The sequence below is a fragment of the Condylostylus longicornis genome, unplaced genomic scaffold (genome assembly GCF_029603195.1).
Source record: "Condylostylus longicornis isolate FDR11 unplaced genomic scaffold, ASM2960319v2 ptg000010l, whole genome shotgun sequence".
Classification (NCBI taxonomy): Eukaryota; Metazoa; Arthropoda; class Insecta; order Diptera; family Dolichopodidae; genus Condylostylus; species Condylostylus longicornis.
In genome coordinates this window covers 5,218,863-5,363,041 of record NW_026577979.1, presented here as the reverse complement: position 1 = coordinate 5,363,041, position 144,179 = coordinate 5,218,863, and the positions used below count along the sequence as shown (strand labels likewise).

At 24.2% G+C, this 144,179-nt stretch overlaps 17 protein-coding genes across 19 annotated transcripts; 10 read left to right on the top strand and 7 right to left on the bottom strand.

The window, feature by feature from the left end:
• Positions 1–54,777: 54,777 nt before the first annotated feature.
• Positions 54,778–58,413, bottom strand: LOC129618947 (kinesin-like protein Klp61F). Its single transcript, XM_055533982.1, has 6 exons — positions 58,244–58,413; positions 57,979–58,178; positions 57,566–57,922; positions 57,336–57,512; positions 55,942–57,246; positions 54,778–55,877 (listed from the first exon to the last, which is right to left on the bottom strand). Exons 1-6 carry the CDS (start codon positions 58,324–58,326, stop codon positions 54,904–54,906), a joined length of 3,096 nt encoding a protein of 1,031 aa, XP_055389957.1. The 5' UTR covers positions 58,327–58,413; the 3' UTR covers positions 54,778–54,903.
• Positions 58,414–59,640: 1,227 nt separating this feature from the next.
• LOC129618682 (armadillo segment polarity protein) lies at positions 59,641–81,045 on the top strand. 3 transcript variants are annotated; one of them, XR_008697821.1, is made up of 8 exons: positions 59,641–59,768; positions 60,465–60,514; positions 66,463–68,096; positions 68,231–68,431; positions 68,546–68,818; positions 70,581–70,674; positions 73,592–73,987; positions 79,069–79,206. XR_008697821.1 is itself a non-coding variant. In XM_055533581.1 (7 exons), the coding sequence occupies exons 2-7, from the start codon at positions 60,481–60,483 to the stop codon at positions 79,317–79,319; spliced, it is 2,487 nt and encodes an 828-aa protein (XP_055389556.1). In that variant the 5' UTR covers positions 59,641–59,768; positions 60,465–60,480; the 3' UTR covers positions 79,320–81,045. The 3 variants fall into 3 exon arrangements, 1 of the variants encoding a protein (XP_055389556.1); XR_008697822.1 differs by lacking the exon at positions 70,581–70,674; XM_055533581.1 differs by lacking the exon at positions 73,592–73,987 and having other exon boundaries at positions 79,069–81,045.
• A 2,334-nt stretch (positions 81,046–83,379) lies between these two features.
• Positions 83,380–84,587, bottom strand: LOC129619110 (uncharacterized). Its single transcript, XM_055534195.1, has 3 exons — positions 84,345–84,587; positions 83,823–84,035; positions 83,380–83,756 (listed from the first exon to the last, which is right to left on the bottom strand). Exons 1-3 carry the CDS (start codon positions 84,433–84,435, stop codon positions 83,569–83,571), a joined length of 492 nt encoding a protein of 163 aa, XP_055390170.1. The 5' UTR covers positions 84,436–84,587; the 3' UTR covers positions 83,380–83,568.
• A 976-nt stretch (positions 84,588–85,563) lies between these two features.
• LOC129618752 (acyl-CoA-binding protein) lies at positions 85,564–86,432 on the top strand. The gene is made up of 3 exons (XM_055533714.1): positions 85,564–85,710; positions 85,829–85,943; positions 86,043–86,432. Exons 1-3 carry the CDS (start codon positions 85,696–85,698, stop codon positions 86,180–86,182), a joined length of 270 nt encoding a protein of 89 aa, XP_055389689.1. The 5' UTR covers positions 85,564–85,695; the 3' UTR covers positions 86,183–86,432.
• LOC129618751 (rabenosyn-5) lies at positions 86,363–88,512 on the bottom strand. Its single transcript, XM_055533713.1, has 5 exons — positions 88,051–88,512; positions 87,866–87,980; positions 87,663–87,810; positions 86,988–87,604; positions 86,363–86,929 (listed from the first exon to the last, which is right to left on the bottom strand). The coding sequence occupies exons 1-5, from the start codon at positions 88,371–88,373 to the stop codon at positions 86,720–86,722; spliced, it is 1,413 nt and encodes a 470-aa protein (XP_055389688.1). The 5' UTR covers positions 88,374–88,512; the 3' UTR covers positions 86,363–86,719.
• An 874-nt stretch (positions 88,513–89,386) lies between these two features.
• LOC129619007 (complex I assembly factor ACAD9, mitochondrial) lies at positions 89,387–91,783 on the top strand. The gene is made up of 6 exons (XM_055534053.1): positions 89,387–90,011; positions 90,076–90,390; positions 90,448–90,610; positions 90,698–90,836; positions 90,890–91,075; positions 91,141–91,783. Exons 1-6 carry the CDS (start codon positions 89,447–89,449, stop codon positions 91,663–91,665), a joined length of 1,893 nt encoding a protein of 630 aa, XP_055390028.1. The 5' UTR covers positions 89,387–89,446; the 3' UTR covers positions 91,666–91,783.
• A 1,533-nt stretch (positions 91,784–93,316) lies between these two features.
• Positions 93,317–95,349, top strand: LOC129618707 (protein-L-isoaspartate(D-aspartate) O-methyltransferase). The gene is made up of 5 exons (XM_055533642.1): positions 93,317–93,539; positions 93,606–93,666; positions 94,303–94,436; positions 94,504–94,725; positions 94,962–95,349. The coding sequence occupies exons 1-5, from the start codon at positions 93,485–93,487 to the stop codon at positions 95,168–95,170; spliced, it is 681 nt and encodes a 226-aa protein (XP_055389617.1). The 5' UTR covers positions 93,317–93,484; the 3' UTR covers positions 95,171–95,349.
• A 1,349-nt stretch (positions 95,350–96,698) lies between these two features.
• On the bottom strand, positions 96,699–101,956 carry LOC129618705 (vesicle-fusing ATPase 1). The gene is made up of 12 exons (XM_055533641.1): positions 101,690–101,956; positions 101,543–101,631; positions 101,262–101,480; positions 100,758–100,903; positions 100,557–100,695; positions 100,156–100,498; positions 99,718–100,056; positions 99,472–99,660; positions 99,107–99,397; positions 98,866–99,050; positions 98,636–98,794; positions 96,699–98,576 (listed from the first exon to the last, which is right to left on the bottom strand). Exons 1-12 carry the CDS (start codon positions 101,702–101,704, stop codon positions 98,447–98,449), a joined length of 2,244 nt encoding a protein of 747 aa, XP_055389616.1. The 5' UTR covers positions 101,705–101,956; the 3' UTR covers positions 96,699–98,446.
• Positions 101,957–103,083: 1,127 nt separating this feature from the next.
• Positions 103,084–104,655, top strand: LOC129619086 (BTB/POZ domain-containing protein KCTD5). The gene is made up of 5 exons (XM_055534171.1): positions 103,084–103,182; positions 103,332–103,559; positions 103,622–103,807; positions 103,872–103,937; positions 104,017–104,655. Exons 2-5 carry the CDS (start codon positions 103,347–103,349, stop codon positions 104,203–104,205), a joined length of 654 nt encoding a protein of 217 aa, XP_055390146.1. The 5' UTR covers positions 103,084–103,182; positions 103,332–103,346; the 3' UTR covers positions 104,206–104,655.
• An 805-nt stretch (positions 104,656–105,460) lies between these two features.
• Positions 105,461–108,423, bottom strand: LOC129618983 (tether containing UBX domain for GLUT4). The gene is made up of 7 exons (XM_055534027.1): positions 108,198–108,423; positions 108,058–108,126; positions 107,635–107,984; positions 107,218–107,578; positions 106,775–107,129; positions 106,512–106,695; positions 105,461–106,451 (listed from the first exon to the last, which is right to left on the bottom strand). The coding sequence occupies exons 1-7, from the start codon at positions 108,276–108,278 to the stop codon at positions 106,259–106,261; spliced, it is 1,593 nt and encodes a 530-aa protein (XP_055390002.1). The 5' UTR covers positions 108,279–108,423; the 3' UTR covers positions 105,461–106,258.
• A 772-nt stretch (positions 108,424–109,195) lies between these two features.
• On the top strand, positions 109,196–110,688 carry LOC129619063 (GDP-fucose transporter 1). Its single transcript, XM_055534141.1, has 5 exons — positions 109,196–109,396; positions 109,449–109,653; positions 109,714–109,939; positions 110,004–110,296; positions 110,344–110,688. Exons 1-5 carry the CDS (start codon positions 109,323–109,325, stop codon positions 110,551–110,553), a joined length of 1,008 nt encoding a protein of 335 aa, XP_055390116.1. The 5' UTR covers positions 109,196–109,322; the 3' UTR covers positions 110,554–110,688.
• Positions 110,689–111,311: 623 nt separating this feature from the next.
• On the bottom strand, positions 111,312–111,882 carry LOC129619105 (ATP synthase subunit e, mitochondrial). The gene is made up of 3 exons (XM_055534191.1): positions 111,721–111,882; positions 111,486–111,642; positions 111,312–111,422 (listed from the first exon to the last, which is right to left on the bottom strand). The coding sequence occupies exons 1-3, from the start codon at positions 111,760–111,762 to the stop codon at positions 111,376–111,378; spliced, it is 246 nt and encodes an 81-aa protein (XP_055390166.1). The 5' UTR covers positions 111,763–111,882; the 3' UTR covers positions 111,312–111,375.
• A 4,682-nt stretch (positions 111,883–116,564) lies between these two features.
• LOC129618866 (extracellular signal-regulated kinase 2) lies at positions 116,565–134,237 on the top strand (the record flags this gene model as incomplete). Its single annotated transcript, XM_055533890.1, has 14 exons — positions 116,565–116,633; positions 117,911–118,101; positions 120,190–120,396; positions 120,504–120,656; positions 124,238–124,334; positions 124,390–124,496; positions 124,918–125,049; positions 125,522–125,719; positions 131,461–131,660; positions 131,790–131,897; positions 132,108–132,199; positions 132,497–132,807; positions 132,928–133,076; positions 134,152–134,237. Coding segments are annotated over 14 exons (2,100 nt in total), but the record flags the coding sequence as incomplete, so codon positions are not given.
• A 121-nt stretch (positions 134,238–134,358) lies between these two features.
• Positions 134,359–135,303, top strand: LOC129618661 (RNA-binding protein pno1). Its single transcript, XM_055533551.1, has 2 exons — positions 134,359–134,609; positions 134,679–135,303. Exons 1-2 carry the CDS (start codon positions 134,407–134,409, stop codon positions 135,184–135,186), a joined length of 711 nt encoding a protein of 236 aa, XP_055389526.1. The 5' UTR covers positions 134,359–134,406; the 3' UTR covers positions 135,187–135,303.
• On the bottom strand, positions 135,249–136,684 carry LOC129618659 (syntaxin-16). Its single transcript, XM_055533548.1, has 3 exons — positions 136,471–136,684; positions 136,282–136,415; positions 135,249–136,189 (listed from the first exon to the last, which is right to left on the bottom strand). Exons 1-3 carry the CDS (start codon positions 136,552–136,554, stop codon positions 135,379–135,381), a joined length of 1,029 nt encoding a protein of 342 aa, XP_055389523.1. The 5' UTR covers positions 136,555–136,684; the 3' UTR covers positions 135,249–135,378.
• A 641-nt stretch (positions 136,685–137,325) lies between these two features.
• LOC129618660 (cathepsin B) lies at positions 137,326–139,780 on the top strand. The gene is made up of 4 exons (XM_055533549.1): positions 137,326–137,485; positions 137,594–137,958; positions 138,918–139,350; positions 139,410–139,780. Exons 2-4 carry the CDS (start codon positions 137,596–137,598, stop codon positions 139,616–139,618), a joined length of 1,005 nt encoding a protein of 334 aa, XP_055389524.1. The 5' UTR covers positions 137,326–137,485; positions 137,594–137,595; the 3' UTR covers positions 139,619–139,780.
• A 1,904-nt stretch (positions 139,781–141,684) lies between these two features.
• LOC129618764 (peptidoglycan-recognition protein SA-like) lies at positions 141,685–143,161 on the top strand. The gene is made up of 4 exons (XM_055533735.1): positions 141,685–141,828; positions 142,003–142,207; positions 142,716–142,834; positions 142,932–143,161. The coding sequence occupies exons 1-4, from the start codon at positions 141,768–141,770 to the stop codon at positions 143,120–143,122; spliced, it is 576 nt and encodes a 191-aa protein (XP_055389710.1). The 5' UTR covers positions 141,685–141,767; the 3' UTR covers positions 143,123–143,161.
• The last annotated feature ends 1,018 nt before the right edge of the window (positions 143,162–144,179 follow it).

Here is a 144,179-nt window from a genome sequence, read left to right as displayed (position 1 = left end):
ATTTTATTAAAAAAACAAGTAAAAACGTTTCAATCGGTATAAACCGATTGAATTATACCCTGCACCTTTCGTTATTGTATAGCAATTACTCGAACCTGTGAAATCATTCTATAGAAAGTTCACGGACATGTCTGACCTATAATTGGACATCCGACTGCCAAGTTTCATGAATCTGACTTTATTATTTTTCCAAATATTTAAAGTAAGCTTTTAGACTTGTATGGGGGCTACTCGAACCTGTCAAGCAGTTCCATAAAAACTTCACAAATATATCTGATTTATAATCGGACACACAACTGCCAAGTTTCATGAATCTGACTTTATTATTTTTCCAAATATTAAGAATAAGCTTTTAGACTTGTATGGGAGCTACTCGAACCTGTCAAGCAATCCCACCAAAACTTTAGAAATATGTTTGACCTATAATTGGACACACGACTGCCAAGTCTCATGAATTTGACTTTATTATTTTTCCAAATATTTAAAATAAGCTTTTAGACTTGTATGGGAGCTACTCGAACCTGTCAAGCAATTCCACCAAAACTTCAGAAATATATTTGACCCGTAATTGGACACATGACTGCCAAGTTTCATGAATCTGACTTTATTATTTTTCCAAATATTTAAAATTAGCTTCTGGAGTTGTATGGCAGATACCCGAACCTGTCAAGCAATTCCTCTAAAATTTCAGAAATATATTTGACCTATAATTGGACACATGACTGCCAAGTTTCATGAATCTGACTTTATTATTTTGCCGAATATAAAAAATTTGCCGTTGGAGTTGTATGGTAGCCACCCGAACCGGTGCAGCTATCCCATTATAATTTTTAAAGCATGTGTAGAATATAATTGGACACACGTATACAAAATTTTATATTTATAGCTTTATTAGTTTTTGAAATATTTAAAATAAACTCTTGGAGTTGTATGGCAGCTACCCGAACCCGTTGTCCGACTTAGTCCAATAACAATAGGGTTCGTCCTTGGCACAAAAGAAAAAACTTGTGAAAGTTTGGTGTCGATTGCATTATTCGTTTTTGAGTTATCGTGCGATCGGACGGACGGACGGACGGACGGACGGACGGACGGACGGACGGACGGACGGACGGACGGACGGACGGACGGACATGTCTAAATCGACGCAGAATTTTACGCTGAGCAAGAATATATATATATGTCCATACCACAGATGACTCCTTCAAGTAGTTACAAACTCCATACCAAAGTTAATATACCCTTCACGAAGTGCAGGGTATAAAAAAATATTGAAGAAACTGTCAAAAGCTCAAAGTTTTTGACAGAATTTTATAAAAATTATTTTTTTTGTTTTTTTCTATATTTGTATAAATGCCAATTAAAGTATCCTTTGTAATATTCAAATAATGTGTATAAGTAACAAGAAAAAATATTTGCTTTTTTTTGGTTTATTTTAATAGTCAGTGCTCCTTCATATAGCAGAAATGATAGATTGTGGAATAAAAAAGTTCAAGGACCTTCCAATTCTTCTCTCTCATATTGAATTTATAAACAAAAAAAAAGAAAAAAAGCATGAATAACAAATGAAATTTATTGGAAACTTTTTTTTTCTCTCATCATTTAATTCTATTTTTAGAAATATAAAAATATAGGACCTTATTTTCGAAATTGGTCAATTGAATTTAATTTTAACAATTGAAGTATTAATATCTTTCAAGTTCATGGGTATTATTGTTCACATCTCTGGTGTGTTTTTAATACTCTCAATGAGATATAAATGCTCTTCATAGTAATATACAAGACATCTTTAAGGTAAAAATTCATTTTAACTTGAAGATGATTATTTTACCCCAAAATCTGAAATTTACAAGTAAAATTTAGCATATTTTTCTAAAATGTCCAGCATAACATCCTTATTATGCTTCAACACTATTAATAATTGTTACGGAATTATAGACATATACGACTGTATAAAATAAAATCTTCATCTCTAATAAAATACTTTATGTATAGAACAGAATATTGGGAACACGGGAAATCAAGTAAAAATAGCCTCCCTTATTGTAAGTAGTACGGTCACTTATTATGAAATATTAAAGTTCTAATTCAAAGCATATAGAATTTTAAGAATTTGAAAAGCATTTTCAGAAAATTTCTTAATAATTTCCTTAGAAAATGTCCAACATTTCATTAAATTTAAGTGTATGACAATAAAATTTCAAAATTCAATTAAATAATCATTTACATATTCTATTAAATTTTAGCAATATCTTTTATGTAATAAAGTCAAAAACCTCTTAAAGATATTCTTAACAATTCAAATATATGTATATAGATAAAAAAAATAAATATATGTGATCATATTATGTACTTAATAAAAATTATTTCAAATATTTTATTTATGGTGCCGTCAATAACTTTTCTCAATTTAATATATTATATGTACAAATACTTGAGTAAGCAAATGTCCGAAAAATAAATTTCCTATTAAAAAAGGACAATATAAAAATATTTTAATGATCTTGTCATCCTTTTCATTTTTGACACCACACATACTTTGCATACATACATATGTACATATATATAAATTTTCAAGTACACTTAAATATTTACAAAATACTTACGTAAATAAAATCAAAATCATTTAAAATATATTTTTATTATTATATGGTTGAATAATTTCTTGACCTATTTCAAGGCTATTATTTCATCACACATAATCTAAGTACAATATAAAAAAATAAATATATATATACATGTATTATAATACACTATACTAAAATTATATAAAATTATTGTTTGTAGATATAAAATAAAATAGAAAAACCAAGTATGTATATGAGTAATTGAAACAAGAAATCACATAACATGTAAATAAGATGGAGTATACAATTATATTTTGACATAATAAATATATACACATTATATCATATTCAGTCAGCAACATGTCCATATAAGAATAAGTGAATGAATGAATATTGTGATTCCATTTCAAATTATCATTGAATAGAATAAACCTGAGAATAATATGTTATAATATACTTTTAGTACGTTATTTAATATCTAAATTTGAATATAACTACACAGAGTGTCTATGACTTGAATTCCTACTTTCACTATTCCACCCTAATCGCATATCGCTTTTTCATGTCACTTTAAATTCACTTTCAAATCAGAATACTTAATTTTTCTAATGGATATTTAATAATTTCCAATAGAATTTTTTGTCAAATTTGACGAGTAAAACACTAGAATTCACGATAACGTCCTTCTTCTAAAAATTTTTAGCCTCAAATTAAATCATTTTGGAAAGCATTCAATTTTTAGTTTTCTACTTTTTGCGAAAAATTACATGTATAAAATTATAAATAAATAATTTTATGCAGGTTCTCAAAATTAAATATCGGAATATAAGCTTCGACTTCCTGTACAAAGACTAGCGTACCGCCTTGTTATGGATAAATAAACTTCAAATTAAAGTATGTTTCATACCAATGATACATTCCTAGTAATTTAAATTCATTTGCTTTAGAATGAGTATACATCAAATTTAATGTTCCAACCATATTTTCTAAGCAGTAAGACAAGTAAAAATGCTAATAATCAAGAGAAAAAAATAAAATGCTTCCCAACATTTCTTGCACACCTGAACCCATTCTACCATCATGTCTTGAAATGATTACTAGCAAATCTCGCACACCTTGTATATTTGTACAGCTTTTATTAATAAAACAATAAAATGTAAAATATTTTAAATTTAAGTACACAAAAACAAACCAAATTTATTCATGGTTCTTTCACCATAAAAGAAAAAATTAAAACAATAAAATTTTTATAATATAAAAATTCATTTTTAAGTAAAAAAGAATATGTTTTTTATTTCATTTATAAAAAGACAAACAATGGTTTATTAGGAAAAAATACATGTACTATTCAAGTTATAAAATATTAAAATTTTGTATACTCTACTTGTTATCATATAATAACAATAAAACTTACATTATTATAAAATTCCTTTCAAATACATTAAATTTCTAGATTATTATTATAGATAACACGGGCATAAATTTTACCCACTAAACAAATTATTTACCACAAAATTCTTAAAGAAATTTTCAAAAAAAAATAAAATGGCAGAACACTCTTGACAAAATATTTGTTATGAAAATTGTATAAATAAATCCGGTTAACCAAAGATCGAAATTATGGTTTCCAATCTAAATTTAAATTGAAAAAATTTAGTTAAAATTTATTTTAAATTTCAAATTGCTTTTGTTATGTTTAATATTAAAATTTAAAGATATTAGTGGTATAAGCAATAAGGATATTTTTGGGTCGGAAATTTCTTTTCCAGAGAAAATTTACAATGTATAAGACAAATATAATATGTATTAACAACATTTCCCATAAATTAATATTTAAATTAAGTATTTCGATTAAATTTTGATTAAAAAAAAGAATAAATGGGTTCATTTAATTTGACAAAAATCTTACCAAAGTAGACCATATTGGTTTAAATAGAAATCTTATTTCAATAATTCAAAATATTGTAAAAAAAATTTTAAAATTTTGGATACAAAATTTATTCAACTTTATACTCAAATGAAAATTAAAAATTCTAGTTTTAATTAAAATTTTGTTTGTAAATCTTCAAAGACTTTTAAATATTAAGCATTTGCTAAATATCGATTAAGTTTTAATGCTAGTATTTAGTTCACTAAAAGAAATAACTAATTTTAAAGAAACCAAAATATGTATATAAAATAATTGCATACATTTAGGATGACCAAAGAAAAAAATTAAAAGAATAGTTAAATTTGTAATTGAATTGGAGGGTGAGTAATAAAGAAAGTAATGCGTATTTACCTTTAACTTTTTGGTTTTAGAGAAATTTGGAGAAAACCTTACAGTTTCGGAAATATAAAAGAATCTGAAAATTCAAATTAAACAAATTTTGAGAAGCAATAACTTCGAAAAGAGTGAAGGTGGAAAAAACTTTTTCTTCTAACAAAATAGTGTATGTATAAAAGTTGCTATAGTTTCATAGTGTTTTATTAATGCAGGTAAAATTTGTTAAAATTTCCAATTTAACGTCTAAAAGAACAAAGATTTCATAAATTTAGAAAAAACGATTTTAGATAACATTTAATTTCGGTGTCGTTTTGTCATTATGATTTTTGTTTAAAATGCTTAAAGGCAGATATCGCTACTTTTCTATGCTTAATAAATTTTAAAAAATATTTGTGTTTTCGTTACTTTAAATATTCAAAATAACGGGATAGATAAAAATTTTCTTCTAGAAATAAATATGTACCAAATGTGTATTTGTGTAATTTAAAATTGCAACTAACTATTTTAAAAATTGTAGAAATTTTCACGTGCGAAAGAACGGACAAAGTGAAATTAATAACGGCCGAAGTTAAATAATAATTTAAATTTAGACAAATCCAAATAATTTCAATAAAACAAAATTTAAATTGAAAAATAACCTGTAGGCCGACATAATATGTTTATGTATGTATATTATATACTGAATGTAGAGATAAAGTTGAATGCAATTTAAGCGTCTACTTTATAAAATTAAAATTAAAAATTTTGAACAAAACCACAAATTACATATTAATTACTATTCGTTAACTTTGTATTCTATTGTCCTTTCTTTTAAATGCGTAAAGTGAAAATTTGTTAGCAGACGCACTAAAATTAATTGCTGCAACATTTCTCCCTTATTCAAAAAAAAAAAATGACTCCGAATCTCTTATAATAAATTTTTTGTTCTTCTTTTTAATGTCAGATTTATATTTTGTTTTAATTAATCAACCCTGCCTATTTATTAAAATAAGCACACACAAATGTTCACTGAATATAACAATAATAAAATACATGTGTATCATAAATATTTTAATATACATATGTAACTGTGTAACGTTAAAAAATTTCGTTAATGCATAATCAATCAACATTTGAAGAAAAAAAATATTAACAAAGCCTTTTATTCTTTATTAAATATCAAGTAAGCATATACGCATAATGTAGGGATACACAATAATTGAATTCTTTTTTATAATTCCAAAAATAAAGAAAATTAAGAAAAGTATAAGTACACCTACAAACATACATATGCCTAAATATACACATTTATAATATATTGTAAAAAAAAATTACGCATTCCATATTATTAAATTTAAAAAGGATATCAGAATTACAACAAACATAACACAGAGAAAATTAAATGTTAAAATATACACATTTTATATTGTTTTTGAAAAAGTTCAATGCTTTAAAATTGTAACCACTTGAAAATCTAAAAGTAATATTTTACTTATTTATATATATGTACTCGTACATTATACTTATGTATATATGTTTATTAAAAATTTCAATGATCCTTCAAAAAAAGAAAATCTACTACAAAATTTTATTTAACAAATTTTGAATGTACTTTATGCCTACAAGCACAATATTTTAAATTGCATTAAGGAAAACAAAGAACAAAATTATAAGAAAAATTTTATATTGAACAAATAAGAAAAAAACTCTCACGCTACTTATAATTCGGAAAAATTTTTTAATACGTTTAGAGAAAGAAAAAACATTTACACGCATATTGTTGTTATTTTAAAAGGAGGACATGACTTGTCTGGATGAAAATTGTTTTTTTTTTTTTGCGTCCAATAATAATTATAGTTTGAATAACATACGTATAATGCTCTAAATTGATATTGCTTAAATAAAATTTCTCTTACAGACTTGCCATATTTTTACAAAATGAACAGGGGATTTTTACTAATGACCCTTTAATTTCAATACTAATTTTTCATTTCTAATAACTAAAATTCTTAAAGTGTTCAATATTTCCGAACATATCCGGAGTCATAATGTATTGAATATAATGAGTTTCAATAAATATATTATAAATATCAGTTTACCTTCCTTTAAACCTTTATTGCAGTTAATACATTTAAAAACAAAATGAAGATTTGATCTATAGTAGAAGTTCAATTTCTGTTATACTGATTTCATTAAAATGTCTTGCAGTTAATTTCGTTGGCGAACAGAACCTAAGTATTAAATTGCAAAAAAACCTCATTAACAAGATTTACTTAGATAGGTAGACTTAGATACGATTAAAAATATAAAATCAGATCCCTTAGCAAAAATTCGGTTACTAAGCCTTGATAACACAGCAACACGTAATTTGCTGAGAGGAAAAATATTTGAAAAAAACCGACTGAATAAAAGAGAGAAAAATATTTGGAAAAAGCCTAAAGTAGTCAATAAAATCGTTATCAAAATATGTGTGTGAAAATATGTATGGAAAAAAGATTAATATGGGAGTCACCATCGTACTATAAGCAAGAAAAATTTATATACGAGTATAATAAATAGGACAGAAAATTTTAAGTTACATTACTATTTTTATTTATTATGTATCAAATATATGTATGAAGAAAATCCGATGCTGGTGCAAAAATAAAAAGAGTGATCACGTTCATAGAAGAAAACATCGGAATTCCAATAGGATTTCCATTGGAAATCTAGTGAAAAATTTGTTCAAATACGACTAGTGACTTTTGTTATAAAATTTTTCGAAATTCAATAAAAATTTATAAAACAGAAAAGAAGACAATACGTAACGCAATTATTTAATCCATGTAATCCACTAGAATTCCCACATAATAATTTAAGAATCTTATTATTTAAAAAAAAATGTATACCAATAATCTCTTTCTCATTAGTTAAAATATAACAATAATCTACTTGGAAATTAAATCTACAAATTTAAATAATCATATTGTGGTTTAATTTTTTAAGATTTTTCTACCCCAATCTCAATACCATTGGTAACACTTTGCGGTCATTGAATATGCTTTCAATTTAAAATTTTGTTTTAATGACATAAAACGATATCGTCATAACAAAGCGATTTGCTACCATAACATTTAAATTTCTCTGACATAAAAATCTTTTGTACTTTTCAAGGAAGTTTCCAAAACAGAAAGTAAAAAATTTTTTTGGTATCAAAACCAAAAATTACCGCAAAAGCGAAAAAATAACAAAAAAAAAATAATTATGAGAACAAAAAAAAAAAATAAATCTTTAAAACTTTTAGATCCTTTCTATTATGTTTAATGTGAATGGGCCTTCGATAACTGGAAATGGAGGAAGACAAGGAAAAATAGAGATGCAAAGAGAAATATAATTTTGTTTTTTATATTTTTGGTTTTTGTTTTTTTGTAATTCCATTTTGTTTATAACACGTTTTACCATACCATTTTAATATTAATAATTTAAAAAAAAAAAAAAATTTCTACTTGTTTTAAAGTGGCAAAAAATTTTTATAAGAACATCAGGTATAAAAAGGATGGGAGAAAAAAAATCTTTTCTTGAGAGATTATTTTCCTACTTTAAAATTTTATCCTCTTTTAGTATTATTGTCTTATTTCTAAAATATACTTTAAAATTTAAAACAAAATGTTTTTCATTTAACTGCCTTGTTAAGTATGCTATAAACTTTAAAAGAAAAATTTTGTTTAACGAAATATAATGTGCACAATATACAACATAACATTCTCTATATAAAAAACAGGAATTAAAACAACTAAATTCTATTTAAAATTAAAATATATAGCCATATAAAAAATATCTTATTTTTAGAAAGCATCATTAAATCTACCTAGGGTATAATGTGTTAAAAATTTCGTAGCCGACTTAAAAGTTAAAAAGTTGACTAAGTGTGATCACCATTAAAATTATTAAAATATTTAAACAATTAAAGATTATTTGTCATAAAAATTAGTTCAATGTAGTTTCAACTATTATTTCACATAACTTTGTTAACCCTTTACTTTTTTTGCTTATGTACTTAAACAGAAGAATTTTCAAATTTTTCTGTCAATTATTCATTTGTCATTTTTATTTGTTATGCTTCCAATCTGTGATGTGTTGTAATGCTGTGTGAGTGGCTATTTTGGTAGACGTGTTTTTCAACGTGTTGAAGAACCAAGTTGAATACTAGATGCGCACCTTTACGTTTTTTGTTCAAACTGCAAATAGTTCAGATAGCTGTGTAACTTATAATTTTCCATTTAAGATACCTACATATTAACTTATATGCTGCCGTCATTACATTTTATTTCTAACCCTTTTTCCAATAAACCTAATTTTAAAACAAGAAGGAACGTTGCGTTTCAAGGATAAATCGTTAATGGTATAAAAATTTTCTTTTCAAAGGAGGAAAGAAAGAAAAATTTATTTTTTAAAAGAATTTTTTAAGAGAAGAAGGATGCACTTTATATTCATACGTATGTATATTAACTAATACATTATCGTCTTTTCTTGGGAATTTTCGGAACTTCTCTTCGCACAAGATAAATGGAAGAAAATTTAAAAAAAAAAAAAATTTCCTGCCTCCAGTCAATATTAATACAAAAATTAGCGCCAAAAAGCACTGGAATTTTCTTGGAATTTTCGATGGTATGTTTTCACATATTTATTACAACTATAGTAGCTTTTTCAGAATTTCATTTCAAATCAATTAAGAAGCAATTGAAGTTATTCAGCAATAATTTCAAATTTTCGAATTTATTAATTTTTTACTTTATTAAGTACAAATGTTATGTCTCCCGTCTACATAATGTATCTTATCAACCCTCAAAAATATAACAACTTTTTTATTACTCTCAAATTAAACAAAATTACCGAAATTGTAGTACTCGTACATAATTCCAAATATACAAACCTATTAAAAGTATAACTAACGTATAACTAATATTTCACTAAAAAATAACGTGAAACATAATTAACGTTCACAATTTCATGTTGAAACTTGAAATTAATTTTATAAATAAAATTGAACAACTTTATTACAATTCTAAACATTATAAAATAAGCATATGAAATAAAATTTTCCTGTAAGAAGTAAAATGAAAATTAATTAACATAACAACTGTTATCCTACAACACACTGTTGTATTTTATGCTTATAAGTGTTACAAAATTAACATGTAGAAAATTTTAATCCTTTTTTATATTTATAATACTAGATTTTAATTACAATATCCTTTTCTTCTAATTTCAATTTTTTTATGTTAAAATTATTTAAAAAAAATTATAAAATTAAAAAATAGTAAGAAAATTTTTCACTTTCTTTAATTTAATATCTTTTTAACATGAACCGAAACATTTTAAGAAAGATAAGGATAAAAGAAGGATTCATTCAAAAGAATGCCATTTATTCTTTTTAATTATTATGATCATAACATTCACTTTTATGTAGTTGTCATACAGTACACTAACAATTAACAAGAAAAAAGCAGAACAACAACTAGATATACAAAAAATTTTTATAACTAGCAATGAAATTTTCTGAAAAAAAAAAATAAATAAAATAAGTTGACTACTTACACAATATTATAAATTTCAAAAATGTGTAAAACAGTAAATTATTTTATTAAGTAAGTACATGTGATTTACATTAAATATAAATAAAAACTTATTCCATGGTTTCAAAATTTTCTATCTTTATAGAACAGAGTAATTCAAGGTAAATATAAAAAGGATATTTCATTTTTTGGAAATAAAAGTAAGCGCATAATTTAATATAAAAATTTTAAATACGAGTATAGTACAAAAACTTTTTAAATAAATTTAATTTAACATCAAAAATTTTTTATTAATAAAACGAACACTTTTAAGTGCTTGTGTTATACAACAGAGCAATAACCCACCTAGTTAACTCATAACTGAGGAAATTGAAGTAGGACACATACAAAAGCTTCATAATCCATTTGAGATTAAAAAAATAGAAAAAAATTTTAATAATTACCGTAAGTTTAAGTAGTGTCATTAATTATGGTAGGTAGATTTTAGCATTATAGCAGAATTAGGAAGTTTTCCTATGAGTCATGCCAAATATTCAATCGTAATTCCCTCTTTTAAATGTATATAAAGAGAATAATGAACAAAGAGCTAAACTTTTTAATGGGAGCTCCCTCGCTCCCATTTGAAATTTAACTAGCTGATCGGCACTTAAAACTAATGTTACCGTAAATTGATTTGATTGAAATTTTAAAAACGAATCGGTAATTATTAAATTTTATTTATTAACTACCAAATTTCTAAACTTATAAACATTTTTTCGTAATTATTTTATTTTTTTGTACTTTTCAAATTAAAAACAATTACCAAACAATTACACCAAAAAAAAATTTGAATATAATGAACTTTTACTTAATTATTATTATTAAAAATGAAAAATTAAAACACAAATATGGCACAAATCTTTTAATTAAAATTTAATGGTAACCTTGCATACTATGGTTATGGTGTACAACGTATATGTGTTTCTTTTATAATATTTTAAAGAAACATACTTTTGAACTTTTTTTATATTGAAAAATTCCCTTAAAATATCGTACTAACCTTGAAATTTTGAAAACAATTCAATGTTTTTCAAAAAATTATTCTTTAATAAATTTTGTATATTAAAGTACTTTAAAAGTTTTACATATGTTTTAAAAGGAAAGCTAGGGAATATGTGTAATATAAAAATTTTGTTGTGAAAAATACAAACACAGAAGAAAATGGATTTTAATTTTATGTCGTGATTAGAATCACGTTCTTTCGTTATGTTTTGTTGTTGTATTTGACGCGATGTTTTGTTCTTTTCTTAATAAAACCAAAAGTGCACTGAAAACTTAATAAAACCAATAGTGCACTGGTATAAAAACGGAGAGAAATTGTGATATGAAACTGCGATTCGTTTGGAAATTATTCAAAATCTAATGTGAATTATCGTTGAAGATAAGAATTACTTTATTTAATTTTTACATACACAATCTCACTTATGTACAACCATGTATAATTGAATGACAAATCAAAAAAATTCTTATTATTATTATTTTCCAATTAATAAGAGTCTCTTTCTTAACCAAATAAGTACCAAATTGGATAAATTTTGGATACGAGGCTATTATCTGTTCTAAAACTCACTGAATTGATAGAACGACCGTCTAAATCAAATTACTCATTTTCCAACAAGAAGAAGGAATTTTTTTTTTAATTTTCTTGCGTTTAAACTTGTACCTTGAACTCCGTGTTATCTAGTTATTCCTCATTTCTGTGAAGAAAAACCTTTCTTAAATTAATTGGAAAAAAAAATTTTAAATCCATTTTCTAAAATGTAAAACACCATGATATTAATATTACTTTTCATTTAGATTCATAAAAACTCCTTTTAAATTGTGCAACAAGAAATAATTAAACTTTTTAAAAAATTACCACACTTAATACATAATTTAAAACTATAGGAAGTGTAATCAAAAACTTTTTCAAAAGGTATAATTTTCATATTATATACCTTAATATTCCAACATTTCAAAAAGTTCTTCAAAGAACTTATTTAACTTACTTTTACTCAAATATTCACAAATAAAAAAAAATAACCTTATTACAATTTAAATTTGAAAATATTCTAAAATTAGCTTAACAGTAAAATCCTACATAATAGCTCTTATACTGTTTTGTTAGAAAAAAAGTGATCCCTGCATAATACAAAAATTCTTTTTTTTTTTTCATCCTCCCACATTTTATACATTCTTCGCTCTCAAAATCAATATTTAAAGTTATACAATTTTCTTTTGATTTCATACAAGTATACAAAATGTTACGTATGCGGAATGTTGCTCCAGTAACATTCTTATTATACTGCAGGTTTTCTTCTGATATTTTCATTAGTAATTAATTACAATAACTCTTTCTTTATATAAGCACTTCCATAGTATACATTCCTAATAATATTTCAAAGATGTCTTTAATCAAAAAACCTACTATTAATAATATATAATTCCCTTTTTTCTTTAATTATTCTCCTGTTATAATTTATAAGGATAATATGCTATAATATAACAATAGAAACTTCCCAATATTATGTTGAATATTTTATTGTATAAAAATTTTATATATACGTATATCAACTATAAATATATTTCAAAGTGTATACATTCTATATATTCACATACTTATGCAACATGTGAAATATCTAAAGGATTCTTGTATTAAAAAAAAAATTAAAACTTTCTGGAAAATAATGAAAAGATTAATTTTTATAATATAACATTGTTGATTTGACTTTAATGTTATACTGCCAATATATATGTATATAAAGGTATTTAGAGTATTCACATAAAGTAAAAATTTTAAATTTCTTTTTTGTGTAAGATATAAATGTTACACATGGTAGGTTATATTTAGTATTAACAGTATTTTTTATGCTTATAACAGTAAATTTTTATATAGCATATAAGAATTTGAATTTGCTGTCATAATATTTGACATAATTATCATATTAAACTATCGACATAACTATAAGAATTCAAATATTTTAAAAACATTTTGGGAATAAAGGTTGCTTGTTTAACAATATTTTCACAATACTGAATCTGTCGTAGTATGTACAATTCAAAATAATAATTAAAGTCAAATAACCTTGCTAAGACAAATTTTTTGATAAAATTGGTATCTAAAATTTTTGCGTTCATTTCGTTAATGTATAGTGAAGGTCATGAAGCTTTAAAAGTTTTGTGCTTTGCAGTAGTTGTAGTAAGCGCCAAATGACTTACTGAAATTATTTATATAGCAAGTACAATCGGCTATTTTAACAGCTGCGGCTTCACATTAAAATTCACGTACAGTCGGAACTGTATAGCGTGAAAAACAACGAGAATTTTTTTAAAATTAAAAATTTTTTTTTTTTTTAAGAAATATTTATAATTTTTAATTTCTCTATAGTATAGATAACTATATTGTTCTAAATACAATGGAAGACAGAAATGAACTCTTTTAAGAAAAAAATTGATAAAAATAAGTTTGAATACCGAATTTCAAATAAAATTTTTTAATTTTTATTTAGAATTACATTAAAATAAATATTATATATTTTTTTACCTTTTCCATAAAATATTCGAAACAGTCGTACTTTTGGAAAAATTTATTAATTATATATTTAAATGTTCACCTTATTAACTAGAAAAAGGGCAGTTTATAAAAATTTTCCACAATTTTAATTTTTTTTTTATTTCAAATACACTAATTTTTATTTTCAAAACTTTTATCGAATATTTCACTTTACTTATTCAATATAGAAATTATTTCACTAAATATTTTTTAAAATTTTTAAACCAGAACAGAGAGTATAATTAAAATTTTTATCAATTTCTTAATTTATAATTATTTAATTTTTAATTTTAATTAGTTATTCCTTTTACAATAAACTTAATTTATGTACTAGATCTTTTTTTTTTGTTGTTCACTTAAACATTTACAAAAAATTATTGTTATACAATGGTATTATAATTCTAATAAGTACTTAATAATTATTATTTTTTTTTGCTTTAATATTTAAATATCTTATAATGTTACCAATTATAATTTATTAATTTTAATATACAGTAATAATTATAATTATATTAAATTTATAAAAATTATTAAAAATTTTTTATTTCAAAAAAAACTCTTATTTATTTTTAATTAAAAATCGCAAAAATATTATTTTATTCAAAAATTATGAGCACAGCACTTGTAATTTTATTAAATACTTTAATTTTTGAAAATAAAAATTTTTTTCCCTAAAAAATTTTTTTGGTTTTATTTTTTTATTTTGTTGTTAATACAAATACAATAATTTTCAATTCAAAAATAATATTGTTAATTTATATTTTATGAATTATTAAAAGTCTATTACCATAAGCAGATCTTTTTAATAAAAAAAATTTTAAAAATTTAAAATTGTTTGATGCATTTTTTTAAATTTACAAATATAATTAAAAATAATAATAATAAAATTTTAAAGAGAATTCAAAAATCTCTTTATAATAATTTTTAAATTAAAATTTTTATGTTCTCTTTGGTCTGGTTGAATTTTTTCCTTTATCTTCTCTAAAATTTAAAGTAGTACAAAAATAAAAATTAAAAAAAAAATTTTTCTTTTATTTCTTTAATAAAATTTTCAAATTTTTTTTTTCGATATTATAGCGTAAAACACGTCCACTCTCTTAAGAGTCTACAAGAATACTAATTTTATATGGTAGAATCGTGTGCCCTTTTCGTACACAGAAAACAATTTTTTTTTCACAATATTTTCCATATACACATGTATAATTTTATCTTTATGATAAGAAAAATTATTTTCAGCATCAGATGTTCACATACCGATTTCGATTTTCTTTAAGTTTTTACTTTAAAAATTTATTCTACATTATATATAATGTAGTATTTTAATGTATATTTATGTACTTTTTGTGCTACTTGAAATATATATAATTTAAAAACAAAAAAATACAAAAGGACACAACTAAAATTTTAAATTGTAAGAACAAATAAAAAAATTGGGTGAACTTGTAAAAAGTAAATATGTACATACATATGTACATGTATGAGTAAAATACATAATACAAACTGTAATCTATAACAAAAAGAAAAACAAGAGAAAAAAAATAAATAGGGTAATAGTGTGAGAAACGAAAAATAAATAAAAAGTGGTTACAAAAGTCGATATATGCATTCAAAATTCATTAATACTTTTAACATATATAGGTACATATAAACATTACGTCAATCAGCTGTTAATCAACTGTTCTCAAATATTTTTCTCGCACAAAAATAATAAAAAAAAGTGTGAAAATGTGAAAGCAAAATAATGATAACACATAATATTTTCCCCGCTTTTCTCAAATAAAGAAAAAATTTTACTATACAATCATAAATTTGGCATGTTACCATACTATGTAGAAAAGTGAGAATTCTTTTATTTTCAATAAAGAATTCTAAGTAAGTCTTCTTATACAACAAGAATTTTCGATTATTTTAGTAATTAAAAGCCAAAACAAATTTTTTTTACTAAAAAAGAATATTTTCTTTCCGAACTAGCTGTTTGAGGTTTTATATAATTTTTAATTAAATCAACTGACATTTTAATTCATTTAGAGGATATTTGGAAATTGAAATACATTTTCGATTAATTGCAGTTAATTATAGTTAATTTTTTCTTAAATATTAGTTGAATTAAGAATAATAAAGCGAATTTATATGTTAATTATAATTTTAACGCCGTACAGTATGCAAACATTTTTAAATAAAATATTAACAGTAAATAAAATATGTAAAAACCAATTCAATTTAACATTATTTTTATAACAATTTTTAAATAAAATGGTTACTTTTTTACTTCAAATCCTTACTTTTACCTTTACTTTTTTATTTTAATATAAATTCAATTAAATCCTAATATTTAACTAGGACCACTAAAAATTACCCAAATCTTATATTTATCAGTATTTTGATTTTTCTCACAAAGCTCTGGCAATCCTTAGTTTTTAGCGGAGAATTTTTTCAAATACATTGAAATGTAACATTTATATATTAAAAATGAAAACTGTTATACAAATTTATTGAATGAAATTTTATTTAACTTTTACAACTTTTTTTTCCTGATAATAAAGATAAAAATAAGAAAAACAAAAAAAAAAATCAGGAAAATAAAAAGAAAAAAAAATTATTTTTATTTTGGGCAAGCTTTTTACCCATGTTCATTTTAAAGTTAAATTTAAGTATTTAGAAGAAGATAAAAATTTAGAAATATTAATACAATAAAATACGTCATAGGTATAGCAAACTATAAGAATAGACGTAAAACATATATATTCAAACTATAGAGAAAAAATTCATACTGTTACAAATTTGTAGGTGTAAACTGATACTGAACATAGAACTGATCTCAACATGTCTTTTAAAAAATAAATTACAAAGGGCATACACTGGGGCACTTTATGATTATTTTGCGCTATTGAATTTTGGTTTTTTGTTTTTAGACATTTTTACATTTTACATACAATAATAATATTAAATTTCAAAAGCATGGTGTTAATTTGAAAAAATCAATATACTAGCGAATACTTCATACTATGTGTACAATAAATATAATTAAAATTTAACACATTAAGCACATAAAAAATTCGAAAATTTCACTAAAAAAGCATTACATAACGATCTTCTTTAAAAATACAGCAATAAATCCAGAAAGTGACCTTATTTCCATATAAATTTCCATATAAAATATGAGTATATCATCATGGTATTAAAATGGCATTTTACAATAATATCTTTTTTCTTTAAATGCTCATCTTTTCAAATACCCACATTTGACACTCTAACTTTATAAACCCAGTCTTATGCCTATATCTTCTGAAATTAAAATACAAATATAGTATTTATATTATATTTCAATTATACAAATTATTCGATCGTAAATTTTTCATGCTCTATTTTTAAATAAATTTCATTCATTAGGAATTTTTAAAATTATAGTGTAATATATAAGTTTAACTATGAGCATGTTACATTATTTTGTATATTAATTTCCACATAAAAGTATTTTTAACCTATTATGTTACATAAATAGACTTTAAAGAACAATAGAATTTAATCATAGAATATGAATACCAAATATGATGCTATTGTTTTAAATATTTATTATTAAAATTCTTACAATTTAAAAATCAATACTTTTAATTTAACAAAAAAAAAAATAGAAAAGCCTCTTATACTCTGCATGTTTTTGAAATATTTTTGTAATAGATTTTCTATTGGAAATTTACTCACATATTAAAAATTTTCAATAGACTTTTGAATTTCAAAATTTAAATATCGATTATAGCAAGAAACAATAAATAGATTTTAATAAAAATTTTGGTTTAAATGTGGTGAGAATCATTTGGCAATTATCATACGCCAATTTTTTTTAATTCAGAAAATTTCAAATTAATTAAGAACCTGAATTTTCTATAATTATTTAAATATTAATTTTCATCTGAAATTCACAAAGAAGTTACAATAGTTTCCATGTAATAGAATAATTTTTAAAAATTAAAATAATTGATCAGTTCCTGTTTTCTTTCTTACAATTTGTTATAACTTTTATATGAGATTAAATTTGTGAATAAAGTCGAAATTTGACTAACAAAAACATAATAAGTGGTAAGAGTTTTTCCAATCAATCATTAGTTTTAAATGAATTGATTGGCGAAAAAACTTATGCAATGAACAAGCGTATAACATAAAGAGAAAACAAAGCTCAAAATTAGTTTAATAGAGACATTTTTTCTTTAAGATTTTTAAATTGTGCTGAAAGTGATGTTTTGGAATTTGTAAAACGAATTTGCCATAATTTGAATATAAAATCAAATTCAGTAAGGAAATTGATTTTGTGAATCAGTCAAAATAATTTTTCTTTAAATTTTTAATAATTAAATAAATTTTATTTATAAAAAATGTTTCCGAATAATTTCATAATAAATTAAATTATCAAAAGAAAACATTGAGAATTTTGATAAAATTTAAAAACTAATTTTAAAAACTAATGTAAAATGACATTTTTTTGACCCTAGTACATATATAAATTTTATACATGTACGAGTATTCAACAATAATCTTAAGGGTATAGAAAATATATTACTGGATTTTTTATGTAAATGATATTAGAAAGGAAGTTATTATAAAATGAAACGTTTGTATTAATAAATCGATACAATGAATAAAATTATTGCATATGCCATAGGCGTAACTTTATGCAAAAAATTGCTATTTGCATGGTAATTAATAATAGTAGGTATTTTATTACTATGCTATAAGTATTAATAAATTTTTAATTTATTAGCATCGTCTAAATAATTAGAGAACATTAAATAATAATAAAATTAAATAAATATAAAATTATAACATAGAATATAAAAAAAATTGTTTTAAACATCGAGTATTAAAACTCACGTTTATAATTTTTACACAACATGTATGCTTTTACTATAAAAAACTCAAAGATAAAGTATAAGAAACATTTATTTTTCTATAATTTCTCTCAAATTAAAATCAACTTAATGTTGTTTATTCTATATCGCCCTTTATCAACTTCACATCATTACTATTCCATGTATCAACTTTTTATAATTCCTTGTCATCTATACCTATAAACAAAAACTGGACCCTACTTAAAGTACTCATTTCTTAAATATTTATATATATTTATAAGGAAAATTAAATCACATAATTGTTATTAAATTACTTAAGCGAATTATAGCCAATTAAAAATCCCATGGTAGTATGATGCTAAAAGAGAAAATTTTACTAAAACTTTATGTTATTTATACAAAACAAAGCCATATAATAACTCAACCTTTTAAAATGAATTTTTTTTGTACAGTAATTAAAATTTAGAGAAAATTACTTGAGTCCATAAAATGTTTCTTTATTTTTTTTTATTTAACATAAAAGATAAATGTCTTACACAACTTTAAGCCCCAAAAAAAAAAAAATTATTTTGTAACAATTTAGTCTATTAAAAACATTTGATATTTTTTATTTATATATTTAAAAGGTCATAATACTATCTCTAGGGTATAAAATTTTTTCCCTTATTCTTTTTGTTTCTCTCCCCCGATAAACAAGAGAAACAAAGTTTACTTTACAAAAATATAAAAGAAGAGAAAAAAAACAAAACCAAAAAGTGAAAATAAAAATTATCCTTAAAACAAAATCAGCATAACAAAAGGAGATTAAATATTTCAATAAAAAAGGTCAAGGTCATCGAATAAATATCAAAATTAAGGAAACCAACAGTAATAATGAAATAAAATTGAAATATTTTCCTATTGGACCATGTACACATAAAAAATATTTTATTTTTGCAACAATTAACTACCACTTTTATAAATTTTATATATAATGTATATATTTTTAGGGTAAGGAGATTATGTTTATGGTGAAAATTTGTAGCAATATTCAAGAAACTGTTGCTTAAATTATTTGTTAACAATTCAAATGCAGCTATTAAATTTATCGAAAATTATCATAAATATTGCTTTAAAACTATTATTACATAATACAAACAAACTTATTAATGAAAATTTTAATTTAAAAGCTCTAAATTTTAAACACATTAGAAATAATAGTGATAGTCGATAGGAAAGAACGTAATTCTCTTTATGATTTTCCTATTTATTTCAAATATAATACTGTAAAATAGAGTTTTATGTTATATAAATAAATGTTATATAAATAAAATTAGTGAACTTTATCATTTTAAATGAAGAAATTGCCTAAGTTTTTACCTAATTAACATTTCACAGTTAACTCTATAACTGTAGTTAACTGTAGTTAACTCTAAAATATGCAGCTGCCTCTAAGTAGTTTTGTTATAACTCTATACAAAACTCTACTATCCTCTTAACTCTATATTTGTAGCGATTGACTATTACATTTGGTGAAATATTCTCTGTACACTACAAATATGTTGATATATTTTTTAAAATTTCTCAAAAGTACATCTTAGCAGTGTCTCTTTTGTCAAATGGTTTTTTTCCCGCAGTGCTGTTTTCGACGATGTTATATATATAAAAGCCTATATATTGTAAATTACCTTAGTTTCTTGAATTGATATTTGTAAATTTCTTACCCTTAAATAAAAAGTGTTTTGCAATCTTAGATAAAGCGGGGACAGCACATAAAGTAGCTACAAAAATTCTCTAAATTAAGACACGCAACATATTATACCACATATTTGGTTTACAAAAATTTTTGTTGGAAATATTTGTTAAAAGGTATTAACTAATAAAAAAACTCACTTTTTCAAAATATATCGTCATATATATTACAATATAAAGGAAAAAACCAAATTTCTTGAAACTAATTTAAATAAAAAGTAATTGCTTTTCAGCTTTTATCAGTCTTCAATTAACGCATATTTTCTATTTGTTTTTGAATTTGTCTTATACTCAATTCATTTTTTAATAAAAGTGGCAACAATTGAAATGTGCATAGATTAATCCCACGTATACTGGTAAAGAATTTGATTGATAAAATAATTGAAAATTAAATTCTTTAAAAATTCGTTTTTTAATTTAATTTATTAATTTTTAAATTTTTTTTTAAATAAATGCTTTACACCAATAAAATTTTTCTTTGAGAATTCGATTAGGAATTTTTCCTTAGCACCCTTAAACTGTAAAGGTCAAATAATTTGTGTTGAAGAAAATACAATATTGCTGTCAATAAGTTTTCTTTAATTTAAGGCAAAAAATTTGTTTATTTAATCATTTTCAATATCGGAAATTCTTAACGCCTTTAATTGGAAAAAAATTTTATATTTTTCGTTAACAAACCATTTTGAATTAATAGAATTAAATTTCGTACAAATTATTCTCAAAATCATACATAATTTATAAAATACAAAGTCTCTTAAAAATTCAATTTTAATATAAAAATAGAAAACTTAATTTTCAATATTACCTAAAAATATAATTTTCTCGCCCGGGGTAAATTCCATAACATGCAATTTACCAAGAAATTTTATAATTTAAAGTAATATTGCGGTATATTACTTCATAACAACATAAAATATGTGTATTACATGATCTGGCTATATTTTACAAATGTTTGTATTATTGTCATTATTGAATCATAAAATATAACCAAATATAGAAACTATTAATATGAATTTCAAATACGTTCTAATAGAACCTTGAAAATATGAAAATATTATGAACAATCAATTTATATGCTTTTAAATTATTTAGACACCCTAACTTCCTAAAAACATGATTTTTAAATTTAATACATTTTATGTTTTTAATTTTTTATACCAATTTTCATTTTTGTTTTTGCCTTTTTTTTTTATCTTTATTATCGTGTTGATAGAATGACAAAGTTTATTTGAAAACATTAATGTTACGTCCTTTTCAATGTTTAACTAAATTTAGATACCATTTTATTATATTATAAAATGAACCGTTTAACAAACTCTATAAAGTAACATTAACATATACATGCATATGTACATAATAATAATATATACTCATCCTGCCTATACACACTTGTTAACTGAATGTATAACATTTTCTATAATACACATTATACATTTGCATATATAAATGTTATATATTACTTAGAAGCGTTAAAAATTTTGTAATATCATTATAAAAATGGTATCGAAGATTGAATTTAGAATTTTCCAAATTTTAAAGCAAAGAATTATAAAGAATTATTATATGAATTTTAGGACTGTGTTATACATTAGAATTTAAAAAAATGTGGACAACTTTTTTAATTAATTATAATAAAAAAACACATGAGGTAGCTTCTAAGTGTTATCAGTCCTGTTTCTTTTTACTACAATTCAATATAACACAAAAATAAATCTAAATTCATAATTCAAAATAATAGCATAGCAAATATTTTCATAAATAGGTACAAAAAATAACAGAAATTTTTATGAAAGCTTGACAACAAAGTCTTTTTTATGAAAATCTAAGAGATTTCTTCGAAATTTTCAAAATAAAAATCTAAATTAAGATAAAATATGGCATGCAAAAATTTATTCCTATATCTTAAATGTAGAATACCGGAATTTCTTGACAAATTCCTTGACAACTACACCGGATTCAAATTTTTAAAGCCAAGCGTCCGTTTACGGTTTATTCAAACGGCTATCATACGTTTGCAAAAACGTAATATCTGTATAATATTATCTCGGCTTAGATATATGTAGCATATTTTGAAAAATATTGTATTTTATATTGAAATTAAATTTTAACTTGATTCAATAATAAATTATTAAATTTTTATTTTACTCAAAGCCGTTTTAGTCTACATAATTGAACTTAAACGTTTTGTCCTTTTTCCAATGCTTTTAAGCAATTTCGATTGAAAACTTTGGAATATTTGGAACTGAGAGATAATAATTGAGTGGTCTCATTGTGCATATATCATTTCTTAAGAGACATTTTTACCTTTTTAAATTTTTTGCCATAGAATTTTAAATTTTACCTTTTCAGATTATCGGCATTCGGCATTCTATGACAATAAACATTCTTTAGCATCATAAATAATAAAAGATATCCATTTAAATTTTTAAAACTCTTTCAAGGAATTCAACCGCACTACAATTAGAGTAAAATCGATAAGATTATTTTCGTTTTTAACGACCAAATCATTGCAAGTAATTTAGAGTGTTGTCGGTCTGTCTGTCCGTCTAGTCTCAACATCTGCACCCTTACTAAAGGCCGATTATGTGTTTTTTATTTTTTTTTATAAAATAATGAACGGATTGTATTCATATTATTATAATACGGACAACTTCATATTATTATAATACAACGAACTTTCAAATTTTTCGATGAATTGACTCTACCTACGAGCCGAATTTAAATTTTTGCTGCAATTATAATAATAGGAAAAAAACAACGAATTTCAAATTTAATATTTACATTTTGATTATTAAAACAATAAACCAATAAATTTTCCGGGAATATATGGACTATGGGAAATTAAAGTTTCACAAGAGTCCTATTTTACATTTTTGACATATCTAAAAAATTAATTAAGTAACAGAAAGTGATTTTATATTAAAAACCACATTTAAACCATTAGTATTCAAAAAATTTGAACAACACAAGTAAATTGTAATAGTAGGGATTTCTTAACATTGTTCACAAAAAACATACATATTCAGGTCGACAATGTGCTGTGCACATCAGATTTTTTTCTTTTAGATTATTTATAACATATACATAAACATATTTAAAACAAACACAAAGAAGTCTCTATTATCTATGCAAATATTATATGAATGAAGGCGAATATATCAATATCATCTATATATGTATTTTGATTTTCAAATAAAAATATTGGACTGAATAATAATTCTTAACAACTGGAAACGTTTCTGTGACTGGTACAAGAGAAATACAAATATTTATTTTATAATAATATTCACATAAATTTACTTCTAAAAATTTCCCAATTTTTTTTTTCTATGGTCGACATTGTTTATGTTTTGTTTACAGTAAAAAAGTTAAATTTTTATTGATTTAATCTTTAAAAAACAAAGAAATGTGGAGGGTGGGAGGAAGGGAGAAAAAGAAAGGAATGAATTTCTAAAATATGATTTACTTAATATTATTGAAAATTATACTTTATTTCTCTAATAAATTTATTTATTTCTTCGATTTTTATTTTTTAATTTGAACTTGTTTTGTTTCTTTGCCTTTCATACGTCATTAATTTTTTATGTAATTATCAAATTGATTATTAAAGGTGAATTGTTACGTAAATGCATAATATAGTAATAAATAAATAAATAATATATATACATAGATATTCACATTTAAATAATAATAGTTTTTAAATTACTTTAAATGAACGAGTTGATTTGCATAATACAATTTTTTGAGTTTTCTATCTATAATAATTGATAACACTGTTATTAGTGCATTTCATGCTCCACTTTAGCATTATAGCCTGTATAGTAATTTTAAAATGATTTAAATCATTTGAAATTTTAAGATAAATTTATGCCATAAGCATCTATATAAAAGTTCAATGACTTTTATTGAAAATGAGAGCTAAATCGCCGCATTTGTTTGTGATAATTTTAAAAGTAATATGGCAGTTAAAACAAGTGTACCATCACGATGATACTTATAAAAAATAATAGACCAAAATGTCGATAATATGGCTTCATGTGTATAGCAACTACCTGAACCACTGCCTCAATTACATTCAATTTCAATTAGATACTAGTATTATAAACCAAATATGAAAGTTTAATGAACTAAGCTCAATTATCTTTTGAGCAATCACAATGCTAAAAAAATATATACTTATGTCTATATCACACCCAACTATTTCTCAACGTTATAAACGCCACCGGAAATTTATAATATTCTTGGAACATATACGTTCATTTAATTCATTTAATTTTCTAGTCAAAATTTGTTCTGACCATTTATTATATAGTTTTGTTTTTTATGTTCATAATATTAATTTAAATTCATCAATATTAATAATAAATTAATTTGGTTAATTTAATTTGGTTCACAAATTTATTGTTTCATTTGTATATTATCTCTTAGGGAATTTGTAAACTATTAATATATTTGAAAATTCGAAATTACCAATAAATACCATCACTATTCAATATAATTTCAATATAAAAATTTTATTATATTAAGAAAACAGAAAAAATGAGTTCCTGAAAATGATCAGAAAAGAAATTTTTGATTTGAAGACATTAAATTTCGAATACATAATATCTAACACTTAAATTTCTGTTTAATGCTGTGAAAATTAAAAAATAATTCACAATATTTTTCCTTAAATATTATTACTCAAGAATTTTATTTATAATTGCATATAACAAATTTTTTGTACGAATCAAAGTGTTTTCATCTTCTATATAATTACTTTAACTCAATAGGCTCGTATATAATATGAAAAAAGTGTTTTGCATAGCAATTTTAAATACTTAAGATCAAAAGTATGTAAAACATAATATACATATATGTAGGTACATATACAATAAGTTCACAAATTTCATTAAAAATTCTTTTATTAAATTCTATATATACATTTATTTTCCTTTCCAATTTACGCATATTAAAGGCATCTAAAGGAAGCCTAAGTTTGTTTTTAATTTAAAGGGATTATTTTTAATAATTTGAAAGCAAAAAAATATATAAAGAAATTCTATAAGATAATCTTTAAAATTCTCAGAATAAAAAAAACAGGAAGAAAAAATTTTCTTAAGAATAATTCTTTTATAGTATGTTTTAAGGATTTCTCATTTCTTAATTTTGTTTTTTTTTCTCTCTCTTTTTTTTTTTTAAATTTTTAAACCATAAATGACTTTTATAACACAATGAAATTTTAAGCTATCACATCAGTTTTTGAGGAGGGTTTGTTTTTATATGTTTATATATTATTAACATTTGATATTTTAATATCTACAAATAAATATATGAATTAAATTGATACAAATGTAATATATATATATATATATATATATATATATAACATGTGATAACAGATTGCTGTTAATTTATTCAATATGAATTAAAACTATACACTGTTGTAAGATTCAAAATTTTTTAACAAATAAGTGTTTGGAATAAATGCTTTGAACGCGTTCTTCTGATCCGCAGTGTACTAATACTAGAGCTAAAACATATATACGAAGGCAATAAAATTAAAAACTTCTTTCGGAATTAAATATAAATGAATCTTCAATAGAAATTTTTTTTCTCAAAAAGAAAATTTTAATCAACTTCCCTTCCTCTAAAAATTTCAGTCTTACAAAGTCCTAAAAATGGAATTTGTTGAATGTTAATTGTATGGAAACCACAAATAATTTTAAAATTTCTCAAACGCAGTAACAACATGACAGTTTTAAAAAATAGCGCGAAAGTTCATAAAAGTTTTGAGATAACTAATTTTTTTTTTTTTCAAAAATTTTGTTACATCTCTTTGGAAATTATAGCCTCTAGAAATCAGAAATTTTTTCGAAACTTTTCGAAACTTTTGTAGAAGTGAAAAACTAATTGCAAATGTCGTGTGACCAAAAAATATGATTATTTTTCTAAAAATCACCAAAAATTAACAATCGAATTCGACAATTACATTCAAAATTGTTTTGTTAATGTTTGTAATCATCCTGAAAATATACAATTTTTTTATTGCTTTAATATAATAATATGTAATGAAAACACCGTTCCGCAAAATACAATTAAAAAGGCATAAACTACATCAGTTTAAACCTACTACTCGTTTTTGTTTGTAGGTATAACAACGTAAAATTGCATTAGTATAGCAATGTTGTCCCTTATTTGCGCTTTATAAACTATTATTTTGATCCAAATTTATTTAATTAGCCTATTAAAAATATTTCAATTTATTAATTTTAAATTCAAAAATTTTGCAAATAAAATTAATTTTAAATTTTCATCAAATTTCTTATTTGAATATTAGCAAAAGTTACAGGAAATTTTTGCAAATAAACGTTTATTTAAGTTGCTTCTCATTTTATAGATGAAACCCTGTATTTGTTTATGTAGCTATCAACATATTATGTAAACATACGAGTATGTACCCTATTATAAAAGCACGTATCCTGTTTCATCTACACATTTTTTTTCAAAAAATTATTTCTTTATATTTTATTTTTTCTGTTTTTTTTTTTTTTTTTTTGAAAAATAAAATTTTTGTTTTTTACTTCCTTTTATTTATACCTTATACACGTTTTTCTTTTTTCGCATGAATACTTACTTTAATACTTTTCTATAAAGATGAAGATGAAGATGATCGTTTTTATGCTCCATAAAATAAGTGATTACTAAAATTGTTAAATAATATTTTTGTGTGGCAAACTTATATGTGCGTATACAAATTATGTGTTTAATAATGGTATAATATGTATTTGTAAATACATAAAAGAAATTTTTATTGTATTTTATACACATATTAAAAACACACATCTCAATGTGTATACAAAATAATAACTTTATTTTTAGAATCCGACCGGAGCCATTGTTATTGAGGGTTTTAAAAATTGTATTTATTTAACATTAATATTATTAAAAAATATTTTATTTGGCAAAATATACAAATCCTCTAAATCGGTTCATCTATATAGTATTATATTGTTATGACCTATACAAAAATCATTAATTTTTTTACACATAAAAATAAAAGATAAATGGTTTTATAATGTTGTACAGTGTTTTAAATTTCACTTTTATTTAAATAATATTTTCACGTTTACAATATTGGTTAAATTTTATTTTAGAAATTTTGAAGTTAAATAAAATTTTTTTGGATAATATCAAAGTAAATATTTCCGAAGTAGGGAGAAATCTTTTAAACGCCTTTTTAAGCAATATTTTCAAGACATGACATAACAGACAAAAATTTCTGTTTGCCCTTTCCTGAATTATAACAGAAAATATAAAAAAGAGCGCTTTTCAGGAAAACTTCAGGAAGGACGAAAATGTGAAATATTTTTTTGAAAAGTTCCGCCACTCAATACATGATACTTTGAAAATACCATCAACTCTCAAATACTCTGTATATATCACATATAATTTAAAAACGGTAAAAAGGCAAGCAATAACACCTTCGGTCCATATTTGGAGTAGGCCTAACCATATATGAAAATAATCAATGTTTACCAGCAAGCCTCTTACAAGTAAACAACGCGCTTGTGAGCCCCCACACTCATTCCTCTATACTTACAATTCACACTCCACAGCAGCTTACAATCCATTATCATCCTGATGGAACGTGTGCAGTTCGAAAAATATAGTTTCCCCGCCACTGATCTAGATCTAAAGCAAATTCGAGTATTTTTCACCCACTGGTTAACAAAATCAATCTATTACTCAAAGGTACGTCTAAAATGGAACTAAATGTATGAGAGAGCCCATAAAATATAGCTTCTACCTTTATATTGTTGAAACTGCTGCCAATATTAAATATGTACCGTAGATATGTTTCTCAGTTCTACTTCCTCCACAAATATAACCTTGCTAGCATACCTGTATGCCTTAATTAAGTTTGTAAATAATAGAATTCAATATTTATACTATCACAAATTTTTTGAAAAATTTGTTTCTCCAAGATTTCTCCTAAATTTATGCAAAATTCATTATTTAATAATAAGAAAATTTATTTACCATGTTAGCCATCTTTGTAATTAACATGGTAAAAAGATGTTATAAAAAAAATTAAATGTCCTTTTTTAAATTATTGAATATGTCATTTTATAATCAGACTAAAATCAAAATTCTTATTTATAATTTATGATTATTCCAAATTGTTTTTGGGGTCAATAACAAGACTATAGCCTGCATAAAATATAACCTATGAATTCTTAATATGTGCATAATAAAAATAAATTTTACATTATTAAATTGTTAGCAAAAGTGTTATATACATATAGGTAAATATAGTAATTTAAGATCAAAAATGTATAAAATACTTGATGTGGAAAATATATCTACCTACGTTTCACTTTTCATTTTAAATATAAAATGCAGAAGATGTATAAGACATGTCATAGAGATTTTTCTATATGAGTGAATTCTATAAATTCTGATTTGACTACAAAATAAAGAATGTAAATTATTTGTACATATATAACATACTCTTATATCTATCATAGTTATTTGAAAAGTCAAGAAAAAATAAAAAAAAATTACACTTGTGTGTTATGAATTTTTAACTAGATATAAAAAGGAGTAAACTGAACTTTTCCTAATAATATAATTTAACACCGACAACATAGGTGTAGACAAAAAATATTATACTTAGTAAGAATTTAAGACGACACTAAAAATATAAATTATCACAACACAAGTCTAGTCCAATAAAATTTTTCGATTTATTTTTTTTTATTCTATTTGATTGAGTTGTAGATTTAAGTGTCATTTTACTATTTTAAATTATAGGTAGGAGCATGAATATCTTAAATAAGTAAAATATTTTTAAAAGCAATCGAAGATTATATGACTAAATATAAAACTATTGAAATCACAAATTATAGTTAATTTTTAATAATATTGTCTATTTTTTTTCAATAGAATGTGAATAAATTCAAGATCAAATATTAATATATAGTGTTACGTTTATACAACATGTAATAATCACAGTAAGAAAACATTTAAGACTTATAAGACTTTTTAAGGCCTATCCCATGCTCACATGTGGTCCCTCGATAAAACACTTTTTGTTTCTAAACATAATCTCACGGGGAGGATTTTCAAAATCTTTTGGAACAAAAATTATAGAAGTCGCGAAAACCTTTCCAATAATATGCCGTTAGGACCAAATTTTTCGATTTCTAGACTAAATATTTCGACAGAGATCAAAAGTTTCCTATAACTTTTCAACCGATAGATTTTCCAAATTTATTGTGTTTTGTTGTTTTGTTCGAAAAAAAAATTCCCAAAATTTAATGATAATCGAATGAGCGATTTATTAGAGATGAGAGATTTATTAGAGATAAATTATATAAAAACTATCATACTTGAGGAATTGCATACATTATACTTCTATGTTAAAGTTTGAATAAATATCTTTGAGTAAGCTGAATTGTGATTTTCCAAGCTTTCATACCATATTCAATAAAATATTTTTTTTGTATTATGACGCAGTGTTATACATAAGAAATGATTAGGTGTAAATCATATATATGATACATATGTATAAACGTATATGTTATAATATTTTTTCATTTCGACACCTATAACAAGTTACGAGTAAAGTTACGACCCGAATAAGAAAAATAAAAAACAATTTCTGAAAAAAAGAGATGAAGAAAAGAATTCTAAATTAAACCATAAGAATTTCAGATTCTTATATAAATGTATGTGTATTTGCTCTGCTTAAGATCCAAGTAGGAGATACCTAACTTTATTAATTACATATAATTATGACTGTCACTCTAAATATTCTTTAATTTTCTTAAAATTTTTGGTAACTTTTTTCTCAACTCAATATGTTCTTTAATTATTGTCCGATCGCAAATTGCATCCATAGACCGCAATTAAATGAACAACTTTTACGATCAAGGCTGTTCGCAAAATTCGAAATTAATCAATATACTCACTAGTTTTCTAACACCTGCTTTTATGACATTATGAACGGTACTATGTCATAAGCACATAAAATTAATAATTCGTCGTATTATGGTATGTATAAGCATACTAAACAATAAAGTGAGCCTTTATATTTTACGTATTCAACACGTGCATCTATAATCTGTTATATTTATTAAAGTATATTTTTATATATATACAGTTAATCATATGAGAGTTGATTTAATTGCCGGAAATTATATTAATTTTTTTTCACGCATGAAAATTTATTTTTCATTTTTATTATGATGATTTTGTATCCTCATAACACATAATTTGTATTTCCATATTTATGTATTTAACATATATTTACCGAGTACACTGCACACATACATATTTATACAATGTTTATAGGAAAATTATAAAATTTGTATAGACTTAATAATTTTTATGAGATTTTACTCTTTAAAAAGAAAAAAAAAATTAAATCTTAGGGTTGATTTTTGTATCATTACCTACGAAACTACATCATATATTGTATATAGATTAAATTTTTGGCTTTAGATCACGGAAATATTTTTGGAAAATTAAGGAAAATTAAAAATAATATTTATTTATTTTTTTGTTACAAGGTTATTAATAGCCTTTACAGCTCTTTTGAAAGCAAATAATATTTTAAGAAACTAAATCCAAAAAGAATATTATATTTTGAATACACGTTTGCTTGTCTTTAGGTGTCTGTCAAAATTTGTAACACATTTTAAGTAAGGTATATGAATGACAATCCTGATTTAAATTTACTCGATTTTTATTAAAGCAATAGTCTATAAATTCGTAACATTTCCAACCATGTATATCCACTTTTTATTGAGAATTTTGTGCTCAAATTAAATTTTAAACAAAAATAATGTACATAATGAGCTCAAATGATAAATGTATTTCCTATAATTTTAAGTTAATTGACTCAATTGTTAAATTCAACAGTTTTTTGCAACATAACGTGTAAACAAATAACAAATTCAAAAATTATATTATAATTATTTAATCATATAACAAATTCAACTGTAGAAGCATGTTTTATACTCAATATCAAGCGAACTTTATGACTATATGAACTCTGCTTTATGGTAAACGATGTACTTCACTTAGTCTGATATAATCGGGAAAATAAAATGTTGAAATCGGGAAAATTATAAAATATATTCTAAAGACATCTGATATTATAAAAGTATTAAAATTATTATATAATTAAAAATATAATTAAAAATTATTATTTTAAATTTCATATTTAATTTTAATTAATTCAAAAGAGACTAACAAAAATATTATTACCATATGAAATAACAAAACATAATTTCAAAAATTATTCTTTCGTTTTACGTAATACGTAATTTTGTACATACGTAAATTTGTACATGCAAATGTATATATGTATATATATATAACAATATTATTCCTTAAAAGGACACATCATTACAAGTCATTAACTCTTTTTTAATTTTTTCTCTTCATATACATTATTTATTAAAATTATTATGAATTCATTAAATAGCATGCACGTTCATTATAAAAGATTTACGTTTGTGTAGGTAATTGCATGAAGGTTCAACAAAGAGACTATCTGAGGTTGGAATCTGTTGAACACTAAATACAAGAGGATGCCAATAACATAAGATGTTCCTGCGCTTGTGCTTAAAGAAAATTTCTTCTAAATTACTACATACGGCAGACGGGAAGTTTTTTAATAGCGGATTTTTGAGTCAGCATGGTTGAATGAAGAAACAAGGTCACACAATGTGGAGAATTGGGCATCGTTTCTCACTGAGCCATTTGCACTTGTGTTTCCCTGGCTATAGAAAAATACTCATACACCTTACATGCAATTATTCGGACAGTTTTGTATTTAACTCAGGGATAACGCTGAACTTGTATCTATGTAGGTGATAATAAAAATAAACCAAATGGAGGTGGTAATATTAAGACTAAGGGACCAATCCTTTACTAAAAATGTGTAATGAAATTCACAAAGTTATTGCCATTAAAATTGTAATTATTTTAATGTACGAGTATGATAACAATTATTCTTGAGTTATTCCTACAAAAAATAAAAGCTATTTTGATCGTTATTTTGTACTGTTTGAAAGGAAAAATAGTGAATCTTGAATTATATTTCCTCGTATAATTCAAGACTCCAAATACTATTATTGCATTGAATTATGTTCCATTATTGAATTTTTCAAATTTATTGCTCATACTTCATTAATTTGTACAAATAATATTAATTCAATTTTTTTTTAAATTATAAATTTTTCATTATCTTACATAAATATGAGTGTACATAATATGTATAATGTGTATTGCATGTCAAATTATATTGCATAGCAGTAGGAGTAAATACTATACATGTATAGAGATTGATGACACAACAATATAACTAATTAAATTAACTGTACGCGATAATTACTCCTATAACATTTTCATGCTAATTATTTATTAAATGGTACATAAATATGTGTACCTATACGTATTGTCGCAGTTAATTTTCAAATATCCTGCATATAGATATACAAAAATTATTTTTACGTATAAATATTTCATACAGGCTCGTAATAAAATAACGATGTTGTATGCATATTAAAAAAAAAGGCAAAAATGAACATTAAATGCCTTGTAATAAAATAAATTTTATATAGTTAACATTAAATAAAAAATATATACGTGATAAATATAAAAAGAGTATTATTTCACAGCCAATGGCAACTTAAATTATGTTTGATGACACAAGATCGAATTGTCGTACGAGTACAGTTAGAAAATATTTGATATTTCAAAATTATCTTCTTTAAAACGATCAACTAAATTCGCCGGATTTTCAATTGTAAATTTCCTATAATTTAAGGGATTGGTGGGAATAAAAACTCTAATTTTTGTAATTTTTGTGCTGTTTGTCTACTAAAAATAACTTGCATGCCACATTTCAGTTTTCTAAAACTTCAGAAAATACTCTATGATAATCATTAGTGAATCAGTAACAAAATCAAAATTTTTTCTTAGAATATCAACAAAACCTATAATGCTAAACAGCTGTGCAATTAAAACTTTACAGATTTAATGAGTTCACTATTGGCATGGACTCATTAGTGTAACAAATAGAAATTAAAATTTCCTATACATAGCAATAAAATTTTAAATAATGCATACATACATTTATGCAAACATACATAAAAAACTCATTATTATATTTTTATGTTGTCATATTTTTATATCTTATAATATCTTGTGTACTCAGAAATTTCTCAAAAAGTATACATATAGAAATTTAATTCTATAATTTAGTAGAAATTGTATAAAAAATATAGAAATTGAGAAAGATTTGACATTGAACTTAATATTTTATACCGACTGTGCGAGACATAATGTTTATGTTTTCTGAATGTACAATCGTAAAAAGGAAGAAAATTATACATATTTGTATATGTGTATGTAATAAAGAAAACAAAATTATAAAGAAACAAAAATTGATGACCCATAGTGTGTAAACCTCCATTTAATCTAACAAGTAAAAAAAAAAATTTTTAGGCAGTATATAATAATTTCCTATTTCATTTTCATGTTTCAATTTAATTGAATTTTCATTTGAAGTCATTCAAATTTGTATATAATATACATATATATATATGCATATTTTATTTTGCATATAAGTCCAAATTTTACAATAATTTGCCCAAGATAATAAAAATGTAATGAAAATGAAAAAAAAAAAATTCCACAATAAAAAAATGAAAACAAAATTATCATCTCCTTATATACAATATAGTTTCCTCTTTCAATGTCCTTTTTAAAGGTTCATTTAGTAAAAATATATTATATATATATACTATAAATTTTATACTCACATATTATACACAATACACATACATTTACATAAATATTTATTTTATTTTAGCGTATCAAATTTCAGGCAATTTTTCTAATTTATTTTTTCTACGGAAGCTGTTTAATATCCATAAGGTTAACATAAAAATTAAATTAAGGGAGACAATATCTTTTAGAATGATGATTCAATTTATATATATATATATATTTTTTTTTAGGATATGAAAGGTATCCCTTGAAAAATCTACTAGCTATGTAAATAATATTATAGAAGAAAATATAAATTACATATACTTTAAAAGAAAAATTTAATTTTGCAACGATACAATATTGGATGAGTAAATAATACATGGATGGTGAAAATTTGAAAAAATATTAATAACAAAAACAAAAAAAAATTTATTAATTATTCAATTCCATTTTGATGAATATGACAAGATTTAGTGACGAATGATGAATTTGTTATGATTAAATTAAAATATTATAAAATCTTGTATTATATGAGCGTATAATACAAGAACCAAAAGGTTCTTTATAAATATGTATATTAATAATTGTTTTATAAATATTAAATTAATATTAAATTGAATTCAATTTAAGTATAATGAATTATTGATTTAGATTAAAAATAGATTGATTTTAATTTTTAATTTAAGAGAAAAAAATGTTTAATCTTTGAAAAGATATTCCTACTTATTCAAACAATTTTACATAAAATTTTACAGGTTTTCTAAAATTTCAAAAAGAAAACACACAACATGACAAATTTAAATAATTCCTGCAAAAATATTAATACTCTTAATAATTTGAAATTTAATTGGAAGCCCAAAAATTTTAACAATCTCAAAATTTCTACATTTTTTATATAGGAAATTGATAAATTTTCATTTGGAATGAAAAGAAAGGTGGAATTATAATACATTTAATTCCAAATTCAGCCTCTAATATTAAGCTTGGATTTTATACACTTCATTTTTGAAAAGAATTTGAAATTATAACACTTGTATATATTATATGGAGAAATCTAACATAATGTAAAATAAATTTACGATCTAACATATTCGATTTTTAAAAAGTTTTTGTGTAACCACAAAATTATATACTTTACTGTTAAGGTTTAAGACACTATTTCAAAAATTCTCTAATTGTTTTTATCAGATTAAACTGATTTAATAAATACAGCTTTAAATTATTGAAACTATAGAAAATTTTAAAGGGATATAAATCAATCTTAAGTATGTATAAGTAATAATATTAAAATTATGTGTGGTTTGCATTAAATTTTCGGTGTACAATCACTATAATCCAATCACATAATTTTATGCATTATTATCAAAAATGGCAAATGAGTATTGTAAACTTAGATTATAACACTATATTGTGTCATGTAATTTTAAAAATTCTTATGATTTCATAAATGTAATTCATAACTACATAATTGTAATTCTTCCTTAAAATTTATTAAAACCTACTTACTATAATATAATAGTTAAAATTTATGGAATATTATTTTTCTATGTTTATTTTTTTCTGTGGACCTTTATAATTTTATATAAAACTATAAAAATATTCCTGCAATAAAAGTTTTTTAATAAATAACCACATGTGATAATATATTTTTGGTGACAATGGTATTATTCCAGAGTACAACATTTTATCCTTTTTATTTATATATCTATGAAGAGAGTATCCTGGATATATTTTGCATATTTTATTCCTTATATTACTATATGTGTATTTACAATAATAGTAATGATAATGAGGTTTAGTTTTTATTTTATTTTTTTACGTATATAAAAAGGTTTTAATCACATACACTGAACGAAAAGATTAGTTTAAATTAGCTAAAATTCGAGTGTGGCGCAGCTTATTTATTGGGTGTTTTTCAGCCAACTAATATATTAGGTAATATAACTAAGAAAAATTGGGTAAAACTTGGTAAAAAAAAGCAATGAAAAATCAGCCAAGCCTTAGTGAAATTCAGCTTATCGGTTTTGGCTAAAACTTATTGCCTTAGGCAGAGCAGCTTAGCCACTTAGGTGTTTTACCTTATTTTTGACTGTTATATTTGTATAACAGCGTAAATTGTTATACAAGTTTTACCTTATTTTTAAGCTGTATTACCTTAACAGTTAAGGTGTTCTACCTAATTTTTGAGGTACTTAAATAGCTTAACAAATAAGTTGTCATACCTTATTTCTTAGGTGTTCAAATAGCTAAGCAAATAAGGTGTCTTACCTTATTTCTTGGGTGTTCAAATAGCTTAGAAAATAAGGTGTCTTACCTTATTTCTTGGGTGTTCAAATAGCTTAGCAGATATGGTGTTTTACCTTACTTCTTGGCTGTTCAAATAGCTTAGCAAATAAGATATTTTAACTTATTTATAAGCTGTTTAAATAGCTTAATAAATAAGATGTTTTAACTTATTTATAAGCTGCTTTAATAGCTTAATAAATAACGTGACTTACCTTACTTTTAAGCTATTTTATGATAACTAATAATTTAAGATATTAAACTTATTTTCAAGTGAAAATCTAGCAACAATGTACAATAAAAAATTTGTTTTTCAATTAATTCACATATAAAGCGATTTTTATTTAAAAAAAAAATATTGTAAATTATTTCGTGAAATAATATTCTGTTATTGTCATAATTATTGAAATATTCTTTGAAATATTATTTTGTAATAAAAAAATACGTTCCAATTTGGAATTTTGTAACATTAAAAGTAATATAAATGTAAATTGAAAGTAATATTAATTAATCCAAAATGTTATACTTTATAAAAAAACTAAAATACAGAAACAAAAAGAAATTTTCCTTTTCTCTTTTGGCAAAATTATTTTAAAAGTTTCAAATTTGTTTTTCTTGATGTTTGTTACTTATCCATATATAGCAAAAACTTTGATGTTCACAAAAAAGATTTTCAAATTGTATTTCAACTTTCCAAAATGAATTTAATTATTGCTTATATCTATCCTTTAAAAAAAAATTGTTATAAAATTTAAACTTATTTTTAATTCTGTTAATTCTGTATAATTAATGTCTGACTCTAAATGTAAACAATATTGTGTTTTAAATATTTTAGCTTTATGCAAAAAGTATATAAACTAAATAAGCTAATGAGCTAATTCCGTATGTCTAATTTCTTAAATAATTTAAAACGAAAAAAACTTCCTTCCAAAATACGATAGAATAATTTGAAGCAACATTGAATAGTTTCTTAGTAAGTATTAACTTAAAATTTTGCATCTGCCAGAACAATGTAGAATTTTTGGTAGCGAAATTCTTCTCCGGTAATCAAAATGAATGGTTGCAAAGTCGATTTATTTTGATAATGTTGATCAGTTAATCCGTTTAAGGCACTATTCACTTGATTTTCCAAATGTATAGGTAATGTGAATGCTCGATGGGAATCATGAATAGTATATTTTACCCGTTTTCCATTGATTACCTTAATAGACGGTAATAAAACTGCATGTAGAAACTACATATTGCAAACATGTATGTTGTCTAAAAAAAAGTAACTGGATTAATGTTAACAAGAAACTATATAATGTAGCATTAGGACCATAGAAATAAAACCATAATTGTTTATTAAATCGTAATAAAATGTACCAACCTGAATCCATCATCTTCTTTTTTTCTTTAAAGATTTTTAATAAGTTTTTTGTTGCAGCATCTTTAATCTTTGTTGTAAAGGTTTTTTCTGCAACTTTACAAAAGCTGTCCATAAATCAAAATCAAAATTATTATGTGGAAAAAAGTGAGAGTAATCGATCTCAACCTAGAAAAAAATAATTTGTATTAGTTAATTATTTTTGTGATTTTATTAACAAATAATGTGTTTAACTTTTTTTTAAATTTTCTAATTTCTATGACGATTCTTACCAGTTCAGGTGCTTTTGAATATCTAAATAGGGGCCAGTCAACCAAAATTTGTTCCAGATTCTTCTTAGAGTCTAACATATTTTTTCTTCTGAACTCTATAGTTTTTTTCCATTTCGATATAACTTCCTCCCAATCCCGTATGTATTTAAGCTCAGTGAAAATTTTTTCTGCTTCTTGAGATGACAAGTTTTCACATATTTACATAATAAGTATGAAACATATGGGCACTTAAAAGGCTAACAGATTTAAATCGGCGTTTACATAAGTAGCAAATCATTATGATGACTGCCGGTCAGTTGTTAATGTATCTAAATTTAAATATAAAAATTGAAATTAAATAATATTAACATACAATGCTGGTTAATTTAAATTTTTAAATCTGCTATTTTTTTGTTAATTTTGTTCAATTTCTTGTATTGATTCTTGTTATGAGATTCTTAATTCTGCTTTATATAGCGTTATATGCATAAATTATGTATTAATTTTTAGGTTTTCTAATTCTACATTAGAAAAAAATACAAAATATCACAAATTATGTATACATAGATCAAACAATTACAAGAAAAATTATCATTTCTCTCCTTTGTATCACATTGGCATTGACAAAATGTACAATATAATTTGTATTACTATTTGAAATTTAACTTACCAATATTTGAATTACTTCTTTTCCTTTCCTTTTACGTTCCACTATTATGCACATATAAACATAAATGCACATATAAACATATATGTACATGTTTTTCAGAAAATTGACTAAAATTAATAAAGTATGTACATATATATGTATTTCAATTTAAAATAAATTTTAACATTTATTTTAATTCAAAGCACTTAATATTTTATGTAAATAGTTTTCTAATTTTTATATTTTGTTTAATATTATATTTTTAAATACCTAAGCATAATTTTTTTATCTTTATTTTTTTTAAACACATATTTATTTCAAAATTATTGTTCACTGAAAACAGAAACTTTACTGGCAAACACTCTTTATGCGAGACTAGAAACGAATAAAATTAACTCTGTACAAAACATAAAAATCAATGCGGTTTCGATAACTGTTTCTCTCATATACACAAGTAAATTATTTGTTTTTTGTTGTCATGTGATTTTTTTCTCATATTCATAAGAAAAAGCACCTAAGAACTTAGCCGGCTTAACAAAACACTTGGCAAAATTAATATGAACTTAACTTTTTTGCAATTATAACCAGCGTTGTCACTTTGTAATAAGTGGGACAGGCGTGGCCCGTTTTTCTTGCTTAAAATCAATTTGGCTGATTTTTCGTATCATTTAGTCGTATTTGACCCATCTTTGAAATCTTGAAGAAAACCTTAATTCTCCTTTTTTTTAAGTTTTTTATATATATTTTAATTTTGCAAGACCTTAGAATTAAGTTATAAGATTGTGTACAATGCTCTTAGTATTGGTAATTTAACATTACTATAAAACCCATTTCCATATTAGAATGTGTTTTTTTAGTTGTAAAATATCGAATATGCAGCAAAAGGTTTGTTAAGTATTTTATTCCCAATTTTATATAATTATGTACATATAAACAGAAAATTTTTCAGACCTCACAACAAAATAAAAAACGCATCGTAATATAAAATTTGGAATAAAAAGGTAAAATTTGAATCAAATTTGCCATTAGAATAGCAATAAGTTTTTTACTTCGAAAATTAAGCACATTATTAATCTTGGCCCTTTTGTTTTAAAATTTGGCCCATTAATTGTTTCATGAATGGTAACCCTGGTTATAACCTATTCATAGATCATTATATTCAATACTTAAATAAATTAATAACTGTACTTTTCTCTCTTACATATGTATGTAAGTACACATGCATAAAATCATCTAAGAACTTAGGTAACTTAACATAACACTTTGCAAAATTGTTATAAATTTACCAGCTAATTTTTGGGAATTAGGTATGACATATTTACAAGCAGAGGCGATTCTACTATGTGTTCAAGAGTAGCACTTGCACTGATAATTAAAAATTCTGAAATATTTTTTTTCCTCTATTTATATTTACGTTAAGTATACGAAAAGTTGTAACATAAATTTATCTTTCTATATTACAATAAATTCTTTAGTTTTCTATATTACAATAAATATCTATATAAGTCAGACAATTTATATAATAATATAAATTTGAAGTATGAAAATAAAGTTTTTTTTGTTATATGTAATAATTAATATTTTTTCTTTGATTATACTGCCTTAATAGAAAAGTTATAGAATAGATTTGGAATAATTGAAAACCACCTACAAAATGTGCTGTACAGTTTTTAAAACTGAATGAATGAAATTGACGAATTGTATATATACATTTTTTCAAAATTGTAAAATTTTGATTATATTGGAAATTTTAAATGTAATCAAAGTTCGTTAAAAATGAAAAAATGTCTTCCTCAAAATCAAACGAAAATATCAATATTTTAACGGGGAAATATTAGAAAGCAACAAATAATTTAGTTTTTTAATTTACATCGTTCAGAAAGAAATCTATAAGAAAGTTTTGAAAACGACATTGGTTATTTTCTTTTATTTTTTTATTGCAACCTATTTATCAAGTTTATGTCAAAAGAGCGCTTAATTATTATGCCATCCCCTGCAGATTTCAGAAATGACTTAAGCTTGTTGATTCTAAATTATAGGACAACATTTTATTATGATGACACAAGCAAAAACTTTTTATTTGCTTATTTTTTTCCTCTATTCTTAAAATGACAACGTGGTGACTCAGCATTTGCATTCCGAATTAACTGTACTTCTCTTTCTATAAGTAAAATCACCTAAAAACTTGGCTGATTTAACATAAGATTTAGAAATATTGTTATGAATTTATAATTCAGTGATGTTTTCTTATTTAAAAGCAGGGACAGTTCTTGTATATTAAAAAAATGAGCACTTGCATTAAAAATGTACAATTTAGGAAATAATTGTTTTCTCTATTTAAAAGTTCTCCTTTTCTGTCCGGAATAATTATAAAAATTCAGTTTTATTACAAAAAGTTGTTAATCACATGTATAATTATTGATAAACTAAGAGTCGACTCATACTTTTTTTTGATAACTACCTGAGTAGAAAATTTATAAAAAAAATTATTTTCGAAACAACTTACAAAGTTTGCTTAACAAAAAAAAATTAGAAAAAGTTGTTTGAAAAATTTAATTTTTCAATTACAATATGAAATTGTAAAGCTGAATAAATCAAATTGTCAATTATTTACCAGGCGTATTTCGTATGGAAATAGATGATTTTGAACAAAACAACGCATAATTTTGCTTTTTAATTTGGATAATGCATGGTGAACACGCCAACAGATTTAGAAACATAATTTAACTTTTATTTATCAAGTTTATGTAAAAAAAAGAACACTTTAATAATTAAACAGCAGGTGAATTGCCTATTATGGAAATATCTTAAAATATTTGAATCCAAATTATAGGACAAAATTTTCAAAATTAATATACATATGTGCATAAAAAAAGCTAGAATGGGGTTGGTTTTTTAGCAAGAGCATATTTTATAGCATAAGTAAAAAATTTCTATTAGTTTTTTTTTCCTCTTTTTTCAATTTCTTAAAATGACACATGATGATTCAATATTTGCATTTCGAATTAACTGTACTTCTCTTTCTATAAGTAAAACCACCTAACAAATAAGCTGATTTGACATAAAACTTAGCAAAATTATTATCAACTTATAATTCAACTTATATTTTTGGAATTATAGCTTGTTCATAGACAATATTAACTAAGCATTCAGGTGAGGTAATAAGTATACCTTTCTTTTATATAATTTAGTATTTAAGAATTGTAACTTACTATTAAGAAATATTACTTAGGTACTTATGCGGTTTGATAATTATATTTCTCTTTCGTATAAGTAAAATCACCGAAAAACTTAGTTGGTTAAACGTAAAGCTGGCAAAAATTACCTTAGCGCTTAGGCGAATTTCTAACCACATTTTTCTAACTTTAATTTAAGTTAAATTACCTAAGAACTAAGTTGATTTAATATAAGACTTCACAAAATTATTATGAACTTGTATATCAGTTTAGTTTTTAGGAATTATAGCTTAGTACTAAGTAATATTACCCAAGCACTTAGGTGACTTGATAACTTCGTGCTTTTTTTATATAAGTAAAATAACCTAAGAACTTAGCTGGATAAACGTAAAGCTTGCAAAAATTACCTTAGCGCTTAGGCGAATTTCTAACCACATTTTTCTAACTTTAATTTAAGTTAAATTACCTAAGAACTAAGTTGATTTAATATAAGACTTCACAAAATTATTATGAACTTGTATATCAGTTTAGTTTTTAGGAATTATAGCTTAGTACTAAGCAATATTACCCAAGCACTTAGGTGAATTGATATCTGCGTATATAAGTAAAATCACCTAAGAACTAAGCTAATTTAGCATAAGTTTAGGAAATATATTTTGAACTTATAATTCAGCTTAGTTTTTAGGAATAATAACTTATTCCTAGGAAATATTGCCTAAGTAGCAACACCTAAGAATTTTTAGCTTTGGTAAAATTGACTTATAGTCTAAGGTGATTTCATAAATAGATCATTACCTAATCTTATATTATAATACTACGTTAAATTAACTAAGAATAAGTTGAAACAGCTTAGAATATTTAACTTAGTTTCCTAAACATTTTACCCAAGTTTTTTTGTGTAATCTGGCTTATTTTTTTACCTAATTAACACATGTAATATTCCCAATCTCTTGGCTGATATACACTGGTTTCAAAATCTCCATACAAAAAAATTTACCAAAGTCGGTTTAGGTGATTTAACTTACGTTTTTTCGTTGGGTGTAAAACATCATATTTAACCACTGGTTATCTGTGAATGTGTGTACATACATAAGGTATATATACTTTACAAGTTATAGTCTGAATTTTTTTTTAAAAAAGTTTATGTTATTGTTATATGTTCTATATAATATGACTAGGCTAAAATTTAATATTTATGCGGTCGTTGGTGCGAACCAAATATTAATTATATTTTGTTTTGTTTTATTTTGGTTGGGAATATTTTTGTCTAGTCTAAAAATCTATTTTCATTTTGGTTAAAAAGTCAACCAATCCTCTAATGTACATACATATATTACATTCTACTCATATATTATAAGGTTAATGAGATTTTAGCATACTTATAGGAGTTAATATAAAATTTTTACGTCTATGTAAAACGTCATATAGATGAAACCATTTTATATGAAATAATTTAAAAATATTTTTATATTTTGATTTCATATTGTGATTTTCTGTTTTAGTCATAAAAGTAAAATAAATAATATGAGTGACAATAAAAACTAAAATTTTATTTATACATACATATTTGTAAATATGTGGTATATTTTACAATTTAAGTACCTACTATATACTTATGTTTTTTATTATAAAATTTAATATTCATAAGTTATTTTAACTTTTTTATGGTAATATAAATTTCTGACGTAATTTCTATACCAATTTTGAAATTTAAATAATAATAATATTATAGTTTGACTAGCATAACATAAACTTAAACGGATTAAATAATAGGAGAATTTCAACAATTTTTATGCACATAGGGCAATTCAACTTACAATTTTGCGAACACAAAATAAAAGTTATTAATACTTAAATTATATGAAAATTTATGCCACATGTATAATTTATGCCAAAAGAAATTGAAGCAATTTATACCAATATTAATTTTATTTTTGTTTTTCATTATTGGCAAATTAATTCGGCCCGAAATAAAATTCATCGCCAAAGGTAACATTTGAAATATTTTACGTCAGGAAGAAATTAAGTCCAACTTCCTTTCTGGTGGAAAATGTTTCATGTAGTATAAAGTAGTCAAAATAACTTTCACCGGCGATGAATATAGATATTAAACTTCAGTTTTTCATTAAATCTGATGATCACTGCTTAATTTAATTTAATTTTCAATGTTAGCTTACGGCTTCATATCCTGCAGAGTCTTTCGGGTTATCCTACATTGAAACTGGCACAAAAAAACAAAAAGAAAAAATAAAATTTATAATTATTTTATATTTTTTTAATTATCTTCAAATATTTTTGTTCAATCAATCAGATTGTTTCATTTTGAATTCACAACACATTCACACGTCTTTTGTTTAAATTCCAATTCATTGTGAAAATAAATTTCAATCTCAAATTTTTCTAATACTTACAAAAATGTGCATATTTGATATAATTATATATATTGTAGATACTATATAGTATAGTTAATAAATTCCGGAAAATCATGAAATCGAGGAATTCGTAATTTCTTTTTAAAGAAAATTGAATTCATATTAATACTCGTAATACACAACTGCTACCTACAATAAAATTTTCTATTGAAAAATCGTTTATTATATCTACATATAAAAACTTTTCTCTTAAAAAGACTAATAATGATATATGTATGTATAAGCAGATATATAAACATATATATGTATGTACATTAATTTTTGATTTTTACACAAAAAAATCCTTACAATTCCATTAAATAATGAAAAATTAACTACAATATTTAATATAAAAGATGAGGAAGCTATAAATCTTCAAGAACTTTAATATTAAAACGATTGTTGAATCCATTATTTCCGTAGATTTGCACACAAATTATACATAATTCCGCGTGATATTGAAATGCCATGTTTATGCGTATATGTATGTATGTGTATGCTTACACAAATACAAAACAGATTTTTTTTTATTTGAAATGAAGACGTCATCAAGAAAATGTCAAGAAATATTTTGTTTTTTTTTTTTTTTTAATTTTTTCTTCCCAAAAATTATTTTTAATAGAACGTAAGGAAAACAATAGGAAACCAAGTTTTGAATATGTTTGTGTAATGAAAAATGCTTCTTAACAGGGAAAAAAAGAAAAAAAACGAGAAAAAAAATAGAGTTGACCTTGTCAACTCTGTGATACCCGTACGAATTTGTTATCCTATGTGCGAATAACTAATGTGCCATAACTAACTATAGGGCAGACTATGACTTTAAGTTGCCGTATTACCATATTAATTTATGCAAAATTTCAGTACTATGTGTTTTTCAAAATACTGGTTGTGCCAAACTACTATTGAAGTTGTATGGCAGCTACCAGAAAGAGCCAAGGAATTTTAGCGAATTTTATCAAGCACATCGGCCCTACTAATATATTCACTTGTGTGAAATCTCAATATCACAGCTTTTATAGTTTCTAAGATATAGCCAAATAACTTTTGAAGTTGTATGGCAGGTACCAGAAGGAGCCAAGTAATTTCAACGACTTTTATAAGACACATTGGCCCTACTAATATATTCGTTTGTGTGAAATTTCAATACCATAGCTTTAATAGTTTCTGAAATATAGTCAAATAACTTTTGAAGTTATATGGCAGGTACCAGAAGGAGCCAAGTAATTTCAACGACTTTTATGAGACACATTGGCCCTACTGATATATTCGTTTGTGTGAAATTTCAATACCACAACTTTTATAGTTTCTGAGATATAACCAAATAAATTTTGAAGTTGTATGGCAGCTACCCGAACCGGTACCCCGATCATGTCCAATTTAAGTAGGGTTCTGGCACTTACTACAATAAATCATTTGTGAAAATTTGGTGAACTTAGCTCTTTTAGTTTTTGAGTTATCGTTGGGACGGACGGACGGACGGACGGACAGACGGACGGACGGACGGACGGACAGATAAAGCTAAATCAACTCAGAATTTGACGCTGATCAAAAACATACACTTGAGTCTATATCTAACACCGTTATTTCTTAGCGTTACAAACGGTAAGGCAAATTTAGTATACCCTTCGAACATACGTTCGTACGGGTATAATAAAAATTATAAAGAATACTTTATTTCTTTTTCTTTAGGTTTTCCTATTTCCTTTCTATAATATAAAAAATATTTTGTTTATATACACGCAGGCGCGGTTCTGATGTATTCGTCGCCCTAAGCGGTTCCTAAAAAGTGCGCCCCCCCCCCTTCAACCTTTTCACCTATTTTATTACTGTGAACAAAATTTAATAGGCATTGCACATTGTGCATCATAAAGCAGTTTCTTGTAACCTTATTGTGCTGAATTATAGAATTAAAGTCTGGAACTAAACTTTCAATTTTTTGTTTTATAAATTCAAAAACAAGGTAATTTATTTAACTGTACGTTTTTTTATGAAGTTATGATCAGATTTATATCAATCACTTAAACTTGATTTTTTGATTTTAACAACCAAAAAATTTACTTTTTGACGTAAGTGAAACTTATTGTAAAAGGTTCTATGAAAATTATATCAAATGAACTTTTTCAAAGCTTATTTGAATATGAAAAAAAGTAAAAAATTATTATTATTTTTATTCGTAATTTTATTTTTATTTTTATAATTATTTTTATTTTTATTCGTAAAATTTGGCTTTTTATTTCACAAATCGCCTGAGAAATGAAGCAGCGTATAAAAAAAGTTTCGACTTGCATTCAAAAATTTAAGGAAAATCAAAGTTTCGTTCTAAAATTTGTGACTTAAAAACTAAGCTTTTCATGTACATAGCTATAAGCTTTTATACTGTTCATTATATTTTTTAGATTTTATTAAAATAAATGCATTTACTGGTATTTATAGGCTCGTGGTTTTGAAATTTCAGAATGTCGTTTTGCTTAACTGTTTTAATTTTGGAGATAAATGTGTGAAGCAAATTATGCGCCATTTCATTTTACTCTTATTTTTTGGATGACTTACACTACATCAATTCAGCATAAAAATTCTTAACATTCGCTTGATTATTAAACAACATTTTTTCAATTCAATATAAGTAGTAGATTTTATCAAATAAAATTTAATTCTGTGATTGATAACAGTTTTTTCAAAAACGAAAGCAGAACATAGTAGTAGAAATTCATAACGATCATGTAATTTTAAAATTCATTCAAAATTTTTTGTTGTTTAACAAAAACAAAATATTGGTATACACAATCTCAATATCAAGCTATGCTTTCCATCATTTAAGAATATTGCTCTCATTCTCTTTTTCTAATTTCTTTCTATTCTCATTCTTAATTTGTGTTTTTTTTGTTTTGTTCTTGTTGTTTACTAATGCAATAGTATACAGAAAAGTAATACATTATAATAATGTGTTTGTTTGTTTGGTGAGTGGGCGCCAACTAAGCAAAAATAAAATTTTGCATGTATGAAACAATTTAAATATAATGTGTACGAACGAGTGTAGCCACTAAGCATAATAAAAACATTGCTTTGTGATATAATTATATGTGTACGAGCGAGTGTTGATAGGGAGCAATCTCAGCAAAATAAAAATTTTGCTTTATGAGATAATTATATGTGTACGCATGAGTGTTGATCTTATTCATATTAGACAATATAAATTATGTGTACATGTGTATTTTTGAATATTTTTATTTGTTGCGTACATTGCTTCTATATATGTATGTATATTATATGAGACGATTTCACTTATATTATATGAACGATTGAATGTATACAGCTGTGTGAAATAATATTCTGTGTTTATAGGCATATACAGTACATAAAAAATAAGAATGAAAGAGTAGTGTAGAGTAAAGAAATGTATGAGTAATTTTAATTCTATGAACATTTTTTGTTATATGGTGCAAATAGAAAATATGTGTAGGAACAAAATATTATGTTTGCATGTAGGTAGATTTTGTTAAGTTAATTTCGCTATAAATTGATGTATAAAAAAAAACTTGGAATCCTTTTTTTTGGGTGAAAATTTTTTTTTTTTAAATTTAGGGGTTTTTTAAGTTTTCAATGGCGCCCCTATTTTTTATCGCCCATTGCAAATGCATACTTTGCATGTATGATAAATCCGGGGCTGTATACACGCGTAAGTAATACCGATCCCTTAGAGTAGCTTTGAACACTAAACACTATAGAAAAATTGTTGTTGTCAAAAACAAGAAAAAAAAAACAATAATAAATTTATTTCTGTCATCAAAACTTTCTTTTGACTTTGAATTCATTGTGATAAATGAAAGTTTTTAATGGAAAATATATAACAGGTGTTTCTAAATTCAATAGTCTGCGCGTAGAAGAAAGTACCAAAAATAAATTATTAACTTTTAATCATGATATTTAAAATTTATATTAAAAAATATATTCATATACTGATTGATTTCTTTGTGATTTAATATGCTAAAAGTGTATGTAGCTATTGTAGGTAATCATATAGTCAAATTTTAATATATTAAATTTTAAAACACTGAAATTTAAAATTTATTCTCTTGAAATTTATCTGCATTATCAACAATTTAATTTATATATACTAAAAATCCCAGTTTTTCCATGAAATTTAAGAAAAGTCTATGGATACGAGAATTTTCTAGACACTAATGTATAAGAACTACTATGAATAGATATTAAAAATTAAAATTGAATTTTGCTTTCAATATTTCTCAGAAATTCAGTAAAATCACATTATATAACCACATTAAATCCTAAACATATTAAGTAGATACGTAATATATCTACTAAACTCCTATATGAACAAGAGTTTACGTATATTAGTTCATATAACACATATAATATAAACTTTCTATATTGATAAGGTTGTTAAAGAAAATTTCTTGCTTTTAATACCATAAAGAATTCTAGCACAATCAAATAAGTCTAAATGAAGATTAATTGCTCTGTATTTCATTTTGATTCTCTCAAACAATTCAAATTTTAATGAAAATATTCCTTTCTTCATTTTGAAATTTCGTTCCTGATTTCTACAATTATAATTACAGAAACAATCGGCCAAAAATTTTGATTTGAACATGTAAAAATTTTATTTATTAAATTAAGAATAAAAAAATTTCCCGTACAATATTTCTTTCCAAAGAACCTTTTAAATAAATTTACAATATTACAATAAATATTTTGCAAACATTTCGATTTTCTCATAATTAAAATAATAATACCATTGACCAAATGCAAAAAGTACTATTTATTAAACAGGTCATTACTTTTAATACCTCAAGCATATAAAGGTACATATATGTATGTATGTGCATACGGATTTCATAACATAATAAACTTTTTACATGAAAAAACTTTTTATACTAACAAATTCCTTTAAAAATTTTTATACAACAGAATTTAAATTTAAACCTAATTATCCAGCAATTCTTATATATATGTACAATACGTATATAATAGAAAAAATCTGATGTGGTCAGCACATAACCGACCGCAATGTGTATTGCCTAGTTAAGTGAAAGTGTTACAGAATATTATAAAAATGTCTGTAAATACTTCTTTCCAATTTTTAAGACATTAGTAAGCTTATAGTTAACATACCTAGAAAAATGCAAATTTGGCTCTTAGTAAAGTTTCGCTTTGTGCTACCCGAATTCCCTGAAATGCTCGCCAGTTAGTTTCGGTAACAACCAGAACTCAAATATAGAAAAACAAATTTTTCCCTTCTATAAGTTTAGGGAAAAATTTTTCTATTCTATAAATTGCCTTCTACGTCACTCATAAATTCCTCATATATTATAATTTAATCTCAGAAATAAAAATATGGTCGAAACTAAAGTGGCTGATTTTCAATTGATCATCAAATTTCAAATTTAAAATTTTCAATTGCGTGTAATTATCATTTGATTTTCTTATGTTGCGCCCTTCCTTCTTATTGCAATATCATAGAAATGTTAACCAAAGTGTTTCATGTTTTATTTGAGGAGTCAACTTTTGAGACACTATATTATGTCGATCAATTAAAAATTCAATATGCCCAAAAAAATGTAATTTTTAGATAAATTTATTTTTTTAAATAAAATGATTTTTTTTAGAAATAATTTAATAATTTTAAAATGTAATTGCCAATTTAAACCACAGATTTCACGTACTTTTAAAGAAAATATGATATTCATCTGAATCTCTATATTATGAAACTTCAAACCATATTCGATCGATTTGGCATTAACAACAATTGAGGGAAACGTCCAAATCACCCGTTCACCAAAAAAATTATCTCTTATATAAATAAATTGAAAAATAATTTTTATAGCTACGAAAATAATTGAAATGGAAAATTTTTCTCTTGATTATTTTTCATTTTATTTTCTTATTATATAAAAAATTAAAAGTTTTTTATTAACTTACGTTTCTACGGTAAACTTTATCGAATCATTTTTTTTTTGTCTAAATTCATTAAAAATTTTATATTAAATTTTTCTTTGAATGTCATAGGCTATATGATGCATGTGTACATACTCTGTGCTTTCAAATTTTTAGAAAAAGTCCCCAATGTAATTTAGGCAGATATTTTGATTTAAGTATATGAATAAATTCATACATGTGCAGTTCAATTTTGTTTTAAATAAGATATTTATGACTCATTATAGATCATAGCAACTCCCTTAACATTTTATTATTAACATCCCATTTGATATTTAAATTATGTATAGATATTTGACAATTTTATATATTAAAATTATTTGATTATTAAAAATGAAAGGAATGCAACGTTAAATTAAAGTACAAGAATCGAGCCTAACATAGAGGCTATAAAATTCATAATGATTTTTATAAGCCGGTATAAAATATTATATTAGAAAACTCTTTATAATTTTTTTCAAGTCTGATGTGGCCAACACAAATCGACTGCATTTCTAAAGTGTTGCGTAAGATTATAAAAATTTTCTATGAATATTCATTTTAAATTTTGTGAAAGAAAAATAGGAATTGGCTTCCCTGAAAAGTTTTCCGGGTAATTTTATTAACAACTATAACTCAAATATTAAATTTCGAGAAATTTCGTCAATTAATTTCTGAGATATAGTCAAATATGTAAAATCGGTCATTATGCCCTCATTTAAAATTCTGCTTAGGACCAAAAAATTTACTAGTTTAATACCTTGTTAATTGTTTAAACACCTTTAATTCATATATTAAATTTCAAAGAAATTTTTTGATCATTTCTCTTTATAGGAACAAAAATGTAAATTCGGCTCGTATAGTAGAACTGCGCTTACTAACACCTGATTTCCTCAAAAAGTTAAGTGGCTTGTGGTATTGTCAACTGTATATAAAATTTTTAAGCAAATTCACTGATTATTTTCTCAAAAATAGTTAAATAAAACACGATATGCTATATTTGATCCCATTACTTAACATCTCTTATTTTATGCAATGCGGTGTGTAAAAATTGAAGAAAAAATTAAAAAATTTTTTAAGCAAGTTTTATATTTTCACAGCAAATAAATTTCTCCCCACAATTTCTACACATAAAAATAAAAAGAAGGCGACAATCTAATTTATGGTATAATTATCTAATAATTTTAATTACCTGTAAAATACAAGTTAATTATTATGAATAAAAAAAAAGGAAAAATAAAATAAATAAATTTCCTTTAATAAATTTCTTTTGGGAAGAAAATTTAAAATTAAAAACGGTTTTGCTTGTAATTTATTCTTAAAACATTTTTAACGAATATTTTCACCTTAAAAATTTTTTCATTATAGCGATTGTGAAAATTTTAGCTATATTTTTTTTTACTTTTAGAGTCGTATGATAAAGATACAAGGTAGTTAAACACAGTCAAGTCTCCTATAATTCAATGCAATTAATTTGAATTTTAAGTGCTAAGAGAAACTATAAAATAATGTTAATCAAAAAATTCTTAATTATATTAGGATCGTGGTATACACAAAATTCATCTTTGAATACAATGGAATATAGAAGATTGTTTGCAGCCCAAAAATACAATTTTGATATATTATACACCATATACTCTAATAGAATCTTTTTTTCTCAAAAAAGTTTTCCCTGGCAGTTTTAGGTGGGAAATGCGTATAGAACTATTTATAAATACTTCTTTACGAGCAAGAATGTTTCGCTATACATACTCGTTATTTGGTAAATAAATTTAATGCATTGATGTAACAACACTCTAAGAGTCTAGGTTATGTAGCATAACATCATATTATGCGATATTCGACTGTTTAATACATAGGTAAGCTAATTCGTTTTGTATTTATTACAAATATAATATTGTTATATAATACTAATGTAATACTTCATTTACATACATAAGACACCATCTAAAGATTTTACCACCGAAAACATTTCAAATATTATTACTAACTTTTTAAAAAGAAAAAAAATTGTTTTTTTTTATTACTGCATTATAATATGATTATAATAGTCTAGTTTGTAGATTTTAGACCATTTTTTCTGTCTCCCGTAAATTTGTTTAATTATTGTTTTGTATATATGAATGAAGGTAGAATATAGAATTATAAACTGGGACAATTTTTTTATTATTGTTAATTTATTTAGCTATTATAGATGTTCTAGGAAAAAATACAGATAAAAATTAAATTAAAATTATCAAAAAATTTAAATTTTTTACACCAAAAGACTGTGAAGACGGCAGTTGGACATAGGTAAGTTTTTAATATTACAAACATTTTTCTACTTCCTATAAACAAATAAATAAGAGCCCATTCAATTTAATAATTAATAAAATTAATGGCAATAACAGTATTTATGAAAATTTAATTCTAAGTTAATACTACACTAGTAATTTGTTAGAAAAAGAAGAATTTTTCAAGCGAGCGCATGTCGCGGCAATGTTCAGCATATTATGTACTTACATGAAATCAACAATAATTTATTTACAACTTATTTCTTGACAATAATTACTTCTATAATAGCAGGGAGTTAGTATACATATGTACATACATATGTATAATTTTGTAACAATGAATTATTTTACAATGAATTATTTGTTGAATTATTTTAGATTTGATTCAATTTTACATGTTATATTTAATTCATTATGAATTTTTTAGGGTCAAAATCTCAATTAAAAAAGAGTATAAGTGAAATTCGATAAACATTGTGACAAATACATATATATGTATGCACTAATGTGTACTAATGTTTCATAAAAAAAGCTTAAATAATTAATTTTTTCCTGTTTCTTAAACATTTAATTCTATTTTCCTGTATATATGTACATATATAATATGTACTCAGGCATACGAACATTAAAGTACGTAAACTCTTAATTATTTTTTATTTGCTCTTGAATTACATTGATAAACTATTATATTTTATCAATATTAAAATACTCAAACATTTCCGATTACAAAAAAAATATATTATATAGATACAGATATTATATAGATCTAATAATGTATGAAAGTATTTAAACCTGTAGGAATATACATACTTATTTGTGTACATTAATATTGTTTATCTTAAAAATTATATTTTTATGGAAACACTTAATTATATACATATACATATGTATATCAAAAGTATACCAATGCATATATTTATACGAACATCAAGATCGTATATGTTTTAAAAAAATAAAAATACATACGAATGTACCTATATCATGAAAAAAAAGAAAAAGAAAATTTCCACTTGTTGGATTTCTGTACTCAAAACTTATTACCAGTTCCTTTCAAAGTAATTAATTAAGGGGAAACGAAAATAGAAGATAATAATGCGCAATCTCAATAAACCCCCTTTTTATATAATATTACAAAATAAATATATAATAAAAACTGTTATATTAAGGTGTATTTACAGGGTGTTTTAATTTTCATTTATATGTATAAAAAATTGTGTACATACATGCGTACATATATATATAAATTTCAATTATATTTCAAAAGAATATTTATTATTGATGATTTTGTTATAGTTTATAATCAGAAATTATTTTGCTTAAAAAAATAATTTTAAATATTATGGTTTATGTAAAAAAAAGAATTAAAAACCGATTATGTCTTAGATAGCATATTATTCAAAATCTTTATATAACTAGCATAGTAATATTATGCTAGTTTAATTTTGAAGTACATAATTTTATAAAATTAACATCTTCTATAAAAAATATAGAACGAAATTTATTAAATTTTTATCATTTTATTAAATTTTTTGTAAAGGAAATTTCTATTTTTCAATTTTTAAAAAAAAATATTGACTCAACTATCAGTTTATAATTTCGCTATTTGATTTCTGTACCCACTTAAATATTTTTGTTAAAAGCTTATAAACTAGTGAAACACTAAAAATATTGAGAGTGTAAATTTACTAAACTCGAGTTTTGTGAAATCCTAAAGCGAAATTCTAGTTTTGGAGTTTTAAGTAAAATTAGAAAAGAGAATTGACAATGTCAATTTTGTAATATTCTTAGTTTTTCAAATGTTTTATGCCAGTTGACTAAGCTATTTACAATTAAGACTAAAATTTTTTTTTAAAAGTGTTACTGAACTTATTCGTACGAAGTTCAATTATTGTAATTTAAAAGAGTTCTGAGATACGCTATTTTTTTTTAATCGAATGGTAGTAATTTTAAGCACTTATGCAAATACTATCACATTTTATTAGAATATTGGCTATATTATCGCACTTGTTTATTCAAAATTTGAATACTGTTAGCTTAATAGTTTCTAAAATCGGAGTGAAAACTATTAGACTATTTTTATGATTTAATTTATTTTATTTTAAAATATATGTATGTATAAGTTCATGTAATTAGCTTTAAAACTAAATATTCAATTACAAAAATATTAATTAATGATACAATCATACACATTTGAGATATTTGTATGTGTTAATTGTTTCATCCGTTAATTAAAAATTAGTAAATTTGTAACACAAAAATATTTTCAACCTGTTAAAAATTTTATTCTACATTTTCTTTATTTTCTGTCAGAAAGCTGACAGGTGACTTTCTTAGCTCTGTACCATGTTTTTTATCATATATATCTAAGCTGTGTATTAATCTAGGATTATTTTCTGTTAGTGATGATGGTGTGTTTAATTTAAATGACTTCGGAGAATTTTCTAAATATTTTATTGGAGTCGATATTCTAGGCATTTGTTCGTTAATATCCGGTATTACACTCTCGTTGTCCTCCATTATTGTCATATTAGATATATCATGATCTGAGTAACCATTTTCTAAACGAAATCTTTTTATTATATTTGAATGTGGTGATGTTTTTGCTAATACTTTCGGATACGTATATTCTCTTTTGGACGGAGTTTGCCCAGTTGGACTATAAACTTTTAATCCATTTTGATAGAAATTAAATAATTGGAAATTGTTATTCATATTATTCCAATATGCATCAGCATAATCGTTAACAGCTTCAACAAAAGATTTCGTCATTGATGTATTTTCCAATGAAAATTCATTAAAAGCTGACTGATTTTTGAAAATGGTGTTAGAAACTTCTTTAAACTGTGTTTTAACCGTGGAGCAAGAGTTATTTTTGACGTTCGTCAATTCCTTGCTAGTAGTAGTTACCAATTCTTTTTGATTTTTTTTATTTTCCAAAAACAAATTTGTCATGCTAGTTTCATGTTCTAAATTTTGCTTTTGATTTGTTAATATTAAATTTTGAATCCTTTCAACTTGATCATGTATTTGAGAAACATACGAATTGGTCCCTTCTTGAATATTTTCGATTTTACCATTAAGTATTTTAAACGAAGCTTCTCTTTCTTTGTCAAATAATTTAATTCTTTCAATCTTATTATTGATTTTCGAAGAAATTTCATCTTTCACAGAGATCAAATTTTCAGAAATTACTTCAATTTTTTCAATACCTTCTCGATCTTCATTTTCGAGTTCTATTAATTTAGATAAAATTTCTAAAAAACATTAAATATTTTAAATTATTAAATTTTTTACAAACAGTGAAAAATCTTGACGTACCACTTCGTTTTTTATTCAGTTGGTTTCTTCTTTCCGTGTTAGCCTTAACACTCTCCACCTCAGCCTTTATAGTCCTTTGGGCTTCTTCGACTATATTGAAAAGTTGATCATTCAGAACATTACAAAATGCCCGGTCTTTTTCATTTGTTTCTAAAATAAACTTTGAAACTAAAGCTACGTTACTTTCTTGTGCTAATTTCTGTTCATTCAAAATGTGCTTTGTGTCATTTATATAACTATTTATTTCTTTCCTCCATATGCCATCTTTTTGTTCCTGAATTTTCTTTAATTCGCTGAAAGCATTCAAATGTTTTTCATCGCCATCTAAAATTTGTTTTTCAAACTTTTCATATTGAAAAGAAAACTGTTCAAATACTTTTTCGAAATACGAAGCCATTTGATCGACTTTTGACTTTGTCTCATTAATATAAGAATTTATAAGTTTTGTGTTTTCATTAATTTCCAGTTTGATAACCTCTGAAACTGATTTATGCTTTTCATGTAAATTTTCGAAATCTTTATTCATTATTTTAAAGTTGTGCTCCATTTTATTTTTGAACTCTTCAGCAACACTTTTAATCTTTGTGTCAACACTTTTACGACGTTCTAATGTGTCATGCAATAGTTGGTGATCTTCCGTTGCAATTTTTGCTACTTTAATCAATTCATTTGCTTGGTCTGTCAATTTCTCTTCTGTTTTAATGTGATTGTCCAATAAAATTTTTTTTTCTTTGTAGCGTTTTTTTGTTTGAGTTAAATCATGTTTAGTTTCGCTTAAAACTTTTTCTGTTGTATGCAATTTTTCGGTAAATAGTGACTCCATTTTCAACATTTCAGCTTTCAAAGCTTTTAAGTTCAGCATTTTTTCGTTTAATTCTTTATTTTGAACTTCTAATTTATAATTCATCTCATTATACGTTTCTTCATCTAAATATATACCATTTTTTTCTCGCGCAGCATTAAGATCTTTTTTCAATCTATCTATTTCTTCAATATATCCTTTCAAAACAGTTTTCTTGGATAATTTTTGGTTAAGTTCTGGTTTATTTTGAATATTTTTGGCTCGAAATGCATACTCCAACGTACTTAGAGTCTCATCTAAATCTTTATGCCCAGGAGATATTGTAGCAATAATTGAGGTTTTAGTTCGTCCACCAAGCGATTCCTGAAGCAAACGGGTCAATTTAGACTCACGATACGGAATATGTGGGGCACGTTCTACTAGAGCAGTTATTACTCTCCCAAGAGTAAGTAAACTTTGATTGATATTGACAGTTTCTCTGGTTCGAATTCCTTTTTCATTCCCTAAAATAATATAAATTATATTTGTTTTTTCTAGTTGTTTTGCAAAAATATCTACGATCATTTTTGGACAAAAGTACAAAATAGCTCACCTGCTTTAGAAATATTTTCACTACCGGCCAAGTCGACTAGATTCAATTTTCCAATCTTTAACATTTCTTCTCCATCGATACCGTTCTCTTTAATGTGTACTAAGATAGATAGTACAGTATGAGATCGCGAGGACTGAGCATTCATAAGAGTTGTTGCAGTTTTCCGACGTTCTTGCCCTTCAATAAAAAAAATACGTTAACTGAATAAAAATTTTAATTTGACTGTTTACCTCTCTCTAATATTTTATATACGTCATCTTTTCCATGGATTGTGACTTCTTCAAGTCCTTGTATTATTATTGAACCTTTTTTAGTGCTGTCATCAAATATTCTTATCTTCACGGAGTCATCTGTTGAAAGCAAATCACAAAGCTCTTCATTATACAATTCCAAATAAGAAATTCGCATAGCATATTCAACTTTCATTAAACGTAATTCGTCCAACATATGACATAAAGCCCTTGGAATAATTCCAGCTGAAGAGTCATCTTCCCAAGATTCTTTCATTTGTTGGTTTTCGAAGCCAACCATAGTATGGGTTTTTCCAGTTCCAGTTTGACCATAGGCAAACACGGTACAATTATACCCTAAAAGACAATGTTTTTTTCATTCTGATTTATTAATTTTTTTAAAGTATATGTACCTGCTAATACTTCTTCAATTAAAGGAGCCACAACAGTTTGATAAACATCAGATTGTTTTGAATTTGGACCAAATGAGCGATCGAAGTAAAACTTTTTGGTTACTTTTGAATCTAAAGAACTCCGGCATACAACCTCCTTTGTACCAACAACATCAACCACATCCAGTGATCGTATCATTCTGTCACGATTGTTTGCAGGTCTATCATAAAGTTATCAAAATAAATCAACATTGTCAAATAGATTCGCATGTTTTGTTTTTCATACCTGACCCGTACGTATACTTGAATATTTTGATTGGTTTTTTCATTTCGACTTTTGTTTGAATTCGGAGGAGCGGAAGTATCCATTCTTACAAATTATTTCTCTGATTTTTATTTAAATTAAAAACTGTAAAACAAAGTCAGTAATTAACTTTTTATTAAAATCTAGCAACACACAACAATCCCCAAAGAAATTAAGTTTGAAACTACTGAAAACCGTTGCTTTCTTATATTTCAAAATTGGCATATGTCATTTTTAAATTTTAAAGCAGCGACATCTATTTATATATTGATTTCATAAGTTTTTTATTCACAACACATCGTTCAATAATCGAGAACAAATGGATTGGAATGAAAATTATTTGACTGAATGAGTGAAATAATTTTCATTTAAGTTATTATTGCTCTAATTTTAATTTAAATCAATTAAATTTTGTTTTCCATTTGAAAACCAACTTATTAAAATGTAATCCATTATAATATTAACCATTCTATCTCATGAGAAGCCTCGTCTCATTTAAGTTGAAAGCAGAACAAAAGCGATTTTCCACGGGTACTAAGAATTTCATCGCCGGCAGTTAAATAGTCTAAATTCCTATCTTACCAATAATGTTTCTTTTTGACATTATCAGTTTCCATGATCGTGTTACATATGTAAAGTACTGTTCAAATTCTTTTTCCGTTCCGCACTTGTTTTGTGTTCCGCACAGAAAACGTCCGCCGTTGCTGTTCGCCGCTTTGATTCTACAGTCACAGTAAAGTGAAAAATGAAGTAAGGATATTTATTATTCAATATTCATTTGACAATCTCTTTAGAAGTATTATCGATTGAAGTTGGTTTTGTAACGAATTAATTTTATAGGAAAACACCAATTTGATTGATATATGCGCAAAATATTTCACACCACAGAGTAGATTTCATTTTTATTTGAATCCTTTAATTTTATTCGAACCGGACTTTCACAAATTCCACATATATTCCATTAAAATAAAAAAAATAATTACAATAAAATGTCGCTGCCTGTAATCCCAATAAACTTATTGTTTTTTTAATATATTTTTATATTCAGCAAAAGCTGAACATTTCAAAATACGGAAAGTGCTGCCACTTTAGAATATATTAACAAAATTTGGCTTTTTATGACTTAAAAATAATTTTGGCTACATTACTTATTATAAAGTCAGATTTATCATAGAATCTTTTTTACTTAACTCTCTTTACTCATATTCATGTCTTTCTTATGCTTTGTTTAATTTTTTTTTTTTGGCGTAGAACTTTTTTCGAAAATATTAAAAATTTAAAAGTTTAGGCCTGTATTTGAAAATGTTGGCATATAAAATTTTTTTAAAGCGGCAATGCTGAATGCAAAAACAAAACAAATAAATTTTTCTCATAAATTTTTTCAATTTAACAAAAGTGAGTAATAAAGTTGTTGATTGGGTTGCATTAGAAATTAAAAGAAAAATTATAAATTGAGTGTTTAAAAATTGAAAAATAATATATAAATTATTTTTAAAAGGGGACAGAGGTAATTAAACTTATAAAAAACATTAATTTCATAAGATTTATTAATGAAAACAAATTTTTCCCTGAGGGTGTGGTGTTAAACTCAAGTGCCTAATGGCGTTTTCAGGTTTTTTTTTAGTACGTACATACATATCTAACATAAATTATTTAAGTTCTTAAAAAACTTTCTAAAAATTTGTTAAAGCAAATGTTTGATTATATGGAAAATATCAAATCGAGGAAAATAATTCATTTCAGCTCTAATTTTTATTTAATAATGGTTTTTATAATGGCGAGTATACAAATGGGTAGACAAAATATTTAGCCTATTAATATTAATGGGCTAAATATTTTGTCTGCATTTTTTCATATTCCTATAAAATATATGTATGTACACACTGCATAATGTATGGATATATGGTTTGAGTATCTATATTTGTGTACACCATATACATGTGTATATATGTATATATGATGAAAAGTGCATACATACATTTTAATACAAAATGGCATTTGGATGGCTATATGAGCTGGTTGCATTAAATTAATTGTGCAAGTGTATATTATAATTTTGAATGTGTGTATATTTGTATGTACGTACGTACCCACATATTTATATATGTGCAAGATATGCATTACCCTTTATTTTTTTTTTTTTATGTTAAAGAAATGTATACATTTTTACAACCATAATTGTAATTTACTTTTTTATTTTCAGGTGTTAAATATTCACCATGACTTATCAAATGCCTCCTCAAAATCGTACGAGTAAGTTAATTTTATTAAAACAAGTAAACGATTTAACAATGCTTATATAGGAAAAATATATTTAAATTTTTTAAACATTAATATAAGCAGGTTTATATAAATATATATTGTTACTTTATGGGCAGTGAGCATCTACATTTTTGTTTCTTCATAAAATATGTCTATATGTATATATATATTGATATATGTATATGCATAGGTAAATTAAATTTCGACTTTAGGTTATGCCTATTTTGATTAGAAAATATATATGTGCATGAAAATATTTTAATAAATAAATAAATATACATTCCAAGGCATAACTCAAGAAAAAATAAACATAATCCGGTTAGCAAAGTGAATTAAAAAACTGTATATTATTTTTGAAAGACATACTTAAAGCAACATTTTGATACTTAAGCATTTGCATATGGTGTATTAAGTAGATAATAGTTGCGGTTCCAATTCCAAAATTCAAAACTAGAACAATTAGCAGACACTAATAACTAATTATTCCTATTAATAACTAATTGTTTTGTTACAATTTTATTTTACTATTCTATTACTATTTTCCTCTTAGGGTTGAAGTAGTAAAAAAAAAAGAAAATTATTTTTAACATAAAATTCCTAATATTAGTATCTGATACGTGTACATATGAAGATTCACACATGATCCATTATAAATGAGTATTATTTTCCCTTACTTAAAAGAAGCTCTTAATATGTATATAAATGTAAGTTTTAATAATTATTAAAATTTTGTACAACTGCCTATTAGTATTCGTTTTGTACGAGAGTTAGATATGCTATTAAAACGTCACGCAAACTTAGCTTTTAATTGGTATGTTAAAAATTATTTCAGCGCAGAATTAAAGGATTTTTGTAGTTTAATAAAACATGTCGCTGTTCGATAAATTTAAAATATAAATTGGTAGTTGCTGCCTTTAAGATAGTTGCATAGGTAGACAGCTGGAGACACACAGTTTCAATTTGGCACGAAAGCCTGTTAAAGTATACACTTTCTTGTTTTGCATCTAACATGCAGATCGGAATCAAAATTAGCATAAAAGACAGACTAGTACTGGTGTCGCTTGAACGACGCTTAAAAAACTGCACTTTATATTGGTGAATTTCGGCATATATTTCAAAAAGTACAACTTATTTCGAAAATGGATCTTGATTAGAACTTTAAAATCTTTTTATCTCAAAAACCTAGTTCAAAAGGGCAATTCAGCTTATTTTTAGTTCTCTTAAAGGGATACATATACTGGCATCTAATACTGAATCGACCTGTGCATGCAGTTTTAATTTAGTTGTGACGTGAGCTTTTCAAAATTCTTACTAATTTGATGAACCGCTTAATAAAAGATCCCGAATATTCAATTTTGACCGGTATTCAATTTTGATAAAGATCAAAATAGACACTTGCTATTCAGTGATCAAAATAATCACTTGCTACGAGTATTAATAAATATTTGAAATAGTTTACTAGTTTGTAGGCAAAACTTATTAGTTACTCTCTATCTGTCCGTCTGTTCATAAAACGTCTGCAAGCTTTAATATAGAAATTTTCACAATTTTCTGTTAAAAAAAATTCATTATTAAAAATTTATTTTTTGTTTTTTTCTTGCAAAAATGTTGAAATTTAAAAAATAACCTAATTGCGGAGTTTAGTTGCGTTGGAAGTTAATTTACAAGGTAGTTTTGTGTAGGTGCAGTATTAAATCTGTATATTTTAAGAAATATTTCCTATATATCTGATTTTGTAGTTAACGATACATATTTCTTACTTAACATAAGGAAAATATTTTTTTTTTTTTGGCCAAATAAGTATTTTTTCATTTTTTCAACCCCTAGATATATGCAATTTCCTATATTCGTCAGTAAATGGCATTCGGGTAAATATTTCGTTCTATTATCACTACTTTTTATTATTAAGAAATTTTTCTACGCAAATATAAATAAATATATTTTATATTAAAATTTACATGCATACATAACATAAATGTATTATATTTATTTAAATAAAATATCCATAAACAATTTATATGGATATTACTTATATATTGCATAAACAAAACGTCTATGTACAACATACGTACATGTTGAGAAATCCTTATAATTTTCATTAATAAAAACGAATTTGACTTTGACTATATGAAGACTAAGGGTAAAATATGAGACAGTAAGCTAAAAAACAAAAAAGGGATAAAAGAAAAAAATAATCATTATAATGTAACCGTACACTTGCCTGAAGTACTAACAAAAAAAATGTATATGCATATTTATATATTCATGTACACCTAAATATATTTACGTTTATGTACCTACCCTGACTTTCCTTTATAATTTCTGAAAAGCGACATAATAAATTAAAGGAAAAAAAAATGTTGTATAAAGGAAAATATTAAAACATTTTTTCATTTTTTTTTTAATTTATGTTTGCCTGTTTGTTGCTTGTAATATTTAAAGCGTCTATGGTAGTTGCAATGCTAACTCTATTTACAGTATATTAAAGCAGAAAACAATAACAAGAAAATTTTTTTAAAGGTGTAAAAATTTGTTTTCAAATTTCCAGTAAAACGATATTAATTTGTTTAATAATTATATGTGTTTTGTATAACATATAATTTAAATGTTCATACGTCATTAAAACTCCTACATATAGAATCATTTTGGGATTTGCAATCTCATGATTTTCAGAGTAAAACTTTTCACTGCAATAGCTCTTCTGTATAATATTATAATTTTTGATTTTTAGTTAAGTGAACTTCGGAATTTTAGAATAGATAATCGTTGAATTTAGAATAGGTTTATAATCGTTGTAAAACAAAATAAACAGAAATGCCCCTGTAATATACGTAAGCAACAAGTGAGTTATAGTAGTAACATTATTACCTTCAGTAGAATCAGAGAAAATGGACATTTTTTTTTTACTTTCAAGCAAATGTATTTTTTTTGTAATTGTTATATTGCGATTATTACAAAAAAGAAAACCATGAAAATAACGTTAAATTATTTCAATAAACATGTACCTACGAGGGCTAAATATATACTAAGGAAAATTGCTGAATTCATTAATAAAATTTCATAGTCAAGATGGTAATCAAAAAGTAGCATTAACAAAATATTTCCAATAACAATAAAGAGTATGTAGGGTAACAAAGACGATGCTAAGAATTTTGTAATTTACAATTTACTTAAATACGTATTTATTGAATATTTAATGCAAATATTGGCATATGAAAATATATAAGTACAAGCAGTTCTATTATGATTTCCGCTCGTTGAACCCTACGAAGTACGAACTTAGCTACGACGTAAACTTTTGAATAATCACAAATTGTTTGTGATTATTGCAAAAAAGTGTACGTCTTAGACCGTTCTCTTTAAATTGTTACGAACGGAATTCATGGTAGGGCTCGAAATCTTTTTTGATATGAATTTCAGAATTGACTGTAATATTAATGTTCCTTATTATTACTAACATAGGAATGATCGCATAAATGAAGGGGAAATGGGCGAATATAAGAAGACATTATTATAAACATAATATAAATTTTAAATAAAATCTTATTGTTTATGGATATTTTATACAAGCCTCGTACATAATACATATACTTATACTTAGTTGTAATGTTATATGTTTGTGTATAACATTTCTTCTCTACATTTAAATAGAAATGTTAAATTTATAAGAGACATCATAATATTATAGTTAAGACAACCACAGTAATAAATTACTTGGATATTTTTTATTATTTTTATCATTTTTTTTTTTAATTTTCTTTGATTTTCTTTATAATTTCAACTGATTTGATTTGAATTTCATGTGATATGAAAACTAAAAGGAAAGTGTTTGCATAGTAATTTACAATAGTACAACTAAAAGTATGAATTTGACGCTTGTCCACTAAGGATTCTAATTCTTTAGAAAAATTTTAAATAAGAAGAAACAAATTTTTTAAATCTCTTTAAAAATGAGTAAAAAAAATATTAAAGAGGAAGCATATTAAAAAATTTGTTTGGAAAATTTTTGTAATAATAATATTAAGAAAGTTGTTGAAATACGAAAATTTTATTGGACTTTTATATCGGCTATGCAAATTATAGATTTAGAAGTTACAATTTTATATAAAAAGAAATTTAATGTTTCATTGTGAATTTATTCAAGAAAAAAAATTTGGTAGATATTAGACATATATTTATGCTGTTGAGTTCAAAAAAGTTATTCAACAAATTTTTTTTTATTTTTAAAACACAAATGTCACAAAATGGTGCTTTTGTTATTTAAAAATTAAAACAGAAGTCATAAAATGGTACTTTTGTAATTTTTAATTTCATTTATTTGAATTTAGAACTTTTTGAATTATGGCGGCGTTTATTAAAACCGTATTTCTACAATGTATAGTTTTCAGTAACGTACTACAAAAGTAATGCGACAGTAGCTTTTGTATTCAGTAATACTAATGTTAGGTAATATCAAAATTATTTAGTTTAGCCAGCTAAAAATTTTGATATACTTTTGTATTCAAAATTTTTTTTTTATTATTTTGATACAAATATATATTTTTTTTAACTAATTGTTAAAAATAGTGTATTAAACTTTCATCTCCCAGAATTTTCATTGATGTAAAAGAAAATTCAAATTTGTGAATTTAATAGTCTGGAGTTTTAGAATAAAAAGTCATAATCATTTTTGATACAGGGTGTTTTTTCATTTCCTTACAAATAGTTTTCAATAAAATTTTTGAAATACAATCATGTTATTCAAATTTAAATTTTATACTAAAAGATATGGAATTTTTGCAATTATTGTGCTACTACGTGTTACTGTTTAGATTTCGAAATTCAAACAGAAAGCAAATGTTTTAAAAATATTTTTGGAAAAAAATATTTATGTGTTTTCAAAAACTAATTTTTGAACTTTTTTGTAAATTAAAGCTTATCATTCAGCAGGTAAATATTAAATACTTTATTCACTAACACTTTGTAGCGCAAGGTGTTAACAAATTAAGTACATTGTTAGAGAAAGAACCATATTTAACAATATTCGCTCTGAAACTAGAAAACGTGTTGCTTTATTTTTTTACTTGTTTTGTATAAATTTTTATTGTCGAAAAATTTTGGTATATTTGAAAATGTTAATACCATTCGAAATTTGAATAATTTGACTGAAACCACTGTAACAACAGAAATCAGTTAAATTATCTTCTAGCTTATTTTTTTAACTATTTATTTTTTCATAACTTTTGAAGTTTTACAGTGCACATTTCCAAAAAAAAAGAAAAGGCAAAATTCAAAAGCGTAAAATTTAAACTAAAAGAAACTTGTTGTATTTATTTTAATATTATGAAATCACACAGAAATATTTTACTGGTAATTTTAATGGTAGAAATTTGAAAAATTGTTTTTTGATCCTTAAATTAAAAATATATAACGCTTATTTTTATTTACTTTTTACTTTTAATGATTAAAAACCTGTTGAACTGAAATAATGTTAACGGTTTCATTTCGAATTGTACTAACAAGAAGTCATCAAAAATTTTAATTTATGTTAAAATAAAAAAAAAAAAAACAGTCAAAGCAATTTACAGAAAATAAAACTCAACTCATGCGCAAATTCTGCAAATTTACAGTTCCTTTTTTCGTTTATTTTTCTTTTCTTTTTATTCAAAACCAAGTTTTTTAGGGCTATACAAGACTTCGGTTATTACTTTTTCAGTTCACTATTCAAGAAACTGTGAAAGAAATAAGAAGAATCTGATATTTTATAATTATTTTTAAAATAATGTGCATCATTTAAATTATATATAGCATTGAATACTTTTCAAAAAATTAATTATGTTTTATAACATGTAAACTTATAAACATTCGATATAATTGTTTATTACTAAAAATAAATCAACTAAAAAAATAATAATTTAAAACTTTTATAACAATTTTTTTTTTTATTTATTTTATTTAAGTGCCGCACAATCAATACAATCCACCAGATTTACCAATGGTGTCGGCAAAGGAGCAAACTTTAATGTGGCAGCAAAATTCATATATGGGAGATTCAGGAATTCATTCAGGTGCTGTCACTCAAGTGCCATCATTAAGTGGTAAAGAAGATGATGGTATGGATGGTGATCCGTTGATGTTTGATTTGGATCAAGGTTTTCCACAAAATTTTACACAAGATCAAGTTGATGATATGAATCAACAACTAAGTCAAACACGTTCTCAAAGAGTACGAGCTGCTATGTTTCCTGAAACATTAGAAGAAGGAATTGAAATTCCATCAACACAATTTGATCCACAACAACCGACTGCTGTTCAACGTCTGTCTGAACCATCGCAGATGTTAAAACATGCCGTTGTAAATTTAATTAATTATCAAGATGATGCTGAGTTGGCTACACGTGCCATTCCTGAATTAATAAAATTATTGAATGATGAAGATCAAGTTGTTGTATCACAAGCTGCAATGATGGTACATCAATTATCAAAGAAAGAAGCTTCACGTCACGCTATTATGAATAGTCCTCAGATGGTTGCAGCTTTAGTTCGTGCAATATCGAATAGCAATGATTTGGAAACAACTAAAGGGGCTGTCGGAACTTTACATAATTTATCTCATCATCGTCAAGGTTTATTGGCTATATTTAAAAGTGGTGGTATACCAGCACTAGTAAAATTATTATCGTCACCGGTAGAATCTGTATTATTTTATGCTATAACTACCTTACATAATTTACTTTTACATCAAGATGGCTCTAAAATGGCGGTTCGTTTAGCTGGGGGTTTACAAAAAATGGTCACACTCTTACAACGTAATAATGTAAAATTCTTAGCCATTGTTACTGATTGTTTACAAATTTTGGCATACGGAAATCAAGAAAGCAAATTAATTATATTAGCTTCTGGCGGTCCTATCGAATTGGTTCGTATCATGCGCTCATATGATTATGAGAAATTGTTATGGACAACATCTCGTGTATTGAAAGTTTTATCTGTTTGCTCAAGCAATAAACCAGCAATTGTCGATGCTGGTGGAATGCAAGCATTAGCAATGCATTTAGGCAATCAATCTGCGCGTTTGGTGCAGAATTGTTTATGGACTTTACGTAATTTATCTGATGCCGCAACGAAAGTTGATGGGATGGAAGGATTACTCCAAAGTCTTGTTCAAGTATTGGCCTCAACTGATGCAAATGTTGTTACATGTGCTGCTGGAATTTTATCAAATCTTACTTGTAATAATCAACGTAATAAAGCGACAGTTTGCCAAGTTGGAGGAGTTGATGCCTTGGTTCGAACGATTATCAATGCTGGTGATCGCGAGGAAATTACAGAACCAGCAGTATGTGCATTACGTCACTTAACATCCCGTCATGTTGACTCCGAAATGGCTCAAAATGCCGTTCGCTTAAATTATGGTTTATCAGTTATTGTAAAACTTTTGCATCCACCATCCAGATGGCCATTAATCAAAGCTGTTATCGGATTAATTCGTAATTTGGCTCTTTGTCCCGCAAATCATGCACCATTAAGAGAACATGGGGCAATTCATCATTTGGTTAGACTCTTGATGAGAGCTTTTCAGGACACAGAGAGGGTAAGTAAATAAAATTTTAAAATGAAAAACTGGTCTTTTTAAACTTTATTGTTTTAATATTTTCGTTAATAGAAATTTATAAATAACTAATATATAAAAAAAAATGTTATATTTCATTTAATCATTAATTCTAGCAACGATCCTCCGTCGCAAGCACTGGATCGCAACAACCATGTGCTTATGCAGATGGGGTTCGTATGGAAGAAATTGTTGAAGGAACTGTGGGAGCTTTACATATTCTGGCAAGAGAATCACATAATCGTGCTCTAATACGCCAACAAACGGTTATTCCAATATTTGTCCGTTTACTTTTCAATGAAATTGAAAATATACAGGTTAAATTTCATTTTTTTATATTTTAAAAATTTTTGATAAACATTAGAAAAATTTAAATTCTATTTTAATATTTACAAAATTAAAATGATTTTATTTTAAATTTACATTTTTAGCGAGTTGCTGCTGGCGTTTTATGCGAACTGGCAGCTGATAAAGAAGGAGCTGAAATAATAGAACAAGAGGGAGCGACTGGGCCTTTAACAGATCTTTTACATTCACGAAATGAAGGTGTTGCAACATATGCCGCTGCAGTACTATTCCGTATGAGCGAGGATAAACCTCAAGATTATAAAAAACGATTATCGATTGAATTAACAAATTCTTTGTTACGTGAAGAAAGCAATATATGGGATAACACAGATTTAGGCCTGGGGCCTGATTTGCAGGTAAGCTGAATTTAATTTTACAATTTTCTATATAAATGTGTCCAATTTTATGAATAAATTTTGTTTTGTGTATTATTCAAAAATTGAATCAATAACTTTTTTATGTTCCCCCATACATAAAAAAAATAATATGTAAATACTTTACATATATTATCTGTAAAATTATACATTAATGTTATATATTTAAAATATACATTCAAATACGTATAGATATGTATGTATAGTACATAAATATATTAAATTCATGAAATTTCCTGTTTGTTAAAATCTTAATAACCAAAAACAAAAAAGGTATGGTCATCTATATGTGTTTTTCATTTTTCTCAATTATTTCTGTTTTAAAATATTTTTAATTTTCTTAAAAAAGAAACAATTGTAAATAATATTAAGAAATTTACAAGTTTTAAAACTCAAATATTCAAGTATACCAAATCCAATTTGAAAAAAAATACACAACATTTCTAAGGCACTATTTTTTATTTCACTTAATTGCACCATTCGTGTATAAATTAAAAATATTAAAAATGCAATTGGGTGAGAAGTTAATCTATTATACTAACCAGTTAATTTTGTAGTTTTCACTAAATAATATAATTAAAATAATCGAAATAATTCCAAGTCATTCGAATATTTATATTTAATTTCAATGTGTATTCAGAAATATCAATTTCAGTTTGTGATGCAAGGTACATATTTATTTTAAAAATGTATATTCACAGAATTAATTTCACTAGAAATATACTAGGAATTTATAATTTTATCTTTACAATTGAATTATTTATCATTTCATACAAAATTTTTATATCGTAAATAAGTAAATTTATTACATTATAATTAACTGGTTTAAAATAAAATTTAAGGTCTTAGTTAAAGAAACAATTTGAAAGCTATTGAAAGATTTCAACGTTCCAAAAAGCTTTGATTGACATTTCTCTTACTATCTATGTTTATTTGTACTTTTTGTTAATTAGTTTTAAATTCTAAATTTAATTCAATTGATCTTCTAAATATTTTTTAAAAATTAAAGTTTTGAATCTAATTTAAATATCAATTTATATCACATATTTGGTATATTATGCGACATAAAGCTAAAATCGTTTCGAATGTCATGCAAATACTAATTTCTAATAAAACAAATAAATTTTACTAATAAATTTATTTTATAATGTTTAAAAAATTAATGAAAAATATTTTAAAAACATAGAAAAGCTGCATAAATATTTTAAAGTAAAAAGTATACATTTTTTATACAATTCATAATTCCCTATAAATCTAAAATTTATCTAAGAGAAATTTTTTTATAAACGACTTTATGTTTTGAAAAAAAATATAAACTTCTCTTAATCTCATTTTCCAATTAAAATTTTTCTCCATAAATAGATAAAATAAATATAATAATTATTAAATAATTAATTATCACATTTTTTTCTTTTCATTTTCATTTAATTTTTTTATTACTTTCATTATATTCATTATATTTTTCTTTACTTTTTCTTTAAATTTTTTTAATTCTCTTTTTTTTTTTATGTTTCGGTGTTTTTTGATTTAATTTTAACAACTAAAACCAAAAAAAAAAAAACAAAATATCGTAAAACTTGCAAAATGAAAATAAAAAAAAATAAAAAATCCTATAAACGGCACCAAAAATCAAAAACATAACCGAAAAAAAACCCAACTTAATTCAACAAAATAATCGCGGATTATGATTTTCTTTTGCACTGTTTGAAAATATTAAAAAAAAACCTAAAATCACACAAAATAGGATATGCTTGGGCCAGATCAAGCATACGAGGGTTTATATGGACAAGGCCCTCCCAGTGTTCACAGCTCACATGGAGGTCGAGCCTTCCAGCAAGGTATGTATCTATAAACTAAGTTGCATGTTAATATTTATACCAAAAACGAAAAATACTAAAAATAATTATAATAAGTAAAATTTTAAATAAATTATTATAGTGCTGTTTAAGACTCGTATATATATATATATTTAATCATATACGAAATAATATGATTATATTTATGTATATATATATATATATATATATATATATATATATATATATTATATTTATATATATGTGTACTTATATTACAATAGTAGTTCAGTTATGAATATTTAACCTAATTGATAATTGTTGACGAATTGACAATCGACATTTTACTTGATCGATTCCAAAAAAAAAATAAAATTATAGGTAAAATATAGCTATAATACACTTCAATTATTGGCAATTCAAATTTCGTAATTGAACTCTATATTAAATAATTTTTATAATTAAGTTAACACGCAAATAACATTTTTTTTTATTATTAACTTCACATAAAATATATAAAATAACCTAACATTATACTAACAGATTTTTCAACAATATTTACTTAACTAAATAAAAATTTATGGAGATTTTATTTATTTACTTATTTTTTTTTTTTAAATAAAACAATAAGGATTGATTGAAATATTTGAATTTATTGATTGATTACATTTTTTTATATATAAATAATGTCATAATGAATGCACCAAAATGCACCACTTACACAACACACTTAAAAAAATATAAAATATTCAATAAGAAAACAGATTACATAACATACATAAAATGGTTTGTATTACAGAGTGGTTAAGAATTTATAACTTTTGACCACAATTAATCAAAAATTTAAAAAAAATGTCTCAAAAAGGAATTCCTTTTTTTTTTTGTATTATAATTGTTTAGAAAACAAATGTTTTTATATAATATAAATTTATATATTTTATAATTATGTTATTTTTTTGAATGCTATGGTTATACTTTTCTTTATCCCGAAATAAAACGAGGAGTTTTAAAAATCTATTTTTATTTTAAATATTTAAAAGCAAAAAAATATAGAATATAAAATATAAAAGTATGTAATTGCTTTAACTTTATAATTATTATGTAATTAATTTCATTATTATTATAATCGATTTACCGACAATGTTGAAAATTTGAAACATCAACAATATGGTTAATAAAATTTGCGCTGAATCCAACAAACACAATAATAATTGTGAAAAAGGTATAGGTTTCATTTACTTTTTTTTTCATAAAAAAAAAACAATCAGAAACAAAAAAAATGCTAGACTATAAATTTATCCCAGTTTTTTTTTTAAGCTTTTACCGTTTATTAAAAATTTCTATTTTATGTTCTATTATTAAATTGCTACATCATAGTTATTCAAATTATCATTCATGTAACAAAATAAATTAATTTATTGCCTTCCTAATTATATTTTTAGTGATATTTACAGAAGAGATGTAAATTCGTATACTAAATCGAATGAAATATCTAAATTTATTTGTTATAAATAATTGGTAAAATGCGAATATGCCATTTGAGAAAATAAGTCAAATCATAAAATTTATACTCTTATCAATTAATATTCTATTGATATTTAATTTTACGAACAGAAAACTGAAAATTATTCTAATTTTCATTTTTGTTTTTTAACCTTTATTCTTTTAACTATGAGGATTAAGTATTCCCTCCTTCATTTTTTTCTCTTTTTTGGTATAAAATTAAAAGTCAAATAGAAAAAAATAGAAATTTTTAACGTAGCTATTTCAAAATCCAAAATGATGGTAATCTTTGTTAAATTGTACAAAACATAATTAAAATTTAAACATTTTTTGCAAAATAACAAAAAAACGGTAAAATTTTTACTTATTTTTTTTAATTCCCAAGTAGTAAAATCTAATTAATTATAAAATGAATCTGCGAAAATTTAAAATTAAAGTAATTAAATGTAGTTTGTCCAATGCTTTTTTTTAAAGAAAAACAACCATATTTGTGTTTTATATAAGAATTTAAAATTGTAAAAATTTAATTTCTGTTAAAAAATGTTATCTGCATTAGACATTTTCTTTTTTAATTATTAAGTACCGAACCCCTTCCCCCTCAAAAACCAATTTATTATAAGTACAACCCTCTTTGAAAATTGATTATCTCCCTTTTGTAGATTAATCGAATTTCTGTGCACTGTTAAAAAATCATTTTATTTTATCTTGTTTTTCTTTTTATCATAATCGATTTACTGAAAAATAAGTTTTAATATGTTTATTATTTAATTTTTATCGTTATTTTCAATGCTTAATGTAAATTTCAATGCTGATGATGATTTGTATGAAAAAAACAAAAATTTAAGAAAAGTATTAAATTAATACAATAACTTAACATTTCACTTACAACCAACACGAAACCTACCCGCCCCCACCCCCCACTAATTAATTTATCTGCCATTCTTTGCCATATATCATAATTGTTAATAACATAATAATCATTTTTCTTTTTAACATTTTCGTTCTTATTTTAATTGTGTATTTCTTTAATTACTTTTGATTTCTTACAAGTATTCCCACAAAATCCCCCCTTCTTTTATTGTTGACCTGTCGTTATATTGAAAAAAGTTAAAAAAAAAACCTAGAGAAATGTAACTACACACCTTTGAACATTACATGATTATATATTATATCTCTCATTTAAAGCTTAAATTCTTGAATCCAAGTTGATTTAGTTTTCTGAAAACAAAAAAAAATTTTAAAATATAGCATTAATAATTCGGAGTTTTGATGATTCTTTTTAAATACAAACAACAACTTTCTGCCAGACATAGTTCATAAATTCTTTTTTTTTTTTTTTATAGAAAAATGAAAAATACAAAAACAAATAATTTTAAAAGAAATTAAAAAGAAAAATACTTGCAAAATATGTAAAATAAAATTTTCTTTTTATTTGAAATCTTTTTTTCTTTTTTAGCTAAGCCAGCCTAACATATATCATCACTAAATCATAATGCAATGGAAAATTAAAATATGGGATATAAAATATAATATTTAATCTAAAAATTAAAAAAATAATTATTATTTATAATACAAGTAACAATACAAATTCGTTAAAATTAAAATCAAAACAAAAAAAAAGCAAAAAAAAAAAAACCTTTAGTATAGTGAAAGCAAAAAATCCAAAAAAAAACCAATCAACCAAAGAAATCTTTTCTTTTTAATTTAACAATATTTAAAATAAAAATAACAAAAGCAAAAGTTATAAAAAAATTAATTAAAAAAACCAAAAAAAAAATCATTAAACAAAGCACAACCAACTTCGAATTTAATAAAGACGATAATATTAAATAAAAGGCAAACAATTATATAGGTGATTATCTAAAGATTTCAAAAAAAAAACTGATTACATACACATGCATATATAAAATATATTGTACCTTTTAAACTTCAAAATTTTATAATCAATTTCGAAATTCCAAATTTTTAATTTTTTTTTTTTTCAAATTGTAGGCCTTTTTATAAACGTAGTATATCACGATATATAGCGAAAACTACTTTAATTGCCAACCTAATTTGCAGTATACATTGCGTTTATAAAAATCTCTTATATTGATTGTAATCATACAAAACTAATTATTTAAAATTAAATCTTAAAGAGTTTATAATGGACCTGATATTAATTTTGTAATTAATTGCTCTGGAACTTATTCTTGAAATTTTTTTCAATATAACTTAAGTTCGGTTGAAGCTTTTCAAAAATCAATTTTCAACAGTGAATCAAAATCACTAAAATTCAAATTAGTTTGAACTTATACGTTTCGCAAACACTACAACTTTCACAAAATTTAATTATGCCTGAAATATAAAGATTATTCCAAACTCAATCTCATTTGAAAGCAAACTTTATTTACATTAAATTAAGAAAGTCATATTTGATGTTATTATTAAGGTTATCTTTGAAAATGCAGTTTTCTATTGCGTTATTAACTTAGAACTTAATTAATTTTAGCATTAAACATTGAAGTTTTTGTAGTAGTTTTTTTCTCTACTGCTAAAGAAAATTTTTGCAGTTGTTGAAGTCATATGTTTTTATTCAATTAAAAAAATTCAATATTTCATTACCTATAGAATTTAAAATACATATTAACTAAAAACGAAAATACAAAACTTATTCTAATAACTTTTTTTAAACCCTTTGACACTTTGATTTTTTTATTTGGAGTAGTCAATTAAAACTACACTTAATTTTTGAAAACTGATTATAGTTGCAGTTGTTAAAAATTAAGTTCTGAAACAGAACTGAATTATCAAAAATACATTAATTCCAGTATTAACAAATATTGAAAAAATAAATACTATTTATTATTATTGAAATTGATTAAAATACACAATGATTTGAAGTTAAAATGGGTACAATTTATGTGGAAACAAAACAAAGTTATTAAGTTTTAGTTGTTCATTCTTAGTTTGGTATCAAAAAATAATTAAAAAAATAAAAACCCTAAACAAATTATTTTATACAGTCAGAAAAAAAAGAATTTTCCAAAATTATTTTTTTAATTTTTTCTTGGTTTTTTTTTTTTGTTTATAATTTTAATGTTATTGAAATGCAAAATATATTCAAATATCACGTTTAAATCATTTCAAATTTAATTTCTTTTTTTTTTTTTATATAAAAAAAAAACTTCTTTTTTATAATTATTGTACAAATAATTGTGATATAATAAATAATTGGCATATAAAATTTAAAATAATTTTATATATTTTTAATTTCTTTTGATAATTTGCATGAAATTGTGTTCCAAGATTAAATTTTTTTTTCTAATATTTTTTGCAATTATAAAAAATGTTTTTAAGATTTTTGAAATTTTTTCGTTTTTTTTTTTTGCGATTTTTTTTTTATATACAAAACAAGAGACGAATAATTGGGATTTACTATTTTTTTTTTTAATTTATTATGTTAGAATTGAGTTTTTTTTTTTTATGGAATGAAAAATAGATAATGAAAATTTCCATTATTTTTCTAACAATAATAATTGTACTATACATTTTTGTATGTTCGTCACATATCTAAAGGAAATTCAAAAACGTAAAATTTTCCGCATCGATTCAACTATTATAACGGCATCGCTGTAACCCTATGAATCATGACTCTGATATGTGATTGACTTTTTGTACATTCTTTTTTACAATATTGATAAAGATTTGATTTCTTAAATTTCATAAATTTTAAATAAAAATGAACAAAAAATTATTATTAAAAAAGCAAATTTTTGAGTATTTTCGTCAAAATTTTAAAATCTGTAAAACATAAATTATAAATTATACATGTATATACATAAAAGTTACAAATTGACAAATATTTATTTATATTATACGATCACTGCGTTTTTGAATTTTCTTTCTACTTTGAAACCAAATCTTAAGGTTCAAAAAAATTTTTATAGCAATTTGTTTTTTTTTTTTTTACGGATGGTTTTTTGGTGTGATCAACGATATTGGTTTCTCGATATAGTTATAAACATTCGTATTGCAAAATCATTAGAAATTTTACACTTAGATTAATTATAAAATTAGAAATTTTGGTCTTTAAATTTTTAATAGATACTTTTTCATCTCTTTGGCCTATAATACAATGATGAAATTGTATATTAGAAAGAAAATTAGCTTTGTATTGTACGAATAACATGGAAAAATGTTGGGATTTTATATACACGTAGGTTTTATTTGAGTGTAACATTAACATGCTTATGTTACCCGCAAAAAAAATTACAGTTTCCATTTTATAAAATCTTGATTTTAAAAATTTAATTTTATTAATTCCATTGTTCAATCGTTGATTGTTGCAAACGATTACAATAATAAAAAAGGCTTTAAAAGTAAATTTTTTTTGCCTTCTTTTCAATTAAAACTCTGTTGGTTTAAAATAACATTATTAATTAGCTCAACGCTGATTAATTTCTGTTTGAAATTTTCTTTCTGACTTGTTTACAAACACAATGTAAATTTATTTTTTTTTAATTCTGTATCTTATAAATTTAATAATGAAATTTTTGTTACTCATTATAACAACTGACACAAATTTAGCCCTAAAAAAATATTTGCTTTTTAAAATTCTATAAAACTTTTATAATGGATTTGTAACTATTAAAAATAATATTATATTAATATGTTAATAGATACATAATGTTTAGATAATTTTGAATTAAATTTATTTAAAATTCATATCGACTTGAGGATGACGGTAGATATTAGAGATGAAATAATTATATTTATGTAAATATTTTGCAAAGAAAAGAATTATATTACGAAAATATACATTATTGGTATTTATAAAAATGCAATTCTAACATTTCCTTACTTTAGCCAATTAAAAGTACGTATTTCTAAATCTTTTCTCGAAAAATCATAGTTAAAGTGATTAGTTAAGAAACTAAAGCGATTTAAAATTTTTGACAAATCTCTAAAATTAAATGTATAAATTTCAATTCATAAAAAATTTCGAATTAAATCTGAAAAATAAAATGATTGAGATTAGAATTGTGTTTTTATGAAACACACTTTAATCACAATAATAATATAGAAGGTTTTATATTTATTATTTTAAAAATTCTTTTTATGTATATAAAAACGTATAAACTATCTGTTTATTATAAAAAAAAGATTTCAGAAGAAGTTTAAAATGTGTAGTTATTTTCTTTTTAAATATTAAGTACATAATTATAAAAATATTTTTTTTTTTTTTGTGTTTTGTTTGGATTTTATTTATGAAACATACAATACTATTTTTGATATCTAAAGATCGTTTTTAAAAAGGAATCCTTATTATACATACATGCCAACAGCATATTAATTTGAAATATTATTTATTAAAAAATATTGCAGAAACAAGTAGGCCATTTCATAAATGCAGTATGTATATCGCGATATATAGATAAAACTGCATGTTCACAAACAAATGTTGTGGATCTAGTTTGTTCATAAAAATTACTAAATTTTCACAATAAAGCGAAATTAGTATGAATATTGCAATTAAATCTTATGAATTATTTTGATTTTATAGAATAATTAAAAATATGTATATTGTGTATAAGTATTATGTTATGTTTTTTCTGCATTGTGTTTCGCAGTTTTGCAATATTGCGTTTTGAAAATCTCGAATCTCTAGTAATTAAATATAATTAATGATAATTTGTATGTTACTACATACATTTAACGACATACTGTCAAATTGGTTTTTGTTTTCTTTTTAATATTTAAACGACATGAAAAACAAAAGAAATTGTATTTTGCTCAAGTTTGACATAACAATGCTAGTCGTTAATCGATAGATAAATATTATTGCTTAAAACGATTTTAGTTTAAATCCGTAATTTGTTTATTTTTTTTTGTCAATTTAAATTTTTTTATTTCTTTCAGTTTTTTTTTTATATTGATTTTATTTTTAACACACATAAAACTCTAAATTTTGAATCCTGCTAGATGATAATTAAGTATATTTTATAGAATTTGTGTGTCTCTGTGTTTTGAATTTATTATTAAATTTTTTTTATATTTTTGTAATTTTTTACATTTTTAACTACAAATATATGAAATATTTCAAGTTGAAATGTAATTATTTCTTATTATCTCCATATTATTTTTATTGCTTGTTTATTTAATTGATCCTACTACTGAATCAATCAATTTGAAAAATTTGGTTTTCAAAAATTTTTATAATTGTTGTGTAGATAAAAACTCTAATTTAATATAAATTTTACTTTATACAACAAAATAATTTTTGAAGTGGTTAAATTATCTGTAATGAAATGGAACATTGAGTTTTTAAGCTACGCAAATTTTTAATTTTTATTTTTTACGCATTTTTGTTGCATTAAAATTTGAAAAATAAATTTAGTTGTACTTTTATATTATGTTGGTTTTAAAATAATTTCTCTCTAATATAGATTCTATCAATTGCATCATGATTTCTAAAATATTTTACTTGAACTGAAAATAAAATTAAAGAATACAAAGGGAAAGTTTTCAATCATTTGACAGTAGAATTAGTCTCATTTAACTCCATTAAAATATTATAATATTTAATTTAATTGAATTTCTAAAATATTCTGCTATCAATTGAGTTTAAATTTTCAAATTCTTTAATTTTTCAATATTTCTTTTCAAGAAAATATTAAGTCGCTCGTTCCTTACGTCTTGCACGTTCATTTTTCTTTCATTTTTTTTTGTTCTAATTTTAATTTTTCAAATTATCTGATTTTTTTTTTTATATAAAAAAATTAACTTAATTAATATACATAAACTAATTTTAATATACTTAAGCTATTTACTAATATAAATTTTTTTTTTTAATTTTTTTTTTAAATTATTATTTACTTATTTTTGTTTTTCATATTTTTTCTTTTTTTTTTTTTGTTTATTCCTAAAATTACTTTTTGATCATCACAACAGGATACGATACTTTACCGATAGATTCAATGCAAGGCCTTGAAATTGGTAGTAATGCTGGTGGTGGGAATGTTGGTGGTGGTGGTGTTTGTGGCGGTATTGGACCCCCGATGGGAGCCCCAACATCGCCATATGCAATGGATATGGATGTTGGTGAAATTGGAGCAGGTGAATTGAATTTTGATCTGGATGCTATGCCAACACCACCTAATGACAGCAATAATTTGGCAGCTTGGTACGATACTGACTGTTAGATTTATGAAACTAACAAAACAAAAACCACAAAAATAAAAATTTTAACAAAACTTTTTAATTATAAATCATATCATAAAAAGAAAAATATTTTAACTATATTTTTTTTTGTCGTTTATATTATAATTTAAAAAATAATAACACATATTTAAGTGTTCATTTAGATATTAAGAATTAAAAACAAAATCATCTACAACAATTAAAAAATATAATATAATTGAAACCCTATTTTTTAAATTCATTTTGAAAAACAAAAAAAAAAACAAATATCAAAGGTAAAATGATTAAGCAAATAAAATTTCATACTGATTTTTAATCGAAAACAAAAATATTCCAAAATATTTTTATGAAAGTTAAATAAATAATTTCAATGTATGAATTTAAATGTGTAACCGATAATGTGAAATTGCCGATCGACGGTCACTAATTGGCAATCACCAATTTATGCTAAAAAATACTTTTTAATATAACAACTTTCGTATACAAGTTTTGCATGCAACTGCTTGGTTTAACAACATATTATTTTTGATTTGAATATTTCTAGAATTAGATTTCATTCAATAAAATTCACTTATCCACTTCAAAATATTCCATTTTGCACAAAAAACAAAATCTACAGTTGAAATTTTTTTATTATAAAATTTAATTAATATGAAATTTTTTTTAAAAGGATTTTAACAATATGACAGGCAAAATAAATCTTGTTACAATACAAATGTAGACATCAGCTGTTGACAACATTAAAAATTACAATGCTTTTGTTAATTGATTGTAATATCAATTAAGATGCAAAAGAATTCAACGCGCATTTCATATTATCGATTACATTTTCAATAATAGGGTAACGATGATAATCTTTTTTTTCCTTAACATTAAGATTTGCATTTAAATTTTAAGAAACAAAATTACAAAAAAAAAAAAAAATTAAATCAATTTCAAATATACTTAAAATAAGAAATTGAAAAAAAAATATTAAATGTATTAATAAAAAATTTACAAATTTATGATTAAGTTAAAAAAGCGAAAACAATTTTTTCTTTCTTTGATTTTAAGAAAACACAAATCCAATTGTATTGAATCTATTTTTAATATAAAATATAATAACATTGCCTTTTATTTTATAAAATCATCATATCTTCCGTTTGAAACACAATACAAAAAAAAAAGTAATAAGAATTTTAAAATATTTTATATAAAATTAAGGACATTATATTAAAAAAATAATATACAAATTTCAAAAACAAATGTAATCTTTTTCTTTTGTTTTTTTTTTTTATTATTATTATTAATCAAATAAACAAATACATACTTTTATTTTATAGTTTTTTTTTTATTTTACCCATTAGATTTTTGTATTATGTCACAAGAAAATAGCGACAAAAACACGTACAAGAAAAAACAGAAAATAAAGATCATAAGGTTCAAAAATTTCCTTCTATGTAACAATATTCATGTAGGAATTTAATGCTATACGGACACTCTATGAAAAGAATATGATCTCATCAAATTTCATATTTTGCGGTTGTTGTAAAATATTATTCAATTAAATTATTATTCTCTTGTATTTTAATTTCTTTTTGGTCGAACGCTTGAACATTAAAAAGTTCTATAACTTATTAGTCTTTGTGATAATGTTAATAAAAGATTAATTTCGATATTTAAAAATATTTTAATAATTTTTACAATATTATTTTCAAAAATTGTTACTAAATGCAAATTTATTAATATACATTTGTGTTATTTTAATTTTCTCCTATATTAAAATAAATTATGTTACAAATATATGTTCATATAAATTTATACTCAAATTTAATTGTAAATTTATTGTCAGCAGATTTCGATTAAAATAATCAACGAATAATTCCAGTTTCCTTTTTTTTGTTTTTCCAAATCTGGTAATCTTAAAAATAAAGCTTTAATTTTTTTTAAAGATATTTTAACGTCTATTAAATTTATTTACTAATTTTTTATTTATTAGTTTTCAAATTATTGTTGATCAATCAAATTCAAATAATAAAAGCATCGTTCGTGGGTCCCATGTTTTTTATCTTACTTTTTATTCACTTTCAAATCAGAATTCTCGTTTTTTTTCAAAAAAATATTTTATTTTACCAATATTCATTTTATTCATAAGATTTTTTTCAAACTATCGTGACTGAAACCATCATTTTTAAAAACAAAGTGAAGAAATATTGATTAAATTTTTTGCAAATTTTATAAATTTCAGAAAAAACGAGATATGTATGTAGTATACCAGCTAATCAATCCCGGCGAGTAAAATAGAAATCCCTAATCAATTGTTTTTGGACAAAAAGTTTTTTATGTTTGAAAACGTAAAAATAATAATGAAAAAATGTCTAATATTATAACTGTTATTTAAGAATACAATTTAAATATATTATTATTTAAAAATTGAAACAGATTACTTGAGCAAAAATGAACTCAAGAAACTATTCAAATGAATTTTCTCTCGTCTGTGAGAAGCACTGGAATAAACTAATAAATAGATAACTGTAAGGCGTTAATATCGTATACAAATGATTTTTTGATTTACAAAATTTGCTGAAATTACATTTTTGCTTCGTTTCCAATGATAAAATATTCCATTACAATTTTTAATATTACTTACATTTATAAAAAAAAATATTTTCTATGATTTTCCAGAATAATAATATACTTGAAATAATATTTTCTACAACTTTTATTAAATTAAAATTATTGCAAATTTAGATAAACCAAATGTTTTTTTAGTTTTCATCTTTCAGAAAAAAAATCAACTGTAATAAAGTGCGTATGTTGCAGCGCAAAATTTAATATAATTATGTTGTATATTAGGGAAACTTAAGTGTCTTTTTCTCAAATTAAATGAAGTTTTTTTAATTTTAAGATATTCAACAAATTAGAAATTCATTGAAATTCTGTTTTGTTAAACATAAAAAAAATGACCGCGTTTATCATTTTTAAAGTATTTATTGTTTACTTCTGGCGAATTCCTCCTCCTTTTCCAAAAATTTTGTTTTGTGAAACTTTGTTTTTAAATAGTAAAAACTTTTTGCATGGTAAATTTTTTTAGAAATTCTTAATATTACTTTCGAAATGACTATAATTACTTACATACTCACTTATTTTGTTTACCTTGATATTATATAAAACTTATGATAATCGGACCTTGATAATTAATCAAAAACTTTTGACTACAGTTAAAACATACATTCACACATATTTTGTGACAAAATGAAATTGAAAAGTTAGATAATTCAAAATTTAAAATTATTAAATATAAAAATTTTTAAAAATACAAATTCGAATTGGGATGAAGGAAAAAAAAAACAAAATAATTAATTAGTGAAATAGAAAAGTGTTTTTAACTTTACAATTTCATTTGTAATATATAAAAAATAATATTAAGCAGTCATTTTAAATTGTAATATTTCTAATTAAAAAACCAATACAATTTAAGATAGATCGTAAAAAAAATTGAAAAACAAAAAAATTAAAAAAGATTAAAAATAGGTTTAAGTATAATATTTGTGTCAAAAAATATACTTATGCGTTTTTTTAATAGCATTTTTATTATTTTTATTCAAACTCCTGATGCAAAATCTAAAAAATAATTTCTTTTCCATAAAATTTTCGTTTTCTTTTCCATAAAGTTCGCTTGTTTCAAGTTTTTGGGATTGAAATTGCAGAATTTTTTTACTTCACCTTTAAATGTTTAGACCTATGTATGTAGTATAAAAATAACAAAATGTTTAAAATAATAAATCATTTGTGAGTCCATTCAAGCATTGGACTCCCAAAAAATGCGGTCACAAATAGCTTCACATTTTCATAACACGTAATCCACGTAATCAAAATTCTTACTGAATTTTTCAATTAAAATTTTTACATAATAAATAAAAAAATAGTTCCATTTAGTTTTCTTGAATTTTTTTAAATTGATCTTATATATAGTACTACATAAAATTATACATAAAGGCATAATCAGTGCAGAAATTATTTCCTGTTTCATTTTCTGTAATAAAATAAAACTAATCAATATATTATAATGTTTATGATTTATTGATAGACGGCATATTAATACAAGAAATTTATTTTTAATACTATGTTTTGCAACTTTAAGTAAGTTATTTAAATTATCGTTAAATAGATACAAACAAATATTTATAACGAATATAAAGTTATGAGATTCCTTTTTACTTCTTAGTAATTGATGATCTAAATGTAAAAGAATTTTTGGCTAGCAAAATCTTAAGTTCGTGAATTTTCTTTTTTCAAAAAATTTTTAATCGCAGTCTTATTGATTCCATTATAAAGATCAAACACATGCATAAATCCTAAATAACTAGCAAGTGTAAGTCCACCAAAAAATAAAAGGACCAACAATACAGCTGCCAAACAACCAAATAATAAAACTGAGACAATAGTGATTAAAGTACCTTAAATGGAAATTATTAACGATTTTTCAAAAGATTTTTTTGTAAATTATATCAATCACAACTTACCCTCGATTAATATAAATCCTGTAAACGTTAATATCACGACAAGCAAGGCAAACCCAAATATAATTAAAAATGGAAGAACAAATGTAGCAATTAAAACAGAGACTACTAATGCCAAATACGGGTGCTTTGCTGACATTTGGGCAACTGATTCTAATACTTCGTAAGCTCCGATACGCTGCAAAAATATTTCACCATTTGTTTTTATATTTTCCCCTAAAAATATATATACATGTAATATAACAAATATTAAAAGAAAAACTATTTTTTTAAATTTATTTGTCTATCAACAAAAGCAAAGAAAACAGTAGAATTCGTACAACCGTATAAATTTTAAAGTCTACGAATCATGGAACTGGTGTCATGTAATGCATATGCCAACACCAACCTTAGAAGTTGTTTATTATTTAGATTAACTCCTACTTTATAACGGTAATTTAAGCCTGAATTATATGGATCCTTGTTTTTTGTTTTTACAGTATATAGGTACATAATATTTAAAATAAAATTTACATTTTTACTTACATAGAGTTCTTAAGTACAATAAAAATAAGTGCACAAAATGTTCTTTTGATCTATTTTGATTATCAAAATCATCAGGTTCTTTAGTAGTCATTTTTTCTCTCAATTAGTACTAGAAAACTTCTCCTTAAACAAAATAAGAATTAATCGAAAAGTCAAGAATTTATTCTGCCGTTTATTTTTTTCTCAATGATTGACAATCATTGTTATTAAATTTATAAAATGTATTTAATTTGTGTGAGGTACATATATACATACGTTGATTGACATTGAATTTATTTTGCTTTAACTAGTAATAAGTAAAAGTTGCCATATATTTTTATTAAATGTTGAGTATAGTTATATTATGAAAAATACGGAAATTGAGTACACTTTTATTTTTTTATTTTTAATAAGAAGTTTAATGTTGTCTTTCGAGGGACTGCAATTGATAACTATTTTTAAACCAAATTCCTTGAATGAAAATGTTTTATATTTACAGATTTTTTTAAGTATCAGACATGTAAAACTCTAAAAGTCCATTTATAAAAAACAAAAAATTTTTCATCAATTTTATTTGAGTACCTAGAAGAAGCAATACAAAATATTTAAAATTTTCCTTCTATTTTCAAAATATGCATAAATAAATGTTCTCTACTTAGTACTTCATAGTTTTCTATAACTAACAGTGTACATTAAATTAATTTTTTTGAACACTATAAAGTGTACACCTCACTGAAACGCATTTACACAAAATTCGTCAAAAATTAATTTCAGAATGGAATATTGTTCTAGCTTAAAAAGCCTGTCTGTTCAGTCTTTTCATAAACTTGACATTAATAGAAAGTTATTATCAAACCAAAAATTCAAAGACAATTAATTTTTTACTTATCAATTTGCTCTTTTATTTGTTAATTTTATTGCCGAAAATTTTTATAAGTTATAAAAAAAAATTATAATATTTAAAAGATAAGTACTCTTAAAAACTAATTTTATAAAAGCACATTTATCTAATTTTTACTAAAACACAATTTCGTTCTGATAAAAACTATATTAAATTCTAAAATATTTTAGTATTAAAAACGTAAAAAAGATATCAAATTTAAAACTTTTTTCACATTCTGTGCTCAAAACCTTAAAATATTAATATAATGTAATAACACATTTCTGAACAGTGGCAACACTACACAGAAAACAAATGTCACAAATTCAGTATTTGACATTTGCCACTCAAAACACATTGCGTTATTTATTATACACTATTTTCTTATTTACAGGAAATTGTCTATCACAATCGTACAATCAGTTCAATTAGATTCAATTAAAATTAATAATCTTCATAAAAGTTAAGTGACTTGTACAAACGACTGCTAAAATGTCTTTACAGGAGGTACATATGTTAAAAAATTTAAAATTGAAAAAAAAATATTTAAAATTCTATTCAAAGCAACAATACCATGAAGATCGGATTTTAATAAAATACATATACTTATTTTTCTTATCAACAGCAATTCGAAAAGGCAGCTGAAGATGCAAAAAACTTAAAAACCAAACCATCGGATGATCATCTTTTAGAATTGTATAGCTTATATAAACAAAGCATTACCGGAGATTGCAATACAGGTTAGAATACTTATATATATGCATACATATGTCGAAAAAATAGTATACTCTAATATAAATATATATATTGAAAATATGTAAATAAAAGTATTTTCGTAGAAAAGCCGGGCTTTTTTGATTTTGCTGGTAAAGCAAAGTGGGAAGCATGGAATGCACGCAAAGGAATGTCACAGGATGACGCTAAAAAAGCTTACGTAGAAAAAGTGCAGAGTCTGATTGCTGAATATGGCTTAAATTAAATTAAGAATATAACTGATAAAATAACTGATCGCACATGCTCTTATCAAATTTGATATTTTTATTACATACATTTATACTTTCTATTCATAGTCATATTGCATTAGAGATAAGACTACTAAATTGATTTAAAAATTGTAGTAATCCTGATAACCTACAATGTTAAATTTCGAAAGCAAGCGTGTTTATACATTTTCTTATAATTATATAATATTTAAAAACCAAAATTAGAAGAAAAATTTTATATTTAACTATAAATTGAATTGTGGATAACAAATTGATATTGACCAAAGGAATTTTAGATTTTAATACATAATTATATATAAAATTTTTAAATAATATAATGCATTTGTCGATAACAGCCAATTAGGAATATTAATTTTGCTTGGCTTAAGCATATTTACATACTTAAATTTTGAAATAAATATTTGCTGTATATTAAAAAATTAAATAAAGTTGAATACTTATAATTTGCACAAAAACAGTTTTTAGATTCAACTAACAAAACCAGTACCCATACATTTCATTTATAAAAAATGTTATTTATTATTTTGCTGCCTAAAATAAAGTTCATGTTGAAGTTCGCGCAAATTAATCTCTAAGGTTTCCACCTCATTAAATCTCATGGCTGATCTAGCTTGTTTAATGTAACCTTTTATTATATTTATTTGTTCTATTAGAGGGTCTACATTATCACTAAATGAATTTGATTGATGTGTAGTCCAATTATCTAGAGTTGTTACACCGGACTAAAAAATAAGAAGGTTTTATTATATAACAGAAATAAAAATAATTTCTTTTAAATACCGCAGAAGCAAATGATTCTTTGGCCGGACTATTTGTTACAATTGAATTATCTACTAATCCATATCTTTCAAATGCTTCTTGAGCCAATCTTCGTTCTCTTTCTATGTTTTGTTCTGTTTCTCTTCGTCGTTTTTCTTGTAATTTTTTAATTTCTTCTTCAACAGGCAGTTTAGAAATTGACAACATATTTTCTTTTATAAATTGAATACTAGCTATACGAATTGCTTTTTTTAATGCTTCTTCTCGACAACCTTCTTGCGTAGGTATTGCGAGAATTCTTTTGCTTTTAACATCAATTAATTCAGCTAAATGCCCTATTTTTCCTCTTAAAGTACTAACATCATTCACAGTATAAATAGATTCTCCTTCTTGCAAACTACTTATCATTTTTTCATACATTTCAATATCTGGAAAACTTTCCTTTTTAAGATTTTGTATGTCGTCATAAAGACTTGTTATTGGTGGTCTGTACGTTCTGCTATCTTGCATTTCCTTCCTAGCGTCCAATAAATGCAAACAATGGTCACATACTCGTATAGTATTTAAATTTGTATCAGATTTTGAGTCCAATTTTTTTTCTACCTCATTTACAGACATAACACCATTTACTAGTTCAGCTAAAAGTTGTAATTTGTGAAAAACAAAATAAACAATTTTTAAATTTTAAGTACCTACCTGCTTCCCTCAAAGGAAGAAATTGTGAACAATCATTGCACATTATAGATCCGCATAATCGACAATGATGTTGTCTACGTGCAATGTGAAAACTTTTTGCACAACTTGGGCATAACTTAACTGATGCCCCTTCTATCCATGGAACGGTCTGCGATTAAAAAATTTCTTATAAAATATACTAGATGTAAACTTACTTAATTTACTTTTTGGTCGTGAAGTTTTTGCTGTATTGGATCACTTGGTCTGTCTTTTAATAGTTTATTTAATCTTATTATTAATTTATTAGTCTCGTTTGCATATCGATCTAAACGTGGAGTTCTAAAAATTAAAGTCAACATGTTATTTACTAACACTTGTGAGTTATATAGTTATATTAACTGCATTTTACCTTATAGAACTAAAATAAGAAAAATGATTACAATCTGCACCCACGGTTTGAACCATACCATTAAAAACATTTGCCTGTATATTTACATTTACCTTCAAATTATTGTCAATTGATTTTGCAAGATCAAGTGTCTCATCAAAATTTAGGATTTTTCGAGTTTTACTAAAAATGTCTTTTAAAAACTTTAAGGTATCTTGTTCTTCCGCATGATTATTTTCAACATGATCTGTTAGTCTTTCTGGGGTTTTTAAATCTGCTCTACATATTGGACATAAAAAACCTTCGAGAATTTGTCCATCATCAATTTCCCAATTTCGTTCCATGCTTGTGTTACATTTAAAAATTTTCCTTCAAGATCTAAAACTACTAGCCAGAAATCAAGAAAACACCCCTTTTAAATATTTTCAAAGTTACGAATCAATTTAAACTTTCTTTTACCAGAATCAAATACTTGTCAATCATTCTTTTATTATAAATTTTGCATATGTTTAGTTGTATGTATTATTTTTAAATTATTTATATATGTTTATATATATTTCGTAATGCATTTGTTATGTCAAATCAAAGTAAGAGTGTTGTCAGGTTTGTGTCTCAAAAATCTACTAAAAAATGAGTTCCAATTTCCCTTTAATTTTTATTTTTCTTTTTTCTCACAATTTTTTCAAAGTATGATCACAGCGTCGACCAATGGTACAATGGTTATGACACCGGTCCTTTCATATATATTATACATTACACATAAAATCAAAAATCTATATTAATTAATTAGTAATTACCATATTTCCATAATATCCAATGTTAAATACCAACAAAATAAAACAATTAATATCAATAACCTTAAATAATTTACATAATGAAGAAGCTATGGCAGGGTAGTTACCTACCAAGTTAAAATACAATGACGTAGAATTGCTGATATAAACGGAACGAGTAAAGGAAAAATTATCTTACCTTATTTTGTTGAATCGTAACTTTTTCTATGTTGCTAATTGAAATACCTAAAAGTTTTTGGTCATTATTCAGTAAAAGAATACGTAAGGTGAAATATAGTTACCGTTATTAAATAGAATGTTCATTTTTTGGTATGACTACAACTATAAACATGTCATAATAAATCAAAAGAAATAAAAATAACTTTTTGAAGTTGAATGTAGCAAACGATTGTATACTCTTAGCTTTGTACTATTTAATTATGATTAGAAAGTGAGAAGTGCTGCACAACTACCCCACAAATTTAAATTTATATATGCCCAATATGTATGTATATCATGGATGTACGTACATATAATGTATAATTTGATGTCAGAAACATATGATTTCATTTATGAGGATTGGATAACATGTGTCACAACAATTTAAATGCATACCGTAATTTCTGCGAGTAAAATAGCAAAGAATGCTTTCGGGTCGTTTAGGAATCAGTAATTTACAGCGTTTTACTTATAATTTGTGCAAAAATGCCAAATATTCAAGTATTCCAGATGAGCAAAAAACTTCAATTATTAAAGATGAAAATCAATTTAAAGAAAAAATTATACATACAAAAATAAGAGCAAAATTACCAGCTAGACCGCCCTTAGCAAAAAATTTTTTTTTAGGCAATGTTGACAAAGAATTATTAGCATTTCCTGAAGTGATATCAAGAGATGAAATGTCCAAGCTTCAAGAAGAAACTAAAATGATTGAACAATTTTTTGAAAATTTTAACCAAACTGATAGTAACAAATTGAAAAATAACTTGATAGATGAATTAAGAAAAGGTGGTCTCTTCGGACTAAATATTTCTCAAATATATGATGGCAAAGAATATATTTGGTCGGAGGGTTTAATTGCTTCACAGTTTGAAATTAAACAACCAGATACTGCATTATTATTACTAGGTCATAGAATTGTATGTGATGTTATTAATGTGTATGGTACCGAAGAACAAAAACAAAAATATCTACCGAGCTTAGCAAATGGTGAACTTAAGTTATATATTTGTACGTAATATTGTTTATATGTAATATATCTTTTAAAGTATAGGATCATTAGTGGCTGTTGATGCGGTGATAGAACTAAGAAACAATAATAATCCTTATTTTAACACAACAGCTGATTTTGATGCTGAACAGGATGTTTGGGTTTTGAATGGCGAAAAAATTCTGCTACCAGTTCAACCAAAAGTAGATATTTTGCTAGTTCTGGCTGAAACCCCTAAATTACACCATTCAGGAGATTCTTTAAAAGATGTTACTTTATTCGTAGTAGATATAACAAAAAAAGGCGTAAAAATAAACACACCAAAAAATTTTTTGAATTATACAACTGTTGAGTTTGAAAATGTCCATCTTTATAATGGTAAATATTTAAATATATTTTCTATAGTAGATATTTATTTCATATTTCTTATGTAAGATGAAATAATTGGAAAAGTAAATGAAGGCTCCGAAGTGGCTCAATTATTATTACAAAATCATAGAATTAGGTCATCTTATGTAGGCTTTGGTTTAATAAGAAAGGTTATTAATGATGCTACAAAGTACGTTACTGAAAATAAATTATGTGCAATTGAGCTAAGGTATATTTCGTGCAAGAATAAATAACTCTCAAAGATTGTAATTAATGCTCTATTCGTGAATTTCAATTCAGTTAAATATAATTTTAGAAATATGGAATCTATAACAACATGTTTATCTAAAATGGTTTGTAACGCTTATGCTATTGAAAGTATGATATACTTTACCACAGGTTTAATGGATGAATTTGAAAAACCGGACACCGAAATTGAAACTGCCATGGTGAAAGTATGTATATTTAAAATTTTTATTGGTTGTACAAAAATTAATTTTATTTTCAGCTTTTTACACAAAATTCTTTATGGAATGCTTCAGTCGCAGTCATGGATTTTTTAGGGGCAGCATACTTACAGCCTGAACGCGAAGGAGAGAGTATTATTAAGAATATAATGCAAATTTATTTACAAGGTGAATCTGTAGATTCTCTCAAACTTTTTGTAGCTTTATCAGGGTTAAGACATGCAGGGGTAAAATTTTTTATCAGACATATTCGAACTTACAACAAGATTTAAAAATTAAATTAATATTTCAGATGTCTCTTCATGAAAATATTAACAAGCAAAGGAATCCATTATATCATCCAAAACATATGATAAACAAGTTTTTCCAATCGACAAGCATAGATTTCCCAAAAACCAACATATTTCTAAATGAGCATTTGCATCCATCACTTGAACCAGCAGCACAAAATTTAGAACACTCAATTTATAGATTATTTGCTTGTACAGAAATACTTCTTACACGATACGGAAGTGAAGTTGTGCAAAAACATTCTGAAATTAAACGATTGGCTGAAATGGCGACTTTGGTTTATGCAACATTTGCATGTTTAGCCCGTTCGTCCAGATCGTACTGTATTGGCTTAAAGTTATCTGACTTTGAAATATTATTAGCGTCCGCAGTAGCTCAAAATGCCAGAGATCGTATAAAAGAGTTAGCAAAAGAAATAGAGCAAGGACCATATATAACAAATGACGTTAACTATCAAAGACTTTCAAAAAAGTTACTGGAAAGCAAAGGATATTTTTCTGAAAACCCATTGACATACAATTTTTAAATAGTATAGAATATACATTCATATGTATGTATGTATGTATGTAGGTACCAATTAACAAATTAAAAAATGTATTTTGAATTTTTACTTCATACGCTAAAATATTAAATTTTTATTTTAAAAAAAATGATTTTTTTATCCACGATCCCAGATAACACAATTGCTAGAGCTTCAAAGTCTAGTTTAGAAATTGAATTTATGTTACTTTAAAGGAGGATTTTCTGATTTTCCTTTAGGTTTAAGTACCACAGCAAAATTGAGAGCAAAGGAAAATAAATTAAGAATAACTTTATTATTTTGTTTTACGATTAAACAAACTTTAATTGGCCAAAATTAAAACTGTTCTTTTTAAACTTAAAATCCCAATTAAATGCACAAGCATCGAGTAAGACGTGTTACATACGGCATGCAATGCGGTGGTTAAGATGGATTCTGCATGGTATGGTAATCGATTGTAAAAAGAAAATCACGGTAATATCTTGCGCATGGCTTGCCTCCTTTTTCAATCTTACGTCATGCGAATGGTAAGTAATGTAAACAAAAGCAAAATTAGCCGGTGCGTAACTAAATCGGAATTAACAGTTTTAATAATACATATATGTATGTAGTTTGTAAAAGTTACTTAAGTTTTCTTTCCAAATATTTGCATTCATATATTTTTTTTTTTAACAGTATGTACAGTTAAAGATTAGAATTACAGTTAACGATCAAATTTCTTGCGGACTTCATACTTTCCGAATATAAATTGTAATAGTAACATAACGTAAAAAATTACCATTCAGATGACGTATTACAGAAAATAGAAAAATTAAAATGTTGAGTAAACTACTATTGGTTTTTCTTTATAATATCCGCCGAACTTCAAATTCAAAAAGCTTGTGGTATTGGAACAAAAAAAGTATTTTCGCTTTTGACGTTTTATAACATTAAACCATCGTTTACTCATCAAGCAAAGTCTCAGGATTTTGCTTGATTGATGGATGAAAATTTGAAGTGCAAACCTTAAATTAAACCAAGCAAAATCGTATGACAAAAATTGAGTCTTGTCCAATTCTTATCACACTTTTTGACAGGAATAAAAAATTAAATAGCAAAGTTTGTTAATTGTTATTTTTCCTTTGATTTTAAACTATTTATTTTTCACTTATTTTTATTTTTAAATAAATCTCTCTCACATTGGATATAATTTTGAGATTCAGTATATTCCTAGTAGCATCGAAGTATTCTATGGATACTACTAGGGATATACTAGATTAAAAAAAGTTAAATTTGACATCAGATTTGATCTGTAAACAGAATTTTCATAGTTGTAAAATTTTACCATCAAACTTTGCTTGATGTGTGAACGGTATCTAAATTTATTAGGCCACACGTTACAATTTTAATATAACGTAACGGCAATGTAATTATCTGGCATTATAATTGTAGCATACGTTGTGCGGTGTTCATTTGTCCTGCCCTTCAAATGCGAATGGGAATCTGCAAGTCAATCAAATCTGCACATATACCTTTATTCTAAACACTATTCTTCATGCTTTGGGCACAGAATTCAATAGCCTGCCACAATATTGACGCTGTCAGGATGAAGTTTGACAATTTTTTTTTTATATTCTTCATACTACTACTACTACAGATCATATTAAATTTACTAGCTAGATATATATTTCATACATCTAGTACTCTATTCTACAGATATTCTAAATCTAAAAGTCAAAAAAGCCCAACCGAGAGTTTTGATCGCACTGTTTATACTTTATACAAACACAAAGAAGTGCGTATTATAAAAATAAAAATTTTGCCCGAATTGATATATTAAAATAAAATGGCTTGGCGTTCAGTTGGTGTAAATAATGCCGACTTAATTCGTCAATTAAGAGGTACGACATTTATAATGATTATTATATTTGCTAAGCCAATAATATTTTCTATTTAATTTTTCTTAGAATATGGAGTAATCAAAACTGAGGCTGTGGCAAATGCGATGTTAGCAACAGATAGAAAATGGTATACATATTATTGTATCAAAACAATTCCAAAATTAGTTTAATCTTAAAAATGAACGTTACTATTTTAGAGTCAATTGGTATTCTTTCGCAAAAGTGTGAAAAATTAAAAATGAAATTTTACAAATGTTCAATACGAAACAATTATACATACCCACGTACGTTATTTATATCTAGAACTAGAAATAAATCGAATTACTGTTGGGGCTTCTTGTATATTAAATTATGTGTTATTAACAAAGTGCCAGATTAAGTAATTTCTTGCACACATTTTTAACGCAAACAATTATTCTAGAATTTCTAGATATTTTCTTCTTCCAAACAATTTTTGCGTTTATTGGACATCTTTCATTGGTTATGCATTGATGTGTTAAACTAAATCAATAACTCGCAAGTGTCGTTAAATTTTCCTTAGTTAATTAACTTAAAATAATTTTTATTTAGATTTGTTTTTAAAGGTCTATGATTTTGAATATCATATACGTAATTCATATATAAATAGGAAAATAAGTTTTCCCACATCTACTTACCTACATTATTTCATTTTTTGGTTTATATAATATTTATATCATCAAAAAAACTTTACTTTCAAAGTTAATATAAATAGGTACTCAATTTATTTTGTTATTTTTTCAAGGTATTCTCCAAGAAATCCATATGTTGATGCACCACAAGGAATTGGATGTGGCGTTACTATTAGCGCTCCTCATATGCATGCATATGCTTTAGAACTTTTAAAAGACCGTTTGAAACCAGGCTCCCGTGTATTAGGTGAAAAATGATATTAAATGATTTTTAGGAATTGCAAAAAAATAAAAAGCTACAATTTCCTTATTAGATGTTGGTTCGGGATCTGGATATCTAACAGCATGCTTTCTTAGATACTTGAATGCTATTGGAGATACAGAGGGAAAAGTTATAGGCATCGAACATCAACCAAACCTAGTCAATTTAAGCAAAGAAAATATAAATAATGATGATCCAAATCTTTTAGCATCAGGTAGATTAATCATTGTGGAAGGCGATGGTAGAAAAGGTTGTCCAGAATATGCTCCTTATGGTAATTTATATCTATAAGTTATACAGTTACAGTATTAGAATTTAAAAAAAAAGAGTGTACAATTTTAAATAACATAATATAAAAATGCCTATAATAACAAAAAGTATTAAACTGAAATATACCTCTGGTTATGTTGTTTTAAAATTATTTAATCGCATAAAATACAATCAATCCAATAAAAGCAAAATTTTCAATTTTATAAAAACTACATACATATATATTTTTTTTTTTTGTAGACGCAATTCATGTTGGTGCTGCTGCACCATCAACTCCAAATCATTTAATAGATCAGTTGAAAAACGGTGGTCGTTTAATAGTACCTGTAGGTCCAGAAGGTGGATCACAAAATTTAGAACAGTATGATAAAGATAATGCAGGAAATGTGGTTAATACAACATTGATGGGAGTTATGTATGTTCCTTTAACTGATTTACGTAGATCTTGACTTTGGTTAGCAGCGAAAATTATTTTGGTACTGTTTTTATTAACAATAACTGGTTATAAAGTATATAAAAATTTTATGTCTTATTAAATATAATTTTATTTTCATATTTTTAATTTTAGAAATATAAATTATTGCAAATGTATTATTTTAATTATTTATTCAATAAAAATAAAATGCGCAAATAATTTATTGTATTTAATTTTTGAAATAAAAAACAAGAAATTTTGTGTTTTTGTTATGTAAAGTTTACATAAACTTTATTTCTCAAGATTGATAACGACATTAAAGAAATGTTTTTAGTTGTAATATTATTAACAATACCATATTTGTAGTGTTTTTGGTTTAACAATTTTTGATAAGAATAGGAGATAAATGGGTAATAAGAAAAATGTTTTTTTTTTTATATTAATAATTGCTTTTTTGATGCCTTGTTTTTAGTTTTGCCACAATGTCTGAAAATTCATTTACATACATAGTTTATGAAAGCTGAAAATTTTTTTTATTTATAAATTTGGAAGATCAATATATTTGAACTACTGTTTGAATTGATTTTCTTTTTCAATTAATCACTTAATCCATATTGGATATTATACAATTTTGAAACTCTATTGTTAAATGAATTCGTACACAGTTTTATGAAAAAAAAATTCAACAGCTTCTTATCATTTTTAGACATTGTTAAATATATTAAATGCAAAAATAAAATAATTGAAGCTTTATACTTTTCCTTAAAAATACATACAATCATCTTAAATATTTATTTATTTTAGTCTTTTTAAATTAAATCTCAAAGAAAAGAAACTTTTTACATAAATTAACATAGGTATTAAGTTTTTTAGCCGCTCCAATTATATGGGAATAAAATCGAAACATATAGATTTTAATTTAATAGAAAAAAAAAGGATTGGTGCTTATGAAAATATGATAAATATTACATTGTCAATCAAGATTTAATTTCCACTTAATTTTTTTTTATTAGTCAAATTTGATACTTTAAATCTAATAATTGAAATTTTACCAATCTTTATTTTTCATTTTCTATTTTATACTTTACTTTTTCATTATATTTCAATGCAAAGTCTCTCTTCCTTATTTATATTTTTCATTTTTTGAAGAGTACTATATAATTCGTTTCACTTTAAACCTAACTTTAAAAATAGGAATATAATTTAAAGTTAAAATCTTACATAATTTAGGTACGTTATATTTATATTTAATAAAATTTATAAGAATTTTTCATTTACAATCTACAAAATTACAACTCAATTTTAAAAATATAAAATAATAAAATTGAGATTCGATAACATTTGCATCAATTTTGTATAAACAAATTTCAAATTTTTAAAATAATTTTATATATTTTGAAATTAACATTTTATATGAATATTTTTTATATTAAAAACACCTTTATTAAAATATTTTAATAATAATATTTTTTGTTAAAAAGAAATTATATTTCTATTTAATTTAACATAAATATTTTTATACTAAAAAAACAAAACAAAGAATTTATAATTATTTGTAATATAGTCAGTCTTTAAAGTATAATTAATTAATGTTTTTTTTTAAACCAATTAAGTTAATAAAGGTGTAAAATTTATTTATTAAATATATATTATATTTAAAAAAAAAAAAAACAAAAAATTCACAAATTTTCGTTAACTTTCCTTATATCAAATACAGTGCATATGAGATTTTTATGTGCTTTTATGCTTAAAAAAATTTTTTAGTTGAACAAATATTAGAAGGAATAAAGTTTAATCATATGCATATTCAACCATATTCTGTTAGTCATATAATTTGATGTGATGGGATACTATTAAGAAATATTTTCGTTTTCAGTATAGAATTTGATTTTATTTAGAAAATTACAAAATTTGTTCAATAACAGTCCATCATATCAAGTGGTGCGACTAACAAAACTTAGGTAATTATGTAATCATACATATACAAATAGACCTTTATTTTATGAGACTATATCAAATTTTTTTCTAAATATGATTTAAATATTAGGTATTCTCATGTTTATAAAAAATTTTCATAAAAAGTGCTACTATTATTTACATTGCATACAAATCCAATATTCCTTTTTAAAGTTGCAAATATTACATAAAATAAAAATATATTTCTAAGAGTTAATTATGAAATGAATAATATTAACAAATAATAACGTCTGTATCGATATTATTATTTATTACAATGTTTAAATTTAAACATATTATTATCTTAAATATTTTATTACAATTTTTTAAGACTACCATATGCACTGAACATACCAATTTCACTTTCAAACAGGTACGATATACATATTATGTAAAATAATTTAAATTTTTTGAAAAATTATATTCAATTTTTTTGTTCCTTTTATTTTTGATTTAATATATTTTTAAGATAAATATCGAAAATATAATAAAAATTCTAAAATAAAATTATATTATGTTAATTGTATGTTTAATTTGTTTTTTAATCCATGCAATTTAATTGAAGCGATTTCGTATTTAAAAACACAAAATTTAATTTAAACATTTCAACAAAAACTCTTTCACATTTTAAGAAATAATATTTTATTTAATATTGTTTTTTTTTTTAATGGAATGTTTTCTTGAAAATAAATTTTATGTTATCATATCTGATATTCGAATCTTAGAATTGAATTCTTTTTTTTTTTTTTTTGTTTTGGTAAGATAAAAAATGGAATCTCATCATCCAAAAATTGTGCCCGCATTTTTGGGACGGACTCAATATGTACATATATATTTAATCATATGCATATTATTTCATCAAATACATGCTTATGTATTATATATACATGTATAATGCATAATATCAACTAATTTATTCAAGGTATTGATATGTACTTAATAATGTTTTCTTCCTTCTCCAAAAAAGATTCAATTTCCAAAAAAAAAAAAGTTGTAATGTGAAAGACGGGAACAAAACCATTATGTATAATTTATATATAATTATATGTATATATAAATACATAAATATAACAATTTAACTTAAACAAAAAAAAAAAATATACTTTATAACATCATAATTACTATATGTAACATTTTCTACATTCAGAATTTATTGCTTACAATAGAATTAAATATTATTATTTTGAATGTTTTTCTATATATAACATGCGTAATTTCATTTAAAGAATTAATATATTTTTATTAGTTTATGACTTGATTTTTTATTTTGCTTAATATTAATAAATATTTGATGTAATTTTTAAAATACATCGTCGATTTCAACAATCGACATACTGTCTATGTCCTTTATCAGTTAATGTGCTTCCAATGCAATGCATCCTTCTTCTTCCATTTTTGATAAGAATTTTATTGCTCGATGATGTGGCTCAGTTTGCCTTATCATATCAATAAATCCCAATAGTTTTTTAATACCAATGAAAACTCTGAAAAACCCATTCAAAAATTAGTTTCTTTTTTATTTGGAAAATATTGTATTGAATACCTTCTCTTATGCATCTTTTTAGCTATTTTATTCAATTCATCTCTCGAGAATATATCGTGTTGTTCCAAGACCTCAACAACATGATCAGATTCCGACAAATTCGGAACATGAATAATTGACGTGAAAGCCGATAACATTTCCATTTCTTCTAGTACTTGCCTAAAAATACCAGGTCATTCTTTTAGATTCTTAAAATTTTAAAATATCTAAAATAAAAATTTAATAAATACCGACGACTGCTGGTGCATAACACCAACAATTTTCGCCCTTTAGGCGGCTGTTTTTTTAGTAAAACAAGAAGAGCTTGCAATCCCATATTAGAGTATCTTGGTCCGATGGGACCATAATCCAAAAGTCGTTCAATGTTATCGACAACAACACAGCTTAAGGTAGATCTGTAAGCGTCATCAAAAACCTACAAAAAATGTATTTTTTAATTCTGTTTTAATTAATTTTGATAGCAAAATTTACTTTACGTATCTGTAAACACTTTGCGGATTCTGTGAATCCTACCATATCTTCTGGAGTAACAACTTTAACAAACGGGAAATCAGATAGTTTTGCCAATTTAGCAGCTAGTGCTGTCTTTCCCGAATTAGGAGGGCCTTCAAGTAAAATTGAAACTATTCCCGATGATTCTGGAGCTTTGGCTTGATTAATATATAACATTCCATCTTCAAGAATATGCGCTACGGGAACACCCCAATTTATAATTCCTCGAGAGAGCATAGTGTCTAAAACTTCTTGGGCGGTACCGAATGCCTTATTTATAAAATTTATTAATTCAATAATGTGTATCTAAATTAAGTAAGGTAACAACAAAACTTTATTCTTACGGGTTTGATATCATTATCCAATGAGTGTAAGAAATCATTGCGATTCACTTTTAGTTTTTCAATTGCTTGAGGATCAACTTCTACTTTACTGGAAGCTTTAATTAATCTATTCATCGCCGATGACTGTGCTGCCCGAACTAAACCCTCCAATTCAGCGCCACTAAAATTTTTAGTCAATTCCGCAAGTTCCTATATTTTTTGATACATCAATATTTGAAATATAGTAAAAATTTTGATCTTGTTTACTTGTAAATTAACATCCGGGTCCATCTTATTATATTGTTTCATACGCCTGGTATGAATATTAAGAATTTGAACTCTTCCCTGCTCATTTGGTAAACTGATTTCCATTTGTACTTCTAGCCGACCAGGTCGAAGTAAAGCCTCATCAATCATATCACGTCTATTTGTCATACCAATTACTAGAATGTTATTAAGCTGCTCAACACCATCAATTTTAGCTAGTAATTGATTTACTACAGTATCATGTACCCCACCACCAGCACCAGCTACAGAACCTCTTGCTTTACATATTGCGTCAATTTCGTCGAAAATGATTATATGCAGACCGCTATTTGGGCCAAGCTAGTTTTTAAAAAATGTGTTAAACGATTCATTTAAAAAGAGCAATTTTATAAATTAATTTGTTTACAATTCATAAATTAAAAATAATCCCAGATTTACCCGCTTTTCTTCTTCCTCTGCTTCAGCAAAGAGGCGACGAACATTAGCTTCAGACTCACCAACATATTTATCCAAAATTTGAGGACCATTGACAATTTTGGGTTCACGTGCATTCAACATATTGCCAATTTGACGTGCCATTAAAGTTTTACCTGTTCCAGGAGGACCATATAATAAAATGCCTTTGACATGCTTACATCCCAATTGTTCAACAATTTCTGGTGGAAATACTCGAGAAGCAAAAGCACGCCGAAAAATGGCGTTGAACTCTTTATCTAAACCTCCAATGCCCATTTTTCCAAAATCCCAATCTGGATTTATAATAGATTGTCGAACAATTTTTCTAATGGTTAACAAAAAAAAAAGTTTTATACAAATTTTCAAAATTTCCAAACAAATACCCTTTAGCTTTTCCAGTTAAATTCAAAGATGAATTGTCAGCTTTCTCAAATTGTATAACAGTATTTCCAGATATTTTTCCAAATCTGACCTTTTTCATTTGATCAGTTTTTCCTTCTTGAATCGATTGTGGATCAATAGCTAAAAATTATATAAAAGCATGGTGAATTTATTATCTGAATGAATCTCATTAACATTAACACCTTCGAGCGTTTTAACTGCTAAACCGAGTAATTTTTTATCTTGGAAGCTGAAAACTAATGTCTGGCCTACAGTAAGCGCTAGACCTGCAAATTGCAGCAAAAACTCCTTCGCCATTTGATCAGTATCATAGGGTTCTTGGGAAACACTACAACGTAAATTATTTTTAAACAAAAATTGATTTAATATAAATTTCAATCCATTTTTTAAAATATTGATTTTACATTAAAAATTATTTTTCTATAAATAGAGCATTTGAAATATAGTGAAACAATAAAATCAGATAAATGCACACTAAAGTTTGTTCTTGAGCTTTAAAATCGCTCACATACTGGCATAGATTTGAGGCATGTGCCTTTGTGTAACTTCATTATTTTAATCAATACTTGAAAAATCAATTAAGAGCACATTATGTACATACCCACCCTTTTTAAATTTATTAGTTTTCTTATGTTACAATATCAAACTTTAGTAATCCAAATTTGCTATTTATATCGATAACTTACGTTTTCTTTTGTAAAAAGTCTGTTTCTAGAGTCACTGAGCAAATAACATCTGAAGAACCATCAAAAGCGAAAGCTCGCACTTCGATTTCTTGGTTAATTGATAATGTGGCCCATTTTCTTTGTACTAAAGAAAATCCAATATAGCCTCTTTGTATGTCCATGGTTCTATGTAATGAAAACACAAATCGTTGACCAGGTCCTGTGCAAACTTCAGCATATCTATAATTTTGATTTTACATTTACTTAAAAATTTGCATAATTAAATTATTCAAAATAGGTACTTTATATCTTCCGGAAAATCTTGAGAATTAACAATAGCTCGATTCGTAAGGCTAAGTTCATCAGTTGGACACTTGCCAGCTTTCATTCGCTAATAGATTTATAAATAAAGTTTAATACAAATAATTTTTAATACTCTTAATTATTACCACAGCTTGAGACATATTTAATCGATATTTTCAAGGTTTTTCTAAAAATCAATATTTATGATTTTAGGTTGCAATTGAACTTTGAAAGGTTTTCAATTTTTTTTAAAATTTTAATTCGAAAACTATAGCAAGCTTCCGAAACTTGTAACTTGAATCAGTGTACTGTTTAACTTTATTTTTACTTTTTATATTTAAAAAGAAAAATTTTTCAAAAATCGATTCTAATGAGATCTGTATTGTTCTAACTTGTAATTTGTTGTCATTGACACAATATTTGTCATGTTAAGTTTACGTCACTTTTTTGAAAATGTACATACATAAATATAAAATTGTTCACTATTATTTAAATTTGTATGACATATCATGTTTGTGTGACGTCGATGTCATACATTTCAAAGAAATTTTACAAAATTTTGTATGAACTGTATGACATTTTTAACACATAAAAACAACAACTCTGTGTTTACATATTGAAGCAATTGCTTTTTTTATTAATGTTACTTATTAATTAATACTCTCTTTTTTATCATTGAGTTTTATAATTTACTTATAACATATTCAATTTTTCAGAATAACTTTTTTCAGAATAAAACGAAGTCAAACTAGTAGTTATACCTTTTATAAAAAGTAAATATAATTATTCATTTAGGCAATATGATTCAATTTAAAGTTATTTAAAAAAAATGTTTTAAAAATTTAAGTTTTACAGTTGTCTATAATAAGGTGTAAACATTTACTACGGTATATTGAAGTTCGTTAAGAATCTTGAAAAGAGAATTTCTAATTCTTGAATAATTAGATATAATTAAAGAAAATCCTAAGATCCACTATCCTATAATTTTCATTAATTTGAATGTTAAAAATTACATTTCATTAATTTTCATTAAAGAAATGTAATTTGTACTTAAACATTCTTTAGTTTTGAGCAATTTCATATATCGTTATTTATTTATGTTTCATTTGTGAATATATGAGATATTCAATTTATTATAACTTCACAAACGGAAAGAAATTATTGCAATTATAAAAAGTCAGGAAAAGTTCTACTAAAAAAGAATTCTTAAAAGATATTATAAAATTAGAATTAAATTGCATACATTAATTATCTAATTTATCACAAAAATACAAAATATGTACTTCTTACTTTTACTCGTTTAGAAGTACAAAATTTTTATGTAGAAAAAGTTTCCTTTCAAAATTTGTGAAAATCCGAACATATTTTAATTTTGAGCTAAAAATGTTTTTTTTGCCAATTTCATACATCAATTGTTTAAACAGCCTTTCAGAATTTGATCAAAATTGTGTCAAAAACAAAAAGTGTCGATATTCTACCCTGACTCAATTAATTGGTTGTATACCAATTTCAAAAAGTCAAATATAACTGTCATTATACTGTCAAATTTTCTTAAAAAGGATATATCTATCACGATTAAGTGCGATTTCATAAATAATAATTTGTACATATTTTTTTTTTTCCAAATATTAATCAAAAAGTAATTAATTTTGAAATATTTTTAATGTTGCAAAATATATTTATAAATTTTTTTGATATATGTTTGTAATGCGTGATTTTAATAACAAAAAATTGGATTTTTTGTTTCCTAGTTTTGTTTATATTAAAATTTCAATTTTTTTTAATCAGAATTAACAAGCATTAATGAATGAGGCAGAAGCATTGAAAGAAATGGCAACGGTAAATTTAAATGGTAAAAAGAGTCCTAATTTTCTAGCTAGAGAAAATGTACATCAATGGGTCAAATTAAATGTGGGTGGGACAACTTTTTTAACAACAAAAACCACATTATCCCGTGATCCGAACTCTTTTTTATCAAGATTAGTTCAAGAAGATTCAGATATAAAATCAGATAAAGTATTTTCTAGTTATTAATTTGTTATATACATAAAATTAAAAAATTAATTCTTTCTTTTTAGGATGAAACTGGTGCTTATCTGATTGATAGAGATCCTAGATATTTTGCTCCTGTTCTTAATTATTTAAGGCATGGTAAACTGGTTTTAGATGGTTTATCAGAGGAAGGAGTATTAGAGGAAGCAGAATTTTATAATGTTACTCAGCTTATAAGTTTATTGAAAGAATGTATTTTACGAAGGGATCAAGTAATTTCACTTTGGTTCAATTATTATATTTTTATTAATATATATATTTTTTTTTGTTTTTCAGAGACCAACTTCTGACAAAAAACGAGTTTATAGAGTTTTACAATGTCAAGAAAACGAGTTAACACAAGTATGATAATCTTTTTTAAAAAAATAATATATAAAACATTTTATTTCATTCGGAATTTCTAATAAATTTTGCTTTTCAGATGGTGTCAACTATGTCTGACGGATGGCGATTTGAACAATTAGTAAATATTGGTTCCCAGTATAGCTACGGAGCGGAAGACACAGAATTTTTATTTGTTGTTTCAAAAGAATGCCACAGTCCTTTGGTAAGGGAGCAAGAATCTAACGATCGTGCAAAATTTTTACAACAGAAAGGATCGAGAATGTAAAATCATTATCTTATTTTTTTTTTTTAATTGAAATTCTGCTGCTCTTAATTTTTAATGTATTTATTATTAACTGATCCAAGAAGTGCGAACGCTTTTTATGAAAAAAACAAAAAAATCAAAATACAAAATAGAAAAGACTAAAAAGAATTCAAAGCTTTACGGTCTTATATTTTTTATTCGCCTTAATAATTATATGGTATATTATACAAAATGTTGCAAAAAAAGAAAAAGAAATAATTTTATTATTTTTTTTTGGCATACCAGTTGTGTTACACTGCTATTTGAAAATTTTAATTAGTCGACTTTTTATGTATAATTTACAATATATTAGTAAATGTTTTTATATAACTTCGAATACTTTTTTTTTTGCTAAATTATATTTCAAATTTATATTCATATACATACTTATAAGCAAATTAAAAAAAAAATATAAAGTATTGCTCGAAAAAGCTGCATTTAAAACAAATTTAAATTTGACCGGGAAGTCTCAAACTTGACTTTTTATTACGCTAATAGAAATGAGTTACAATTTTTTTTGCAAAACAAGATGCATTTTCATTTTATTTCCAATATTTAAAAAAAATATATATTTAGCGAAAAAAAAGTATAAAAACTTTATCTAATTTTTACTGGTTGTGCCCAAAAGCATTTTCTTCTGTACTTCAATTTAAAGATATTTGAAAAATTTTTATAAAAAAATTGTTAATATTAAATTTTATTATAAGTATTTATGTATGTAAGTTTTTTTTTGAATTAAAAATATCTAATTATTATAAATTGAAGATAAATTTAATGAAAGTTAAATATTGTACTTTGTTAATTGGAGACTAAAATTTTTATTAAATTTTTGATTATTTTCATTCGGTATATGCATTGAAATTTTTTCGGTATATCTTTATTAGCAATTATTTCCAAATTTTTAACGATATTAATTATTGATTTTTAAATAAGAAATAAAAGTATAAACTCAGATATTTTTTTTTTAATTAGTAAACGTTATGTACTCCACAACGTAAATAAGATTAAGTAAAAAAAATAATATTGTAAACTGTCACCATCTAGAGTTTAACAAAAATAATCGCGTTGTATTTAATTAAATAGAGTTAAGATAGTTTAAAATAAAATCACAAATAATAAAAATGCTAAATGAAAAAGCAGATTAATTAATAAGATTTAAGATTTAAAATAATATACATGATATTTATATACATATATATATATATAAAAAGCATATTTTTTTGAGGTGTTTGTAATTTTTGATCTTTCTAAGCGCACTTTGTTTATTTTAGATTGATAATGGCTTTTATTAATGAAATATTAAAAAGAATGTTTTTAATTTGTTAATTAAAATTAACTCTTAATTTTTAATTAAAAAAATCTAAAAAAAATTTTTTTAATACATTTATGAACACATGAACATTTATCAATCAGTAATGAAGTGGTTAGAAAGATCACATTTGGCATAACTCTTATAAAAACACGAGTTTTATTTAAATTATTTTATTATATAATATCCAACTCATTTGATTTTATAACATGAATAAAAATAAACTGCCAAGAAGCTCATGTTTATAATAAATATTTTAGCCTTAAAATTTTGAGCGGGGCATTTTTTTAGAATATACAACAAAAAAAAAAAAAAAAAACTATAAAAAATACAAAATAATAAAAAAAAAATAAAGAAAAATAATTTAATTAAATACTTAGGATTAATGAAAATTTTCGTTTTTTTTTTTTTACTTCTTTTTCCAAAATTGTACAATTCGACATCAATTGCATTTCTAATCGTTAAGAAAATGTTCTTATGTTTAATAAAAATTTATACGAAAAAATGCTGTATTCACATAAACATTTAATTTCTATATTTTGAGTATTTCAACACTGTTTATTTACTGTAATTTGTTTTAAATAAAATCGAATATTATGAAAAAAAAACATATATATACATACATTGTTTTTTTTTTTAAGTTTTTTGCTTTATTACTGTAACTTTTCCAATAAAAAATTTATTATTTTCATAAATATAAACTTAAAAATCACGTGACAATCCTTTTTATTTTTTAATTGGTTTAAACCATTTTGGGACAACTCCACTTTTATCAGACGAAGCGGCAACAGTTTTGGATTCTATAAATTCTTCATTTTTAGGTTTTTTAGGAATAGCACCCTTAGATGGTGATGATGATGAAGATGAAGACGGTTGCTGACAAAATTCATCCTTCGTTGAATCAGAAAACAGTAAGCCCCTAAGAATCACAAAAATTGTATAATGTAATATTTAGAGAAAAAAAAAACTTATAGTTTACTTTGATTTGATTACAGATAAGGCACCCTCTGGACTTGTTAATTTTGTGTACAGTTCTGGCAATAAATAATTATCCGAAATATTTTCTTTATTATCAATACCAAAATGTAAAACTGCTGCCGGAACGCAATCAGCCTCTAATAAGGATAGTCCAACATTCAAAATTTTTTTAGGTGGAATTGTAACTGAAAAGTCAAATTATGAAAATATTTTCATTTGCATATTTAAACATGCATAATAAAATATTGGAAAATATATACTTACACAAATGAAATGTTATTTCAGGATTTTTTAAATATTTTTTAACGAAATTGTGTACATCATCTATACTTTCAATTGATCTAAATGTTCCTTGTAAAACTAGTCTATCAGGAAATTGTATTCTTATTACACAATGTTTATATTGCTCCATTTTTCTTAAAATTTTTTTACTTTCTTCAAGTTCCCTCATCTTTGCTGTCAACAGTGGTGCTTCTTCGTTTCCCATCGCTTCTTTTCTTAAATCACGAAGTAAAAGCTTTAAATCATTCGTTGTTAATTCAAAAAATGAATCAGGAATTTCTTCCGATGTTTTCTGAACAGATTCAAGAGAAAATACAATTGCATGTCGTTCTCCAAGCTAAAAAAATAAATTACCACACCTATATTAAATACTTTGAGTAGATGTGCAATCGATGTTTTAGGTAAAGTCTATTAGTAAAACCTACTTCATACACTATCGGCTCGTTCTCTGTTGTATCCATATCTTCTTTAATAGGCAATTGGTTAGTTTGCTCTTCATTCATTATCCTACCAGCACCTTCTCCCCATGAATATTGTGGTTTTTTATCTGCTTCAGATTTATTTGTTGTAAGATTCTCCTCCTTTGCTTCAGTTATTTCGATTTTGTTTTTCTCTATATTTTCAGATTCTAAAGATTGTTTATTGTCGTTTTCAGTTTTTGAAGATTTAATTACTTCAGCAACATTTATTCCAGATGATTCTTTTAGTTCTTTTTTGGATTTTCGCTCATTTTCCTCTTTTGGTTCAGAAGGTTTTGGGGTTGGAGGAACATAGACATTGGCTTGCCTAAAAAATTTTTTTTAAAAAACTATCCAGTCATTAAATATTTTAAAGCAATATACGTTTTAAGATCATCAGGATTTCGATTTAAAAGCCTTACAATGGCTCGACCGGTAGTAATTCCTAAATTTTTTAAATTTGTTGATTTCAATGCATCCCCATATATTTCTTGTCTCATATAAAATACGATAGGATTTTCCATACAACTGAATTGATCTTGGCATAAGTTATTTAAAATAAATTCAACAGTTTGATTTGGTTTGAAACTTCCTTGAACTCTTTCCCCGTTTTCTAATTGGACACATAAAGTTACATCACCATCTTCTTCTCTAGGCTTGTCAGTTTCAAACATTTCTAATAAACAGTTGTTTGGTAAACCAGAAAATCGAAAAGTTAGTGTTAAATCTTGAACCTGAAATTATAATTAAACGTAAACACATTTGTGAATTCTACAAGTGTATTGGAAAATTTATGTCGTAAATTACTTTGTTAAAGTGTTTTAATCCATGTTCATTACTTTTAAAATTGTGTTTTTGACAAACTTGTTCTAGCACCTAAAAAAAGTTTATTGCATGCAACTTAAAATATTTATACAAAAACTTGGCCCCATTATTTATATACATACTTGCAAAAGGGTGGTATTTGGTGTGACTGGTACATTTTGTCTACGTCCATTTGTTGTTAATACAGTTACTTTTTGACTCATAATTAATTTTATAAACAAAATATTATATTAAATTAACAAAACAAGATCTTTCTACTTTCAAAAGTTTTTGTTTACCGGTCCAGTACCGAGAACGAAAAATGTAGTGTCATGTATAATATTTGACAGTTTTAATTGCTTCGTGATGTTAAAAGTTTGAAATAGATTTCAGCATGCATACAATACATAAACTTCATTTAAGAGATATACTTTTTCCGTTTGATAACTAAGTATGTTTATGTGGATGACAGTCACACACTCGCATCCCAAAAGAATACCATTCAAACCATTTAATTTTAATGAGCTGAAAATATATTTGATTTTAAGGCAATTTCAAATTTTCCAAAATTATATTTAATTTTTATAATAATAAAACCAAACAAATCTTCATAACTTCACGGTTATTTATTATTGCTAATAATTCATATTGTTTTCAATAGTTAAGAAACAAGTAAAAATATTGTGCTATTTCTTCATACCTGCCTGCGCCCTAATGATGTCAAGATTGCGGTTACAGTGAAGTATAAGGGATAAAGAAGACAAGCAATTTTTAGTTTTGGAGTTGCTGCTAAATTGTAGAATCGCTTGCTAGATTTCGAAGTCTGGACATATTATAAAAAAAGTTATTCATGAGAAAGATCTTATTTTAAGGTAGGCCCGAAGTTATTCCTAAATTTTCAAAAGGCAAAAAAACTAGTCGGAATTGATTTTAAAGCCCTGACTTACAAACCTGTTAAGTTGTGAACATCGACTCCAAAGTTTTGTCGACTAATGAGGATTTATATAATGGTATATAACAGCGCACTTACATATCATACACCCTGTATAATAGAATGATATTTTGAACATATTGTTCCAACCCTAATCTTAATGACAGACTGTGTGATCTGTGATATGATAATCAAACACAAAGTGTATAATAAACCCATAAACACAAAACAAGTTAGAATTAAGATTAAATTTAATATTTTAGCTGTTTTAAGTCTTTTTCTTATTACCTTTTTGAATATGCTTGAAATTTAAAAAAAGCATGTGAAATAATGCAAAATGTACGACCACTTGGAAAAATCTACGTTAAAGCAAAAGTATATTAAAATATTTTTGGTTGTTAGTGCTTACTGGTAAATCAAAATATATATTTTGGCTATCGTTTTCTTTAAAAGTTGGTTACAGGTTCATTTCTATATCGACAGTTTTTATCAATAAGGCTTTGTTCGCCAGCTCATTGATCAACTTAGATGCACCATTATTTGTAACTTGGTTTCAATGTTTATTATCAACATTAATATGTTTTGGAATGAGTATTATTTCAAAATGCTTTCCTGCACAGTTTAAATTCCCAGATGGTAATCCTATAGACTTCAATGTTAGTAAAAAGGTAATACAATAATAATTTAGTTTTCTGCATTGATTCCAATTTATGTCAAAAAAATTTAAGGTTCTTCCACTTTCAATACTATTTACATGCCAAATCGCTGCGAATAATTTGTGTCTCAAATATGTCGGAGTAGCTTTTTATTACGTAGGACGCTCACTAACAACTGTCTTTAATGTTGTATTCTCACTTATTTTATTAGGACAAAAAACTAGTCTAAAATGTATTTGGTGCTGCGCCGCAATTATATTTGGCTTTTGGTTAGGGGTAGATCAGGAAAGCTTAACCGGTATCGATGCAACCTACAATATTTTTAGAACATTATTTTAATTTTTAAAAATTTTTATTTACAGATTCATTTTCTTTAAAGGGGACACTTCTTGGTGTGCTGGGTTCATTAACTTTATCACTATATTCAATTTATACAAAAAAAATTTTACCCCATGTAAATCAAGAAATTTGGCTTTTAAGTTATTACAATAATTTTTACTCGTGCTTCTTATTTATTCCATTAATAATATTAAATGGAGAGCTATCAAATATTGTGAGTTATGAAAATTTAGGTAAATCGTGGTTTTGGTCAATAATGATTGTTGGGGGAGTATGTGGTTTTTCAATAGGAATAATATCGGTTTTACAAATAAAGGTAAATGAAACCTACTTTGTTTCATAAACTGAATATTCTTCTTTCAGGTCACATCACCTTTAACGCACAATATTTCTGGAACGGCTAAGGCATGTGCTCAAACAGTTATTGCAACGCAGTGGTACAGTGAAACAAAATCATTCCTTTGGTGGATGTCTAATTTAATTGTACTGGGTGGAAGTGCAATGTACGCTCGAGTTAAACAACTTGAAATGTCAGAAAGCCAATCTAAAAGCGATTTCGCGCAAAAAATTTGACAAAGAATGGTTGAAAGAACTTTTCTTCCATACTAATTTCACTAGTTGCATATGAGTTATGTAGGTAAATATATGACTAGATCACTTTTATATCAAAATATAAGAGCATAAATATTTCTAAATTTTTAATTTTAATTTCCACGTCTTCTGATTTCTCATTTTTGTCTCTATATACTGTTTCATATGTTGATTTTGTATGCCATTCTTCCATATAAACAAAGGAGTTTATATCTAACTGTTCCCTACATACTTAAAAGCAGTTAAACTAAATTCAAATTACAGAATTTCTCACAAAATATTTTAGTCTAGATGTTCCCATAAAAAATTTGAAATTAGCCCTTTTATCCAAGATTTCGAAATCACTTCATCAATAACAAATGCTTCATTTGTTTTTTTCAATTACCACTCAATTCACAGTACTCAATATTCAGGTTTAAACAAAAAACTACCAAACTATCAAATCAATGAACATTCATTCTATAGTAAGTACGGATTAAGTAAACTGTTCCAGTCGTAAATTTTCTTTAATTCTCGCGAAATGCGTGGATCCCTAGATAGACTTCATTAGCGTCAAGTGTATTTTAGAACTTTACCAATGTGAAATTCGTAAGAAGTCACAAATTTTTTTGATTGATGTCCAACATTAAGTTTAATTTGCTGTTTGTAAACAATATAAAATGTTTGATTGCCCATAGAGAGATTTACATTTCTATACAAACTTATGCATGAAGTACGTAAATAGTATATCTATTGAATCATTTCTTTCAAATTAACTTTATTCTTGTATTATATTATTCTAACAAGATTTTTATTTCCTAATATCTATTTTTTAGCTGGTTTTGCTAATTCTTCCAAAGCTCTGATTTCAGCTGTAAAAAAAAAATAAAATATATAAATTGGGTTAGATAACTTTTAGGAGAGATATTGAATACCTTCAGCATTTCGTTTCTTTTCAGCAGCTATTTTTGCATCTCTAATAGCTTTTTGTTGAGTTTCAATTTCTCTTATAGCAGCTTCCTTTTTGGATAGTCTACCTTGATGATATGCTCCATAAACTACTCCAAGAGCTAAGAAACTCCATCGGCCGAGCTATCAATTATGTAACACATTATGTATGTGACAATAAATAATAGATTTGAAGCAGAATTCATTAATTAAGATACTTACTTTGATTAAAGGTGATACTTTAACTGGTGGTGGTAAAGACATTTTTTTCAATTTCAAATTACTTTCTAGAGATGCAATTAAATTAGAAAAAAGATCCTTTGCTCGTGGAAAATCAAAAGATAAAAAATCAAGATGAATTTGATTGACTTTACCTACAGAATGTCAAAATGACATGACATTTTAAAAATTTTTGACTCGGCAACACAAAACCAATAGAACGTACCAAAAATGAAGCGAATTTATATTAGTGTAACATAGTGCAGGAGATATAGCATAAAAGAGTAACAGTATAATGCATTATTATAATAAATATAAAATTTGCTCCAAAAATCATAAATTACGTAAGATAATTTTTTTTTTATGAAGGATATTTAAAAACAAGGCAAAAACAATAATATAATGTAATTAAATAAATTATGAGTTTTTGAATTTACTGTATTTATTTATAATTCAATTACTTATTAGCCACTAATTTAAGATTATAAAATATAAAAAATTATAATCCCTTCGACAATGATTTAAAATTATATGAATTCGACAATGTATTAAGTTTCGTTTCTATTTTTTAAATATTTATTTAATTTCTTTCCAAGCAAATAATTTTCCTTTTAAAGCAATGAATTTTATTTTTAAACATTAATCTTATTTTTAATGTTAACAACAAAACACGATTATGAATAATACAAAAATATAATTAAATTATAAAAAATTTAATTTTATTATTTATTAGTTTCATAGAAACTTTTAAAAAATTCTTATTTTACAATGATCAAGTTGAATCAAGAAATAATCAAGTTGACAGAAAGAAGATGATCTTTTAATAATTTTTAAATACACCCTGTTCTGGTTTCGTTTTTGAAGTTTATCAACAATGTAAGAGCTTTGTACATTAAAGAATTTTGACTATATGTCTTATGGTATAACGGTAATCTAAAATCTCCTATATTCCATAAATAATAATAGTCGGTTTTTTAGCTTAAATATTAAAAAAAGCGTATTATACTTAATTCTATTTCTAACAGTCATCCCATTTAATTTATCTATCATTTTACTATGTAATTTAATACCTGTATGTACTTAAAAAAATATGAATGGAAGAATCTTTTCTATTTCTAATACTTAAAAATATTTTTATTTTAGAAAAAATATTGCATGTTTTGTATGTTATAGTTTCGAAAATTAATTTGATAAGTTAAAAATTTTCGAATCGGTAACCTTTGTCTTAATATGAAGTAAACCATTGCTTTTTCTCATAATAATTTTCACTTGTTTTTATTTATTTTATGAAGACATAGTATATTTCATTATAAAATTATAAATAACAAAATAACATATGCATATATTATATGTATATGTATACGTACCTGTTACCATGTTAACAGGAATATATTTTTTTCATATAAAGAAAAAAGGTAATATTACACGTTGTCTTGATTTTTGTTTTTTTTTTTTAATATCAGCTTGCCAGGATAATATAAAAAAATTCAAGTATGCTAGTCTTATTTTGACATTCGTTTAATTTACAATACGGGAAATTTATATTTATAAATAAAAAATTTAAATTTATAAAAAAAGTTTTTATAAATATTTTATATTTTTTAAAAAAGTTTTACTTAAAAATATATTTATAAAAAATTATTAAAATAAAAACACAAAAATATTCGAATTAAAATATGTTAAATTTATATTATAATTAAAACAAACTTTTAAAAAGAAATATGTATTTGTATGTACGTATTTAGTGTGTATGTATGTATATAAACAAAATAAGGATAATTCAATTATTGCTTCGGGTGAATTTTTATATTAAAAATTGCTTATTTTTTCCCATAATTATTAATCAAATAATTAATTTACAAAACAAATTTGGAAAATTTAATCTACATACACATACACATGTAATTTTTTAATATTAATTCTATGCTAAAATCTTGTATATTTGTAATGTACTATTGAAAGGCTATAGAAAAATAATTAGAAACGTGAAACAACAAAAATAAGAAAAAAAATAGTGAACTATATTTATGTATGTTATGTATGTGCTCTAAAATATATATGATGATATGTAACTGTAATATTGTGGATATATGAATGTATGTATACACTCTGTCTATAATATTTATTATTGTATACTCTTGTTAATTGATTCATCCATCTGAAACTAATGATTTTATAAATCTATATATGTGTATATATATATATACATATATATGTATGTATGTAATATATATATATATGTGTATATCTATATGAAACAATGTTATATCTTCCGCGGATTTAATTCTTACAATTTTATATAGATTTGATTTGCAAATTTCGAAGGATTTCATTAAATATTAAGGCAATATTAATTACAGTATTAAAATTAAAGTTTTGTCCTATATATACATATGTATGTAAAGAATATTTATTGTTCATATTATTATGAAGTATTTAATATATTAATTGTTATGAAGTATTTGTTGTAGGCAACTAGTACTATCGTGTTATTTCATCTGCCTAAGCGGCTTTAATATTATTATATATTGCTTTCTATATAAAAGAGATAAAGTTAGTTAGACTTACGTATATATATCTAAAATACTTGTGCTTGTTAATTTGATTAATGATTTTTAATGATTATTCTCGTTCAAATTTTCTTAAAGTAAAAAATAAAAATTCCAATGATCTGCTGAAAAATTATAATTTCATAAATGCGAATGATTCGAAATCAGAGTGGTGCACCGATTTTATAAACGTTTTGAAATTTCGTATATTCTTAGAATATTACAATTTCAAATCAATTTCTTCTTTATTGCCCAGATTTACAATTACAATACATAGAGATATTAAAGTGATCCTTATTTAAGTATTGTGCAGCTAGAAGTTTATTTTCAGAATTATTTAGTTTGCAATTAAAGTCTCTTAGTTAGAACCATTCTGGTTTGAAGTCACTCAAATATAAATTTTTAAATTTTTAGTTTTTTTGGCAAATTTTTTGAATTGTAAAATTCAGATTTTCTTTCTTATAAAATATGTGTTTGAGTAATATTATATTAACGGAAAATAACAGAATATATAAGTGTTGCAGAACTAACAATGTGTAGCTGTCTGTAGTATAACATTTTCCAACACTAAAATTAAATAAGTATACTTTAAAAGTAAAATACGTTAAGTAAGTGTATGAATTTAATATTTGGCGTATTCATAATATTTTATATCGGTAATAATTCCTATAGTAATTAGATAAAATATTTCATATATTGCAACTTCATTATGTACATATGTAGATATTATGTGTATTTCACATAATGTATGAATGTTTTATAATGAATAATTTTTATAATTTATTTTAAAGTGAAGAGGATCTTTAATAAAATTCACTGTTATATCATTGTTAACTTTTTGTTATATGGAAGAACAGAGTGAAATGAATTGTAATATTTATTTGTAAAATATGCATGCACATTAGGGTTACCATCTATATCAAATTATTTAATAAAAGTGGAATTATCAATTAATAAGCTCACTAATTTATTTTGTATATCTTAACCTACTCCATTTTCTTTTTATTATATGAAAACGCTTAAAGAACTTGAAAACCCTTCCATATATTATGTATTTTCTACTATTAATTAATTACAGGTCTAAATGTATAATGTTCACAAATCGAAATCTATTAATTTGATAGCTGAAATAGTCAAATTGATGGCTGAAATTGAAATTTCAATTAAAGCCAACTAAAAAATGGAATTCCACATTTCGGTTACCTTTTGATTCCCTTTTTGGTCTCTTTCAAATACTCTGTTTCAATTTTAGTCTGTTTGAAATGTACCGAATGCTTGCATTGTTATGTACATGCAATTGTATTCCTTTTCTTCCACATTTATTTCAATTGTTTTGAAAAATTTTATGGTATTGAAATTTGCGACTTATAATATTTACGAGTAATATTTGTGATAATTCAAAAGTCTACTCTGCGTCGTAGCTTAATTTGTAATCCGTAGGATTCGTAATTCAAATGGAATTCATGACAGGGCTCAATAATTTACGCAATAATTGTTATACAATTTTATAATGAGAGCACATATACGAGTAGTTGGCAATCTTAATATACATATTTTACATGTGTATATTTGCATATATATATAATCTGTTATAAAATTATTATACACAATTTTGTTGGTATAAATTTATAAACAGATTTTTATTTTTCATAATAACAATAAAATATTTCCGAAACAAAATAGTAATTGGTTGGATTGTTAATAAAATAAAATAATATTTTTCGTATATAAATAAATATTTGTATATATACATGCATGTGTATATCAATGTAAAATTTATATTATCCTCATAAGTATATAGTATATTATGCTTACATAAATACATAAATTTATGTCATTTGTGCATGTAATTTTTTTTTTGTTTTTATAATAGAAAAAATTAAAAAAAACAAAACAACTATTGAAATCGATCTAACAAAAAATTACAAAAAAATAAAATAAAAAAATAAAACAATATAAAAATTAGTAAAAAATTTACAACAAGGAAGTCATCTTTAGTTATAGTCGAAAAAAAAAACAAAAAAAATATAAAAATATTTAAAAGATTTCGTTATTTACAAAATGAATCTACAAATATTGTTACATTCGCATACGATACGGATTTGAGTACAAATTGTGCGCGGGTGTACATAATTCTTAAATACGATATATACGTTATACATAATAATCTTGGAAATGGTATATTAAAACTAAAAAGAAAAATTTAATTTAAAAAAATTTAATTAATAAAATTAATCAATTTAATTATCAATAACAATGGCTGGAAATAATAATAATAACAATAATAATAATAAAAGTAAATCACAAGATAAAAATAAAGTATCAGAAATAGACGACCAAATTTATAGACATTTTGATATCAAAAAGGTGTGCGAATATTTTAATTTTTTATAATATATTTAAAACATTTTAAAATTAATTTCTTTTTAAATAAATATTATTTAAATACATTGCCCTTAAATCAGAAATATCCCATAAATTGTATTTTTGAAATTTCTCATGTCGCTATGAAGGATTTCTCTCATGCGGTATTTTATGAGACTTATGAGACTTGGAATAATTTGGAATTATATATTATACATTTTTGAAAATTGTACTAAATCATTGGGTATAGAGTGATATACACAAAAGACAATTTTTGTAATTACCCAATCAACTACTTTTTTTGAGGGGCACTAGTGATGAATATTAGGTTTTTGAATTTAAAATAGCGCTACTCAAAAAAAAAGTAGTTCTATTGTGTAATTACAAAAATTATCTTCTGTAAATCACTATAAACTATGTAAATATACAATGACAAAACCAAATTTTAAAAAGAAAGAAATAAAAAATTGTGACGAAACCCAATAGGTTTTCATATCATTACAAAATAATACTAAAATTTAATAAGTGAAAAATATTGAGCTCATGATAGTTTCGATTTAAGCGAACGAATGTCCTTTTTAAGTATATATACGTTATGTGAATTTTTGATCGAAAAACCTTTAATAAAGATTTTTTTAATATATCAATGCTTTTCTAAATTAAAGAGTTTAACAATTCAAAATGAATAATTAAGGCAATAGTCTCAAATATTAATGATATTTGCGTTGTGAATTTTCAATTGTTTCAGCAAATTCGATCCAGATATGATCGAATTCAAGAATTCAGATTGACTTTATGATTGGTTGAATAAAGAATTTTGAAAATAAATCTGAACTTACAGAATTTAATTTGTATTTAGTTTGATTTTATTCTAATATCTATGCTGAATGATTTGCTATATTCCGTAATCATTAATTAAATTTTAAGAAAAAATTCTTAAATCCGACTTTTTCCGACATAATGTCAATTATGTCATAGTATAGACGAAATATGTGGTATGATTCACAATATGATTTCCAATTTCTATTTTAAATTAAAATTTATTTAATAAGTCTATTAAGTCTTACTAAGTGGTGATTTTAAAATAATTATTAATTGCTATTTATTGAGTGTCCTCTTGTATAAAAATAGCAGCGTTATTTGATTCAAATCATTTTATTAGATTGTTATATTTTCTCTGTTCTACGAATGAAAACACCACAATTTCTATAGAAAAAATTGAAAATATGAAATATTTTGTCATTTTTACTTCATAAACACATATTTTTTTTCATTTATAGCGTTTAGGTAAAGGTGCTTATGGAATTGTATGGAAAGCAATTGATAGAAAATCAAGTAATATTGTTGCTGTAAAGAAAATTTTTGATGCTTTTCGTAATAAAACTGATGCCCAAAGAACATTTCGTGAAATAATGTTTTTAAAAGCATTTAAAAATCATCCAAATGTTATTCAACTTTATAGTATTCATAAGTAAGTATTTCGTTTTAAAATTTATTTATTCACATTTTTATTAACACGCAAAGAAATTAGATAAAATGTGCTTATTAATTGTACCCTTAAAGTATGCAACGGTTTTTTTAGCACAATTTTATTTTAACAAAATTTTTTATTTCTATATTTTTAAATATTTGCCTCTTAGCTATTTAAGTTTTTCTGTTTAATTTTAAATAATATTGTAATTTGTAAAATTTAATTCGTACTACGGTGTGCAAAACCATTCACTATAAGTTTTTGGGAAAATGTCGTAAGAATACAAGTGTAAATGGTTTAAATTCCCGTCAACTTCAATTGAACTAAACGATGCAAAATGAAAGTGGCAAGGCTTTTTCTTTTCCTGCCAACACTTTTGGAGCCAAAGATAAATTTATTAAAAATTTTCAGTCGGCAACTATATTTGTCACGATTTCATTATCGCTAAACATGTTTGCAAAGCCAAGTACGATAATCAAAAATATTATTCCTAAAAAAATTCTAATTGCATTGTTATACATTCACATAACATACAAAATCATATATATAAGTAAATATAGTTATTATTTTTCAAATATAAAATATAAATATTTAGAAGTACTTACTTATTTAAAATATTTCAGTAATTATTTAGTAGTCAAAGTAAAAGATTCCTCACTTCAAATGAAATACTTTCTTTTACTAGAAGGGTAATAGTTTTTCTTTTAATTTTTACTTTTTAGTATTTACCAATTTTTATTCACTAGAGTCATTATTTAATTAGTGCACTGTTATAGCAGAATTTGATAAAGAATCTAAAGAATATACTTTTGTTAACCTTAAGTTGTAGGCTACATTAATTTGTAATTCTTCTTCGTCTGCTTATTCACTACTGGATGTTTGCGATTGCATTCCTAAAGCTTTCCTTGTTCTGTGCGTTGTGTACTAGTTGCCCGATTGTTAGTAGGCCAGTCTATTGCCTGATGTTTCGCAGCCACGACATTTGTTTTCGCCCAACACGCCTTTTGCCTTCTATTTTACCTTGCAGGATTAATTGCAGAATATGATATTTTTTACTTTCTACGTTTAATTCTGCTCAAAACTTCTATGTTATTAACTCTATCTACCCACGGTATTTTTAATATTCTTCGATATAGCCACATCTCAAAAGATTCCAGCCTATTCATTGTTGCAACTTTCAGTGTCCACGCTTCCATTCCATAAAGGAGTACCGACCTTTATGGAAGCATTTTACAAAGCGAACGCGACGGCTCAGATGAATATCTCGATAAGATGTTTTTATATTTCATAAAACTGCTACGGCCGTACTCGTTAATAATGTTAACACCATTCACTTTAATGCCAATATTACTGTTTTCAGTTGCTTTTATATTTGTAATTACTAAAATTGAATTCATCATCGTTTAAACTGATGATATTACTTGCGTACTTGGTGATTTGCATTCAATAATCGCATACTAATTTATTATGGATTTAAAAGAATATTAATTAAGATTGGTAATTCTTAAGCAATAATAAGTAAAAAGAATAAAATCGAATGAGAGGTTTCTATTCCTTCTATTTTTTGAGTGGTTTCGGTCCGTTGCAGCGACGGAAAGAACACTTTTAAATTTTCGATCAATAAACTTTTGTTCGAATTAAATAAAAATAAACGAAAATTATGTTAAAATTTTTAAAAACAAAAGCTTCTCTACAAATATTTTGAATTGAATATTAAAGCAATTTTCAAGAATTTTATTATAATGACTTATTCTTATTAATAATAAAGCATAGAGAATAAAAAATATTGGAAAGTAATATAAATATGTACTAATAAATCATGTTCAACATAATATTATGTTAAACGCATAAAGAATATATATATATATATATATATATATGCAAAATTTGTTTAACATCTTTTATACACGTACAAGTTATCTATTTAAGCAAGGTATCCTTTACAGACTTGGCAAGAATTATAAAGTTTTTATATAAGCATACAACAATATTTCAGTATTTATGTTTGTTTTCTTGTCAAATAATATTTTTTTTTGTTATTTAATTTATATTCATTATATAATATTTGGAAATTTTTATTGTTTCTAGAGCAACAAACAATTTGGATATCTATTTAGCTTTTGAATATATGGAAAGTGATTTACATAATGTCATTAAAGGAGGGACAATTTTAAAAGATATACATAAACGTTATGTGATGTACCAATTGTTCAATGCCATTAAATATATTCATTCAGGGAATGTTATACATAGAGACCTTAAACCTAGTAACGTTTTAATCGATAGTAAATGCAGGTACATGAAAATAGAAAATTTTTTCCTATTTGTATTTTCGATTTTGCTTTATTTGAATTGTTTGTTTTTTTTTTGTCCCCCGATTTGTATAACCAAAAAAAAACAAGATGTAAAATAGCTGATTTCGGCTTAGCAAGATCTGTATCAAATAGACCAATGGGAGAAACAAATACATCAGTTGATCCAACTGAACCGATATTAACGGATTATGTTGCAACAAGATGGTATAGAGCACCAGAAATTTTAATAGCTAGTAAAAGGTAAGTATATGGAAAACTTTAAATTTATTTATAAGAAAAAAATATTCTATAAATTTTAATTTTTATAATTTTTACTTATCAAAAATGATAATTTTTACAATTTCGCATGGAATTGAACTAGGCGTCGAAAAGTAGGCAAAATCAAATTTATGATTGAATAATATTCAAATTTGATTTATTAACACATTTCAAATAAAATTGTAAATAGCGCTTATTAGATTTATTTGTCTGTCAATCGGTTCACATTAGTTTAATATTGAAATATGCAATTTTACAAAAAAAAAGATATTTATATTTGCGAGAAATCTACTACCCTATAGAAAGAAAACTTTTACCTACTCCTCTTCCGAAATTAACAGCACATATTTTCGAAACTATTTTAGCTTTTTCAAATTTCTGTAAAAGCAAAAAATTATTTTTGTAATTATTTATCATTACTCAAATAATTAGAATCTGGACGTTATGTTAACGCCTCCGGAATATATGCAATATTTATTTGTTAAAAGGAAATGTGCTGCAATAATTTAACAAAGCAATTTAACATGTTATTTCAAAAATCTGATAATATGTACTCTTAATTGTTTTTGGCAGACCTTAAATAGAAATAGACTGGGTATAGGGTTCTATATTTCTTGCTCTTTCCTATAAGTATTCGAAGAATTTGTAATTGCGAGCAGCATTGCAACGGATTTAAAAAAAATATTTTGTTCAATTTAAGTGAATTGCCTTTCAATTCTGACGAGTGTTATAAATGACATATTCTTTCCGAATGCCCATATATATAACGCTGGAAATCCCATCTAGTTACATATAATAAAATATTACATGTGTTTTACATAAATCAGTAATAATTTTCTTCATATTTATCTGATTTTCATGTTATATGTTAATGTATATTACTATTTTTCATTTTTCTAATATTTTTTATAAGTGTTCCTTACGTTGAATGACATTTTAATTTATTATATAAAATAAAACGTTCAAAATGATATTTCAGCAAATTTATATATTTACATATTTTATCTATATATAATATTATCTATTACAACTTATAGTGTTTATGTATTCATATAAGTACACAAAATAACAAAATATAAAATATTTTTCCATAAAAAAGTTAAAATCCTTTTCAAATTAAATAAATCTGCAAAATATTATACATATATGTATATACACCTATATGCATAAGTGTGAATATAGGTACATTTATATAATGTACATATATGTGACTACATCCTTTTCATAACAAATCAAATTACAACATTATAATATTGAAATCTATATGTATATATATAATAAAATATTATGAAGTATAATATTATAATATGTTTTTACAAATGTTATATATATATATACAAGTATACAAATTAATGATAAGTATAATGTTAATGTTATAGAAAATTAATGACTTAAAAAAATATACGCACGAGAGAAACGTTAAGTCAATGAACTATTTTCGTATATAAAGTGCCTAAATTTATGTAAATGAAAAAAAAAAAATGAAAGAATTTGTGTTGTACCTATATATACATATGTATATATACTAATAATTAAGAATCTATAATATTATATTGAATTAATAGCTATGTTAATGTAAAATTATAGAAGAAAATAAATTCAATGAATATTTTTGATTCAATTTTGATGACAGAAATTGCTTACCTATATAATATTATATAATGTATTTCGTATACGAGTAGCAACATGGTATAAGTGGATTTTTTAGCACTTAAAATATTATTCATATATGAGGTGCTCAGCGCATTAGGGGCCTACCCAAAATTTTTTCAGAAAGGAGTTGCTATGTTCTTATTATTAAATACTTAGTTTACTCCTCTTTTCACTGTATTTTGACTTAAGTTTGTTTTTGCCTTTTGTCTTAAAAAATAAATATTTAACATTCAATCTCAATTTATTTGAAATGTTAGTTTTGCAAGTAGGCGGACTAAGTAGGCGCTGACCTCCTCATATTTAAAGTATCGTTCTTAAGTTTATACATGGTATTATTTTTGGTCGCCCTTGATATTTTTTAATAAAATCTATTAGAATTACATTATTAATTATCTATTAGAATTATTACAGTTATAAAGTTTTTATTTATATCACAGTTGTAGATTTTCCCTTGAAATCTACAATCTACAATCTATCTACAATGAAAAAACGGTAATATTATATGTATGTATACATATTTACGTACGTTAACCCATTGAAATTTTGATAAACCGCTGAATTTTTTTGGATCGTTCTGTTTCGTTTTGAAATAATACCATTGTTAAATTTTAAAATTAAATTTATTTTCATTGAAGAAATTGGAAAAAAAAAATTGCTTCGACAAAATATTGAAAAATTTTAGCTTAATTATAATATCATGTTCGATTATTCAAAGTCATGAACGCTAAATGAATTTAAATTTATAAAATCTTTTGTTTAAGCATTAATCTGAAAGCAGGAAATAATATAGAGTTCAATAATTAAAATTGTCAGACATATATTTTGGCAAAAACTCTATGAGTACTCATTTCGAATAATTATATGAGAAAATGAGTACTCATTTCTAATATCATATTAAGTATTAATTATACGAAGATCCTTGAATTTTTGTAAAACTACAATATGTACTTTAGAGACAGAAATTGTTATATAATTAAAATATTTACCTATAACTATCAGAAATTTTAATTAACCTGAAAATTTAGACAATATTTTTAATTTACTACTATATTCTTAATGCGAAATATCTCCATATACATAATATTGTATAACAGTTATTTAAATAATGTTTTATATACACATTAATATTTACATTATTTAATGTCGTGATTTTTTAAAATAATTACAATAATAAACTAGTTAATTTATAAATAAATACTAACAATTTTTTTTGATACATATTTTTATTTTGGTAAAAATTGGTATTTCCAAATATAATTAAAATAAAAAAACATTGCTTATATGTTTGTATATTTATATTTTTAATGAAATATTGCGGAAATTTTTTGAATTAAAGCTCTATTCATATTATTATTTTTATGCATCTGGGGTGGGTCACTTTTACGTTTTTGCAGTATTAATCCGTGAGTTGTAAATTTTGTATTTTTTTTTTGACAAAATGGCAATTTTTTTCCTATTACTATACGATATAAATCGATTTACGTTAAACTTATTTCTTAATATAGAATTAGTATGTCAAGGAGGAAAATTTTGTTAAAAAGCATTATTTTCTTCCATTACGAGTTTGAGAGGAAAGTTGGTTAGAGATATTTTTGTGGTTAATATAATCAGTTCAGTTTATTTTTAATAATATTATTTATTTGCACATATTGTAACTAAATATTTCCAATGGAAAAGTGAGAGTTTTCATTAAATAAATATTGTGCCTTGAAACAATAATTCCTATTCCAATTGCTATAGTTGGCAAAATATTGTAAAGAATTCATTTCATTTTAATATATCAGTAAAATTTATTAATGGCCCACCCATAATTTATACAATTTCTTTTTATAACAATTATTTGCACAAAAAAAAATATTTGTTTTATTAAAATGATTTTTCGTTGCATGAATTTTTTAATTTTTTTTTAGGTATACAAAAGGGATCGATATGTGGAGTTTAGGTTGTATTTTAGGTGAAATGATAAGAGGAAAACCTTTATTTCCTGGTAGTAGTACAGTTAATCAGGTATTTCCAATTCTTTATTTATAAAAATAATTTTATAAGTATATAAAACTTTTAGATTGAAAAAATTGTTGCTGCATTACCAGAAATAAATGAGAAAGATATTGAAGCGGTTGGTGCTGGGTTTGGTTCCGTATTATTAAATCAACAAATCAGTTCTGAAAAGTAATTTATTTTTTACATTTATAAGACAAATGTCTATGAAATCTATATTAAAAATTTAATTGTTCACGGAAAAACATTGTATATTATTATTGCACATGTAGATATATTTCCAATTTTGTAAGAGTATATTATACGTTCCCTGAATATACGTATGCCTTTAAAATTTTCTTATTTAAATTACTAGCTATGTGTAATAGAATTCTCCGCTCGAATTCTAAACTCGAGTTAAATTTCATTTCTCTATATTTTAGATTCTAGAATATTATGTAAATAATTAAGGCTTTAATGAAATACAAAACTTTCCCACAATTTTTCGTCCTTATGCGGTTCTTGTTTGAATATATTCCCAAAAATGTTTTTTGAAAGTTTAGCATTAATAATTAATTAATTTATAATTTATTATTTTTCTTTTTAATTACAGCAATCTTAGTATTGATGAATTATTGGCGGGTTCCTCAGAAGATGCAAAAAATTTAGTAAAATTATTATTAATGTTGAATCCAGCACAAAGGTTAACAGCCAAAGAAGCTCTTTCACATAGATATATTGAAAAGTATGTACAATTTTTTTTTTTTCTGTAATTTATTGTTTTGCAAAATTTAATGTTTCAATGGGGAAGTTTTGTTTTTTTAAAATTATTTGATATTAATAAAAATGCCACTATTGTGATCCTGGTATATCTGGCACAATTTTTCCTTATCATTACTTCTGATATACAATCCTTTAGTAATTCAGTTTGAATCGCACTATTTTGCAACAGGATTTTATAAAATGTTTTAAAATCCTATCCTATCGTAAATGTTGCTAATAATGTTATTGAAATTAATTCTATAATTTCTTTAGAATAAGCCTTTAATTTTTGAATAAGCGCTATTTAAAATTTATTATACTTTAAGCTTGTTAATTTTCTGACAGTTCAGTTTGAGTCCCATATAGCCTTTATACTTTTTATACCATTTGATTTTATTTAATAACATATATAACATTTTTTTATTTTTTTTATATACATACAATTATGTATATAGATTTAAAAATTCAATAACTGAAACTGAATTAAGTACAGATGTTTTACCACCTTTTCGTGATGATGTTCAATTAACAGTTCCAGAATATCGTTCAAAACTTTATGAAATAATGCAAATATCTGAAGTGAAAGGAAATGAGAAAAATAGTAATAATAGTGTTAAAAATACCACGAAATTGAATAGTACAGCAAAAAGAAAGTGAGTATATAAATTAATTTAATCACTTATAATTCCTTAATTTTATTTTATTGAATTGATTTTTTTAATTTTAAATGAATGAAGGACCTTAAAGTTAAGTGAATGTATTTCTATTTTAAAGTAACTAAGTTCTGCTCAATGTAGTCTTTGCATTTATACTTATGTACAACAATAGAACACGTTTGATTTTTCTATTAAGAAGTTAATTAAGCTGGCAATCTTAAAAATTAATTTTTGGCTAAATTCAGTAATATAATTAATATAATAAAATCTAAATTTTATGGAGAGCTTTCCTATATTTCATATAAAAACCCTTTCCGAATTTATGAAATATGGTTTTAAACCTCAAAAAAGCAATAACAATTTAAATATTTTAAATGATTATTGCCATATTGCTGAAAATCATTCTAAATTTAAAGGTCTACAAAAACTATTTTCCAAAAAATTATTATTTTATATTTCAAGTTCAATGTTACAAATTATTATTATTACTTTCCTAATTATAATTTTTTAATTTAAATATCATTACCATATTTCTCTATATTAAAATATAAATAAGTCTAAATAAAAAAAAATAATAATTATCACGTCATATATATCATTTATCACATCGTTTGTAACTCTTTGTGCAAGTTTTTTGAACTTCTCTTTCTAAAAAATGTCTTACATTTCAATCAAAATTATGATAAACAATTTATTTTAATTGAAAAAAAAATATTCGTTTTTATTTTCGAATCAATGAAAAATCTTATAATAGATTATCAATACCATTACCAATACCATTACCAATACTCCTCATTTATTATAATGGGTTTGATATCTTATTAAAAATAAATCTAATATTGCGTATTTACCGCGTAAAACATTACCGATATAGAAATAACAAAATAAAATTTACCTTATTTAAAAATTATCTATTTTAGAATATTCATGCGATTTTATAAACTTATTGCAAATTTGTACGAAATATAAAGGTGTGTTTCAACAAGATATTAAATATTTTGTTTGAATTTATAATTAGATATCAAAATATGATTAGTAATTTTAGGGTTTGCAAATTGTATATTAGAGGATCCTACTATGCAGGAACTTATTTACTTTTGTTTTAAATTATAGCAGCTCTTCTGCATCTCACTTAAAATGACTTAAAAATCACTTAAAATATGTAAATTTTCGAATCACTTAGTTTTATTAGCAAAAGTTTTAAAATGGTTATAGTATTATAACTGGTATTGATTAATAAATATTTGTTACTTTTCGTTTCGAAAATCTTTAATGTTAAAGTCGGGGGTGTTGAATTATAAAATTAAATTTAAGTAAATAATTAATATGCTATACATAAAATTATAGTCAAAAATTTTATAATACCAAAAATAAGAATTAAAATATAAGTATAAAATTATATTTATAAATAAATGCCTCATTTTCTGTGCTCATGCCCAGGTTTGGTATGGCGAAGGCGGAGGTTCCTTGAGTTGTAAACTGGTTTATAAAAGAGTAGGGCTAGTTCACGTGAGGGTGAGGATATGGATCATATATTATTTAAAATTTCAAGTCAGTATGTAAAAATATTTGTTTTCTGTTCAGATTCGAATTAATTTTCTTGGTTTCTTTAATAATGCAAATCCACGTTTGGGGATTTACATTTATATATCGAGAGCTAATATAGGGCAATAATAAAAAATTTTGAAATAATTGAAATCCTACTTCATTTCTTACCATTACAAATATCTGGACTGGAAATTAAAAGATTTAGACTTTGTTTACCTCGACAATAGCACTACAATTTTTTCTATTAATTGCAAAATTTTTAATAATATTAATTTTTTAATTATATAAAAAATTTATAATAATATAAAATTTATCTTATGTTGGATAGAGCGTTTTCTTCATAAACTATCGATATAAATCATAAAAGAGAATTATAATTACTATAAAATCTCTATTTAATTTATTCGATTGTTGGATGAATGTTGTAATAGAGCTTGCCTTTCCTCTTCAAAAACAATATAAAAGCGTAAAAGACCAATTTTGAATTATTATATAAAAAACATAATTATAAAAGAAAAATCATTTCTCATATTGTGTCAAAAATTCTCAACACATTTCAGAATAATGAACTTTTGTAAACACTATATTTTTCAGTTTCCATTTTTTTCTCTATTTTATGTTTACTAAAGTGTTACCAAAGGACATGAAATAATACAAATGGCATTATCCATACAATGACGTAATTGATATTTGCTTATAAAAAAATGTTTTCATTATTTCAAAAAGAAAAAATTATTAATAACTTTTGCCAAATATTTTTTTTTTTATTAGATTCATTATAAATTAAGGTTCATATAAGATTTTCTTTGTTATTATAAATAATTAAGTATTAAAGAAAAACTTTAGTAATATACAAAAGTCGTGTCTTTAAAATATTTTATATGGAATTATTTTATTTATTATTATATATGCAAGTACAATAATTGTAAATATGACAAAATATTTTATATTATTTTTATTAGAACACACAAAGAATATAAAAGATACAATAAATTTTTCACTATTGTATATAGAAAAAAAAATTGGAAAATTCCGTGAGAATATAAGTTAAAATTATGACTTACAACTGTTAGTAATAAAATAATAAATGTAGTTTTAGTTCAAGGATAAATCCGATAATAAAAAACAAAGCAAAAAAGCAAGAAAAAAATATATAGAATTCACGCAAACTAAAGATTTTCTATATAACATATTGAATGATTTTTGTCTTTTCATGTGTATGAATTCATAAATAGCAATTTAAAATTAATAAAATAATCAAAATAAGAAATATTGTACTTACATATGTAGGTACCCAGGTAGGTACCTATAGAAAGAAATTTCAAAAAAAAAGAAACATAAAACTAAATAATAAATCAAAACATGAATTAGCAATATAAAATTAAATTTGGCAACATTAATTTGACTTACCTTATCATCTTTTAAATTATGACATATTAACAGAATTAAATTGGATGGGCTGCATTTATAGGATATCCTAATTATATCTAATTAAATAATTGTCATATTTTTCTTTAAAAAAATAAAGATTTTTTCATTGTCTGTCAGTTATAATTTCCATATATCAATGAATATACTCGGTCCTGTTGAGAATGATATCGAATTATAACTTCATTATGTTATTGATCAAATTTTCCTATACCCATTGATGAATTCTTTGAGTTCCAACATTGATATTTTAATTCTTGAACTAGTTACATTCAATCATAATGTTGCCTGATGAATTAAATCCGATTTTGTAAATAATAATCTGAAAACAATAAACTGAACGCAATAACCTTCTGTTAAAAATAATACCAACGTAACCTAAATTAAAATTTTATATAATTAATTAAATACATATATAATATAAATACCGGATTTGTTGATCCACCCTATATATTAACACAAATATCATCATACGTTCAATTAATATTGTACTGAATAAAATGTTTATATTTACCATGTTCGAAGAGTTTGTTATAAATTTGCCGTTCCATTTGTAACGCTGAAAAAAAAGATGTTTGAGATATAAATAAGTATGTATATAGACGCAAGCATATATTTTTGATCAGCATTAAATTTTGAATCGATTAAGCCAAGTATATCCGCGTATTTGAAAACTTGGAAGTAGTTGGGATAGCTTAATTTTCGGTTCGAGTTTCACTTCAGATATTTATTAAACTATATAGATCAAATATTTTTGAAGAAATGGTATCAAAAAACTTTACACAAATAAATATGATAATATGGACATTTCTCTAACCACCGTTGAGACAGCACGTGTTCTTATGGTAGTTGCGCGATATACAACTACAAATCAGTTTTAAATCAATTTGAAATACTGCACAGGTTATACAGTGTTAAATTTTACCACGACTTGTATAAATGATAGGGTAATTGTACAATACAAGAAACAAAAGTTTTCGTATTCAGTAAATATGATACAACTCTTATTTGTATATTTATTCGTACGGGTATCACCAAATTGACACGATCTATTCTACCTATACTATAGTTTTATAATGAATTAAGTTTGAATTAAAAATATTATGATTTGCATGATAATATAAAACGAAAAACTTTTATTTTATAATAAACTAAAATAATAATATTATTATTGCTATACAGTCATATAAAACAAATATACGAATAAAGTGATGACAATATTTCTTGAAACTTTATTAAAATTATTAAAATTATAATTAAAAATTAGAATTAAATCTTAATTATCCTTTGATCTTTATGAAAAAAAAAAATTTCATTTAAATGCCAATGTAATTTAAAATTTATAGTGAATTCCAGATCTATGGGTGGCTCTACCTTTAAACAGTAGTAATATCTCAGAAATTATAGTAAAATTATTACTAACAGTAGTAATCTTAGAAGTTTTTTGTGACTATATGAATAACATTAAAAACATTTTCAATTTCATATTGATTTAAGTAATTAAATATTCCAGACTCTAATCCAAAGTCCTTTTATATATTTTAATCAAGAATATTAATTAAATTATGCTTCAAAAGCATATACGTATGCACACGACGTCACTTCTACTTATGGACGTCTATAAAATTGAAAATGTAGGTCAGTATAAATTATGTGACTCCTGTCTATATGTTGCCTTTCTTAACTCTTGCATTGTAAATAATTACGTTAGTAGATGTATATCCACAAGTACAATATATGGTGTTCACAGGTGCTTCTCTAAATAATTGTTACTTTCCCTATATAATTAATCATAGGCATTTTTTAACTTTATCATTTGTGAATCAATCATTGAGGAAATTAAATTATAGAGTTAGTTTATATTAACAAAAAAAATTAGGCAATATATTAAAAATATTTAATTTAATTATTTTTAAATATGCTACAAATTAAATAGTTAATTATTTTATTTCATTATTAAGTAGTATGAGTTGTCGAATAGTGTGATATTTTTATACAATGTGAGTTTATAAAAAATATTAGAGTGGTTAGTTTCAAATTGAAAATTAGTTAAAAAGCTTGTCTTTTGTCTTGTTCGTGGTTATATAATTCATTAACATATACATTATTTTTATTGAAATTGACCAATTGCATTTGGAAACATTTCATTATAATTCTAAGAATGTATTCTGTATTTTACATCTATTATACCAATTTAAAGTTGTTGTAACATACTGATTTCTTAAATGTTATAATAATAATATTTATATGAATTTTTTATAACATGACATTAATAATTTCGTGAAACTAGGACAAACCATAAAAAAATATTTTTTTTTGGCGTAAAAATGCAATAAATAAAATTGTTTTTTTCAGTGTAAATTTAGAAAATTTAACATAAAATATTGAAATTTGATTTTCGATATATTATTACTATATATATAAAAAATAAAAATTAGTTTCTGTTTTTTTATTTATTTTAGTATTTCGTGATAGTATATAAATTAGTGTATTGTAGTATTGACACAAAAAAATCTTTATTAACAAAAAAATAGTTTGAAAATAAATTAAACAATATATCGCGTAGGAATCGATTATGTATATCACTGTTTTTAGGTAGCTCGTATCATATATATAGCTATACCTAGACTTTATGGGGAATATTTAGAGATGTTTATATATTATAGTGCAACATATAATATTAAATTAGCATTATTAAATGATAAATATATAATGAATAAATTTTTCATAATTAAAATTATAATTAAAAATTTTTTTTTCAGAGATATTGCAACACCAAAATTAGAGAGTACAATGAATGTAAGTCATCAGTCTTCTAAGCAAACTTCCGTTAAAATTTCACCATCGAAATCAGATGAAAAATCAAAAAAAGAATATAATCATAATCGATTCACGGAAAAAAAATATCAACAAAATTCAATTACTACCCATCACAATATTGCCAATAATAATACTAATAATTGTAATAATCATAACAATAATAATAATAGCAATAGTAATAGCAATAATAATAATAATAATAATGTAAATAATACTTTAACTAATACTAACATAACAAATATGAATACATTGAAACAAACATCTAATACAGGGAGAAAACAATTTATTTTATATAAAGAAAAAGAAGCAGCAGCAACGATTTCCAATAAAACAAATATCCATAATAATAGCAATAGTAGTAATATTAGCAATAGTAATGGTAATATTAATTATAATAATAGTAATAATAACACTAATAATAATCATCATCATATTTCTAATACAAATAATTTATTAACGAATGAAGTTAAATTATTAAAACCATTATCAAAATTAAAACATTCAAAATTACCATTAACTTTAGCAAGTGAAAAATCAAAAATTTTGAGTAGTCCATCATCAATTGAACATTCATCAACATCAACATTAGAAAATGGTAATTCTAGATTTCGTAATGTAAATCAGTATGAGAAAAGACATTCAATTGATTGTACGTATCATGTACAGGGTATATCACCAAATGTAAGTAATTAAAGTAAAAACATCTACAAGCATTCTTAAATTAGCAAAAAAACGAATTCAGAGATGAAATATGGATTTCATATTATGACATTTTGATTTAAAGCATTTGTTGCAACAGTTCAATTAATACGAATCTAAAAAGAAATGAATGCCTGTATAAACAGCTTATTTTTAAATATAAAACATAAATTTTAAATGTTAATTTTTTCTTAATTTTAGAAACATTCAATGAATTCATCAGCAAAATGTATTAAAAATTCAACTTTTACCAATTTAAATATGTTAAATATTACAAAGAGTACATTTAATAAAACACCATACAATAATCGTTTATCTATTGATAAAGAAAAACCTGAGTTAATAGAAATTTCAAAAAATAATCAAATTTATCAGAGTTTTAAGAAGACACCTGAATTAGATCATTTAATAAATACAAGAAATAGTAATAGTGATATTTCAACAACACTTAATACTATCACCAATGATTCAATGGACAATAATAATTATTATGAAAAAAGACTGAAACTTTTAGAAGAAAAAATTCAAAAACAAAAACTAGATATAAAAGCATTATTTAATGAGAAAGATAAATGTAGTAGAATTCCAAAGCAAAATATTGATTTAAATGATTATAAAATAAATGATAATATTTATATTAATAATAATAATGCAAGATCATCAACAAATAATAATGGAAATAGAAAAATATCATCATCATCGTCATATAGTATATTGGAAAATAATAGTAGTGATAATAGAAGTTTACGTAGTAAATTCACTATTCCACAAGAAAAAAATTATAGTAAACGTAATAATCACATTATTGGTCATAGAAGTGGACAAATTCCAATTAAATATGATTTTGGTCATCCAGATGGTAATCACATGATTCTTTTAAAAGAAAAAGAATATTTACCTGAAAATAATAACAATATTAATTTACGAAAAGCTTAACGAATGATTTCATAAATTTTTGTTTTTTTGTTTTTTTGAATAAACTTTATATGTATTTGTAATTCATGAAAATTAATAATATATTTTGTAATGCAGTCAATGCAGTAGGTATATTTATAAATGCATAAATTACAAATGTATTCTTTGCGATAAATATCACAACTAAATTATGCAATATAACAATAATTGTATATATATTAAATATGTAATTGTAATTTGTTCACAGTTTGGAATTTGTAATTTCTACTTTCTTTAATTAAACGGAATTTTTGGTTATAAATATTTTTTTTTAATATTATTTTATTATACGGGACTCTATTATGGAAAACTATGTGTTATATTTCTTATACACCTCTTCATTTATATCAGTTACATGAATTTTTTATATTTAATATGTAAATTTTAAGTTACTTGAAATAAATAAAAAAATTTTTTGAATTTAATATTTCAATTATAAATGCATACATATATGTTTATTGGTATGATACAATTCTAGGTTCTTGTTTATCGATAGAATTCTGGGTACGAATAAATTCTAGGTTCTTCTATATTAACTATACATTAACTTATATTGCATAAGTTTTTCCCCAAATTTTAATCATACTTATCATACATAATTCTAGCATAGATATACAAGATATTAATCAAACTTAATTTATTATCATCTTCATTTTTAAACGCAGAACTTCTGTAAAGATACTAGAGGTTCTCAAATGTTAAGTAAATTCAGTTTGTTAATAAAAACCTGTACATTCGATTTGATAACTACATATTTACTATGACTACATACATACATACGCATATACCTATTTCCTCAACAGTTACAATATAAGTAACTGTTTTAATTACATTATGCTCATAGCCAAATACATGCAAATATATGTATGAATGATTGATTGATTATACTTGTCATAAAGTAAGTACCTCCTTTTTGACCATAATCCATTATACGCTTATTAATATCGCTTTTGTCTATCCATACGTTAATATACTTCCAGATAAAACTCTAGATCGTATCAAAGTAGAATATACTGTAATTCAAATGACAAATTCCGGATTTTACAATAATATTAGAACCGTATAATTTTTCGCCGGTAAAATTCGCTTTGGTTTTTGTGACACTTCGTAGGATCCCTGTTTGACATATTATTATGTTTACAGCTGTTGACATTTTGACATTTTATTTCTTTTTCGATTATATACCATAAGCAAAACACGTTTTTATTTACGAAAACGAAAATATTTTATTAAAAATGGAATTAAGTAAAGATGATGATATTAAGGTTGATGAGTTTTTACCCTCAAAAGATTGTAAAAAAATTTTAAAGCGTGGTGCACCTGAAGAAATGAATGTCGATGAAATTTCTGGAATCGAAGGTACTAAAAAATCTGGTGTTTCTGATACTAAGCGTAGAAAAACAAGTGAAACAAGAAAAATTTCTATACCACCCCATAGGTAAGTAAATCTGATTATTTTTATAATATTTATATTGAAGAATTTATCAAAAATTTTATTAATTTCTAGATATTCTTCACTAAGAGAACATTGGATGAAAATTTTCACCCCTATCGTAGAGCATATGAAATTGCAGATTAGGGTAAATACAAAATCACGTAACGTTGAAATCCGTATAAGCCCAGAGACACCTGATATATCAAATTTACAAAAAGCCGCAGATTTTGTTAAAGCTTTTCTTTGTGGTTTTGAAGTTGAAGATGCATTAGCTTTATTACGTTTAGATGATCTATTTATTGAATCATTTGAAATAAAGGATGTAAAAACTTTGAGAGGGGATCATAATAGTAGGGCAATAGGTCGTTTGGCTGGTAAAGGAGGACGGACAAAGTTTACAATTGAAAACGTCACAAAGACCCGTATTGTACTAGCAGATAGTAAAATACATATATTGGGAAGTTATCAAAATATACAATTAGCACGTAGAGCGATATGTAATTTAATTCTGGGATCTCCTCCTAGTAAAGTTTATGGTAATTTACGTTCAGTTGCAAGTCGCATTTCAGAAAGATTTTAAAAAATAAAGAGATTTTCATACATAAATTTCTTCTTGTTATTTAAAAAAAGACAAACTTTAATATTTTAAATATGGTTGGAGTGTATTTTAGTATAGACAGACAAATTTACAATAAATAGAATAATGATACAATAAATATAATATATGTATGGTATTTAAATGCTCTAAAAATACATAATCAAAATTAGTTATTTATAACTTTGTAAAAACTAACAAAACCGTCATGAACAATGTGATTCCAGATAAAATCATTATTGCCATTATTTTTCTATTTTTCCTTTGGTACATTTCAGCTTTCTGTAATTGTTTAAGTCCGGCAAAGACTCTTACTTGTGTTTGCTCTACATTATAGTCAATTCTATCTAAAACCGTTCCTTGTTCTTGGACCATGTGTGATAGATCCTTAAATATGTCATTTAAATCAACAATCGATTTAACTATTTTGTTGACTTCCATTTCTCTGTGCTCAGCTAATTTTGTATTCTCTTCTTCAAAAAGTAATAGCTGTTGCTGTGTCATTTTTGCAGACACTGGTTTTTGGAATTGATCATCCAAGTTTTCTTCATCGTAATAATTTTCTGCATTATTAGATTTAGGTTGCAGAAAATTATCAAAAGTTTCAACATTATTTTGTTTTTCGTCTGTTTCATTCAAGTCAATTGTTGTAAAATCTGTAGGTTCAAAAAATTTTTTAGATCTCTCTTCTCGTGAGTTTAATTGATTTAAGTATTGGTTCTGCCCATTCCTATATTTTATCGTCAAATCTTGTAAGGATAACAAGAGATAAGTTACAACATTTTGTGTAAGCTGTTGTTCTGTTTTATTTCCACATCCCAAGCTTGATCTTATACACTGAATGTGACGATGTGTTGATGCTATTAGCTTAGAAATTTCTTGGCTTAGATCATCTATATCTTCTTCTTCATTGGTTTCATCAAATGTATTTGGTCTTAATAGATGTCTTACATGAAGTGAACCTAACACATCTAACTTCGGTTTGATTCTAAAATTTATGAAATTTTTCAGATATTAAATTTTATTTTAAATTACTACCTATTATGCAAATATTTTAAAAAAAAATTTAATTTTACTAACTTAGACATTGTATATTGAGCTTCTTCAAGTTTGTCTAACCATACTGGTGGCGAAACACAATCGTCTTGTAATTCTAAGCCTTCTTCGGCATCATGTATAGACCTTTTTAATAGTTTTTCAGAATCTGCACTTCCCTATTAGGATATTGTTTTTTAAAATGAAAAAAAATTGGACTTAGAAAAGACTTACTCTATCATCATTGTACAAATGTCTATTTTTTATAGCGTTATTACGCATTATTACAAAAACTTCGGTTAAATTTCTCGAAGTCATCTTCAGACTTTTGAACTTTATAGATATTTTAAAATCCCAATTTTCATAAATTTAAAAATATTTTTAAATTAAAATTCATTGCAAATGCCAAATAGATAACAAGATTGATTTATAAAAACAATTTCGAGCATATTTGGCATTTATGCAATTTCCAATCAAAATGTTTATGACGTTTAACAAAATTGTTTAGTACAATTTCGTTTTATTCCCAGGTAGAAATATGTTTGTAGAGTTTCATTGAAGAACATAATAATTTAAATTCAAACCGTTTATAAAATCCAACCTTGAAACTTTCATGCGAACAACTATATTTAACAAAAAATAATTTTAATAATTTTTGAACCAATAGTTTAAAGTTCATTAGAAAATTCAATTTAACAGAGAACAGTTCGGAGAACGTAAAACATTTTAAGTTGGTACAGTAAATTTTGCAATAGTTTCCGAATTCTTCATCTCTCTCAATTAATATTCTTAAATTGTCTTAACTTATTAGTAACGCTTTCGTTAGAAAAGTCAAAGTTTTATATCAAGTATTAACATAGTAGAAGAGACAGTATTTGATTCTAATATAGATTAGATTAGACGAAATACAAACAATTGAAGTATAATTTAAGATTTTTATGAAAACTTACACTTTTTAACTTGCGTCATTTTGTTCTGTACTGTCAATCATGTATGTGTGTAGGTATATACATTTTACAAATGTACTTTAATGCACTTTAGTACTTTTGTCAACCCAGCTGTATTTGACGTTTAATAATTTATTTGTATGATTAGAGATGTTGAACTAAGAACAAATTCTGAGTAATCTATTATAGCAACGGCAAGATAAAAGAGAGATTACTGGATTTAACGCAGTTATTCTTTTTAAGTTCTAGTTAAAATTATATACAATTTAAAATCATTCGAGAGTTTCAAACCAACAGTCGAGGTTAATTTTTCAATTTTTGAAAACTCATAAGATTTTAATTAACTTTTAGGAACATAGAAAAATCAATAATACAATTAATTTAATCAAATAAATTTACAAATTTTATAGACATGAAAGGTGGAGAAATACTCATAATAGGACTGATATATGTAGCTGTAGTATCAGCTCATCATCCTTTGTCCCAAGATTTTATAGATATTGTTAATGAAAAGGCAACAACATGGCAGGCGGGTCAAAATTTTCATCCCAATACATCAGTTGAATTCCTCAGAGGTTTAATGGGAGTACATCCAGACTCAGATAAATTTCTACTTCCAGTTGATAATACTATTATGCTTAGAGATGGAGAAATTCCGGAAGATTTTGATGCAAGAAAAGCTTGGCCTGATTGTCCCACAATAAAAGAAATAAGGGATCAAGGCTCTTGCGGATCATGCTGGGCATTTGGAGCGGTTGAAGCTATGTCTGATCGGGTAAGTTTTTAAAAGTTATCAATCAATAAATGTACATAGTTCTGTTTTCTAAATAAAGGTTAAAATCTATTTTATATATTGTCTTAGAGGAATAACCTCTAATAAATTATTCTGAAAATTTTTACAAACAATATCAATTTGTTTTTCAAATATTTCTTTAGATGAATATGTAGTTAAAGAAAATAATAATATGATAACCTTTTTCTATTTTCACACTTATGTGCTATGTTAGTACCTACATTCATACTTATATTGATAACTTACATTTTGCTTGTTTTGATTATTGTATGTACATATGTATGTATGTAGCTGTATTAACAAATTCCTAAAAAAACTGATATTTGGATCAATATTAAAATTATGGTTAAGACCATATTTTTTTCATGTGTTGTCGGTTCGAATTAAAACCTAAAGGTTTTTGTTCTCATAAGATACGTAAATACTTTGTATTTACAATTTATGACTCGGTTTGTTAAATTGCGATAAATTATGATTTGATACCAAAGGTTTGCTCTTAATGTAGTCTCGAACTACTAATAACAAATAATAGTTCTACAATAAAATTGCGTATTTACTGTAAGTAAATGCGACATAAACCATACATTTTGATTAACAAAGGAATTAACAAAAACAAACAAAACAAAATTATTGGCTGCATTTATAAATAAATAAAAATATCTGAACAAATATAAATGAAAAAAAAAAGTATGATTCGATTATAATGATTCATGATTCTCAGTCTTTGTTAGACTTAGTATTTAATTTAAAAATCGTTCGTTTCTAAACAATGATTTTATACTTTTGAATTTAGATGATTCAAAACACTTTTTTAAATAAGTTAGGAGTTGCGTTTTATTTACTTTTGTTTCGTTGACCCAAATATATACATATGTACATAACTTTTATTGACCACTTACACTTTGTTTTTCTTTTTAACAATTTTATGTTTTGGATACCAGGTCTGCATTCACTCAAATGCGTCTGTTCATTTCCGCTTTTCAGCAGATGATTTAGTTTCCTGTTGTCATCTTTGTGGTTTCGGTTGTAATGGCGGTTTTCCAGGATCTGCTTGGTCTTATTGGGTTAGGAAAGGTATAGTTTCTGGAGGAACTTATGGATCAAATCAAGGTTGTAGACCTTATGAAATTCCACCATGCGAACATCATAGCACCGGAAATCGTCCATCGTGTGACGGGGAACATGGATCTACTCCAAAATGTGTACATCAATGTCAGCCGTCTTATAAAACTGAATACAGTGCTGACAAACGTTTCGGTAAGAAATCATATTCTGTTGAAAGGAACGCCGCATCTATACAAAGAGAAATCATGACCAATGGTCCAGTTGAAGGCGCTTTTACAGTCTTTGAAGATCTTCTCAGCTACAAAAGCGGTATTAAAAAAAATTGTTTTTAATATTTTTAAGTATTTCATGAAATATATAATTTTTAGGTGTATATCAACATGTTTATGGAAAAGCTCTTGGAGGACATGCAATTCGAATTTTAGGTTGGGGTGTTGAAAAGGATGTACCATATTGGTTAATTGCAAACTCTTGGAATAATGATTGGGGTGATAATGGTTACTTCAAAATTTTACGTGGCAAAGATCATTGTGGCATTGAAAGTCAAATATCAGCCGGCTTACCAAAACTATCTTAAAAAAATGGTCATATGCATTCCAGCTTATTTTAAATACATAATATAAAACCTTCCGTTTCTTTTTTTTCATCACATTTTTTTGTGGTAAATAGTTTAGAGAAGAATGAAATTATATGTTATAAGATCGATAATGAATAAAAATTTTAATATACCTTCAAATAACATTAATGTAATTTATTTTGAATGATTACAACTTTTAGCTTCTGTTCTATGATCAATTTCTCCTCTAAAAATAAAAAAAAAGAAACTAGTTAAATAAAATTTAAAAAAATTAAGTATTTTTTCTATGTGTAAAAACATCAAAATATGTAATTGCTAATTTTCCTTTTTACGGTAGGCTAGTCACCTACCTAGCTAACTCTCTATGACTATAGAAACTAGTGCATGATAGATATCATGCACTAGCCCTATACTCCTCCTAGGAGTGAAGAAGGAAAAAAAAAAAAATTTTCCTTTTAAATTGCTTAGGATTTAAATTTTCAATTTTTATGTATTCTTGCAGAAATAACTTGACTAAAAAAATTTAAGAAACAACTTATCGATTGAATTAGTTCTTCAAATTTTAAAAAGGGAGTTTGAATAAAATGTAAAACGAATATTCGATGATAAAAATAATGATTTATGTTTAAGAATTTTTCATTTTCAAATTTCTCAGAAATGCTTGTTCGCATTTTATAGTTTTACATTATACTGTTTATTTTGATTTATTTATTTCTTAAATCTCAAGTGAACAAAAGCTCGTACAGAGTATAATTTTAAAATTTTTTGGATGCAATTTGCAATATTTAATTGATCTTAAATAGTTATAATTATATTTTTAAATTTTCTGTTAATAGAAAAAGCAAAAAGTTTAGCATGCTAAATATATCATTTATTCTAAGGATAATTAAGAACTTTTCAATTGAAAACATATTGTATTGATCTGATCTAAAATTAAAACAAATAAAATGTTAAGAAAGTTACATGAAATTACGTAATTATCAGCCATGCATTTACTTGTCTTAATAACAACATACATAAACATTTTTACGATTTAGAAACCTAGTATCCAAAAATAAATTATTACTAGAAAATCACAATAAGTAAGAGCACTTGATCCAATTACCTATAATATATAGTCGCCATATAATATTGTACATGTACATAGGTAATTTTTTTTATATTGGAAATAGTTACTTCCGTTACAATTAAAGAAGCTTTGTGGTTTATTTTAGTATACAAATAATACAAACCACAAAAATATTTTTCTTAAAAAATGGCAAAAAATAAATCAAAAACTATAAAATATGCTATTGTACATTGTGTTATATTCAAAGGTGTATTATATTGCCATGATGTATAAAGTAAATCCCCTTGTGATGTTTGCTTATCTACATATTCATATTCCGTCATAACAAAATTTCCAATTAAGATTTTTTTCAGATCCCATATAAAGATTTTTTAGTGAATTATTTATACTGATAAAAGATTCTATAAGCGCAAGAAAAAATATTTTTTAATAAGAAATTGTATGTTTTACTTTAAAAATGATAACCTTATGCCAAATTATAATTGAAAAAAATATAAAAATATAAAATTCTGTAAGATTATAAGATGTTTTGCCATATTTGAAGTAAAGAGAATGTTATAATTATAACTATAGTATTTGGAAATATTAAAAATACAAAGTTTTTTTTATTACCAGACTAATTGCTTAGACCAGAACAATCATCATTTAGACGCACAAAATGCTGTTATCAGATTGCCAAGCATAAAAGTTAGTAAGGCTTTGCAACTAACAAAAATAAATGTTATTTTATATGCACCCACATATATATTCATATATGTAAATAAGAATGATAATACAAAAATCTGGTGTTAATGAATTTTTTAGCAATTCGGAATCCGCGTTAATTATTTATGTTTTAAAATGCGCACCAGTAATAAGTTTTTATAATAATATTATAAACGAAGCTTCAATTTCAAGTCGACTTTGTATTTTTTTCAATTTTGTTTTCAACAATACTTTTATAAAATTTTTTTGCATTATTTAAAGTAAAGAATCTTTGATTTGAAAGTGACCGAAAGCGATTCAGTCGTAATTTGCCAAATTTGAAGTTCAGTTGTATTTTTTCATTGTTTAAAACAAAAAAAAAATAATAATTTTAAAATGTTTTTAGTTAAATATAATATTTTTATACTATTGCTCTTAGTATTAATAGTAATGGGAGGTAATCTATATTACATACATATACTATATACATATGTATGTATATAATATTTGTAATATATAAGTAGATTAATTTATAATCTAAGTCTAACCAAACATTTACATACATACATAATTATTTAGCAAATGTACATTTACATATAAATATTGTTTTTTATTTTCTTACATATTTTAGAGGATTGTCCAAAAATTAAGACTCGCAAAAAATGGGGTGGTTTACCTACTCTTAGTGTTGAATATCAGATAATTCCAGTTAAATTTGTTATTATTCATCATACTGTTACTTCAACATGTACAAGTTATTCACAATGCGCTGAAATTGTACAAAATATTCAAGATTATCATATGAAAAAATTGGGTTGGAGTGATATTGGTTATAAGTAAGTTTACATACATACATGTGTGTAAATATAATTATATGTACTACATAAATAGGGTATTAATTATTCCCATATGTGAAGGTAACATTTATAATGTTAATATTTGTGTATTGTGCCTATTATATGGGTGCAACCATTGCTTAAATTTTTCAAGGGAAGATCAATTAAATGAATAATAATAATAAACGATTACGCGGGACCATTAGCTACTTAAAAAAATAAATATCATGAAAAAATAATATCATCCTTCATTTTAAAACTAAATATAAATTTTTTTTCCATAACGTAGTGTAAACGAAATTGTACATGATGGTGTTTTAATTTTTATTGGCTTGTTAAACTACAAGTAACTCTATTAATTTGTAAAAATATTATTAAAACCAGTTTTGGTTTAAAGTTCATGTTATTTTTTTATGATATAAAAATTATGTTTTGCTTTTAAATAAATTCTATAAAAATAATATTTTTCATTTATACATTTTTTTTTATTCTATGGTTAAAATTGTAGTTTCTTGATTGGAAATGATGGAAATATATATGAAGGTGTAGGTTGGCATAAAATTGGAGCACATACATACGGATATAATAGTAAATCAATTGGAATTGCATTTATTGGTAATTTTGATAGTAAGTATAATATTACAGTTTCATAAATATATATTTTACATAATACATGTATAAATTTAATTCATTAATTTTAATATAATTAATTTTAATTTTTTAGATGCTCTACCAACAACAGCTGCTTTAGATGCTGCAAAAAAACTATTAGAATGTGGTGTTGAAAAAGGTGAACTAAGTAGAAGATATAAATTATTTGGTGGAAGACAAGTAAGTTCTACTGTTAGTCCCGGTTTAGAATTATATAATGAAATACAAGATTGGGATCATTGGAGTGAACCAGAAAAAAATTAAAATTTATTAAAAAATTTTATATTTTATATTATATTTGTATTACTACTCGTATATATTATTATTGTACATGTATTATAGTTAATATGCACTAATGAAAATAAGTAAAAGAGATTATTATTTAAATATTAATTAATTAATTAAACTCCATATTATTTAAAAATTGAATTTGATTATATAAAATAAATAATTTATGATATACCAATATAATTTTCTAGTAAATTTTTCATTATTATTGCCGAGAAATAAAAAATTGGATAGAGTCAGCCTTAGACTGATTGTGGATAGAAGAATAGGTTTTTGATGGTCGAATTTATAAAGTTTATTTTTAGAAATTATCTATAGCTATTATGAATATAGTTTTTGTATAAAACCTGCAAAATATTAATGTCTTAACCTTCTGTTATTAAATGTGACTATTGAGTAATTTTATGTTTACTTTAACTTTTAATTTTTTTATATTGTGAATATTTTTTTTTAAGTTCCTATGTAATGGTATATTGTATAAAAGTTACACTCTAAACGATTCATTAATGAATAGACGTAGGTATATACATACCTCTAAATGATATAGTAGAATCCAAATTTAATGAATGAGCAAAATTATAAATAAAATAATTTTCAATTAATTTCATTTTTTTTAACATTTATTATTTTAAATATTATACATTAAAGGTATATATGTTGATTATTTGAAAAATTAAATTAAAAAATTCTTATAATAACCATTTTAAATTAAATGATTTTACACTAAAATTAACCTTTTAACAACACATATAGGTAAAATTAATTTTCTTCTTGGTGCTTTTCTGATATGTTCTAATTTATCTTATCTGTTCCCATATATTATTAATGTATATAAAAGAAAAATATAGTTATATGTATACGTAAATTTAAAATTATTTGAAATTTTGTTCTTTTAAAAAACTTTATAACTATATGTATATATATATCATATTTTATTACACAATATTTACATATGTATAATAACATTCATATATAAAGAAGTTTATAAATAAAAGGATAAGTTTTTATTTTAAAAATAAAATTTCAAAACAAA

Bases quoted from the DNA above. Each gene is read 5' to 3' on its own strand.
- LOC129618947 (XM_055533982.1), bottom strand. From the start codon at position 58,326: ATGGATACTTCCGCTCCTCCGAATTCAAACAAAAGTCGAAATGAAAAA. The intron at 57,513-57,565 runs GTAAACAGTCAA...TTTTTATTGAAG, and splicing joins ATATAAAATATTAGAGAGAG to GGCAAGAACGTCGGAAAACT. The intron at 55,878-55,941 runs GTACGTCAAGAT...AATGTTTTTTAG, and splicing joins ACTGAATAAAAAACGAAGTG to AAATTTTATCTAAATTAATA.
- LOC129618682 (XM_055533581.1), top strand. From the start codon at position 60,481: ATGACTTATCAAATGCCTCCTCAAAATCGTACGA. The intron at 60,515-66,462 runs GTAAGTTAATTT...ATTTTATTTAAG, and splicing joins GCCTCCTCAAAATCGTACGA to TGCCGCACAATCAATACAAT. The intron at 68,097-68,230 runs GTAAGTAAATAA...CATTAATTCTAG, and splicing joins CTTTTCAGGACACAGAGAGG to CAACGATCCTCCGTCGCAAG.
- LOC129619110 (XM_055534195.1), bottom strand. From the start codon at position 84,435: ATGACTACTAAAGAACCTGATGATTTTGATAATCAAAATAGATCAAAA. The intron at 84,036-84,344 runs GTAAGTAAAAAT...ATATATTTTTAG, and splicing joins ATTGTACTTAAGAACTCTAT to GGGAAAATATAAAAACAAAT. The intron at 83,757-83,822 runs GTAAGTTGTGAT...TTTCCATTTAAG, and splicing joins AGGATTTATATTAATCGAGG to GTACTTTAATCACTATTGTC.
- LOC129618752 (XM_055533714.1), top strand. The intron at 85,944-86,042 runs GTTAGAATACTT...GTATTTTCGTAG, and splicing joins TACCGGAGATTGCAATACAG to AAAAGCCGGGCTTTTTTGAT.
- LOC129618751 (XM_055533713.1), bottom strand. From the start codon at position 88,373: ATGGAACGAAATTGGGAAATTGATGATGGACAAATTCTCGAAGGTTTT. The intron at 87,981-88,050 runs GTAAAATGCAGT...TTTAATTTTTAG, and splicing joins TCTTATTTTAGTTCTATAAG to AACTCCACGTTTAGATCGAT. The intron at 86,930-86,987 runs GTATTTAAAAGA...CTTATTTTTTAG, and splicing joins AAGAATCATTTGCTTCTGCG to TCCGGTGTAACAACTCTAGA.
- LOC129619007 (XM_055534053.1), top strand. From the start codon at position 89,447: ATGCTTTCGGGTCGTTTAGGAATCAGTAATTTACAGCGTTTTACTTAT. The intron at 90,837-90,889 runs GTATGTATATTT...TTTTATTTTCAG, and splicing joins TTGAAACTGCCATGGTGAAA to CTTTTTACACAAAATTCTTT. The intron at 91,076-91,140 runs GTAAAATTTTTT...TTAATATTTCAG, and splicing joins CAGGGTTAAGACATGCAGGG to ATGTCTCTTCATGAAAATAT.
- LOC129618707 (XM_055533642.1), top strand. From the start codon at position 93,485: ATGGCTTGGCGTTCAGTTGGTGTAAATAATGCCGACTTAATTCGTCAA. The intron at 93,540-93,605 runs GTACGACATTTA...AATTTTTCTTAG, and splicing joins CTTAATTCGTCAATTAAGAG to AATATGGAGTAATCAAAACT. The intron at 94,437-94,503 runs GTGAAAAATGAT...TTTCCTTATTAG, and splicing joins ACCAGGCTCCCGTGTATTAG to ATGTTGGTTCGGGATCTGGA.
- LOC129618705 (XM_055533641.1), bottom strand. The intron at 100,904-101,261 runs GTAAGTTATCGA...TTTACGTTGTAG, and splicing joins GACTTTTTACAAAAGAAAAC to TGTTTCCCAAGAACCCTATG. The intron at 100,499-100,556 runs GTATTTGTTTGG...GTTAACCATTAG, and splicing joins TTAACTGGAAAAGCTAAAGG to AAAAATTGTTCGACAATCTA.
- LOC129619086 (XM_055534171.1), top strand. From the start codon at position 103,347: ATGAATGAGGCAGAAGCATTGAAAGAAATGGCAACGGTAAATTTAAAT. The intron at 103,560-103,621 runs GTATTTTCTAGT...CTTTCTTTTTAG, and splicing joins CAGATATAAAATCAGATAAA to GATGAAACTGGTGCTTATCT. The intron at 103,938-104,016 runs GTATGATAATCT...TTTGCTTTTCAG, and splicing joins AAGAAAACGAGTTAACACAA to ATGGTGTCAACTATGTCTGA.
- LOC129618983 (XM_055534027.1), bottom strand. From the start codon at position 108,278: ATGAGTCAAAAAGTAACTGTATTAACAACAAATGGACGTAGACAAAAT. The intron at 107,579-107,634 runs GTATATTGCTTT...AAAATTTTTTAG, and splicing joins AATCCTGATGATCTTAAAAC to GCAAGCCAATGTCTATGTTC. The intron at 106,452-106,511 runs GTAAACTATAAG...TGTGATTCTTAG, and splicing joins TTATCTGTAATCAAATCAAA to GGGCTTACTGTTTTCTGATT.
- LOC129619063 (XM_055534141.1), top strand. From the start codon at position 109,323: ATGTACGACCACTTGGAAAAATCTACGTTAAAGCAAAAGTATATTAAA. The intron at 109,397-109,448 runs GTAAATCAAAAT...AGTTGGTTACAG, and splicing joins TTGGTTGTTAGTGCTTACTG to GTTCATTTCTATATCGACAG. The intron at 109,654-109,713 runs GTAATACAATAA...AAAAAATTTAAG, and splicing joins ACTTCAATGTTAGTAAAAAG to GTTCTTCCACTTTCAATACT.
- LOC129619105 (XM_055534191.1), bottom strand. From the start codon at position 111,762: ATGTCTTTACCACCACCAGTTAAAGTATCACCTTTAATCAAA. The intron at 111,643-111,720 runs GTAAGTATCTTA...CATAATTGATAG, and splicing joins AAGTATCACCTTTAATCAAA to CTCGGCCGATGGAGTTTCTT. The intron at 111,423-111,485 runs GTATTCAATATC...TTTTTTTTACAG, and splicing joins AAAGAAACGAAATGCTGAAG to CTGAAATCAGAGCTTTGGAA.
- LOC129618661 (XM_055533551.1), top strand. From the start codon at position 134,407: ATGGAATTAAGTAAAGATGATGATATTAAGGTTGATGAGTTTTTACCC. The intron at 134,610-134,678 runs GTAAGTAAATCT...ATTAATTTCTAG, and splicing joins ATTTCTATACCACCCCATAG to ATATTCTTCACTAAGAGAAC.
- LOC129618659 (XM_055533548.1), bottom strand. From the start codon at position 136,554: ATGACTTCGAGAAATTTAACCGAAGTTTTTGTAATAATGCGTAATAAC. The intron at 136,416-136,470 runs GTAAGTCTTTTC...ATATCCTAATAG, and splicing joins ATTTGTACAATGATGATAGA to GGAAGTGCAGATTCTGAAAA. The intron at 136,190-136,281 runs GTTAGTAAAATT...CATAAATTTTAG, and splicing joins GCTCAATATACAATGTCTAA to AATCAAACCGAAGTTAGATG.
- LOC129618660 (XM_055533549.1), top strand. From the start codon at position 137,596: ATGAAAGGTGGAGAAATACTCATAATAGGACTGATATATGTAGCTGTA. The intron at 137,959-138,917 runs GTAAGTTTTTAA...TTTGGATACCAG, and splicing joins TTGAAGCTATGTCTGATCGG to GTCTGCATTCACTCAAATGC. The intron at 139,351-139,409 runs GTATTAAAAAAA...TATAATTTTTAG, and splicing joins TCTTCTCAGCTACAAAAGCG to GTGTATATCAACATGTTTAT.
- LOC129618764 (XM_055533735.1), top strand. From the start codon at position 141,768: ATGTTTTTAGTTAAATATAATATTTTTATACTATTGCTCTTAGTATTA. The intron at 142,208-142,715 runs GTAAGTTTACAT...TTAAAATTGTAG, and splicing joins TGGAGTGATATTGGTTATAA to TTTCTTGATTGGAAATGATG. The intron at 142,835-142,931 runs GTAAGTATAATA...TTAATTTTTTAG, and splicing joins ATTTATTGGTAATTTTGATA to ATGCTCTACCAACAACAGCT.